The sequence below is a fragment of the Dama dama genome, chromosome 11 (assembly GCF_033118175.1).
Source record: "Dama dama isolate Ldn47 chromosome 11, ASM3311817v1, whole genome shotgun sequence".
NCBI lineage: Eukaryota > Metazoa > Chordata > Mammalia > Artiodactyla > Cervidae > Dama > Dama dama.
Window position 1 is genome coordinate 4,203,128 of NC_083691.1, and position 113,623 is coordinate 4,316,750.

General features: G+C 48.6%; 3 protein-coding genes across 3 annotated transcripts; 1 reads left to right on the top strand and 2 right to left on the bottom strand.

Moving 5' to 3' along the window:
* Window positions 1–1,722: 1,722 nt before the first annotated feature.
* On the bottom strand, window positions 1,723–23,836 carry GTF3C4 (general transcription factor IIIC subunit 4). The gene is made up of 5 exons (XM_061154335.1): window positions 23,461–23,836; window positions 15,741–17,552; window positions 12,696–12,826; window positions 9,547–9,635; window positions 1,723–8,138 (listed from the first exon to the last, which is right to left on the bottom strand). Exons 1-5 carry the CDS (start codon window positions 23,803–23,805, stop codon window positions 8,074–8,076), a joined length of 2,442 nt encoding a protein of 813 aa, XP_061010318.1. The 5' UTR covers window positions 23,806–23,836; the 3' UTR covers window positions 1,723–8,073.
* A 632-nt stretch (window positions 23,837–24,468) lies between these two features.
* Window positions 24,469–98,947, top strand: DDX31 (DEAD-box helicase 31). The gene is made up of 20 exons (XM_061154336.1): window positions 24,469–24,627; window positions 29,272–29,528; window positions 29,635–29,710; window positions 30,683–30,726; window positions 32,019–32,089; window positions 32,989–33,053; window positions 39,157–39,201; window positions 40,503–40,544; window positions 41,338–41,402; window positions 42,891–43,010; window positions 43,138–43,244; window positions 44,618–44,853; window positions 45,595–45,771; window positions 48,411–48,470; window positions 59,809–59,859; window positions 61,352–61,491; window positions 66,597–66,678; window positions 73,249–73,360; window positions 79,380–79,548; window positions 98,268–98,947. The coding sequence occupies exons 1-20, from the start codon at window positions 24,532–24,534 to the stop codon at window positions 98,455–98,457; spliced, it is 2,205 nt and encodes a 734-aa protein (XP_061010319.1). The 5' UTR covers window positions 24,469–24,531; the 3' UTR covers window positions 98,458–98,947.
* Window positions 98,948–103,700: 4,753 nt separating this feature from the next.
* BARHL1 (BarH like homeobox 1) lies at window positions 103,701–110,297 on the bottom strand. The gene is made up of 3 exons (XM_061156165.1): window positions 109,832–110,297; window positions 105,587–105,809; window positions 103,701–103,995 (listed from the first exon to the last, which is right to left on the bottom strand). Exons 1-3 carry the CDS (start codon window positions 110,295–110,297, stop codon window positions 103,701–103,703), a joined length of 984 nt encoding a protein of 327 aa, XP_061012148.1.
* Window positions 110,298–113,623: the final 3,326 nt, after the last annotated feature.

Below are 113,623 nucleotides of genomic sequence, written 5' to 3' on the forward strand. Positions count from 1 at the left end.
TGTTTCCCCATCTATTTGCCATGAAGTGATGGGACCGGATGCCATGATCTTCATTTTTTGAAGTCAGTTTTTTCACTCTCTTCTTTCACCTTCATCAAGAGATCCTTTAGATTCTCTTCACTTTCTACCACAAGGGTGGGGTCATCTGCTTACCTGAGGTTATTGATACTTCTCCCAGCAATCTCAATTCCAGCTTGTGCTTCATCCAGCCTGCATTTCTCATGATGTGCTCTGCGTATAAGTTAAATAAGCAGGATGACAATATACAGCCTTGACATATTCCTTTCCCAACTTGGAACCAGTCCATTGTTCCATGTCCAGTTCTAACTGTTGCCCATCTGGTGATGTCCATGTGTAGAGTTGTCTCTTGTGTTGTTGGAAGGGGGTGTTTGCTATGACCAGTGCATTCTCTTGACAAAACTCTGTTAGCCTTTGCTCCATTTTGTATTCCATGGCCAAACTTGCCTGTTACTCCAGGTATCTCTTGACTTCCTGCTTTTGCATTCCAGTCCCCTATGATGAAAAGGACATCCTTTTTTTGGTGTTAGTTCTAGAAGGTCTTGTAGGTCTTCACAGAGCCATTCAACTTCAGCTTCTTTGGCATTAATGGTTGGGGCATAGGCTTGGATTACTGTGATACTGAATGGTTTGCCTTGGAAATGAACAGAGATCACTCTGTCGTTTTTGAGACTGCACCTAAGTACTGCATTTAGGGCTCTTGTTGACTATGACAGCTACTCCATTTCTTCTAAGGGATTCTCTCTAAAATGTTCTGGTTTCCCTCCTCCATGAGCTTAATTATAAACCCTTTGCTTTTCTTCAAGTGTTTAGAGAAAAAACTTATCCAGTCTAATATGGATTAGTTATACTTGCTCCTAGATAGGGCTAGGACTTACAGAACCAAACACTCCTGACTGGCAGGTCTGTTTTGTTTCAGAACCTCAGGATGTTCTGTTTGCTTCACACATTCACAGCTTCGCCCTCCTGCCTCCCCTCCCTAGTCTCTTTAACTGCCTTCCATCTGACACACTTTAGAATTTCCTTTGGTGCTTTCATTTTCCATTCTTATTTGTCTGAACATGTCTGACTTTTCTGCTGAGCTCCGAATTCGAGGTTGGAAGTTACTCTCTCAGCCCCCAAAGGCACCTTTTCACCGCCTTCTCATTTTCACCATTTCCATGAGAAGCCATCTTTAAATCTTACTATTTTTTTCTTTTTCTTTAAGGTTAACTTGTTTTCCTTTAAGAAATTTTTTTTTTTTTTTTTTTTTTTGCTTAAAGTTTTTTTCTCTGATCTTTCAGCAGTTTTACCACCACATATTGAGGCGTGTTATTCATTTTCTTTCTCCTGTGTGGTGTTATCTAGCTTTTCTGGTTTTTCTCAGCAGGAGGATTTGTCTGAATCACATGCTTATTGTTGATGAAATCCTGGTAATGAGCACTTCACTTAAATGCTCACCAGATACTAGTCAACTGACATTAACTATATGTGGTCTAACAGCCTACTGAAGCTGTCTGATTCCCCTCACATTCCTCATACTTGCTCTAGAATAAACCACTGAAGGCATACTGCACTGCTTCTGAGGTCCCTGCTGAGGGCCGTCTCTCTGAGGCACAGTTCTTTCCCTTCTCTTCTCTCAGCACCTTTGCTGGTGCTCGGTGGGGCAGAAGGTTTCTAACCCTTGCTACAAACTGGTGAACCCAACAAAATATGCATACAATATACAAATAACTTGATTATTTTATTTATTTTGAATAAAAAAAGTGGCCAAGATAACAATACTAGTGGCTCTGCATACAAAACACAACATAATTGAGGTTATTTCACATTTACAAAACTGCCATTATGTACAGCACTGGATATTCACAGCAACTTTAATAAACTCTAAGTACTAGAATCATAAAGAGCAATTGAGGGGGGAATCCAAAATGGGAAAAAGTTAAAAAAAAAAAAAAACAATGATCTTCAGTAACTGGAAAATTGGCCAACCAGCTAACTGGTAAAGAAAGAGTAGCAATTCAGCTATCCTTTCCTTTAGTAATAACTGAAGTAAGATTGCCCCACAGGACTGAATTTGACAAACACCCTCCAAAATTTCCACTTCATTTTCTCTATAATCTTTCCCACTTCAAACTCTGCCCAGAGACCTCTGCCCTTTTATCGTATAAAAGCTCAGGACACTTAGTATATCTTCAGAGCAAGAAGATGACTAGTGCCAAGGAGACAGTATGGTCTGCTTCAGCTCAGGAGACCCAGCTGAAATCCAAGAAAAGATTTTGCCCTCTTCCCATCATTAGTACTTTGCAGTTCTCAACACAGTGGAGAAAGTAAACCAAGCTTCGTCATCAAGGTAGCAGGAAGCTGCTCACTCCTCTGTGTCACCAGCACCTACACTGTGCAAGGCACTTCACACTCAGCGCTGCAGGAACTCCCAAGACGAGATGACGGTTCCTGCCCTCGAGGAGCTTACAATCTAATAGTGGACACTATGTACATATGTACAGTGCAGAGAAGCAGTGGATTCCTCTGGATGGGGGTATTCCAAACAAAATGTGCTATTCAGTCTCAAGGCTGTTTTACTTACACGCTAAAAGTCTAAAACACACCACCTAGTCAGATGGTAAGAATTTTAAAGTCTCCTTTCTATAACCCAAGTTTTTGGATGCCTGTTCTTTTTATTTCAAAAAATATTGCATGTAAACAAACACATAGTTTGAAGCCAAGCACAAAGATAGCACAGGCATAGGATAAACATAAAATATATACCACTATACACAACACAGACTTATTTTCCTATAGTCTTATTTCTGTATACACAAATTTGATATTCACTTTCCTTTCATACACTGAAGTACAAATCTGTGTCACAGTCTTTAAAAAGTCATAATTCATTTTTGCATTTAATTTTGCATTAGTACCAAAAACAGAACACCCTTGATCTCACCAATCTATTATCCAAATGTCAAACTGATAAAATACAAAATGCTTCAAAGCCACCACCTCTTATACCATCCAATGAGACCACTTCATGGGACCTTTTTATGAAGCTACCAGGATCTCATGATAGTGACATAAGCAAGTTTTTACCTTAGAAAAAATTACAAGTTATTTAGAGTTTTGAAATTCAATCCAGCCAACTCATTAACAGTATTTCCACTAGAGAGCCTGCACCTTCACTTTATCATATCAGTATGAAAGTACCATCATTCCCTGCTTTGCGGCTCCTCCCAAGCCTGGAATGAACGAATGAACACCATGCAGGGAAGCCACTAATACTGTGATAAATAAGCTCACTGTCTAGGATCTCAGATCCTATATTAAGTCTCTCCCCTGGAGTATAGTTACAACTTAAAAAAAAAAGCAAGACAAGAAAAGCTGAATCACCTAATCAAAAGAGGCTGTGGGGGGTGGGGGGATGGATGTTAAAACCGTGATCCTGTGGTGAGTGGTCATTAGAAGCAACTCTGCAAATCTGACTTAATTCAATATGTGCTGTGCTGTGCTTAGTCGCTCAGTCATGTCCAACTCTTTGCGACCCCATGGACTGCAGCCCGCCAGGCTCCTCTGTCCATGGGGATTCTCCAGGCAAGAGTACTGGAGTGGGTTGCCATGCCCTCCTCCCAACCAAGGATCTTCCCAACCCAGGGACTGAACCCAAGTCTCCTGCATTGCAGGCAGATTCTTTACTGACTGAACCACCAGGGAAGCCCTAATTCAATATGACAGTCAAATTGCATGCACTCTAACATCAGTTTGAACAGCAGACATGAAGATCTTAGCTCCAAAAACTTCTTTTAGGGTCAAGAACAAGCAGTGCAAAAACTCAATACCTATGAGACTTGAGAGAGACATGGCCCAAAACTCTGCTTGCAGCTGCCAGGTGATGCTTCCACTGAGAGCTGAAATGCAAGCGCTTCACTTGAGCTCCGTTAGAGGCATTTTAACAGTCCAACAGTGTTGAGCGGGAGGCTAGATGCTCAAGCCACTGTGTGGTGACCAGCCCTGCTGAGCTCCACCCACATAGGGAGCAGTAGGAGAGTGCACGGAGGTGTTCACACTCCACAGCCCATGGCAGGCTAGCATAAAGAAATGCATTTATCTATCCAGCTCTTTGCTATCTGTGCTGTCCAATCTCTAAAATGAAAAAAAAGGGGCAAAATCTACCTTTTGCTTAAAAATTTGAGGCCTGCTGACCTGGAATATAACCTGAATTTCTGCTTATCTGGACTAACTGATGTGGGAGGCAGAGCGGGGGTGACAGGGAGCTGAAATGCAGTCCACTCTGCCTGGAATCCAGTCTGGAGGTGCTGGGCACTCCAACAGGGAGACTTTGAGGAAAAAATCAGATACAGTTTATTGAGCTCTTAACAGCTAACACTATTATATTACCTTCAGCAAGAAAAACTACTGTTTAATACTTTCTTATAGGAAGGGAGGCCTTTTAGGAATGTAGTTTTTATAAGTTTTATCACAAACCTAACTTTGTGTCCTAAGGCTGAGAGAACAAGAGGGATGGAAACAGGGCCTCTCCTGGAAGGAGGGGCAAGGCAGTGAGGGGTCAGGAACAGCGGGGATGCACAGACGGACCTGTGGAAGTCGGACACTGACAGCAGCTCCTCCTTTCACTCTGCGAGCCTGGCAACTCGCCTGACATGGTTCTGCGCTGCCCAGGGAGTGGGGACTCCATAAATGCAGCTCCATGTTCTTCCTGACAAGACCCATGAGCCTTGATTTCTTCTGCATCTTAGCTGACACCATCACAATTACAACAGAATATATTTTAATATTTAATTATTATCCCTTGACATTCTTTTAAGCTAATTAACTGATGACGGCTGGTAACAGGTCTAGTCCCCACGCCCAACATTAACATTCTCAAAAGCTTCCTAGAGGGAGAAGCAGAAAAATGTCACATCCACCATGAGCTTCGCCAGTGCTTCTAATAACTTCTGACATTGAAAAATAATTGGTAGTTTTGGCAGATATGATAGCAGGCAGAGATGGCTTGAAGTCTGGGTCGTGGACACAGGAGGATTTCAGAATGAATATCAAGCCTAACAAGCTATCAATTTCTTATCTAGGATAATGGGAACAAATTAACCTTGGGCAGGGAAGATGTGACACAGGTGTGGATATCAGGTTACCAAAATGCAGTGCTGCCCTGGCTTAAAAGGTCCAGCCCTGGAGAACCTTTGCTTCTGCACCGTCACACAGGGCGGCAGCATCACTGCCACTGCATCCACGCCTATAGAGCAGTGACAGCTGAAATTAACTTGAAATACACCATCCAGGCCGGGGACATTTCAGGATGGAAGAGAGGTATGGCACGTGTAAACCAGGAGAGACGGCCAGTCTGAAGACTCCTGGTGTCCCGCCCACTCTTCCAGGGCTTCTCTGCTCAGCACTGTCACCATGTGAGCTGACGTTTAGGACATTAGAAGGGTACTATGTCTGCGATGCTGCCATTAACTCAGTCACCTCTCATCCTCACAGGTCAATGGATTAATAACCTCCATGGAGGAGGGGAGGGGTAAGGACACAGGGGAGGGCTCCTGAGTCAGTGTGCAGAAGTTTAGGCTGAGGCAGGTGTTAGCTGGACTTCAGAGTCTTTAAGAATGCCATTGGGCAGAGCCCCTGTACAGAGAAGCCATGTTCCAGTAAAATAGTTGCCAAGTTTACCCCTACAGATATACAGAATAACTCAGGCAACCCTTTTAAAGTTCACTCCTAAGAGTCAAAATTTCCCCCCAAATGCACAATAGATTTCAATAAAAACTTAATATATGTTTTAAATGGCAGCACCACAAAGTTCCCCAGTAAAAACAAAACAAGTACTAACTCTGACTTCTTGTTGTTGCTCAGTCCCTCAGTCATGTCTGACTCTTTGGGACCCCATGGACTGCAGCACGCTAGGCTTTCCTGTCCTTCACCATCTCCCAGAGCCTGCTCAAACTCATGTCCATTGAGTCAGTGATGCCATCCAACCATCTCATCCTCTGTCGTCCCCTTCTCCTCCTGCCTTCAATCTTTCCCAGCATCAGGGTCTTTTCTAATGAATCAGCTCTTCACATCAAGTGGCCAAAGTATTGGAGCTTCAGCATCAGTCCTTCTAATGAATATTCAGGATTGATTTCTTTTAAGATTGACTGGTTTGATCTTGCAGTCCAAGGACCAAAAAAATAAGTGAAACTAAGCATGCTATGAGGCTTCCCTGGGGTCTCAAAGAGTTGGACACGACTGAAGTGACTGAGCTCACAGGCACACTATGACTATATGGACCACAGTAACGCCTTGATAGGATCTCAATTTTTACTGTCATCTTTGCTGTAAAGGCTACAACTTTCTGGGTTGTGCTCTTCATGATCTTAATGCTTCCTAGCTCTCTTTCTCTTGACAATCAATTGAACATGGTGGACCCTGAAGTCTGGACAAACACTCCTCTTGAAATTGCCACCAAAAGGAGAAAGACAAGCGGAAGACACCAGCAGAATGAAACTGCAGCAGAAATACAGAATTAAACACAGGAGACAAAAATTTGAATAGGAAACAAAAGACATTTCCAAGCAGACTGTTTGGAAATGCCTCATAAAGGCTCATCTCCAATATGTATGGACAGAGGGGTTAGATACTAGGAGGGAAACACAACAGGTGGGAGCAGTGCTTGTGTTACACGCTCTCCAAAGAACAAGCGTTTCTCAGCAAGTCACCTCTGGGAGATAGTGGAGGACAGAGGAGCCTGGCGGGCTGCAGTCGGTGGGGTCGCAAAGAGTCAGACATGACTGAGAGACTGAACAAGAACAACTACTCGGCGAGGGCAAGTCTTTCACTAAGGATACAAAAATGAAAGCAGGAAGAAGTGTTAGTATGAGTTAAATTTCACATTTTGTATTTCCTATTCAACTTCTCAGAAATACGCACCTTTTCAAGGTGCGGGCATTACAGTCCTGTTAATTAGCACCAATCCCTCAGATACTTATTTAAAAATCCAAGAACACTGTACTTCTAGAATGTCTATTTTTGATTTCAGGTTTTAAGACCAATTAAAGTTTAACATCTCTTAACAGCCCACAGAAAAATACCTGTGTTATAAATATCAAGGATCTTTGTAGAGAGAAGGCATTCCCAGGCTCTGGTCGACCCAGCCACATACACCATAGCACCAAGGCTCAAGGGTCCACATTCTGAGCTGTCCAGCTCTCTCTAGAAGTCTCTAGACAGACTTGGGATAGAAATGAGACGTCTGGACATGTCAACATGAAAAATAGTAAGGGTTTTAATACTAGGAGAAAATAAAGGAGAAAATATTCTTTTTCCTCTATGTACAAACATCTCACCTGGTCAGCACAGTTAAGTCTGATGAGAGGTGTGAGGCAGGTGAACGGGAATACTATGACACCCTCATATACATGGAGGAGTTGGGGCAGAACTGACAACACGGGAGAGATCGTTAAAAAATAAGTCACAATTACAAGAGTCACCTGATCTTCCGACACATTACAACTAACTTTAGTCTTGGCTTTAACCTCTTAAAAATATATAGTTTTAAGAAAATGGTTTCAATACGCACGAAAAAAAACTGGTGGGATGCAGATCTGAAGCTATTTGTTGAGAACAAAATATCAGGCCCACATATTGTGTTAGACATCTGAGTATCTGCTGGACACTGTGTGCCATGCACCCGGCAACTAAAGCCTCCTGGAGTCACTTGGCCAGGATTAACACCCAATTCGCCCAGCGAGGCCCTCACCCACACTCCCTAGAAGAGGTCACTCTGTTAGGAAACAACAGGGCATCTGTTGTGTCCCAACTGCTCTAGTCAAGACACTTCAACACTTGAAAAATAAGTGGTAAGGAGTGGGGGCTAACGTTCATCTCAAAATGACTTAGGATCTCTGCACACAGCCACTTTACAGATATCCTGTAGTCCCTGGAGATGGAGGACACACTTCAGCAGGGAGTTCCCAGGCTTACTGACCATCACAAGGGCACCTTTCCACTTGTGGAGGCCAGGCTTGCGCCAGCGTGTCCCAGCTCTTCGGGCTGGACGACACTCTGTCTTCCCACCACGGACACTCAGAAGACAGGAGAGTCGCAGAAAGGGCAGGGGCTTTGTAGTAACCTCTTGATCCAGTCAGGGTCTGCCAAAGGGAGACAAGCGGTAGTTAGCGCGCACTTCAGAGAAGGCAGTCAAAGGGGACATGCCCTGGGCGACCACAGTGCGCCGAGGTGGGTATTCTGGCCCCACTGCCACCCTACACAGAGGTCCTCTCTGTAACATTCCAGGGAAGGCTGGGCTAAATCTGTGGTTCCCAAAGTTAAATGTGTGATGAAACAGGAAAAGAAGGGTAACGAATGAGTGCTTCTCATACATGGTTAATGTTAAAACTTACTTTGAAAACACTGTGTCAACACTTTCTCTTCCTTTTACAGAACTCCCTGGCCTGCGAAATGCTCTGCCTACTGGTGAGTACTCTCTAGAGCGCAGAGATTCCCACTCTCCCCAGGAGCTGTATGCGGCTCAGTGCAAAGTCAACTGGCAGGTGTGCTTGTTTTGAGTTTGTTCCCATCTTTCCTGATTTCCTGTCTAAACTATAAACCAATTCTCAATTGCAACAAGTATTTAAAAGTCCCCAAAATTTGTTTCAAAATAATGCAGTCAGAGGAGAGAGGGGGAGGAGGACTACAGACAAAACAAGATTATAAGCTAGTGATTTTTGAAGTTGAATGACAGGTATATAAGAGTTTCTCATCCTCTCTTTCTCTACCTTTAGGATTGCATTTTCCACAATAAAGAGTTGAAACAGAACATAACCTGCCAACACGTCCACTTCTCAGAATTAGAGAGCTTCAGCTAGTTTAGAGCAAAAATCAAGAAGGCTGTGTGGTTTTACACAGAATGTTCTGTGTAAACATTTGAGACCACACATTACCCCCAAAGCGTACACAGCCATATGTGTGTTGTCTAGTAAGCTCATTCGGTTAGTGTGATGTTAATGAACCTCAGGTTATAAACTGACATTCATGTGATTATTTAAATCATCACTTCCTGGCTCATGTCTATGATCTTACCCCAACAGTTGATTCAGGAATGTGCACTTTATCACTAGGGCTATCAGTAAACAGAATATTGATGAACCAGAAAAATAGCCCCACCATGGCTACTAGAAGGATGCCTCCAAGTGCATGGCCTGTTTCAGCAAGGCTGTCTTTATCTGTGTTACCAGCTGCAGAGTTTTCATTCAAATATAATCTATATATACCATCTAAAACAAAGTCTTTGACATTTTTTGAATGAATAATTTGCAGTGAAGAACAGCAAACTGCAGCCCTACTTACTCACATAGTATAATGCTATTTGTATGTTGGTGATTCCAATGATCATGTGTTAATCAGTTGTGGGTTCATAACAACACTGTACAGAGCAAAACGAGCTTGCTCACTGTCCCCGATGGCCAAAGACCAAGGTGGGAGAGAGGGGGTGCCTCTGAGGCACCAGCACGTGCAGTGTGCTCAACCTCACCCTGCCATGGCCAGCGGAGCACCCACCTTCTGGAATTGGATGGCGAGCGATGCTGTCATGGAGCAAACACCGTCTGTATATCAAACTCTGGCAGGACTGGTAGGTTAAAAAGCACCTGAAAGGAGACAGATTGTATCATCAGTGCTACCAACAGTGGAAAGCAGCACAGTGTTGAGGGTTAACTCACCATGGACAATTATTCTAAAATGAGTTAACTAAGTAAAGGGCAAAAATGGTTGACAAATTCATGGCAACCATGTATCCCTCTGCACGGGACAGCTGGCCAGACCCACCGCACACTTAGTAAAGGGGAAGTGCCTGTGTCAGGCACCAAGAGATACAGGCTTCTAATCCAGACAGTCACTGCAGCCCTGGCAAAGAATGCAGTCTGTCTATACCCGACTATACTGTGAATTTTTCATACATTAAAAAAAAATCAACTATGTATTATATCAGAAATTATTGTTAGTGATTTTTAAGATTAGGTGTAAGCACAATGTTTAAGACTAATGGCACAGTGGTGAAAACTTGAAAGATATAGAAGACAAAGTTAATGGTACAAAAAAGTAAGGGCCATAAACAATGCTGAGATTCAATTCCATTCAATGACCCTTCACTGAGCATCAGCCAGGACCTGGCAAGTAAGGGAAGGTGGGAGTGATGGGAGGTCAGAGAGAGCTGCTGGGTTCTACAGGGTAGGTTTTCTGAAAGCTAAAAGGATTTAGGAAGAGCAATAAGGAGTAAAGCACAAAAAAAAAAGAAGGGAGGTGGGGGAAGGAGTTCCCAGTCGGTTTACCTTGAGTAAAGACCTGGGTGCACAGGAAGAAAGACTATATCTGAGTGAGAGCAAGCACCCATTCTCACTGGGAATTACTTCAATCAGCAAAAATGAAAATGATTTTTGTGGAAGAAGCCATTCGAGAGACAACACTGGACAGAGGTTACAGATGAAAACTCTGGATCCAGAAGGCCAGGTTCTCAGCTCTGCCACTAACCACCTGCATGACTGTGGACAAATTACTACTGAATGTCCCCAGGCCCCAGTTTCCTCATCTATGTCCAACATGTGGCTTGAGATGTGTGTGCTGCTGAGCATCGTGCCTGGTATACTGGCAGCACCAAGAGGTGCTGGTTGCTGTTGTTACAAGACCACTATGATTCCTAGTCTCCCCTCAAACATAAGTCTGAACAGTTAAATCAGAAAAAAGTACAGGTACACAATAAAGACTGGAAAAAATCCCAATATCAGTCAACAAGAGAGGAAATAATGGAATATCCATACAATGGGAAACTCTGGCTGTTAAGAATGGGATCTATGCTCTGATATAGAAAATAACCACAACATCTTGGTAAGAGAATCAGCAAGTTATTAAGGTAGTTATATGTGGCAAAATCCTGTTTCTATTGAGAGTAAATTTAAACAATTTAGTGAGTGCCTACCACATACCAGGCATTGTTCCAGAAATAGCCAGGAACAAAACAACAAAATTCCCTGCCTTCATGAAGCTTTCTACTTCAGAGGGAGGAGAAAAATCCAAAGTAAAAAATATATTAAGTAGTGATAACTGCTAAGGAGGAAAACAGAGCCAGGAAGAGGGATGAAGACTACCAGGAGGGGAGAAGGATATCATCGGGTGTCATGATGTTAGGCAGCCTGGCCGGGAAGGAAGCCCTGCTGGAAGAGAGGTCTGAGCAGAGAGGATGGCTATCACAGATGTCCAGGGTGGGAGGGATGTCGCGTGCACCCCAGGGACAAGGAAGCCAGTGCACCCTGAGTGAAGTCACCAAGTCGGAGAAATGCAGAGATGAGATCAGAGAAGGGGTGCGGGCCAGGCCATGGGGTCTTGATCACTGAAAGGACTTCAGCTTTTACTCATCAGAAACGGGCAGCCACTAGAGAGCTCTGAGCAGAGGGTGACATGAGTTGATGAAATCGTTAACAGGATCACAATCTCAGCGCTACCGAGAACAGACTGGAGGGGACAAGGAAAGACACAGAAGATGGGTTGGGAGATAACTGTAATAATCTGGGCAAGAGATGATGTTTCTTGGATGAGGGATATAGAGGTGGAGGTAGTGAGAAAAGCTGGATTCAAATTTGAAATGCCTTTAAAACTTCCAAACAGAGCAACTGAGCAGGTGCTTACATATGAAGCCTGGACTGAGGGAAGAGATTCAGACTAAAGTGATGTTTAAGTTACCAGTGTACAGATAATATGCGGCAGCCTAGCGAAAGTGCTGTGGGCTTCCCAGGTAGCACAGTGGTAACAAATCCACTTGCCAATGCAGGAGCTGCAGGAGACTTGGTTCGATCCCTGGGTTGGGAAGATCCCCTGGAGAAGGGAATGGCAACCCACTCCAGTGTTCTTGCTTAGAGAATCCCATGGACAGAGGAGTCTGGTGGGCCATATAGTCCCTGGGGTCGCAAAGACTCGGACATGCCTTACCACACACACTGCAGGGAGAGTGCTGATAGAAGAAAAACAGGCCCAAAGGTGGACATCAAGGAGACACTATGTCCAGGAAGCCAGGTGACAAAACAGTGCTCTATGGAGGTGGAGAAGGGAGGGATCAACGGTGTCAAACACAGCCCACAGGGCCACAGAGTGGTCCTCTCAGAGCGAGACTGAGGGGAGAGAAGGGGAAGACTTCTACCCTTTGTTAAACCAAACACAGTACAGGAGTACTTTATATTCTATTAACTTTAATGGCCTTTGCTTTCATCATAATGATTTTTAAAAATTCAGCACTAACTTCAAAGTAAAATAGTCACTCAGTCATGTTCGACTCTTTGTGACCCCATGGACTACAGCCTGCCAGGCTTCTCTGTCCATGGAATTTTCCAGGCAAGGATACTGGAGTGGGTTGCCATTTCTTTTTCCAGGGCATCTTCCCAACCTGGGTCTCCTGCATTGCAGGTGGTTGCTTTACCATCTGAGCTACTAGGGAAGTCAAATATAGTATTACCAAAATAAACAGAGAAACCCCTATTACAAGCAGTTACAAAGAAAACTACTACTAAAGGGTTTCAGTCAAACAGATGGAAAAAAACCACAGCAGGTTTTACGGTAGCAGCTTTTCTCCAACCTGATGGCCCGGGCACCATACCCTTTGGATAAACACTTGACAGTGGTCTGTGGGGCAGAGAGCTGGAAAACGTGCGAAAGCAGCTTACCGGAGCCAAATGTGGCCATTGGAGCAGACGGCCTGCTTGCGATCTGTGAAGGGCAAGATCTCTTTACACAAACTACAGTGCTCAGGGAAGGTCTGCTTGTTCATCTTCTTTGAGATGTGTCCAATCAGCACCTAGTGAGACAAAGCGGTCAGCGGCAGTTCATGGTGAGCGCAGGGCTTCCCAACACCAAGAAGAAAAGGACAGCTACGCGGTGTCTTCTACCAGAGAGAAGCGCTGCGTCCCCACGTGGGCCCGCCACACTGTGTACAAAGTAAAGAAGCTGGACCTTTAACTTGTGCCAACTGGTTGAGTAAAATAAAATAAATTCAATCAGGCACCCCATGACAACGGTGACCTTTACTCACTAAAGGAGAAATGTTGGGGGAAAAAAATCTTATTATTTGTCTTTACTTTCTTCTGAAAGGACTTCAGAGCTCTGTCAGAAGACAAAGTATTCAGCTATACTTACAATGTTTGACTTTTAAGAAAGAAAAGCATAATCTGTACAGGCAAAGCATCATATGAAATACTAACTCTAAAATGAAACAAATGTCTTTCAGAAAAGCTTACAAAGTAAAAAGATGATCGAGATTAAAAAATAATACCTTCTCCTTCTGATGGCCCAAAGACCCACTACCCATCTAGTGAGCCCGCAATAGGAGACCCACCAGCCCCACAGCACAGGCATGGGAGGCCTGCTGGGGGAGTGAGGGAGGCAGACAGAGCAGCTCGAGGCCTCGGCCCTACTTCAGTTTTGCTTCTTTCTCTGCTTTATTAGGGTTGCACCACTTCAATGAAAGTCTGAAAAACACTAAATCTACTTCATTATCTTGTTGGAAAAAACCTTCACGAGCTACGTTTTGGGGAGGCATGGAATATGTCAGTCCTTAAGAACCACCTTGTCTTATTAGCAGATAGTCCTTCAAAGTTATAATCCATTTACACTTGAGCTCTTGTGTAAGAACTTACTAGCTTGCCATTCACTAAAATGAGCTCACTGATGTTCTGAAGGGTATCTTAATAGCTCAGAAGGGTGTCTTACCCACTGTGCATATAATTTGCAAGTTTAAAGTCCATTAACTTTTGGCCTTTTTTAAAGGTCTTGAGAATTCTAATTTATGGTCCCTTATAACAAGGACAACTACTGTACCAGGTTTGAAAAGATTCATTTTAGGTACACAGTGGGATTTTAAAACAAGACATGTATTGTTTTCAATCTGAACTCAGTTGCTGTAGCTGGGCGGAGGTATAATCTTCCTTTCTTTAAACTGGCTCTGTTGGAACCAAACTGCGCGAAATGTAGCTTTCCATGCCCATGCAGCATGTGCGATAATTATTCTAAACCACTGCAAAGCAACTTCCATTACAGATAGTATTTGTTAATATTTTATGCTGATAATACCCTTACTTGGTCCTATGAACCAGTGGTAATCAGAAAACTCCTTCACACCATTGAGATCACAATGAAACAATCTTTAAAAGTTGACTTTCGAAGATGAAAAGTCAGTTACATGAACAGTGCATCCTAACTGCTTCTGAGTGTGAATGAACACACAGCTGCTGTACGTCAGTAAACTAAGGACGCTGCAGCCAGGAGCCATCACGTTACCACTGCCCGAGGGTGAGCCCTGAGGGAACTCAGGATGGAGGCAGGATGGCCCCCATCGAGCTGTGTCAGCTGCTGCAGTGCCCCCAGTGGGGCATCCTAAGGAGACTCAGGCTGAGAATCACAGGATATGTGGCCCCAGATAGCTGAGGTACACATCAAAGTAATGATTTCAATGAGCCCAGACCCTGTTGTCTTCCCACACAGAGAAAAGCCCTAAATTCCCTAACCTGGTATGTCTTGGTTTCCTTATTTCCATAGTCGGTCTTTGTTGTAAAAACTCTGAAATATCCTAGCTCCACACCCTTGCCCCTCTGGTGCAGTCTCTCTGAGTTATCTTAAACACTGTCCCAGGCTTAAGTCCTCAGTTTTGCCTGCTGAGTAAAACATAACTCCACTTTTAGGTTGTGCTTTTTTCAGTCAACATCAGATGGTTGCAAACATCCTTAAGAAATAATTTTAGGGGTATATGGATACACACACACAACTTTCCAACAAGAAAATGCAACAAGTGACTTGTGAATGGTTTAACATTAGGCATGAAGATACCTGAATTTATTACCTTCAATTAACATTTTAGATTTTAGATAAGACTTCAGGCAGTGAGAATAAACATCAAACTTCAGAGTAAAAAGGACCATAGTCTTGTCTTCTCGAATATTTTAGTATACAGTATGTTCCTTAAAACAGTTTTTCAGGATTTTAGAAGCTGTCAGCTCAGGATTCCTGATTAAAAAGTCTACACGACACTGAACTGCACAAAATTAAAGGCTTCTTTCCTCTAGGAATTCTCAGAACCCTTACAAGGATGATGTACACTGGAAACCTCTAAGAGGAGTACGGCGTATTTCCCCAAGCTTCGAACCCTACTGTTCTGTCAGAGAATTTAATTCTGTGAAATACATTTTAGATAACACTGTAAGATTGTTCTACCACCAAAATAAAGATTATACTCAGTTTTTGCAGGGGGGTAAAAAAAACACCCAATGGATAATCATTTTACTTCCTATGCCCTTGTAGGCTAAATCAGAAAACCTCCTGAAGTCCTATCAAATGTAAAGAATCCCCACCACAGGCCTCCCCCTCCCATCTTTCTGCAGACAGGAAGGGGAGGGAGGGCCTGTCATCCTTCCCCTGCAGTGTCTGCCCAGTCGCAGCCCAGTCTGTTCCTAGAGCTCATCCACAGCCCGGAAATCACCCAAACCTTGCACATCAATCAAGGCACCAGTAAGAATAAGAACTGAAATAACTCTTAGTGGGACATGAATATGTCCTCTGCATTAATCTGTTTCCTACTTATTTTCCTGCACCTCATGCTCATCAATTACCTAAAAATGTCAAAGCAGAAGTTGAGTTTTACGAATTAAGTTTAAGTCATTTCTTTCTTGAGAAGCAAGCAGATTTTTCGGTTTTCAGTGTTTTTGCTGACAAACACCTACCCGTGCGGTTCTGTCATCATACTCCTCGTCAGACATCAGAAAGTTACAGAGTCCCCTGGTGGGGATGCTAGTGTTTTCTGTGATCCAGGTGTGTAGGTACACTTCGCCCAGGACTCGCTTCATGTGCTCCCTCGTCAAGTGCATTTCCACTGCTTCAATTTTTCCCTGGATTTCAAGGAGTTTCTCTTCCATTGGCTCTCGGCCTCCAGTATCCCCAGATTGAGGGAGTGAGTCCTCTGTGGGGTCCTCTGGATCACCGTCTTTGCCTTGCTTACTAATCTGTTTGGAAGAAGTGCCTTCCTCCTGCTGTTCATCCTCAGCATTGCCCGTCCCAGGTGAGTCAACTAGTAAGATTTTTGAGTCCTCATGAGTGGGTTTACATAAGGCTTCTGAAGGGGTTTTCTGCATTGACTGGTATAAAATCCTCAGGAGGAAGAGCTTGAAACGCCAGTAATAGGTGGCCCCACTGCTTTCGATCTTTTTTTCCAAAGCTTCATGTAAAAATTGAGGGATATGCTTATCCTTTAAAATCTTCCAGCGTACTAGGTCTATTAAATCTACCTGCTTGAAGAGATTCTGGACAGAAGACTCCAGAAGCTGAGCAGCTGCCTCTTCAAAGGTTTTGAGAGTAACGAACTGAACCTGGTAGTTTTTGTTAACGGGATGGAGGCCGTTGACCATGCCCTCAGTGGTGATGACGGCCAGGTACGCGCCGCAGGGGCTCACGGCTATCCCATGTGTCCTCACGGAGCCAAACACATCGGAGAGTTTAATCAGCTGGTGCTCAAACTTCAACGCCACATCTGTGAAAATGGGGATCAGTTGCCTCACCTTGCCGTCACTGGAGCAGGTATACACCGTCCCATTCTGCTTGTCGGCAGTCATGGAGACGATTGGCAGGGAGTGCAGGCCTGTGACATGAGAGTTGTGAACATTCAGACCTGCTTTGGAGATCAGGAGAAGACACCAAAACACATAGGATCCTCGTGCGGCCACCACTAGGCTACAGCTGCACTTCTGGTAAGGGTGGTACAGTGGCACACACTTGATGCTGTGGACTGGCAACTGGTCCGTTTCTTTCCACAAGACGACAGGCTGCCTCAAGGTAAAATAGCCTTTAACTGCTTTAAGATTGACAGGAAGGATTTTTACAGGCCCAAAAGCACTCCCCACAATAAGGCCACTCATTTTCCGATTGTTGTGCTCGTATTCCCACCAAAACAAAACACTAGGAGAGTTGATTCCTGACTCAATCGTGTTGCATGAAGAAATAGACTCCTTTCCTACAAACGGGAGCTGGAATTGCCACACGGCAATGTTCCCATTTTCAAAGAGGACAGCCAGGAGCACGCTGCCCACGTCGCGGCACTCATTGTTGTGCTTGACCTGCTGGGTGGTACAGATGCCTGACCACTCCATCCGGACTGGCGCCTGCATGCTGTGACGCCTCTGAAACTCAGTGAAATCCCTGAGATTGCCCTCCGGGGCCTCATTTCTGGAGAACCTGTAGCTGGTCTCATAGAGACGCTCTCCATAAATCTCTGTCAGATCCACCAGCTGGACCCACTGCAGTCTGTTGAGGTTAGCCTGGATGGTCAGGCGATTGTCCATGGTCAGTGCGGCCAAGAGGCACCTGCCATTAGCGTCACAGCCCACGGGGGACCAGCTAGTGTACTTGAACCCTCTCAGTGGTGGCAGAGCCTTCCCCTCAGGGTTGAACACCCTGTCCAACATGAAAGTCTGACTGACTGTGGGGTCTTCAGAGGTGGCAAATCTCTGTTTACACTCAGCAACTTCCCTTTTTGAGCCAACCTGAAAATAAGATATAAAAACTATCAGATAAATATTTCACTCTAAGAGGAATAGATTTACATTGCATAGGGTGGATTAACTGACCCACATAAATATGTACAGTAATTTGACATCAATTCTATTAATTTTGACACGGCATGCATTTAAAAGATCAAGTACATGTCTGAAACTAAACAAGCATTTACTCAGGAAATGGCAATTTTTTAAATTTTAGTTTGTTTATAGGAAATGGCAGTATTTTTAAGGGTCAGAGAAACTACTGTGGTTACTCACAGCCTGGTTCCCACCTTCTTCTCAGAATTAACAAATGCAGTAGCAATGACAGAAGTATACTTGATTCTAAACAGTCAACTAAGCATTCTATTAAACTAGTCACAAAACAATAAAGGAGTTAAAAAGTCATGAAAAGATATGTATCTATATCTATATATAAATATAGATATTTTTGATACAATTAGATGTTTGGATTTTTAACAATATCTTTGCAGTATAAGTCTTCCATCTGAAATTTCACTGACAGATTACTCTGAGAACCAGCTCCAACAGCTCTTTCCACTGTTTCTACAGAATAATGTCCACCCCACCCTCCCTGGCTCCCCCTTGTGTAGAATTATCTTTCCTCCTATCTGAACCCAGGTCAAGCTACCAGGTCAAGCTCTATGAGACTTTCTGAGAACATTCTAGCTTTCACTTATCTCTCTCTCCTCCAAGTTTGCAACATACATGAGCAGTTCTATTTATTTAATGTCTAGGTGTACAATGGTAAGCTCTTTAGAAACATTTTAAAGGAACGTTAAAGATAGAGGAGAGAGAAATGACCAAAAGAAGGTGATCCAGAGTGTAAGAAGATAGCCAGGAAGACTAAGGCCAAAGAGAGCAGAGGTCAATTAGAAATGATTTCTGTTATGTCAGAAGTAGGAAGAAGGACTTGATCCACTGCCTTTTCTTCTTTTCCACAGATGCTTATCTTCAAACTGGAAAGGGCAGATTAAACATGATTAATAAGGAATTCTAGCCTAAATATACATGGATATAACAAAAACAGACAAACAAAACTCACTTTAAATGAGTTTAAGTCCCCAAGCCCAGAAGAATTACACTCCAGAACACAGACAATGAACTCAGAACTATAACATTCCTCGATAAAGCTTGGACAACTGGAAATGTGTCAGAAAACCATAATGCAATGAATAGTTAACTGCTAGATCACATTAACAAATAAGCTTATAAAGTGAAAGGTAGATCAAGATCCCCTGGAGAAGGAAATGGCAACGCACTCTAGTATTCTTGCTGGGAAAATCCCATTGAGAGAGAAGGCTGGCAGGCTAGTCCATGGGGTCACAAAGAGTTGGACGTGACTGTCCATACAGACATAGATACAAATTCCAACAAATGAATTAGAAAGACTAACTTTTCCTAAAGTGTGTTAAACAGAACATCACTCCACTAAATTGCCCCTTGAGAAAGAGTTTTGTAACTGCTTTGAAAATGCTGTTTATTATACATTATTCCCCCTTCAAGAGTTATAGCCAGGAGCTACTATAGAGTAGCTCTGTAGCTACTATAGGGCTACAGAGTTATCTAAACTTCTTTTTAACAACAGAGCCTTATGGCATTGGCAGTGGGCGGTGGCGGGGGGCGGGGGGGGGGTGGTTCCGTGCGGCGCCTGTCATCTTTCCTCATCCTAAGTAATATTCTGGAAATGGGCTCTTAGGCAGTGTATCTTAATTTCAGGGTAGTCTCTTGGATACAACTATGGATATACTGGAGAAAAACAGACCAGAAATTCCAATTAAATATAGGTTATCACTGACTAGTCTGTTAATAAAATGATGCTAATCAAAGCCCACAGCTTTGTATGGGGCATATAAAATTTGATTGAAAATCTGCACTCTGATGCCAGATCGCCTGGATTCAAATCCTGGCTCTGTCACATACTAGCTCTGTGACCCTGAGCAAATTGTTTAAACCTTCTGGCTTTAATTTCCTCATCTATAAAGAGTGCAATGACACGTTCTCATAGAGTTAGGAAGGTTAATTAAGTCAGTATATGTAAAGTATATATTAATAAATACTCAATAAATGTTACCTATGATGACAAGTAGTAGTACTCTCTGAGGATTAAGTAAATGTTAACGAGACCTAATAAAAGTAAAATGCAGGTTAGGTAGGTATTAAGTTGTCTGCCAAATGGAGGATGGATATAAAATTATTCACCAAATCCCATAATACTACAAACTAAGCAATAATCCTCAGACTAGGATAATTTACTACAATAAAAACTACTATAGAACTGAAAATAAACTTAGAGAATGCATAACCCCAAACAACAGTATATAATGAAATAAAGGAAGCTCAAGCTTGATCCTAACTCACAGCAGCAAGAATCCTTAATAGGATGGAGAGCAGCTTGGATGTCAGCCAGTAAGGAAAATCCTTAGGGTTTTGTGCAATAATTTCCATTTTAGGTAATCTGAATTAACCTACTGCACCTTCCCTCAATTCTTCACATCATAAAACTAGTTAACAAATCAAAACAAGTACTCAGATGGCCCAGGAGCATGTTAAGAGTCCAGCTCTCAGAGGCTGAGCCCCAGTCAGTCTTTTCACTACATGCTATCCTGTTTCTAGTTGGCCACTATGACAACTAACCAGCACATACTTTGTAAGCACCTAACAAAAACTCACTTGAAGCTCACAGACAGTAAGCTTCTTGAGGGCAGGAATATAATTCAAAAAAGACAGGAAGCAGTTATTTAACTTAATGGAGTAGATGGAGTTGATATTACTAAAGTTCCTAACAGTTGAAACAAATAAAAGTAGTCATGCACATATTATTAGATTTTGGAACTGTGTGCAACTAGATGATTCACTAAATCAGCAGTCCAATGGGAAGAGAAATTGCAAACTTGTTCCTAAGTCACTACTTCACTGGTTCTCAGATTTATATCATCCACCTTTATATCAGTGCCCAGGGCAGTAACTTGCAAAGTATACTTGCAAAGATAATATGTGAACTATTCTTTAACTGTGTATTTTCCTGAAAAAACTCATCATCTAAATAATGATCAGAGCAAAAGCTTCAAAGAGGTTTAGCATCTAGCCTCTAGCATTTAGTATCACTAAAACTGTGATCTAGGTTGCAGGAGTCCATCTTCCTTGTTGGAGCAAACTGGACAGCACCAAAGAGATTTCAATCCACAGGGACTGTCAGTGGGCAGTGTCATCAAAGTACAGACAGAGACTTCCTTACATTCCCACCATTACTCCAGTTTTATCCCACAGAGGCCTCTCTCACAACTGCAGGGACATCTTCGCCTTCGTTTCCCAGGCAGGGCCTGCGAATAAGACTGCCAACCGACCGGAGCATTCTGTGAGGCGCACACCAAAGCAGAAGGGGAAGACACCACTGACTAATTTCAGGAAAGCAATCGATTACTAGAGGGATATATAAGGATTTCCTACTACTCATTTTCCAGTTGTGGAACCAATGACAAGAATCAAATTTTTATCAGAATACAGTGATAAGAGATAACTGTGTATCTGTAGCCAAAGCATTAACCCAGATCCCTTCCCTCATACGTGCATGACCATTTTCCAACCTGAGCGTTTACAGTGCACCAGGAACTGTGCGAAGTAACCACACGCGTGTACATATGGATATATGAGCATACATATATCCACATATGGTAATATATTTTAACTTAATCTTCTAAAGATGCTGAACAAAGTAGGCTTTATTATCCTTTTATAGATAGACCTGGTCAGTCCTCGAGGTCAGTCCTCGAGGTCAGTCCTCGTCTATGATGCTGTAACAGCACCTCAGGGCTTCCTAAACTGAAGTCAACCATCTCAGACTGACCTTCCAAGTTCCCAAACTGACCTCACTTTACTGTCTCTGACTCTCTAGGAAAGTTACTTGACCTCAGCTGTGAACCCAGCATCATTTACATAAGCAACCAGAAGCTGTGTTCATGACTTATGTGTCTGTGCACAAGATGGGCACCTTATTCCTGGATGACCCCTTCCTCCCTTCTTTTTACAACCCAAATCCTACTTTTTTTTTTTAGGTCTGCTGCAGATTCACCACCAAATAACCTTCCCTGATAAAAGCATCTCCGTTCAGCATTCCTTCACTTCTTTAAATTCTCTCTGCTGAAGCATTAAGTCTACCACACTGAGACATACACTTAAAATTTTCTCTAGCTGATGTGCATATGGTTAGTAACAGTAAGTTCCTTTTCAGCAGAGGATACACCTTTTAAAACCCCTCTGTTCTGCCTCCCTCCTTGAGTGTTTCTCAGTTTCATAGGATCACCAACATCTATTCATCTGACTGGTTTATCAGCTGAGTTGCTCAGGCGTGTCAGACTCTTTGCGACCCCATGGACAGTTGCAAGCCAGGCTTGCCTGTCCATCACCAACTTCCAGGCGACTGGTTTATACTTGAATCAATTTGTTCACACCTTGTCCAAGATCTTTGAAGGTTTAGTCACATACAAACTTATCAATGATCTACATCAAACTGTCACTTTCAAACTTGGATTAAGTATGCTAAAAAGTGGTGTGGGTTCTCTGCACCCCATTCAGTTACTGATCTATATTTCAAATGGCTTGGCAGAGTAGTTTTTTTTTTTTTTAAACTTTACATTCACAGAAATACCTTCTCTGTATACAGATACATATTACAACTTATCACTACCTATTATTACATTGTTATTTGTTTCCGACCTGTCAAAAGAATGAATGCAAACTCCAAGAGGACAGGGATTTTTTGGTTTTGTTTTTGTACAATGTTTTACTTCTGGAGCCTAGATTGATGTCTAGCTGATACATTGTTGCTGTTGTTTCAGTCACTAAGTCCTACCAAGTCCTATCCCACCCTTTGGTAACCCCATGGACTGTGTAGCCCCCCAGGCTCCTCAGTCCATGAGATTTCCATAGTGGTATTCAAAGATGTGTTGAGAGAATGAACGTACACTTTGATAATCATACATATACATACAGACCTATAAAGGAAACAGTAATAAAGTTTTAATATTTTTAAACCATTAAAATGAACAACACGACTTCCTACTTTGAAACATTTGGAAAATGGTGATGATCGAACAATAAAACTTTAGCAGCTTTAAAGTTCTGAAGGCAAACTTAGTTAATACGAAGCCAAAAGCACTAATCTACACGAAGCATTAAATCTATACGAAGATCTTAAGTTTAAGAGCTACACTTATTTTCAGAAGCTTTATTTTTCATTCTACACCCCAAAGCCTTTTCGTTATTTAAGAAAAACTGGAGGACTAACCCCCGACATCCAGTATCTATCCATCTGCCCAAGATGAGAAAGACCACTCATATAACAAAGTCACTGAAACAGTAACAAAGCAAAACAAAAAAAAACAACAACAAAAAAAACACCCCACACCAATTCTCTCTCTTCCAAAGCCAAGGAGGCGGAAGAGGAGGGCACATCACAGTAAACAAAGCCAGCCAGGAGCCTCGGGGAGCAGGCCCCAGACAATAGGAGCGGGTGGCAGAGGCAGGTCTGGGGCTGGGTCAACAGGGGGTGGAGCCTCAGAAAGCACCAAGGGAAGAAATCTGCGCCAGCAGCCGGCCAGACGCCGGGCCACAGGGAGAACTCGGCTCCAGAGAGGGACCTTCCGAAATGTACCTGTCTCGGGAGTGGGTGGGCGATCCGGGAAACTGGGCATACACGGCGGTTTCCGCGCCCCCCCCCCCCCTTAAGCTACGGCGGCGACCCTAAAGACTCAGTGCGAGGAGGCGGGAATCCCCGGCCGAGGCGTGGGCCCGGGGATTCCCCCAGGGACCCGCGGGGACGTGGCCGCGGCGGGGGGGGGGAGAGGGAGGCGGGCAGGAGACCCCAGGGCCCGGGGCGGCAGGCATGACTTACTTTGAGGAAGCAGCTGTGGAGAGGCGCGGGCACCGACGTGCGGTGGATAACCAGGTCCTGGCCCGGGTTGTGCACGTCGCAGATGAGTTCCAGCACGGCGATGCTGCGGGCCGTGGACACCGACACGCGGTGGTCCTCGGACCACGCCAGCGGCTCCAGGCCGCTCACCGCGTACTGCAGCCTCACCGCCGGCTCCCGCCGAGTCACCAGGAGGCGGAACGCCGTGCTGGGCCCTGGGGCCGCGTCCGCCGCCGGCTCCTTCCCGACCGCCTCAGAGCCCTCCACCTCCTCGGGCGGCGCGGGCCGCTCGGCCGCGGGGCCCACCCGGGTTAGGGCCGTATTCATCTCTCCTCGGAGGCAGAGGCCGGGCTCCCGGGCGCGCGCCAACCTCCCCCTCCTCCTCCCCCTCCCCGCCCCGCTCCGCCCCGCCCCGCCCCGCGTTGCAGTCCAGTTGCCGCCTCCCGCACCGCGGCCTCCGCCGGGCCCCCAGATTTCCTCAGCGGCGGTTTTCTCCCCCTGAGGCCCGGAGAGCCGCCGAGCCACGAAGGACCCCGCCGTTGCTAGGCAACCCAGTCCCTGCCGGGTGGCCAAGGCGCTGCCTGTAAAAAAAATAAATTAAAAATATCTCACCTTGTGGTGGGGCCGGATCGCGGGTGGGCGAGGGGCAAGGAGTCCCCCCCACCCCCGCCCCCGGCTCCTGACAACTAAAGTGCTGAGGAGAGTCAAAGGAGGAGGCGTTGGTTCGATGGGACACGCCTCTCCTCGTTCCTGAGAGGAATTTCAAAAGAACGTCTAGGGAAATAACTCTGGGGTTCGGTGTGACTTGGCATCCCCCCCATCCCCCGGCACAAGCCGCGCCACGAGGGACGGCCCTGTGGCCCGGGGCGCCGCGGCTCCGGCTGCTAGTGGCGCGGGCCCCTTCGTGAGGGGGGCGGGGGACCTCAGAAAGCGCGCGCGGGCACGCAGGACTCGGCGGGACAGCTACAGCGGGGTCCTCGCGCGCGTCCCACGTGGGGTCTAGCAGCGCCTCGCTCCGGGTTTCGCGAGATCCGGACGCGCCTCTCTGTCGACATGGCAGCCGTCAGCGGAGTGCTTCCTCAGGTCCCCGAGCCTCGGGCCGCCGTCTTCAGAACCTTCTCCAAACCCCGCCCGGCCCACGCGAGGCGGGTGAGTTCTGATCCGGTTTTCCAGATGCGTTCGCTCCCGGGGGGTGGGGGGGGGTGGGGCCTCCGAGCGCCGAGAAGCTGCCGTTCAGGCCTTCTCCGTCGGGATTCGAATTAATTTCGCGGAGTTGAGGTGGGGAAAAGTCAGACATCGGGCAGCTCCCGGAGGAGTCGCTGAGCCGCGCGTGTCTTAAGAGCCGCCACGACCCGTGCAGACGCGCTCGGAGCGGGAGCGGAGCGGGCGGAGGCGGGCGGAGCTGGCTGGGGCCGCTTGTTAGTTGAAGGCGGGGATAAGAGACTTGTCACCCGAAGTTAAAAAAGGACTCTCGGGGCGTTGAGTCCCTTAGCAGCCCCGTCTTAAAATCTTCTCTCAGCTACTCTTAAGGGTCAGTTTGTTTCGGGAATGAGGACTGGAGACTAGAAATTTCTTTGAAGAGTGTTCGAAACCGAGATATACATCGACGCGCCATGAAGGGGTGGGGGGCGGGGAAGAAAAATACAACTCATCAATATAATATCTTCGTTAGAGAGGCAAAGATGCCTGAAATTTAGCCCAAACCAGAGCAGAAAATTGGTTTTTAGGGCTGACTTAGCTCCTAGCTAAGAGGAGGAATACGGGACAGAAAATCTGTTGAAAAATCTTGTCTTAATGACCGGAAGGATACAGTTTGCTGCCAAGGAAAGTTGTGCGTATGTGTGTGTTTTCTCAAAAACGCATCATTTAATGCCATTGAAAATTTTTTTGTCAGAGTTCGGTTCAGTTCCTTTCAACCAGTATAGTGCCGCTGAAGTTCCTTGAGTTCACATCAGCTCATAGCAAATGTCTGGTTTATTGTCTAGACTTTTTTCGTGGTAATCAAGTTTAGGATTTAGAGGCTTGTGAGTAAAACTTTTCGGCTGGGCGATGTTGTGGCTTCATCTATACTGAAGGGGGAGGGAAGTACAAAAGAGCCAGTTGGGCACAGGGGATTTGGAATAATAGGGCAGACCTGGGATTAGATGCCAGCGTTGCAACATGCTGGTTCTGTGACCTTGAAGAAATTTCTTCACCTCCCTGATCCTCACTTTTCCTACCTATTATATGAGAACAGTAATTTTGACTTCGTATAAAGTTATAAGTCATATTGACTCCATTTTGGGTGATAGAATTGCTCCATCAGGTCAGTAAGGTGCTTATACCAAGTACATGCAAGACATAGAAAACACTTACTAAAAGTTCATTGAGTGGGTTGAATAAATAAATGTAAGATATCTGGTTTTATGATTGCTTGAACCACTATATCATAAGATATCATAAGAATATTGTTTAACAGCTCTCTGTCTGTGTTGGCTTGTCTGCATATTTGTTATGTCTTGAATGAGAATTCTGTGTATGCTGACCAAATTTGCTGATAGCTTGAACTTGGCATGAGTAGCTAATGTACTGGACTTGGAAAGACCTTGACAACTTAAATTATGCTCTAACACTACACGGAGTGTTTTTCCTTAAAAAAAAAAAATATATATATATATATGTATATATATACACACACAGATTTATTGTAGGAAATATATAAATATATGTATATACATATAAATACATGTATTTATATATATATATATATATACATACACACACATGTATTGTAGGAAATTTGGAAAGTAGATTAAAAAAAAAACCAACAATTGCCATACTCAGAGATAACTCTGGGTAACATTGTGATGTACATCCTTCTAGAAAAGAAGCAGAGCAAAATAGGGATTAAACTGTACATGATGTTTTCTAACCAAACAGGATACAGTTTCTAAATGGTGTTGCAGCATTACTGTTAGTAACTAGGCTGTGGAATCAATGCTTGGTCAAAGCCTTGATCCCTCAGTGATGCTGGGACAGGTCACCTCCCATCGCCACCTTAGTGTTGTTATCTTAAGATGGGGTAATACCAGTACTGTATGGCTCAGTGACATCACTCATGTAAGTACTTAGCATACTGGCTGGTGCATAGTAACTATTTAATATGCTTGTTAATATCAAAGACTCGGCATGTAGACTGTTAGGGCTGGATGGGCCCTAGAGGTTGTCTGCCATATCCCTTCATGAGGCAGGTGGGGGAGCGGACTGAAGGACTTGCATATTTTTAAAAAGATCCAGGTATATCTTTTCTCCTCCGTACTCAGCTGCCACCCCATGAAGCATTCCTGTATCTTTGCCTCCCTCCCCCTCGCCATGGGCCACGGTAGTCTTCTTGTTTTGTGCCCTTAAAACACTTTGTCCACACCTGTTCTGTAGTACAGCTACAGGTTTGGTTTGCAGTCTTACACTTTTGTCTCGTCCACTTGTCTCTGACTTCTTCATGGGCTTGTTAGATCTTTGTACCTTTAGAGCCAGGCTACTTGACAGCTACTGAGTGGTCAGTTTTTTTAATGAATATGTTGTGGATGCTGGGGGCAAGGGAATTGACAAGTAGAACAGTGTCCAGAGTACAGAAAAGGGTCATTCCATGACGTGTTGTTCATTCATCCTGCAAGTATTTGAGCACTTACTATGTGCCAGACACGGTCCTGTGCAGGGGATGCAGTGCTATCCAGCAGAGGCTTGTCCATTTATAACAATCTAATGGGAAAGACAGACATCACACAGCGAATGACACCCTGTCTTTACTGTTTCACTGAGTGCTACAAAGGAGAAGGGCGCCAGAAGAGCCAAGGACAGGGACCCTGGTTTGATAGGTGGAGGCAGAAAGTCTGGAATGGCTCCTCTGAGGATGCAGCAGGTGAGCCTGGATTTGAGGAATGAGTACAAGAGGGTAGGTTGGGGACATGGGTTTGGGAGTAGCACGTGCAAAGGCCCTGAGGAGAGAAGGAGCTCAGAACATCCTCAGAATTTAAGGAATACCAGGATGGCAGAGAGTAAAGCTGAGGCTGGTGAGATGGGCAAAGGCAGATTCTTCATAGCTCAGGTCACACATTCTGGATTTTAGCCTGAGTGCAATGGAAAGCCCGCCTGATAGTGTGTTTAACTTGAAACACTTAGAGAGACGTTGACAGGGGAATAAAGAATGACTAGGATGATAAGGGGTCTAAAGTTTGTGTCCTGTTTGGGATATTAAGTCCAAAGAAGGAGAAAAAAAAAATGGAATTCTGTGGTGAACAAAGGAGTGTTGTATACAAGAGTTGGTGCCGAGAACAAACTGCAGACTAGGACTTGGATCTTCCAGGAAACACGTTTTGCCTGAATGTCAGAAAGAACTTCCTGACCCCTGGAATTTGGTCAGGAACAGAATGGGCTGCCTCGGGGTGGAGAACAGTAGGAGGAGGTGCAGGCAGGAGCTGCAGGGCCGCCTGGCAGGGTTCCTATGATGGGAGGTCCACACAAGCACAGCAGGAGAGGCCTTTTGGCCTTTTTGTGCTTCAAGAGCCTGTGATTCTATAAACCAAGCAAGATATGCACATTTCATCCCATCTTGCAAATGAGACCTGATTCTTGACTTCATCTTTTTTTAGTCTGAAAATTGGGGATTTTGTAAAAATAAATTTGTGAAATTTGTAAAATGAAGCAGATTATCAATACTAAATGTTAATACCAATGCTAAATATTAATACCAAATATTTGAAGTTATATATATTGAATTACCTAGCTATAGGTACCCTTAAGGTTGCCAGAAACAGAGAACTGTTGTTAATGCCAGGTTAGTCAGAAGCTGACAGTCACGGCTAAAGCAAACTGATGTCTGCACGCAGAAGTCATGATCTCAAGCCAAGAGGAAGATAGCATATTCCAAGAGAAATCAGAACTCCAGAATAATAAGCCCCAGCTACTCAAGGGATGTTTGTATATTCATGTGTAATGTAAGTGGGAAGAGAAGGTCAAGGAAAATAGAGGAATTGGATATTCTTCTCCTAGGGGAAGTTTGGACATCATGCATTTAACAACATTCATGTTATGGAAATAAGAAGCAACAGGCAAGAAAATATCTCGTGTTGTAGCCTGTAATCGGTGATCAGATGGGGAATGGAAAGGCGAAGAGCGTTGGAAATAATTGCAATGGAGGTGATGGATGGAGCAGAATTCTCATTTGGAATGGAAGCTGGGAGGAGGAATCGTCTCCAAACCCCCTGAATCTGGGGGAGCAGCATGAGGGCAGAGAATGACAGCCATCCAAGCGCTCAGGCTAGGCGGTAATGAAGGTTTCCGCTTCCTGGGCACGTGCAGTAACCGATGGGCTTTGTTGGTGGAGAGAGGAAAGATTCATCGCTCCTCTTCCCCGTGCTTGCCGTGTAAATGGATTCCTAGGGATTTGGATCACCTTAGCTGCACACTTCACTAGGTGGATCCTCCTTTCCCTGCAAACAGACTCCAGTTGTTAACATTCAGCCTGAAATATGTCTCTCCCTTGATGATCTTGGTGGAAGTGGAGGTTAAGACGATTGGTAAGGTCTGGTAGATGGATCAGCTGAGATTTGTGGGGTTGTTTTTTTTTCCCTTTTGGGGTAAAAAGGGCCGAGTTAAAGAATCTGATTGCAGACCCTAAACTGTTGCTTGACATATGGGGAGTAATGATCTCTGCAGGGAGAGATGCAATTCTGTGGGCAGTCAGGCTTCACTCTGAGGTCTGTCTTCATGGACTGACGCATCTCTTGTCGCTCTTTCCTTTTGGGAACAACGCAGCAAGCAGCGGCCACCAAAAGAAAATGCCAAGCGTCCAGCGAGGCTCCCCCAGCGAAACGGAGGAGCAAAGCCTCATTTCTCCCGGCCAAGAAAACTGCCACGAAAGAAACTCGCAGGACCTTGAAGGGGAAGGCACAGAAAACGTTTTCTCCCAAGAAGTCTTCAGCCGGTGCGAGTGATGGAAACCAGGAACGGAAGCTGGGCATTAAGACTTCATCGCTGTTTAAAAACAACCCTGAGATTCCAGAACTCCCCAGGTATGTCCAGGGGTAGACACCCTACGAGAATGAAAGGAATTAAGTGTCTTCTGCCTTTTTCTTTGTCTCTTGGAACTGATGTCTGCATCTTGTTCATTATTTGCAGACCTGTAGTAAAGCAGGTTCAAGAAGAGGTGTTCACTTCAGATGCTTTTCAAGCCCTGGATCTCCACCCACATCTTGTAAGTATCCCTCCTTGTTTTCTGGGTGTCTCGATTTTGGGGATCTGTTTGTTCATTCAGAATGTCTGTGAAGTGACAGTTCTAGGAAGAAAAAAATAAAGGGTTGTATCTGTTCCAGGTTACCCAGCTAAACTCAGATCTATAAGACGCTTTTCCAGGACAGTTACGTGAGCTTAGGAATCTGTTCACTGTCCTCACCCCCACCCCCCTTTTCTGTTTTTTGCTCACCTAACTCACTTTAGGACTGGGACTCCACTTACCTGACTTGAAGGCCGCCTTATAATTCCTGGATAAACATGGCACCAAGACATTGGGTGGCCAGTGTCACAGTGAGCCTAGGAGAGGGCTCACTCTTGCTTGCAGTCCCTTGCTGTTAAGGGACTTATAAAGAACTGAAGGAAGAAGGGTCTTTTTGAACATGGACACTTAAAAGAAAACCAAACCACCATGAATGAGTGTTCCAGTCGTGTTTATGAGTAAGGCGAGAAAAATACATTCACTTTTAGGAAGTCCAGATTTTCTTGGCTCACAGGGTCATGGCTTACCTGCTTCTTCGTTGGGGCAGGTTTCCTGTGCTTGCGTTCTCAGCGCAGAGTGCAGCGGCTTTCCAAGCCCGGGTACTGTGCGCACTGGAGACGGGGCCACTGAGTCTCGGGCTGCCTCGCGTGTTGTAGGACGTTTGGCAGGTCCTGTGCTCACGCGATGCCAGGAGCATCCCCGCCCCTGAGTTGTAACAACCAACAGTTTCTCCAGATGTTGCCACACGTCCTGGGCAGGCTGGCAGGGAGGCAGTGCACAGAACCACTTCAAGTTGAGAACCATTGGTTTGGAGGAACTTGATTGGATTGTGATCATCAGTTTTTACCCCAGTATTTTCCCTTTCTTTGCATCTTTATTTGCATTAAATGTATTTATACCAAAAAAAATTAGATAAAGGGAAGTATTTATTTATTTTTTTGTCTTTTCTCTTAGATTTCCACAATAAATACAGTCTTAAATATGTCTAGTATGACCAGGTAAGAGTTCTGGGTCTCTTGATTTTCTCAGGATTTAAGTGGGTATAAGCAAATGAAATCTGAATTGTCCCTGGAGGACAGCAAACTCATGTCTTGGCATTAGAGAGCAATGCCAGATTATTAACCCCTGAGGGCTTCGTAACCACTCGGCTTCCCCACGCAGTACATGGGACTGGGTCTCCATCCCTGCCACCCTCAGCTCTGAACTCTTAAGAGGTCTCTCGTCCAGAGTGGTCTGCATGGGCTGCCACTGTGGTCCATGCTGCCTAAAAATAATTTGTCTAAAATATAGAATTTATCTTGTAAATTCTTAGTAGTAAGAAGTAGAGTCAGCTACAAGATAGGAGTAAATACTTGGTTGGATGTAATGGGATGCCGAAAAAAGATTTTAAATGTTAGTGACAACTCCTGGAAAATGGAAATGGAGTAGTGAGAGGTATGGAGCAAAAATGATACCCCCTCCCCTTTGAGTGTGTGTGCTTATGGACGTTTAAATGTTACCTTTCACTTAGAAGTAGCTGTTAGTAAAAGTATCAAAGAAAAAATGAGCCCCTTTGTTACTGTTTTGTTCAGTTTTAGCAATCAAATGTGGTTTCCATATCCTTTCAGGTTTTTTTTTTTCATTTTATTGAAGTATAGTTTGTTTATAATGTCTTAATTTCTGCTGTTACAGCAGAGTGATTCAATTATATATATGTATTTTTTTTCATGTTCTTTTCCATTGTAGTTTATCACAGGACATTGAATATAGTTCCCTATACTATGCAGTAAGACCTTGTCATTTTAGTTGTTTGTTTGTGAATACACACCTGGACATACATCTTACCTTGTCCGTGGCAGTCGTATTTAGTTTTCTAGAGAATGGGCAGCAATCCCTGGCTGTCTTCGGGGCTCACGAGCCCCGCTTTCCCTCTTCTGCTTGGGAATCTTTCCATAACGTCTTATTGCTTCATATTCCCTGGTTCAGAAGAGAAGAGTATGTGATGTGCTTTGTGGTGGCTCCAGCTTGTCATCACGCCTGTCACGTTTTTCTTTTTAATTAGTATAGTATACCAGCCAAACTCTGGGTTGCCTAAACTTTTTCAGCCCCAGAAGTTCCAAAAATTTAACTAGGGTTTTGCCCTTCTAATCATCAAGGGCTTCTCAGTCCTTCCCATGACTGTTCAGGTGATCTCCAAGGTGACATAGAGCCTGGGGCAGTTCCATTCTGTGGATCTTGTGTCTCTGCCTATAAACCTGGGTGGGTAGTACATCATAGGTAAGCATGTGCTCTTTCTTCCGGGCGGCCCCAGCGTTCAGAAGCAGAGCATCCCCGTGTTGCTGGAAGGCAGAGATGCCCTCGTGCGATCCCAGACGGGCTCAGGTCAGTCGTCACTTGATTTCTGCCCTTCCTCCACGGTCGTGTGGTGAACTGTGTTGATGGTGGTGGCTGCTTTGTTTGGTAGGGGGAGGGGAGGCCGTGCTCACTTCTGATCAGAGCCCTGAAAGGAAAGGGTTGATCGGTGGGACCACGATCAGGAATGATCAGAAAGGAGTCAGGTTCCGCGGTCATTTCTCAGCGCCCCTCCCAGGTCTCCACCTGGTCCCACCATCTATGGCCAGAGCCTTCCATCTTCACTCCAGTGGCAATGAATATTTTTTTCTGGTGTTAAAACACTCTTGCCATGAGCACACACTGATCAGATGCCAGTTGTTGTGCTCAATCACAGAACACTGGTTTTGTTCCAGAACAGTCTGGAATAGCTTTTCTGACCTCTTCTGCCTGTAAGAGCAGGTCAGGTGTCCTTTCCTCCCCTGCTCAGCCACTGTCCAGGTGGGCGGAAGCCCAAGGTTTGCCATCCGTGGCTTGTCCTTGGTTTCTGGAGGCCGGCTCTGGGCTTCCAACTGGCTCCTGACCGTGAACGCTCCACAGAGGATACTTCTGCCCTCAGAAGCTTCTTTGAGAGGTTGAGGGTAACCCCAGGGAGGGGAGTTTCTCTAGTTCCTAGGGATATTCACTGAGCTGAGCTTCTGTGAGACTTGGGGAACGTATCATTGTCTCCCTTGTTAGACGTTAAAGGAGCGAAGCTGCAGGTTTATTAGAAGCACTGCATTCACAGAGCAGAGCTAGGAGTTGTGAGACAGATGACTTCCGTTTTCCCCTGATTGTGAGTGCACTTTTCCTATCCCCAGACTTCAGGGCAGCACCAGTTTCCTTTACTATCTTTGGTTTTCTGATGTCCTCAGACTCTGGTTTTAATTCCTCTTGTCCTCTTTTAAAAGGTAAAACTCTTGCCTATTGCATCCCTGTGGTCCAGTCTCTTCAAGCAATGCAATCCAAAATACAGGTGAGTAGGAAGGCTGTCTTTCTGGGAGTTCCCTGGTGGTCCAGTGGTTCGGACTTGGAGTTTCACTGCTGGGGGCCTGAGTTCAGTCCCTAGTTGGAGATCTTCCTGCAAGCTGCTCAACAAGGCCAAAAAACAAAATAAAGTGCATTTTTTCTGTTATTGTTCATGGTGCATATGAAACCATCAAACTGAACCAAAGCAGTAAAATCTTTCCACTTAGCTTTGTTTTCCTACCTCTGTTTAATTCATTTACTATGTAAGCATGTTGCATCAAAGATTGTGCCCAGAGTGGGGGATAAAATAAAAAATAGAACAAATAATAGACAACTGTTACAGTCATTCTAGCAGGTCTACTAGGGAACATTTGTAAGATGCTACTCGTGTGTCAGACATGGTGCTAAATGCTTTGCTCACGTTATCTAATTGGTTTGCTAACCGCCCTAATCGCACTAAATAGGAAGAAATTACTGTTACCTCAATTTGAAAAAAAAACAAGGAGACTTGAAGTTAAATACCACCCTAAGGCCATGCGAGGAGTGAGCCTGAAGTTGCATTTCCACCTCCATTCTCTGTGGCTCCAGAGGCCAAGCTCTTCTCACCGGAAGCAGCATTGTATTAAAAACAGGGACTTGGCATGAATAGTAGAAGTGAAAATAAGCACCCCATTAGTGAGTGTGACAGTTGGGCCGCCTTGTATTTCGCATTTTCTCAGACCTCTTCTTTAGTTGTGAAGCACACTTAGCACCTGGGCCAGCAGGGCCAGAACTAGGTTCCTTGGCACGGATCCTGAGGAGGCCATGTGACTTCCGTATTCCGTGGGCTTCAGTATCATCTCAGAACCCAACCTGGAATCTCACGAATACACCCTGGTTATTCTGAGTTGAGAGGAAATGGTGAGAATAGAAATAGGAAGTGGAGTAGTTCACAAGCAGATAAGAAGAGCTGGTTGGTCACTTTTTTCCTTGGTTTGGGCACGCCAGATTGGATGTGTGTCCAGCCTTCCTGTTATTGCAGTGACAAAATAAATAATGATAGTGTTGGGTTCCGGTCCACAGTCTAAAACAAATTCCCTGAGTCCAAACTGACACAAATGAATTATTGGCTAAACAGATGGGACAAGGGGAAGCCCTTCCTTACAGCAGAATTCCAGTGAATTCATATAGGACATCATCATGTGGCAAATGCCACGGTGATACTGCTTCAGGCAGGAATCTTTGGAAATGCGAGAGTGAGTGGATGAAAGTGTGATGAAAATGGGATATTTACACACTGAAGTTATCTTTCCAGGAAATAGAGGAAAAAATGGTACCTTTATGGTGGGGAGCCTGGCTGTCACCACCTCAACCACGTGGTCACAGGGGACCTCACCAGTGCTGGGTTGTGTTGACCTCACATGTCTCCTGCTAGGGTTATGAGGGATGAAATAGTACTTCCCTGGTTTCCTTTCATATATATATGTGTGTATATATATTTTAATTTTCGTATGTTTTGTTGTTTGTTTGTTTTTGGTTGTGCTGGGTCTTCACTGCTCCACAGGCTTTTCTCTAGCTGCAGCAGGCGGGGCTGCTCTCCAGGTGCACTGTGAGGGCTTCCGGAGTGGCAGCTCCCGGGCTCTGGAGCGCGGGCTCGGTATTTGTGCTGCACGGGCTTAGATGCTCCGTGGCAGGGAGGATCTTCCAGGACCAGGGATTGAGCCTGTGTCTCCTGCATTGGCAGGTGGATTCTTTACCACTGAGCCACAAAGGAAGTCCTTCTCTGGTTTTCTTGCCAAAAATGCACAACTCTAATTTAATCACAAACATCACGTAAAGCCAACTCAAAAGACATTCTACACAGCAACCAGCCAGTACTCTTCAAAAGTATTGAGGTCACAGAAGACAAAGATGTACTAAAGCTCTACCCTAGGGTAAAAGAGACAAAAAACACACGGCAGCTGAGTGCCATGTGGCTCTGAATTGGATCCGAGTCTGGGAAAAGGCGTGTTAGAAAATCAGATTAACTGATAATGTTGAATCAGTGTTAATTTCCAGTGTATCAGGTTGGCCCAAAGGTTGTTCAGATTTTTCCATAAGATCTTAACATAATGATTTTGAGAATCAAAGTCATATAAGGAAGCTGGGAGGAGGGGGTAAGGGAGTTCTTTGAACTATTTGTGTAGTTTTGTGTAAGCCCGAAATTATTTCAGAATGAACATGTTCAAATTTATTTAAACTTTATTTAGATGATTTTAAGTCAATAAAACAAATCCTACACAATCATTTAAGTGAAAGTGATATTTTCTTCAGTTCCTGTTTGTGGACTTGATAGGCATTCTTGCCATGTTAAAAAAGAGAGGATATAAAGCAGTATGTATAATGAGAGTCCAGGTTCATAACTAGTGATCGTGTGTATGCACATACATATGTACATGCACACTCAGAGATGAGAAAGATACTTTTCAAACTAATACTGGCTTTCTCTGAGGTGGATGAGTGAGAATTCTGTTTCCTGTGGATGACTGGTGTTTGCTTCCACTGGGTACTTTGCAGTGAGGGGGTTCATTCAAGGGGCTTTCGCATTGTACCTGGTACAGATTAGAGAAGAAATATGAATTAATTAGGTCAGTATCTGAAGTCTCAGTCCTTTAGATACTCCATGAGAACGTCTGTAGAAAGTGGAGGGTTTTTTCTTTCTTGGAAAGTTGCAGAGTTTGGGCGTATATCTGAGCTGGCGTGGGCCCCACAGTTCCAGCGCAGCTGACTCATTTCCTGGACCCGTGAACTAAGGACAGCAGAGATGCAGTTGTGTTCCTAGAGTGGACAGCCTGGGGCTCTGCTCAGAACCTGGGCCTGAGTGAGATGTTGAGCACATCTTTCCATCCCTGTATGCCCCGGGAGGGGATCATGGGGAGCCTGTGTCCTGGGGCTGCCAGGATTGAGGGAGGCGTTGCACCGGGAGAGTGGAGCCCTGCCTCCCCGATCCTGGCGACACTGCCTGCCCGCTGAGTGTCCTCGTCGTCAGCAACGTGGACTTGTATGAAGGGCAGTTTCTGAATTGCTTATATTCAGAGCATTAACCGGTCGTGTATGTCATTGCTTTTATTACTCAACTATTTTTTTAATATCAATAACAGCTCGTTCTATTAAAGATGGGAATATACTGTAGAAATGGTTTTCCAAGCCCAAATTTATTTCAAGTAACATTCAGTATAGGCCCTTGTGGTTCAATGTAAACGGATCTGGCCTGTTAAAAACCTGTCTGGAGGGAGCAGCGAATTCAAGGCACCCAGCAGAGTCTTCAATTACTGTAGTGATGGGATGAGAACGGACCAATTTTCTGTGTTTCCACACTTTCAGCTCCTTGGGCTCTCATTTTTTTTTTTTTTTAACCATCCCATCCATCCTTCCTCACTCACTTCTGCCCTGCGAGGAACTGATTGTTCTTTCTTCTTCTCTGTGTAGTAACACCTTTTGAAATGTCAGAATCTCTAACGCTGCGGTGTTGATACCGTTGTACTAACATGTTTACCATTCCCCGCCCGGGCTTCAGCTTCTTGCAAAGATGTCGAGTACAGACACCTCTAGTTTGAATTCCAAATCTTTTTCTCCTTGTGGGTAAATATTTCCTATGCAAAACATGAAAACCATCCTTGTAATTTAATTTGCCACTAAATCTGTGCTTAGCTTCTACACTAATGTGTTTTTTTTTTTTTAATGTGGACCATTTTTTTAAAGCCTATTGAATTTGTTACAATATTGCTTCTGTTTTCTCTTTTGGTTCTTCAGCTGGGAGGCATGTGGGATCTTAGTTTCCCGACCAAGGATTGAACCCACACCCCCTGCATTGGAAGGTGAAGTCCTAGCCCCTGGACCACCAGGGAAGTTCCCTAACAGAGTTTTGGTTCCTCCCCTATGTGTCCTAGCGCTTTGGAGGTGCAAGGCACCACTGGACCCTTTTCAGATTACTTTGTTTTCTTCTATCATTGTTACTGTTATTTATGGATATAATGTATATGTTAAAATTTTTTCTTGAAGAGTACCAAAGAACATACAGTGATCAGTGAGTGGTTCTACTGCCCCTTGGCCCAAAAGGCACAGCTCTTAGGATAGTGTGGTCCTTATCACCAGCCTCCTGTTTTTCCTCCCAGGGATGTTCTTTGCGTGTAAAGTGAATCTGAGTATGTGTAGTTCCCCTCCTCCTCTGGCTGAGGTTTTTGCTTGTTTGATACAGAAATGGTTGCTTGCTGTGCATGATTGTGCCTTGCTTTTCTTCACTTAATATGTTTGGGGGATGGTTTCTTATCATTACTGTGTTGACCTGCTTTGTTTTTTGTTATGGCCGCCTAGTATTCCACTGCATGTATGTACCATAAATTATTGAGTCATTCCCTCATTGATGAGATTTATTTTGTATTCAACATTTTGCTACAAAGCAATTAAACAACTTCTTTACACACACTTATAAATCTTTTTGAGAAACTCTTATAAATGGAATTTGTATTTTTGTTTGGTAGATAATACCAAAATTGATCTTAAAAGGAGGTACACCAGTTTTCATTCCCACCAACACTGTACAAGAGTTTCTGTGTCCCTGTGCCTTTATCAACACTGTTGGCTGTTTTATTTTTGCTCATCTGACAGGGGAAAAATATTGTGTCATAGTTTTAAGTTGAATTTCTCTTGGGAGTAAAGTTGAGCATCTTTTCACATGTTTAAAACTCATATTTTGAGTTATTATTTCCATAAATTAACTGTTATGCCCTTCTCCATTTTTCTGTTTGAGTTGATGGTCTTGTTTATTTTTAATTCAATTACAAACCTTTATAAACTAAGAAATGGTCCTTTCTCTTATGTATGGCATATTTTTCCCCATGTTATTTGATTCAGTTTTGTGTATTACTTTTTCATTCTGAAATTTTAAATTTTTTGTGTAATAAAATTCTTCATGTTTTATAGTTTCTGAGTTTCATGTCATCTGTAAAAAGGTCAATTTAACTCCAACTTTATTTTTCTAGCTTAGTTTTAAAAGGGCATTTAAATTGTCCGTCTTTTCATTGCTGATATAAATTGCCCCTTACCGTATTTCCTGACTTTTTGTATGTATTTGATTTAATTCTGGACTGTATTTGCTATTATAATCTCTTATGTGGTAGCATCAATTTTTAAAAAAACTACTACGTATTTAAGTTGTTTTAACACTTGATGTTCAGAAATATCTTGATTATTCTTGCACATTTATTTTTCCATGTGAACTTTGAAATCAGCTTATTTTTTATATGCATGTGTATGTGTTTTTGTGACATTTTCTCAATATTTTATATATGCATAAATATGCATGTTCATGGCATTTTTATTAGAATTGCATTACATTTATGGATTGATTTAGGAAGATTAGCTTAATAATATTGAGTCTTCTTATCCAAGAATCATTTATTTAAATTTTATTTTATGTGCCTCAGAGGTATTTAAAATTTTTTATTGTATTTTTGTGAAGTGTAGTTTTTTATGTTGGGGTTTGGTTTTTTTTTTTTGCTATTCTAAACATGGTTCCATCTAACTTTCTGCATTGGAAAGTTACTGATTTTTATATATTAATTTTACATTCAGCTAGTTGACTGAATTGTCTTTCTATGATAGATTTTCAAATGATTTCTTAAGCTTTTTTTTTCTTTAGGATAAAATATCATCTGCTAATAATGACAACTTTACTTCCTACTTTCCAGATTCATGCATATTTCTTTGTCTGATTGCATGGGTCAAAACTTCTAGATCATTGTTCCATGATACTGGGCTTCCCTGGCGGCTCAGATGATAACAGAATCCCAGGGAGACCTGGGTTCGAACCCTGGGTTGGGAAGATCCCCTAGAGAAGGAAATGGCAACCCACTCCATTACTCTTGCCTGGAGAATCCCAGGGACAGAGGAGGCTGGCGGGCTACAGTCCACGGGGTCGCAGAGAGTCGGACACGACTGAATGGCTGAGCATACAAGCACAGTGGACCATCTTATCACTTTCCTTAATAAGACTGCTTCTGATGTTTACAAGTGGCTACCCCCAATATCTGTCCAGATTCCTATGACCTGTGTTCATTCAACTCATGGCATTCTTTTCTTCTGTTCAACAGCGTGGTGATGGACCCTACGCTCTGATACTAGTGCCAACAAGAGAGGTAAGCAGTCCCGGGATGTGTGCTAATAAGCAAATTCTTTCAGCAATATTGTTGAATAAAATTCAAGTGTTTTGACTATTTTTCTCTCTACTGCACCAATCACCACACTCTTCCCTTTGCCAGGGAACCATCCTCTGGTTCCTGACAGGAAGAAAAATTCGAGTAGTCTTAGAAACCAGAAGTTTTTGGTTGTGGAGAAGTGTTTCTCTGTTATCTAAAAACTAATGACATAGATTTCTTTTAAAAAGAATTAAAATAATTGCATTTTTGTACATTTTTTTCTTTTACAACTTAATTAACAATTAAAAGCGGTTGGCCCTAAAAATGAACCTTTTCTTTTTTTTTTAATTTTTACTTGTTTCTGAAAGTTAAGCTTTTTGATATTTTTCTTCCTTCTTGGTGGAAATCTCTTCTATCCGATTTATTTTATTTGCCTGCGGAGGCAATTTCAGATCAGGATGCGTGTTTCCTGTATCAAATGCCAATCACTTCTTGCAGAGCACAGATCTCGGCGATGGAGGGTTCAGCCCAGCCTTTTGTACAGCCCGCAGTGCCCTGTCTCAGCTCCATCCAGTGAAGGAGCAGGCATGGAGCTATTTAAATTTTTACAGCGGCAACCTCGCTCTTCCCTGGGATGCTTCATGAATACTAAACACATGGAAACTGTATCTTCCTTGGATAAAGGGATTACGTAGAGGCTTTGCTGATGGTTGTTAATGGCTATAACCTACATTTATTTTCTCTTTCTCTGGTTTCCACTGGCCTTGTTGGTTTCTGTGTTATTTCTGCCCCCTTTTAATAAACTTGGGAAATGATCATCTCTGTCTTCTTTAGCTGCCGCTCTGCCCCGACATAGCCTTAGGAAATAGTCATGTCACCTTCACAGCAGTGACCCCAAGGCTAGCCTGTTGCGTCACCATACCGCTTCACACATACTACATTCTCTCTCTTTCCAGAGGGAGCCAGATTCAGGTCAACTCTGCTTCATTTTCTTCCATCTTTGTGCACCATAGACTGTACCTCTCTGCACGGTACTCTGGGAATTTGAGCCAGCAGAGGGAGCACAGAACACTATGTTTGTGTGTGTCCAAGAAATAGATTCTCCAAACTGACAGGTTTCAGCATCAGCCTAAGAACAAGATGTATTTCCCAAGTAGATTCTGTGTATAGGACTTTTTTTTAATCCTACCTTGAGGTCCTACGTTGCATCCTTATCACTTCACACTGCCTAAATTTTTAAAAATAAATGAAAAGGAAAGGAGGGATCTTGCTCATCAGTTCTCACTTTTTCATGTTTACAGCTGGCTCTGCAAAGCTTTGATACTGTCCAGAAACTGCTTAAGGTAAGGCAAGCCACGAGTTCAGCTTTGTCTTTTTTTCCCCGACTTTTTGAGGAAAGAGATCCCACAGTCTTTTCTTTATTTTCAAAGAGCTAGGAATCACTCCACTGTCCCTCCATCCCCTGGTTGTCTCTGCTCTCCCCAGGTACAGTTTGTAGGTTTTTATTGATCTAAACCTTATGAATCACTGATTTCTAGCTTAGTGAGTTTACTAGTGTTTCCTGGTACTTCCATTCCTATAATCTATTCATCGTAGTCACTAGCAAGCCACCTACAGAGCTTCACAGGTACAACCTTACGGTGATCCAGTGAAAGCAACTTAACAGGCTATAAGCAGGGTTTGTTTCAGAATGAGGAGAGAGAAAGCTTCCGAGTCAAACCTTGCCAGCCCACCAAATTATGAGAATTGATCTCTCCTTTTCTTTCATCATGGTTGGCAATGCGGAAGCATTGTATTTGGGTTTGATCTTAACCAAAAAGGAAAAAATAAAAAAGGCAATAGACTCACTAAAATGTGTTTTCAGTTCAGGCTATATGGGGAAAGGCAGAGAAGCTCCTTGAATCATTTAAAAAGCTCATACTCTTGCGGCGTCGGAAGCTAGCTGAATAGTTGTAATTTAAGTTAGCGCTGATAACCACAGGCCTGGCACTGCCTTGGAACTGTGTCTGCGCAGTATTGCCTCCTGCACTGAGAAGCACTCCCTCCCAACTTCCTAAAGCAATGGGAATTTGCAGTTAGGCTCTGTTTTCTGTAAACTGGGCTTCACATTGATTTTGGTCTGATGTCTTTCTGTAGCCATTTACCTGGATTGTGCCTGGAGTGTTAATGGGAGGAGAGAAGAGAAAATCAGAAAAGGCCAGGTAGGGAGAGTTTTGTTTGTTTTCTTTTTTCAATCTGCCCTGTCTTCCTCTTCTGTAAGACTCTAGCCCTTCTCAGCCTGGGGAGAGCCTTGTCCCAGACGGTGGTTCCTAGTCCCAGGATGTATGGACACTTGAGTCCCCGTTAGGGGTCGTTCTAAACAGTGCTATTTGTTTTAAATATTGATGAGCCTACCGGTGGCTCCCTTTTGATGTGATCAATGACAGCTCTTTACCTTCTTAACTCGCACCCTCAACCCCTCCCATCCCCCAACATCCATGGTCCCCCTTCCTAAGGATACATCCCCTTAGACTCCCTTTTGTGACATTGGGAGTTTGGGAATTTGTTGTTTGATTTTACAAAAACAAGATTATAAACCTACATGATGCTTTACATCTTGCTTTTTATACCCAAATACATTTATTTGTAATTCTGTGTTAGAATTGGTCATGGGTATCAGTAGAAAATTATTGCAAGAAGTACATCCCAAGTTGTCTGCATTCTCTTGAAGACGTTTTTATTTTATTGTAGCCTCATGCTTAGTAGTTATGTCCAATCCTGTGTGTGATGTGTAACCAAGGAGTAGATACTAAACATGAAACTTTCAAATATTGGCTAGGATGAGATTCCATTCCACTGTAAATAACAGCAATGGTGCTGCAAAGAATATGGAAGTTTTTTTTCTTTTTCTTTCACATTTAAGAAGCTGGCTGACATGGTGTGTGCACCAGCGTGAGGACCCCTGGCTCATTCTGTTTTTTTGTGCCATTAAGAGAGGCTTCTGTTTTCAAGCTTTCCTCATAGTGTTAGATAGTTGTTGGAGCTCCAGCCATTATATCTAGCTTCCTGCCATACCTCCTTCTTCTAAAGGTACTGATAGGATTTGCATGTTTCCTTTTTCCACCTATCTTATTGCTAGAACATAGGCATGTGTCCACTTAATGACAAGGGCAGCTGGAAAATGTACTCAGCTGAAAACTGTACACTTTTATTACTGTGGGCTCGTGGGATAAAGGATGTCTGGGGAGTAAGAAGTTAAATTTGTTCCACCTAGTCTGTGGGGCAAGGCGGGGCACATCGCATGGAGGTTCCAACAAGGGTTCAGCGTAAGAAACCCCCCAGCCATCAGAGCACATTGCATGGGTGACTCCTTCACGTAAGGGGTTCCCTGGCATAGGCGAGGTGACAGCCTGGAGTGTTCCAGAAAGCATCTGTGGGTCAGATAGTAAAGATTCATCTGAGACTTAAGGTTTTATGATTTTAATAGAATTTCAGCAATTACAGTTATTTTCTGCAAGATAGAGAAACTACAGAGAAAAATCAGAACTTAAATACATCTTTGTATCTGCTTGTTGTTATGTTTGTCATGACTCAAACTGTGGCACCTTGGCTCTGGCCCTGAATCTGTCTTCCTTCACCGTTTCGCTGTGTCTTCTGTTGATGCGGCTATGTCAGATTTACTTTCTGCTGTGATGTATACTTTTAAACAGGCTCCGAAAAGGAATAAATATCCTTATCTCCACTCCTGGGCGCCTTGTGGATCATATAAAATCCACCAAGAGCATCCATTTCCGTCAGATCCGTTGGCTGATTCTGGATGAAGCAGACAGGTGAGCCCTTCTGGGAAACATGAGAGGTGAAGGGAAAGGGCTGTTTCTGGGTCTTCACTGAAACTTCTGGAGCCTTATGGCATTCCATGTATGCATGGAGATTAAAACTCCTTCCTTGAAACCACAGAATCTTGGATTTGGGTTTTGAAAAGGACCTCACGGTGATCCTCAACGCTGTGAATGCCGAGTGCCAGGAACGACAGAACGTCTTGCTGTCGGCGACGCTCACGGAAGGTGAGATGAAAAGAAACACACTGTGTTCTCATTGAAGAGGAGGGGCTAGACGTGAGCTGGCCCTCAGTTGTCTGCCTGCCTTGCTTCTTGGCCTCAAGGTGGGGGCCGGGGAGGCAAGGAGGAAGGCATCCTGAGAGGACTGCTCTTCAAAGCACATGTCCTGCGTGCCCGGCCTCCTCTCCCCGCCATCCTGACTCTCTGGTCCCTGGCGTCTGGGGAGAAGGAGAAAGAGCAGGTCTGAAGTCCAGCACCCCCGCGGAAGGGAGAGGCTGCTGGCACTCACATCGATGTGGAGGTAGGAGGAGGCTGGTAGTCTCAAGAGGTTGTGATGGCGGGTGCTGCCCGCTCTGCAGGTGACCTCTCTGCCAGCACATTTCTAATTATCATCATCCTGCATTTCTCCTAAAGACACTGTGTTGTTGTTTAGTTGCTCAGTCGTGTCTGACTCTTGGGACCCTGTGAACTGTAGCCCATCAGGCTCCTCTGTCCTTGGGATTTTCCTGGCAAGAATACTGGAGTGGGTTGCCATTTCCTTCTCCAGGAGATCTTCCCAACCCAGAGACTGAACCCATATCTCCTTCATTAGCAGGCGGTTTCTTTACCACTGAGCCACCAGGGAAGCCCAGCTGGGACTTTTAGGTCTCTTTTTTTATTAAACCTAAAAAATACATTCCGTGAGCTCATTTCTGTCTTTCCATCCTCGTGAGATGGGGCTTCTTAGCGCGCTCGTAGATGGGAACACCGAGGCTCTACCAGGATCCCCTGCACACAGATCACTGCACGGCGCTTCAGCTCTCGTGTTCCTATTTCACTTGGTTTACCAGCCAGTGCACGTGTACCAGACACCATCCACCTGCCCCACCAGCAGTTTTCAGGGTCTGTTCTAACTAACAGTGACCATAAGAGAGAATCCATGAAAGAGGGATTCTGTGCTCAAAGAGTGGGGGAAATGCCGCATATTACCGCCGCCTCTAGGAGGTTCATGGGCACAGTCACACAAGTCAAGGTCCTGACAAGGCCTGTAAACCCGGGAAGCCCCATGAAAGAATCCCAGGAAACCTTTCTATCAGGATTTCCATCATTTACTTGACCACCGAAGCCTTTCTGGGGAGTGATGGGCAGACATCTGTTGCAGTGGTCTTCCACAGGTCAGAGTTCAGAAACATTGGTGGTGTATATGGGTTTTTAGGCCCTGGGAAGAAATCAGTGGGTCCCCGGGAGACTGACAGTGGGGCAGGTCAGTGTTAGCATTTTGGCTCTACATCAGGGTTTTCTTAGTAAGCCTGGATGTGTCGCGTTGGGGATATGCGGACGTGACCGGTTGTACAGCACATGCCTGTCAGCTGTCCTGTCTTTCTCGCTTTCTCTCCAAGGTGTAGCTCGGCTAGCTGACATCAGTTTACACGACCCTGTCAGCATCTCTGTCCTGGATGAAAGCCACGACCTGTCGAGCCCAGAGAGTGAAGCCTTTCTCGAAGCTTCTCCTCCACAGGCAACTGATGAGCTGGACGGCTTCGCCATCCCAGCCGGTCTCGAGCAGCATGTGGTGGTGGTCCCCAGCAAGCTGAGACTCGTCTGTCTGGCGGCCTTCATCCTGCAAAAGTGCAAGGTAGGTCTGAGGGCTGGGCCTGACCTGATCCTGAAAGGACTACAGTGTTGTTTATGTCAGGCATGGAGGGCAGTGAGCTGAGATGCACATGGAAGTTTCCCAGCTTCACTGTGGTGGCGAGTGCAGGTCTTAGCAGAGATCTTCTCAGTCAGTGGTTCTAGAATTGCAGTAAGGACCCAGGGGTCAGTGTATTCAACTTGAGATCCGCCTCATAGACCAGTCCTAGGCTGACACCGGAGATGTCACGTGGTTGAAGCGTGCTGGATGTGAGCCAGATACATGGGCCTGTGTGCATGTGTTTAGAGCCTCATCCTATTTGTGTATTTACTGGATTCACATGATAACTTTCTCTGGTATATGGCGAAATAGTAGGTGGAAGGGCTTGAGGGTGCAGCTTCTAGACTGACTGTGATCCCGGGGTCTCCACGGGGAGGGCTGTGCCTGGCAAGCCCTGAGTGAGTGAGGGAGGCCGAGCTCACGTGCAGCTTTGCTCTGAAGCGTATTTGTTTTTCTCAGATGCGGGAGGCCCGTTTGAGGTGGCAGCTATGTCATTTTCCTGTCCTGCATTCTTTGTATTAATAGCGTGGCGGGCCAGTGTTGTTTTTAAAAATAATTCAAAGCCATCTGTCACCTTTCCAGTTCGGGGCCAGCCTGCCTGCGTGTTTTACAGAGAGATTCATTTTAGCGTCACCTGATCTTAAAAATGTGTGGTGGTGTTTTTCCCCCTTTGTGTCCGTGCAGTTTGAGAGAGACCAGAAGGTGATCGTTTTCTTCTCAAGTTGCGAGCTGGTGGAGTTCCACTACACCCTCTTCCTCGAGACCCTGCTGAGCGGCTCGGGGGCCCTGGCCCCGGAGCGTTTGCCGTCCACCTCCACACCGTTAAAGTTCCTGCGGCTGCACAGCGCCCTGGACCAAGAGGTGAGCCCTGGCCTCCCCGGACTGGGAGCCTGCTGGGCCAGGGGAGGGCATGGCTAAAGTGGGCGGCCCACTGGAGGCCACAGCAGGTGACACAGCTGTGCGCCCGGTGGGGGCGGACGTGGAGCCCCTCGTTCCCGTTCACTTCTGCCCCGGGAGCGGGTCTCTTCCACCTGAGAGAGCGCGCGGGCCGGCTTGGCCGGACTATGCCCCAGCCAGCTGTTAAGGCAACAGAGCACCACTAAGTAGCTGGCACCAGGGAAGGCTTTTGCCTTTTTAGTACCCAGTGTGTAATTAGGGCTTGATGTCTTCAAATTAAGAGCATTAATGGAGCTAAATTGTGGCTCCCATATGGTACTGCTGAGCGTGACTGCTGTCATTGTCAACAAGATGCAGAGCTTTCGCTCGGAGCACTCGGGCTGGGAGAGGACGGGGCACCAGGGGCTGCGGGGGCTCCGCGTGGCGAGTATTTTTGAGCAGGAAGGAGAGTGAAACATTCTCTTCATCTTGGGTACTTAGTACTTAGCTGCGTTCACTCTCATTCCACTGCTGGTCGCCAGGCCAGCCGTTCAGGGAGTCCAGCAGGATGTAGGAGGAGGTGAGCTCACCGGAACTGTGGCAGGAAGGACAGACAGGGCTTGGAAGAGGGAGCCAGCTTGTCCTAGAGGAGAGGTTACCAGGCAGCTGAGGAAACGAGAGAGCTCTAAAGAGAGCCCGAAAGAGAGTGATGGTTTGATTAGAGCCACCTTAAAAAAGTCAGAGCATTTTTAGAGTCAGAGAAGGCATCAAGTCCAGCCCTTCTTTTTCCTATTGCTTTTTTTGTTTTAGTAATTAAGGGAATGGAGGCTGAGAAAAATGAAGTTACTCAAGGTCACTCAAGGACACAGTTTCTTAACCCAAGACTATGCCAAATGTCCTGAACATTCCAGGCTTAATGAGTTTTGTAAACCCTTGAGTTTTACCTCCAGCTTCCCCAATTCAGTTGAGTTTGTTGATTTCATAATGTAATGCCATTTATGGTTGGTTTTTTAACTCGGTTTACTAGTCCTCTAGGTCTCCTTTCTCCAGAGCCATCCTGCAGAGAAGGTGTGAGGGTAAAGAAGAAGCTGAATGTGGGATCAGGAGGATCTAGGGACTTGCAGAGGTCAGCAGAAGACCCTGCAGTTAGGGTGTTTCAGACAGCGCGCCTCACAGGGTAGCAGGGCATTTACAGCTGTGTGCGCTGGGGCAGGCTGCCTGTGTTCTGGGCCTGCCTGCTGCTCACTGGCTGTGTGACCTCAGGGAAGCATCTAACCTCTCTGTGCTCAGCGTCCAGGCCTCTAAAGTGGAGTGAACAGTAGTACAGACTTCTGGAGTTGTGGCGGTTCACTGAGTTAGCGCAGACTGAGTGCTCAGTACATGTCAGGGGCCATCCTTGTTGTTGTTTCTCTTTCAGAAAAAGTAATTTTTTCATCATTTAATAATTGCTAGTATTTTACTTGTGTTGTCCTGTTTGTTAGGTGTTTAGCCATCACACCCTTCCTGTGAGATGGGTAGGAGGTCGAAGGGAGGGTCTCTGCATTTCGTTTACTAAACACAAGTGAATGTCTTGTCCTGAGGCCTGAGCTAAAGCCGGCCCATCACATCTTCCTGATGTGGTGGTTACCCTGTTGCCCTGCCCACCGCTCCACGCGATCTCAGTGTGGTCTCAGAGTGGCCGACTCAACGCTTCACGAGCATCAGAGGGGCTGCTGTTGAAAGAGCTGTCGCCTGATGGCCGTGCTGAACCTCAGCGGTCTGGTCGTTGGATTCCTTGCTCCACGTCTGCATACAGCATGTCCTGCCTTTAAGGTGTTTCATAGGCTCTTAGGAACTTTTTTGGTTTTGACTCCACAGAGAGGCCATGAACTCCCAGGGTTCAGAAACCGGTTCCGCCCTTTACCAACAGTGGTTGCACGTGCCTTGGGCGAGTTCCTTAGCCTCTTATGCCTCAGTTTCTCCCCCTGGCACGGTGGGAGGTGGCAGTGCCTGCTCCTCAGGTTTCTGTGCGGTTCAGGCACGTTCAGGCCAGCTCTGGTGCCTGGGAGCCCTCAGTAGCAGCCCTCAGAGGGAGCCTCATGTTGTTGCCAGGTGTGTGGTTTGTTTTGAGAGGTGGGATGATTTCATTTTCTTCTTTGACTTGAAATATTTTTCTCCAGTTAAGACATACAGTTCTTAACAAGTTTACAATCTTTTTTAAAATAAATTTTTTAAAAAAATTGCTCTGTAGGAAAGGTTGGTTGCTCTTCATCCTCCAGGCCACCTGTAGAAAAGGTGTTAGAATAAATTCTGAGTTGGGACCCGCAAGGGCAGGCACTTGCCTTTGGCACCCCTACTGTTAGTGTTGGCCGTCTCTGGAGGCTGTGCCCCTCTCCCTGTGTTATCTTAGTGAAATGTGCTGCCCTCCATTATTTGCCTCTGTCTGGAAGAAGCCTAGTCCTGTAGGAACAGGGTCTTGTTAGATGATATGAAGAATCCACTTCTTCCTCTTCCTTGGCAAAACCTTTCAGTGCCTAGAAGTGGTTACAGTAGTAGGAAGTTGGGAGACTCGTAAGAATCTAAGCCCACCACCTAGCTGGCATTGAGCTGAGTTATAAAGACCCTATTTTTTCTTGTTTTTGCAGGAAAGAACAGCAGTGTTTCAAGATTTCATGCATTCCAGAACAGGCATTCTTTTTTGCACGGTATGTATCGCGCTGTGCTCTGTGGGAAGGTTGAAAATTGATGGTGGTGGTGGTGGTTGCAATTTTTTGTCTCTGGATGGCTTGCCTTGCAGTCAGCAGCCCTACAGGGAGCAGGGATCCCAGGGGCCGCTTGGCTTGCTGGTCTCCTTGCACTCCGGGTTTGTCACCCAACTGCCACGGGTAGCGGGCTGCCACTGCCCAGAAGACTTGGCGATTTGCTCACTAATGGTGGCAGCTGTTGGTCTGAAAATGTGTGAATCTTGGTGATTTCTATCCACCAAGAACTTGTAAATTACAGCTATCGGGAGTAATTAGAGCTGAGAAAGCCTTTTCACAACAAAATCACTCTGCTTGCCTCTGCTCACCTTTTCTTAAAGGAAAATAGATGCGCTTGGACAGATTCTGTGCGCTCTTGTTTAAACCTACCATTTGCCCTACAGTTTTCAGAGCCATTTCACTCGGCCTCTCCAGCACTGCTCTGACCTTTTACCTGCACATCTCTTGTGCTCTTTCAAGCTTAGAAACAAACTTTCAACATCCCTGCTTCTCCAGGGACTCACTTCACCAAAGGTGCTGCTCGCTCCCAAGATTAAAATGCCTTCCATGTGTGTGCCATCTCGGAAGATGTAACTTAATCCCCAGCGGTTGATTGAGAAATCCCTATCTATACAGTAATGAAATCTCACCATAGATTTAGTAACCCTGTGAACAAGTACGAGGTAGAAACAAAGACAGTTGGCTGTTTGAAGGCCTCTCTAGGCCTCACTTAATGCAGTTACTTTTTAAGGAACCCTTGTTCTCTATTTAGTTTTGAAGGTAATAGAGATGGTTTTCTTTCTAAATTGAGAGTTTATGGGTGAGTACAACTTTGTTACTTGTGTGTATGTACATACGATCATCTATAGGACAGTCCTGCCTGGTCACCTGCTGACGATTCTCGTGTGTGTGTGTGTGCGTGTGTGTGTGTGTGCGCGCTCCCAGCAGTGGTTCCGCTGTGCAGTCCTACCTGGTCACCTACTGACGATTCTCGTGTGTGTGTGTGTGTGTGTGTGCGCACGTGTGTGCACGCCCAGCAGTGGTTCCACTGGCCCTGGTGATTCAGATCTTAGAGCAGCAACTGCTGGAACACTTGCCTCCAAAGGAGGTCTGAGTCTGGCCAAGTAGCCCTTGTCTTTATGATCCCCATCAAGTCAGATGCTTGTGTTTATCCTAAACCATCTTTACATGCCCTGTGTAAAGAGAAGATGGGTTCAGACAATCTACTCGACACAGGAATTTGTCAGGAATCCTACGTCTGTTGACACTTTTGGAGCCTGAACCCTTCCCTTCCCCTCTGTCCCCGCTTTCCTCTTACTCCACATCCTTCAGCCAAACAGGCCCCTCTCTCAGCTCCTTCTGGCCTCAGGGCTCTAGTACATGAATTCCCCCTCCTGGGACACCCCACCCTGACTTAGACTCACCCCATCTTAGGTCTCAGCTTCATTGTCATTTTTTCTGCAAACAGAAGCCCCTGTGCTTCCCCATGAGACACTGCCAGGGCGCGCTGTGTTTCTCAGTGATGCTCCTTCCAACTGGTCTTGGTTTTCCCACCGAACCACAAGCTAGTGAAGACGGGGACTGTGTTCTGTTTGCCGTCCCGTCCCAGCGTCTGGCACAGAGCAGTGTGCAGTGGGCACCGGTATTTGTGGGTTAAATGGGTGGACACAGGGGATCAGTGTTGAGAACCACTGATATATGTCTTTTTCTAAAGACTGAGGCTGACATTAATATACTTGTTGATTAGGGAATACTACTTAGCCATAACAGAATGAAATCATCCATTCGCAGCAACATGGGTGGGCCTAGAGATGATCATTCTAAGTGAAATAAGCAGACCGAGACAGACAGATATCATATGATGTCACTTATGTGTGGGATCTGAAATACGATACAAATGGACTTACTTAAAAAACAGAAACAGACTCACAGAAATAGAAAACAAACTTATGGTTGTCAAAAGGGAATGGGGGAGGGATAAAATAGGAGTTTGGGATTAGCAGATACAAACTATATATGTAAAATAGATGAACAACAAGTTCTTACTATATAGCATAGCGACCTATATTCAGTTTCCTATAATAAACCATACTGGAAAATAATATGAAAAAGAATATATGTGTGTATATACAGACACACACACACACACACATATATAAACTGAATTACTTTGCTCCACACCAGAAACTAATACAACATTGTAAGTCAACTGTACCTCAATAAAAAAATAAATAAAAATTCAGTTTTACCCATGGGATTCTCATAAACATTCCTATAAAGGATTGCTTGTGACATTTTTTTTTTAAAGTGCTCATTGGGAATAAGTTTACTTTCTCATATCCATGGTGTTATCTGAAGAGTGAACGTTGGAGATCACCTATGTTAAAACAGAAGGCAGCAAGAACCCGTGTGTTGGAGTTTGGGTTAGGACTGGAACAAAGTGCTTTCTTTGACCCTTAAGATGCTGGAAATGTCCCTGGTGGGAAATTGTCAAGTCTCCCAAGGTAAGCAGATGTGACCCTGTTTTTCACAGATGTGGGTGAGCTCCAGGTCTCAAAGAAAACTCCAGGTATTTGAAGTTCAGTTTTTGGTTTTTGTCTTTTTCCAGTAGCTCTATGGAAGCAAAGATCATTTTCTGAAATGCAACTCTCTGTGGGGTCAAAAGCACTTGATGGCTTTCTTTGTTCAGCTTAGCTGCTACCTGCAAGCAGGTGATGTCAGCTAGATGATGAGCATTGTTGACTTGGCAATGTGTGGCACCCCACACCTCTGCCCCCTGCCAGGCCCCGGTGCCATGTGAAAAGCACCCTCTTGCCATCATCTGATTTCTCTAAGCCCCTGAGTGTTCATTTGCTGGTCCAGGTCACATCCAGTATGCTGAGCCTCTGCCAGTCTCTTCTTTATTCTGCTTGAAGAAATGACTGGAAAAGAGCCGGGTGGGAGCTTGTTCCTGTCCATTTCTAAGCCAGGATACCAGCCCAGGTCCCTGATGATATGAAGTTCTTCATTCCTGCTCGGTCTTCCTCCCTCTTTTGCGTGTGGTCACTGTGGCCCAAAACTTGGGTGTCGTCTGAGACTCACTGGCTGTGATAGGTGGTGCCTGGGTTGGGGAGGCATTGTCACTGTGTCTCTGGCAGCCGTCTGTTGCTTGCCAGGCTCTGGCCGCTCTCTGGGAGCCTCCTGGGTGCTAATGAGCAGTGGGGCCACAGAGGACAAGGCAGATGGAGACTCGCATCTTTGCGTAAAGGGGACCCATGTTGTTAACTGTTGCATGGAGACTTTCTGCCTTTGTACCGTCTCTTTTGCCATTTTGATTTTTCCCAAGATTCTTTTAACAAGGCCAGAAGACTGACTGTCTTGTGTGGGAAGTTGGGAATTGTGTAACCACACAAAAGCTCACAATTCTGCTGTCTCCTTTTCTTCTAGAAAGTACCTTCCTGCTCCCCATTCTCCTCCATTGTATTTTTTCTGTGGTGAAGGAAGTTAAGGGTGTGTGTCTGTGTGTTTAATTATAAACATCTTAAAAGCAAGGGCTGTCTTAATTTCATGAAGTCTTTTGGGACCTGATACATGACTATATAACATGAGTTCTCGGTACACGTGTTTGACCGCACTGGTGTGGAGTCTGGGCAGATGTGACCAGGAGAGACCAGTCTAGGAAAGAAGAGTTCTTACATACTTGGAATGTAATACTGTGTAATTTTCTAGCTTTGTCTAGAAAACTGAATCTAAAGAAGCCAAGGTAAGGAGGGAGCAAAGTACTAGCAGGAAGGAATCATTTGAAAGTTCAGAGCCCACTTTCCTCAATGGAATTAAGAAATCAGAAGAACCAGACAGAGGAGATGGGCTTATCTTCATGCTAATTCCTTTGGCTCATAGTGAAGCACTCACCCAAAGCCAGAGGTTTTGAACATCACTGTTACATTGAGCGGTTGGAGAAACCCCAGTAGGTGACTGCAGTGTGGTATTTCCAGGCTCCTTCTGGTTTTAGGGCTGGTGGGTGGCCCTCCGTGGTTGTCCCTGGTGGTACTCAGTGATGCCTCTCCCCCCACCCGCCAACCCCTGCACAAGGACAGGCACTTTTGGGTCCACCCGCGTCCGCTGGCTGAGACTCTGTTGGAATGTGTGTGGTTGTCCACACATGCCTTATTTTTCAGAAGACATCTAAAGCGCCTGTGCTGCTCTCCTTCACCTGCTGTCTCTCTTTTTTCTTGAATCACACCATCAGGTCTCTGCACTTCTTAATTTCCTTTTCTCCTGGGGAATTTCTGCCGTGCCAGGTGGCCGGGAGACAAAGGATGCTTGTACGCGTCCCAAGAATGTCCCTTCAGTGCCCCCCAAAATGGAGACTTTCTGGTTTTCTCTGGCCTATGCCTTTTAGGTGAAGTTTATCTTTTCCGCTCGTATTTCATCCCTGTTCATGGCGAGATCATTTGGAGATGGTCGGCTGTTGACTCAGTTACGCTAACTCATGTTGCCAGATTTCTGGCGGCTCTAGCCAAGCTCTCGCGCCTCTGACAGCTTCTGCATGCTCTCCTTCCCCCTCTGATTACGCAGCCCAATCTGTCACCCGGACGACGGGGGCCCGGACCCCGCTGATGGCTTTCCACACACGGCAGTAATGACTTCTGGCAGGCCGGGAAGGCGGCAGAGGCGAATTTGCTGCGTCCCTTGCTCAGAGAGCCACAGGCCCCCTCTCCCTGTTAGTAAAAGCACTTTGTGAGGTTCTTGGGTAAATAAATGAGTCATTTTAATCCAACTGACAGGCTGGCACCTGAGCAAGCTGCCTTCCATCTGTACCCCTCGGTCTTGTGGAGGCAGCCAATTTTCAGCCCACGGCCTTCAAGGCCTCGCCCGCGAGTGTCTTTCAGAACTGACTTTAGCGATTCTTTCATCTGAATTAGGTTAAAGGAATACAGGCAGGTTGGATCTTAAGTTCTGAGGGCGGGCACAGAACCAGAGTTTCAGCTGCGTCTTGTGCAGAGTCCTCTGGTCTGGTCCTGCTGGTTGACAGCATCCGGGAGGATGGAGCCATCTCTCTCTCCTCTGTGGTCTTTTGCCTGCGTGGGGTGACAGGCTGAGAGCGGGGAAGAGAACCCAGAAGCTTTGACAGCCCCACCTCATTGCCTGCATGCCCGTTCCTACTTCATCACCAGCCAGAACGCTCAGATCAATGATTCTCAAGACACTTCACGTCCACTGTCTCATTGTATCGTCACAGTAACCTGGGGAGATAAATCATTTGCAGCCATTTTATAGGTGGGTAACCTGAGGCTCGGAGAGCAGAGTTGACTTGCTCAGATTGGATGGCTCCCGCAGTGGTCCTGGAGTCCAGTTCTCCCCGTTCCTCCCTCCCACCCTCAGTGTAGCCACGGCCGAGACTGCCAAGAAGTGCTGAGGGAAATAGCAGGGCTGAGTCCAAGCAGTGGCTGGCTGTGAGGTGACCCCTCCCCAACACCAGGAGTTGTGGGAAGTGGGAGACTCTCGGCCTGGTGTCCTGGGTTGGCTCGCCCAGCCCGAATGGGAAAACCGTGAATGGTCTGATGGTGGTGGCTGCCGCGCCCTCAACTCACTGATTCAGCGTGTTTGTGCTCGGAGTGACTTTCCTGAACATCACATGCTGTTTGAGAGGTCCATCTGTGTTTCTTAGTCGGATTTACTAAACCAATGAGTATTAAATTTTTTACAAAGCCTGTCTTTAAATCTCAGACAGCCGTTGTCACCATGCCTCTCCCACTGCAGAGCACCTAAATGAAATAAATCATTTCTTAATGAGAGCTTCACATATTTAAGAGCCCAACAGTTTCTCTAAACACAGTGACTGGTATGTGTCGAGAACACTCTTGAGTTGTGTTCTCAGAGGCATTGGCCCTGGAACATCCACCTTCAGCTTTCAGGGCACCTGGGAGCTGTCGGGAAACACTTCCTGGGTGGTGGACACACTTCTACTACATGAAACGTCTACGTAACACCCACAGATGCAGCCTCTTGCCACCGTTCAGAGGGGACCCGAAATCCAGGTGGGATTTAATCAGCGAGAAGACAGACCACCCTGACCTGCCCACCAGTAGTCGTTCTGAGTTGCTCAGGTGACAGGGGGAGTGTCTTCCTCAGGTCCTCCTCTGATGCTGGACGATCAGGGAGTGATGTTTTAATGTGGTTCTTGCAGAACTTTGCATTGAGTTTTATTTTTTTAACAAATTTTATAGGGATTTCCTTGGTGATCCAGTGCAGGAGGTGCAGGTTCAGTCCCTGTCGGGGAACTAAGATCCCACATGCCATATGGTGTGGCCAAAAGAAAATAAAAGTTGCTTCATATGCATATAAATCCTTAGTGATACTGAAAAGTGAGGAGAGGGGCAGGAGAGCTGTCCTTTGCAGAAGGGCGCCGTTATGAAATGGAAGTGATCACAGGCTTAGAAAGCCATCGTTTGGTAGCCATCAGGGTAGCAACTGATAGAGACAAGCAGCCTTGACAGATGCGAAAACCACTGGGCAGAAGGTTCTGGGAAACAGTCTCAGGGTTTCCCTCACTCATCACAAAGGAGAAAGGGCCCTCCTCGAGGGAGGGGGAAGGGTGGCCGCCACCTGTTCCGGTGACTGAGCCCAGCTTCCCCACACAGGACAGACTGTGTCTCTTGAGGTCACGTGCTGGGTGGCACACCCCACCCTGGTGGTGTCCTTCTGCCAGAAGGCTCTACCTGAATCTTGCTGCAAGGAGTCAGAAAAACTCCAGATTCTGGGATGTGCCTCCAGGCAGCCAGACTCCTCAAAAACTGTTATAAAAACAAAAAAGTAAATGTTAGGGGCAGGGATGCACCATTCTAGGTTAAGGAAGGGTATTGCTCAGTCGCTAAGTCGTGTACGACTCTTTGTGACCCCATATGGACTGCAGCACTCCAAGCTTCCCTGTCCTCCACTATCTTCTGGAATTTGCTCACGTTCATGTCCATTGAGCCGGTGATGCTATCTGACTGTCTTGTCCTCTGCTGCCCTCTTCTCACAGATCAGCCTTGTTGTGGTGAAGGGGTTTACATAACTCAGTGAAGCTATGAACCATGCCATGCAGGGCGCCCCAAGACGAACAGGTTGTAGTGGAGAGTTCTTACAAAAAGTGGTCCACTGGAGGAGGGAATGGGAAGCCACCCCAGTATTCTTGCTGTGAGAACCCCGTGAACAGTACAGTAAGGAAGGCTAGATGACTGTAATAAAAATAGAATGTAATGATCTAGGCTTTAGTCCAGGGTTAGGGAAGGAAAACTATTAAGGTTGGTGCAGAAGTAATTGCGGTTTTGCATTGTTGAACTTTGCTGTTTGATATTGGAATGCATTCTTAAGTAAATGTGGTAATATTCTACATCATTTTAATGTGCATTTCTCACTTTATGTTTTTTTTTTTTTTTTTTTTTTGCTAATGACACTACTTGCTTTAGACTAGGGCAATGTTAGACAGAAAGCAAATTCAAGCAGTTTTCTTAATTAAAGTTCAAAATGGGTCGTAAAGCAGCACAGACAAGTTGCAGCATCAACAATGCATTTGGCCCAGGAACTGCTAACTAATGTACAGTGCGGTGGTGGTTCAAGATTCTGCAAAGGAGACGAGAGCCTTGAAGATGAGGAGCACAGTGGCCAGCCATCAGAAGTTGAAAACGACCAATTGAGAGGACCTTCGAAGCTGATCCTCTTACAACTACACCAGAAATTGTGGGAGAACTCACCATCGACCATTCTACAGTCATTAGGCATTTGAAGCAAATTAGAAAGGTGAAAATGCTTGATAAGTGGGTCCCTCATGAGCTAACCCCAAATCAAAAAAAATTCATCATTCTGAAGTTCATCTTCTCTTACTGTATGCAACAGCAGTGAACCATTTCTCAATTGGATTCTGATGTATGACGAAAAGTGGATTTTATATGACAATCGGTGACAACCAGCTCAGTGGTTGGACAGAAAAAAAGCTCCAAAGCACTTCCCAAAGCCAAACTTGCACCGAAAAAATGTCCTGGTCACTGTTTGATGGTCTGTTACTGATCTGATCTACAACTTGCTGAATCCCGGTGAAACCAGCATTCTATCTGAGAAGTATGCTCAGTGAGTCGATGAAATGTCCAGAAAACTGCCATACCTGCAGTCAGCATTGGTCACCAAAAAGGTGACCAAAACATTATTCTCTGAATAATGTCTGCCCACACATCGCACAACCAACACTTCAAAAGTTGAACAAATTAGGCTACGAAGTTTTGCCTCATCCGCCATGTTCACCTGGCCTCTTGCCAACCGACTACCACTTCTTCAAGCATTTCAACAACTTTTTGCAGGGAAAACACTTCCACAACCAACAGAAGGCAGGAAATGCTTTCCAAGAGTTTGTTGAATCCTGAAGCACGAATTTTTACACTACAGGAGTAAACAAACTTATTTCTCATTGGCAAAAATGTGTTGATTTCAGTGGTTCCTATTTTGATTAATAAAGATGTGTTTGAGCCTAGTTACAATGACTTAAAATTCATGGTCCAGAACCACAATTATTTTTTCACTGACCTATTATAAAAATCATCTTAGGTACAGTTGGTGAAACTTGAAGATGGACTGATTATTAGAAAATAAAGTTATTTTAAGTTTCTAGGTGTGCCCACGGTGTTGTGATTGGTAGAAGAATGTCCTTTTTACTTAGGCGATCTGTGCTGAAGTTTTAGGGGTGAGATATCATATTTGCAACTTCCTTTTGGGAGGTTCTGAAAAATGTGACTGTACAGAGAGGAAAAAAACAGATGTGACAGTTTAGCAGTTGGAGAATCGGGAGGCAGGGTTGACAAGTGCTCATGGTACTATTCTTTCAGGTTTTTTGTAGATTTAAATTTTTCTGTAATAAAAATGGGGGGGGTTAATAATATATACATTCGTTGTGAAAAGAAAAACGAAGCAAACAACACAGGAAACTGCAAAAAGTGAAAGTCGCTCAGTCCTGTCCAACTCTTTGCAACCGCATGCACTATATAGTCCATGGAATTCTCTAGGCCAGAATACTGGAGTGGGTAGCCATTCCCTTCTCCAGGGGATCTTCTCAACTCAGGGATCAAACCTAGGTCTCCTGCATTGCAGGTGGATTCTTTACCAGCTGAGCCACCAGGGAAACCCAAGTGTACTGGATTGGGGAGCCTGTAATGCCCCCAAGCCGCTCTGCCTGGGGGTAACCACACCTGACAGTTCGGCGAACCTCCTTCCAGGTGTTGGTTCTTGGAGCATCCGTCCGTCTATCCATTTATCCATCTGGCTGCATCAGCTCCGTCTTAGTTGCAGCACCTAGAATCTTTGCAGTACACGGACTCTCTAGTTGTGGCCTGCAGGCTAGTTGCTCCATGGGATGTGGGATCTTAGTTCCTTGACCAGGGATTGAACCCTCATCCCCTGCATTGTAAGGCAGGTTCTTAGCCACTGGACCACCAAGGAAGTCTTCTCCCTAAAGTCTTCTATTTTTATTATTCTCCTTTTTTTCCTGGATTTTTTAGCTGAAGAAAGACTGTTGTTCTTTAGAATAAATACCCCGCATCCCGGATTTGGGTAGTTGTGTCATTAAGGTGCTGTTTACCTTGTTCTTCCCTCCCCTCAGTAGGTATGGATGGTTGTTTAGATTCCAGTCTTAGGATTTTGTTTGTGTTTTGGCAAGAATATGTCATGGGTGACACTCTGTCCTTCCTGTTGCGTGACGGCAGGTTGTCTTACTTTTTAATTGCATTGAAACATGGTCTCAGGGTTAGAATTACAAGGGCCTTAAAGGAGTATAGGATCCATCCTGGTCCCCTCCCCCCTGTTCTTTGCTTTTCTCTTTAGCTCACTATTTTTATAAGCTATGGGGTTTTTCCCTCCAGTATTCCCTTTTGAAATATGAGCCCAGTATATTTGTATTTTCTCCACTCCTTATGCAAAAGCATACTATTTGCACTCAAAATACAGCCTCGACATTTTCCATATCAGTGCAGAGGCACCTCCATCTTTTTGTAGCTGTGTTCTGTAGCTCTGTTCTGTGTGGTGGTTATTGCCATGTTTTATTCAGCTTGTCTCCTGCTGGACACTGGAGTGTTCACCAGACCTGCAGTCATAAACAATGCTGAAATGAATAGCCTTGTGCATAAGTCATTTACATTTTCACCAGTGTACCTTTGGGATGGATTTCTAGAGGGGAGATCGCTCTGGGTCAGAGGGCAAGTGCGTGTGTAATTTTTCTGGATATCCCCAGATTCCTCCCCATAGGGGTCTGTATTATTTTGCATTCCCACCACGTACAAGGTACACAGCATCTTCTTTGATGGCGGAACCGTGCAGTGTAATTTGGTCTTGGAAAAGAGCAGACCTGGGTGGGCGGGCTACCCTCTGCTTGTTAGCTGTGTGTCCCTGGACAAGTTACTTAACCTCTCTGAATCTTGGTTCCCCTCTGTTTTGAGGCATTATTTTGACGATGAGTCAAGATAATGCAGGTACGGTGTTCTCGTGTATGGTGAGTGCTCAGAGCCTGCTGCCTGGGGCTGCTCTTGGTGTGGCTTGCCCTTGGAGGTGGATGCTGGCTGTGTGTTTACTGCCAAAGATGGAAAGATTCCCATTTTCCAGTCTCCCTGCCAGAGTGGCCAGACATACCAGAAAGCAGAGTCTTTGCTCTTGAGATGGCAGCTAGCTCAAAGGAAAAAAGCTGTCTCCATTGCTTTTATACTTTGTGTCCATCTGGTTAAATCTCTGGCCAGTGTTCTGATTGTAACCGCCTATCAGAAGAGGGAGCATCGTTTGGTCCTTCCCACTCTCCAGGGCCCATGAGCAGCGTCCTTGGTCAGTGACTCTGGGGCTCACCCCCATGAGGACATACCTCGGGGTGACCTTCCAGAATCACACCTCAAAGCACATTATCGTTCAGCATTGCTGATAAGACCAGATATGGGCAATAGCCCACGACCGTGTTAACCATGAAGGGGTCTTTCAGATAAAATGTCAAACACACCAGCGGCTCTCTGAATCCTTAGCGTGACACAGCAGCCCATGACTCCTCTGGCGCTCTGGTCTGCGTGCGGGTGACCTTCTTGTCGTGGAGTGGGCTGCAGCTGCCTCACTGCAGCTTCGGTAGAACTCGTCCCTGAATCAGAGCTTCACCCACAGGTGGATGACAGTGGGCTCCTGAAGTTGTGTGCACACCTGTGCGCACTCCTGGGGGTGAGCCCTCAGTGTTTGCACTAGATCATCAAATGGGCCCAGGACCCCAGAAAGGTTGAGAAACTCCATCCTAAGCCATGTTCTTTTGTTCTTTTCTGTTTTGAAGGATATTGCGGCTCGTGGCTTGGATCTCCCTCAAGTCACATGGATTGTCCAGGTAACCTCTCTCGTTGTTATGGGGTGGGCTTGAGGCCAGAACGTACGACCATGAGCAGATGCATTGGCTCGAAGTAGAGTAATTATTAAGACCCTCTTGGGTGTTGCCCTGGTCCCCAGGCAGCCACCAGCCCCATCCACACCATTCTCCTGCCATCTCTCCTTACCCCAGCCCCCCTGACCACCACAGCTCAGCCTCCAGGCTGTGCAGCTGGGGCTCCCCAGCTCCCAGACAAACACGTGTCACACCCCGATTTTCAGCACTCTGAAAATAACGGGAACCACTGGGCCCCTGGGAGGCCTCATTGTGTCGGGAAGACAGTGGCTCAGCTGTCCTGAGAACTGCCTGCACACTGACCTGCGGGGGCAATTAAGGCCCTGACAGCATCTTACGCATACCTCCAGCCTTCGACGCTTTGCCAGAGGGTATGGGTGTTAGCCCTAGAGCCCGGTGGTTCCAGTTTTATTTTTTCTTTTCGTTAGTCTGCAGAGTGGTATTTTTAAGCCCTTCTGTGAGAGGGCCGGGGGACACATGCCCTGTTTACGTGAGTCATAGTTTATTCACATTTTAGTGGAATTGCAGGATTGTCACTGGCTAGAGATCTGCTCTGCTCACTGCACACGATGACTTTGTGGCCAGAGGCATTGTGTCTTCTCTCCTGCCGGCCACAGAGCAGATGTGAAAAAGGAAGGATGATTTTAATGTGTGGGAGTTGAGCCACATAGAATTGATCATTGAGCGCCTCCCTGTAATTGTGGATATTGATTAGTTTAACATGCCTGGCCTGCCACCGAAGTCATCTCGGCCCGTGATCTTTGAGTCGGGTAGCAGCAAAGAACAAAAGGGCAGAATGAGTGCAGGGTCGGTTAGCGTTAATGATGACCAGTTACTGCCACGGAGCACGCCCGTTCTGCTGACTTTGAGCATTTGCCTGTCTCCCGGGCCAGGAATGCTGTCGGCGGGATCAGAGTGTGTCCCTTAGGAAGGGAACCTGCCTCTCAGTCCGCCTGCAGCCCACTTCACAGGACGGGGGGGCCTGCAGCAAGGCGTGGGGACCTGATCCCTCTCCACCCTGTGCGCCATCTTCCGTGCCCGCGGCCCCACGGCTCTGTCTCTCGAGGAAGCAGGCCAAGGTCGTGCGGCCGCCCTGCCTGCGTTCTCACCTTGCCCAGTCACCTCGGTGAAAAGATGCAAATAGGAAAGCGAGGAGACCTGTGGAGAAGTGAAATTAAAAAGGAGATATTGGGACGGGAAGATGTCTCGTTTATCTGAAACTTGGCCACTGTTCCCGTTGGCGCGTCGGAGCCTTGTTATTTCGAATGAAGCCAGGAGTTTCAGGGTTGAGTGACTTCTCCTTGTGATGGTGGTGGGGTAACCATAGCACCAGGATTTAATTCTTGGGATACCTGGAGGCAGGTGAGGGGTATTGCACTTCCAATTAATGGCAATCCCTTGATCTGTGAATGCCTTCATTTTCATGCCCCTCTTTTAGTACAACGCTCCATCTTCACCTGCCGAATACATCCACCGAATTGGGAGAACGGCCCGGATTGGCTGCCATGGGAGCAGCCTGCTTGTCTTGGCTCCTTCGGAGGCAGAATATGTCAACTCGTTGGCTTCTCACAAAATCAAGTGAGTCAGAAACCTGAACGGGGCTTCCGCTGATCTCTCCTAATTAACTTTCTGTCGCTTCTTACAGTGGCTGGGCCTTGTAAGCCAACGAAGAGCCATTAACCCTTGTGATCCCTAAATGAGTCCCAGAATAGCCAGTGGCAAAGACTAAAACCCTTCATGCCATCAGCACATGACAGTTCTCACCTCATTGCTGCTCCGAGTCAGGGAGTGAGCAGTTGCACTCCGTCTCTCTTCAGGGAGAGGTCTGCATTCCATTGCTCTTGGGGTGAAGTGAGTGTGCACCACCCTCCCAGCCAGCTCCACCAAGGTCTCTCTTTTTTTTTTTTTTATATATTTACAAGTGTGATTTTCTTTTTTTTTTTTTTTTATTGTTTTTATTTTATTTTTTTAAATTATTTATTATTATTATTATTATTATTTTTTGGTCATACATTGATATGAATCAGCCATAGATTTACACGTATTCCCCATCCCGATCCCCCCTCCCACCTCCCTCTCCACCCAATTCCTCTGGGTCTTCCCAGTGCACACCAAGGTCTCTTATAGTCATCAAGTTTTGTTTCTTGCAGTTTGTTAACGTTTTAGACCTTTAGAGTTGATTTATCTGTGGGAAAAATGATGCTTTGGATTCATCACTTTCCCTCCTCCTGGAAAGTACGCCGAGGGAGGAAACTGTTCAGAGTGGGTGAATTATTGTGCACCCCACGTTTGCGGGGAAGGGCGCCCAGTCAGATGGCAGTGTCTCACATCCTCCAGCATGAAGTTCCAGCTCCCACTCCCTCCACCCGGGTTGGGGACCCCATAGGGCTTGGCAGCTTGGAACCTGGGCCGGGAGCTTCCATCCAACCCCGATCTCCCTGAGCAAGAACAAAGATGGAGGGCAGCAGCTCAGGCTGGCCAGGTGATCCTTATGAAAGCAGGAAGCATTGACCTGGGCCCCAGAGATGAGGTGGTTTTGTCACATTTTCCGTAAAATCTCCAGCACCTGGAGTAACAGGCCCTCAAAATGGGCTTCAAAAGGCATGTGTGGAAAACTCACACTCATCTATGTGGGTTCACACATCTCCTCTGCTCAAAGCACAGTGATGCCAAGAGCATGTTCGGAGCCCAGGCTGGCAGCCCGGTACATGCTGGGCACAAGAGTGGCTGGCTGCCGTGACGTCACATGGTGGGTCACGTTTCTGGGTGGCTTCCTCGCCCAGTCTGTGTTTTAGGTAACAAGGCTTTTCCCCTTGAAGTGCAGAGTTGGGAACGCCATCACCTCGCCATCTGCACTGACCGTGCCCCGGCGGCCCGCTTGGAGGGGAGAGCTGTGGGTGGCCGTCCCCATGGGGAGCACACCGCTTCCCGCCCCACGCCTCAGCTGACTGTGGCACACTCAGCACTGTCGAGGTTGCCGGTGTGATGGTTCATGGGGTGCAGCTCCCCATGAAAACACACTCCCCACCCCTCAGGGTTGGGGAGGCCGGGGCCTGCCCCGATTGGTCTGGGGGGTCATGTCACTCGGGTGAAGATGGTTTGAGTTTTCCTGTCGGTTCTCTCATCTCAGCTCTGACTCTGCCAGGTGAAGAGTGGGTTTTGTTTGTTTCAGGAAGGCGGGCGTCTTCTCTCTTGTGAGAAGAGAGTCTTGTGTCGGTTGGTCAGTCGCACTTCACCAAGAGCTTCATCTCCAGCTGGACTCTTGAGTTTTGGGGCCTGGAGGCCAGCTCTGACCTCTCTTTGCTGCCCTTTCAGGGTCCAGACAGCCCCCGATCCAGCAGGTCCACTCCAGAAACATGGGGGTGTGAAATGAAAGCCCACTCCAGCGCTGTAACTTTTCCCTCTGTCCCAGGAGCTAGTGAACCTGTGGAAGGCGTTCTCAGAGGTGTTGTCCCCCAGGAGGAAAGGCTCCCTGCACTTTGCAGCCTCTCTGCCTCCATGGTGCCCTCCTCCTTCCGTTCTCGACCCACGAGCTTACGTTCTCCCCCCCCCCCCCCCCCCCCCCGGCAGCAGTGCTCTGCTTGGCCTCCTGGGCTCGTCTCCTTGGAGAAGCGGGTGCTGATGGTACTGCAGGCAGAGGGTCACAGTCCCATACAGGGTCGTCAGCAGAGGCGCCTCCGCCTCTCTGCTCTTGTCCTCATTCTGAGTAAAGGCGTTCCCGTTCGTGGCCGTGGAAGGTTCGCTGTAAGCCTACCACTGAAGAAGGGAAGATGCTCATTAGCACCACCATGAACCATTGATGAGCTAGGTGTATTTTAAGGGTGTAAAAAGGACAGTCCTTCTTTCTGATGATCTTGACTGGAGAAAGAACCCACAGCATTCGTGGGAAATTCACCATAAGGTTCACACTCAGGGGGGAACTCAGTGATGCCAGGGACTCAGAGAGAAAGATCAGGAGAATGAAGACAGGGAGACACCTCACGGAGGAGATGTGGGTCTCAGGTGGTGTAAGGACCTTCACTTAGGAGGCAGAGAGTCCTGTCGGAGTCCAGACTCGCTGGTGTTGGCCTTGAAAATGCACCTGTTTCGGGGCCTCGCCCTGAACCCCTGGCTACTTGTGGGTGAGCTCTAGTCACCCTGAGTGTGATCAGGTCTGCTGCTGCGGTACTGCCGAGCATTGTTACACGCGCCAGTTTCTGTTCAAGGCAGGGCTGTCTGCTTGGGAAATGTATGCAGACTGTTTCTTTGACTTCATACAAAAGATTAAGTCTAATAAGTCATTCCAAAGTGTGCTGTGGGAAAAGGCAGACTTGAAGATTTTCGAAATCCAAAAGGTACACATCCAAATATCAAAAATAAAAAAGGAGGAGGAAGGAGTATGTGCCTACTTGGTACCTGAGAGCCAGGCGGTAGGATGCTGGGGTGGCTGATGAATTACAGGGAAGATTCAGAAAGACAGGCGGCAGCAAGGGCCATCACCGCAAATTGCCACCCGCCTCCACGTGCCCAGCACCTCAGAACTGGCCCTGACAATGTACTTCAGCAGAGGGAGCGAGAGACCCGGGCCACGCCGCCTCTGAGTGGGTACTCAGAACTTCGTCTCTGCATCCTTGTGACTTCTTGTTAATTGCCAACTTCTTCACTTTTCCCCACTTCTTTTTTAAATGTTTTTCTAATGAAAGTCACCGTAGGTTTATTAAAACGGGAAAGCGTCCTTGAAATGCGTCTCTCTTAGATCAGGCTTAAGAAAGACAGCTTCTTGGATTTATTCCACGATCTCTCTCCATAGTGAGGTGGGGGTGACTCAGGTCTGTTGATAGAACCATAAATGGGCAGAATCAGTTTGTTTTGTTCCTGAGAAATAGTGACGTCTTGGACAAGGAGGAGGCCCTTTTAAACTGTAAATCTCTCCGGGTCAGCTCCGCCTGGCTCCTGCTCACCTCGGGTAAACAGTCCCCCAACGCAGCCCATGAGCCGCACTCTGGCTGGACAACAGCACTCCCATGCATCTGAGGAATCTGTGCCTTCCTCTGGCATTTTAGTTCTCTGTATCCCTGGCTGTGAATGACACTGTACCTGCTTTCTTTCTCCTCACTTCAGGATTTCACTCCCAAGTTTTTACATTGCTTTTTTCCTTTTGTTTTCTTCTTCTTCTTTTTTTAATAGAGGCAAGGCAGCTAGACAAAGGGAAAGACAGGACTTGCTCTGGTTTTTACTTTCCTCCAGCTTTCTAGGCATAAATAAGAGGCAAATTCAATAGCCATATTATTTTTCTCCCACGTGAAAAAATAGATTTTCCAGGAAACTATGAGCAGTTTCCCCAGCTCCCGCCCTTTCTGCATGTACCTCGCCTTCTCAGGCTGAGTCCTAACTGCCATGAAAAGATTTCCCGAGTCCGGCAGCCAAGAAGGGGCCGCGCGGGCTGGGGACAGGGCGTCTCAGGGAGGCGGTGACACGGCTCAGGTGCATCGCCGTCAGAGAAGTGGCGTGTCCATTCATAGCCTTGTCAGAGTCGCCTTTGGGGGGGCAGTGGGGCTTGTCTTCTCCCTCAGAAAAGGTTGCCATTCACGTTCTAATTTGCTGTTACATTTTGAAAAAAAAACAAAACATACAAGAAAAGCATTTATTTATTTTTTTTTTTTTTTGGCTGCTCTGAGTCATTGTGGCATGCAGGCTTTTCTCTGTGCCTCACAGGGGCTTCTTTAGCTGTGGCCCCAGGGCTGAATTGCCCTGCAGCATTTGGGATCTTTGTTCCTTGACCAGGGATCAAACCTTCTCCCCCTACATCAGAGAGAGACAGATTCTTAACCACTGGACCACCAGGGAAGTTCTGAAAGTCATTTACCTTTTTAGAATCTGTTTTCCTGCCCTAGAACTCCTCCTCCCCTCTCCCTTCCTCCCTGGGAAGTCTATTCTTCTAGTCTCTGCCTCAGGACTCTGCTCTGTGCTCTTCCCCGGGGCAAAGGCTGGGGCCTTGCAGAGCCAAGGGGGACAGTGTGCTGTCCAGACTCCCCCAAGGGGCTGCTTGGAGCATCTCATTCTGGCTCCTCATGGCTCCCATTCACAGGTGAAGCCTGGGTTCTGGTTTCAGCCGTTAGCCCGTAACTCTATAGATTTGCCGAAGGTCATTTGGTTCTCACCCTTGAGTAATTCAGAGATGACAGTCAGGAAGGTCCCTCGGGGTAGATTAAGACAGAGTTCTGGTGCTGTCAATGGGAGACATTGGTTACCTGTTTACTTTCACTCAGGTGTTTGTTTACCCCACTGTTAAGGGTCTTCAGCCACCTCCTTTAAAGGGACTGTCTGAAATGTTTTTTGGCTTGTTGCCTTCTGCTCAAGTCCAGGTAATATGTCAATAAGCAGGCCTATGTAGTTTTCCAGATCTATTAAGAAATAATGATGTGATCCCCATAAAGGCGATTGTAAATATAGCCTATGTACATGTATTTGGGAGGATGAGAATTGGTGGTAATGTCACCCCTTCTGTCCCTCTAATATCATAGAGTCCCCTTCCTTCCGAATTCCTGAAAGGTTAGGAAAACACTCCCTTTCCCGTGACCAAGTGTCACTTCTCCTTTATATCTGATTAGCCAGAAGAGAGGCCAATTTTATGCATCACAGTTGGTAGAATAATGTTTTTGGAAGAATAAAAAGCTTACCTTTATATGTTCTTCTTTTTACAGCGTTTCTGAGATGAAGATGGAAGACATTTTGTCTGTTCTGACAAAGGATGATTGTTTTAAAGGAAGACGAGGGGGAGGCCAGGTGAGTTTTATTATTAACTATGCTTGCTGCTCACAGAGGTGACTCATTTCCTGGTGTAGGGAGGCAGCGGCTCTGAGTACTGGGCAGTTCCTACCACTGGCGTGTAAAGCGTGCGTTTTCAGGACCATGAACATTAGACGAGGCCACATTTTGCTGGCGTTTCTCTCTCTTCGCTTCTGGACACATTTGCTGGCCCATCCAGTTAATGGGCCCCCGTCCGTCCTGGGTGTCTGCCAGGCGGCAGCAGGCTCCCCAGAAGGAGGGCTCGTCCCTGGCCAGAAAGAGTCTGGAGGCAACAGCGCTCCATGCTCAGCCCTGGTGGTCCCCCTCCAGCTTACCCGCATGGACACCTGGCCTGACCCATCCACCCAGGACCACATGGAAAAAATAAATGTCTCAGAACCTCCTTTCAGACACACTTAGTTCATCCATTTTTTAATGTGTGCTATACACAGAGGAAGAGTAAAGTTGAGGTCGTTAGGAAGAAGAATTTTTATCATCTGAGCACTACCATATGGAGATCCTGAGCAGCACAGGCAACCCCAGACAGCCTTTCCTGCTTCTTTCTGAGGCCCCCCTGCTCGGAAGCACTTCCACCCCCACTCTACTGCGTTACCGGGTGTACCACCTAGACTTGCATGTGTGTTTCTGTGTGTGTGTAGTGTTGCTCTGTATAATTTTGTCCATGAAATTTTAATATTTGGATATTTTTCCATTTCTATTCTGATGCCTGTGGATCGACTGGAAAATCGGAGCCAAATAGATGAAGTTTAAGAATCTCTTGTGTGTGTTAGCACATGTCTTTATTTGGATCAATATTCTCCCTGAGGCAAGGAGTCTGTTTGTCTGATCCCAATTTAAGTTCTTCTGTTCCAGAGAGAACCTGCAAAAATGCACTAAGGAAAGGAGAGGAACAGTCCGATGTCTGTTGCCCCAGCGTGTGTTGTGGGCCTGGCTCTGTGTTGATGAGCTCTTCCCCGACTTGGTCTTGTCTTAGCCTCTCAGCAGCCCACAAGGCAGGTGTTTCTCTCCCACTTCATAGATGAGAAAACTGAGGCTTAGAGAGCTGAAGGAACATCCGTGAGGGTGCACTGATAATCGTGGGTCCTTCTGGTGTGAAAGCAGGCCACCTATCCTTCACAGTTTACCAGCGAGCCTCCATTAGTATTAATCAGGCCAAGTACATGAAACTGAAGTACTTTCTAAATTGGGTAACGTTAGCTGTTTTCATGGCTTCCCCGGTGGTTCAGTGGGTAAAGAATCTGCCCGCGAACGCAGGATACTCAGGTTCAGTCCCTGGCTTGGGAAGATCCCCTGAGAAGGCAGTGGCAACCCATTCCAGTATTCCTGCCTGGAGAACTGCATAGACAGAGGAGCCTGGCGGGCTGCTGTCCATGGGGTTGCAAAGAGCTGGACACAACTGAGCAGCTAAGCAGCTGTGTTCATAGAGGTGAAATGTGGCCAATAAATGGTACCACAGCAACAATCCCCATGAACAAGAAAAGCTATTAAGGACTCGGTTGATCAACCTGTTATATATTAAGTGATATTTCACTACAGAGGGTCCTGGCCCCACAGGCCTTCAGGCCATCCCATAGTAAGTCTGTTGTCATGGGAACTGACCGGAAACTGTAGAGACTCATTGGTCTTGGGACACTTCTCTTCTTCTGAAACTGCTGCAGATTCTAGTTAGGGGGCAAGACTTGTTTTCTGTTTATCCAGATGTTCCCATGGTGATGTAGTTAGAGCCCTGGCACAGCTCTGGGCTGAGTAGGGGCGCCCAGGGTGCTGTTTGAGGATGGGGGAGCCCAGTGCCAGAAGCACGGCCTTTGGGCCCAAGTCCTCATCTCACCAGCTGTGTGGCTTTGGGCCAGGACTAGACCCTTAGGGTCAATTTCTTCCTGTGTACAACTGAGATAATTTTAATTTTCTTCTCAGAAGGCGATTGAAGGGTTGAGTGAAAAATAACCCAAAAGTTCCAACGCAGGGACTTTTATTTTATTATTTTATTATTTTTTATTTATTATTATTTATTATTTTATTTATTTTATTATTATTATTATTATCACATCAGTTAGTAGCAGAAGCAGATATGGAATTGAAGCTCAGACTCATTGACATGAAGCCCAGTGCCTTTTTTGCAGTTTCACACTAAGTGGAAAATTGGCACTTATCCCTGGTGGCTCAGATAGTAAGGAATCTACCTGCAATGTGGGAGACCTGGGTTCTCTCCCTGTTTTGGGAAGATCCCCTGGAGAAGGGAATGGTTACCCGTTCTAGTATTCTTACCTGGAGAATTCCATGAACAGAGAAACCTGGCAGGCGCCAGTCCATGGGGTCACAGAGAGTCAGACCTGACTGAGCAACTTTCACTTTGACCGTTCTCCAGAATTAAGAGCAAGCCTCAAAATTACACAAGGAGATGGTGAAGGTTTCAATAACCTTGTCTTCATTTGCACTGTTGCCGGGACTGGCTTTGGTGTCAGTATTTATCCCCTGAGCACAGCCCAGTTCTGTCCAGGGTGCCGATGGTCATGTGTCTCCGAGCATCTCTGGGGAGGCTGTGGACGGGCACAGGACGCTTCCCCAGAGCAAGAGAACCCCCCTCTGCTCTCTCGGAGACAAGCCACAGCCATTCTGTAAACATCCACCCTGTGGCTGGCGGCTCCAGTTCCTCTCCCTAAGTCTTTACTGTGGCTCAAGACCAGCCCAGAAGACTGGCTGGGGCTTGAGGAGCCCCCCTAAGATGGTGGGTGAGAGGCAGGGCCCAGAGCCCAACAGGCTCGGATCTGAGTCCTAGCTTCACAGTCAGTCATTCTGCAATCTGGGGCAGGTCCTCCCCAGCCTAGGTTTTCCCACCGGGAGAATGAGGACGTCTCGAGTACCCATCCTGCTGGGCCACTGTGAGGTTTAAGTAAAACAAGACACGGAGCACTGTGCACGCTCTGGGTCATGTGAGTTCACATCCGCCCTGAACTGCTGCCTTGATGGACATAATGTTTTGATATTTTTAAGGTCTGGTGATCTTTGAAAGAGAAAAAGTGCTAAGTAAGCCCAGGCTTCCACCGACCCCAAAATAACAAACTGGTTAACTTAGAAAACTCAACTAGTCTTGCCAGGTTCTAGATGTCACGTCCATCAGCACCACTTGTTTGACCAAATTTACCTTTCATTCACAGGACGAAGCAAAACAAAAACTAAGTTAACTGCATTACTAATTATCATGTAGATTACAGCCTGTGAGCGAGTATTGTGTGTGTGAATCCTATGAATGGTAAAGAGAATAAAGTGAATGCTGGGCACAACTTTTGATTCTGTTTCACTGGAAAGATGCAGTGCCCTAACTGGCATCTTTGATGTGGGCAGTTCCTGCTGGTGTACCAGTCAGTGCCAGGCACACAAAGGTGGGCGCGGTGGCTGGGCCTTCACACCGAGCCAGACGCCTCATCATGAATCCCATCCTCACCCAGCTTGGTTGAAGGCCATTGTAAGTGTCCCTCTGGCACATACATTTAGGGCTTCCATGAACAGAAAGCAAGAGAGTGAAGCATCTGTAAAATGTATATTTCATATTTAGGTATATAAAATATATATAGCTGCGTCTGGGCGCACGAATGTTCACCCACCTACAAAGAGAATAAATTTGATCTTTCAACTTGACTGGGAAGCGCTCAGAAGGTTCTAGGGCCCGTGGGGGTAAAACTCGGCTTGGCAATAAAGTAATTAAAACAAAATCCTTCCATTTAGTTTAAAAATACCTTAGAAGTTGGCAGTGTCAAGACACATGCTTTCAATAAAAAAAAAAAAAACCCACCACCCCAACTGCTCCCACCTAAAACTTTTTACAACAAAAATAACCCCACCTAGCTGTCTTGGACTCATCTGTTGACTCTTGGTAGGCATGAATTTCCATCTCCACAGTATAAACACACACCCAAACATGTTCTTCCTAAAAGTTTTTTTTGTCCAATGAGATAAGCCTATAAACTCATCCTAACAGAAAGCTCCCTGGCATCATGAGAGATTAAAATAAGATCACTAGCCGTCGACTAGTTTTTGTGGATTGTCTGTTCTTGCCAAGACACAGAGTATTGAGTGTGTCTAGACCTTTGGAAATGTTTTTTTTTCTAAACCACCCACTGTCTGCTAGTTGCGAGCTGCTTCATTAAGCAGGGCTAAGTCTGCGTCTTTGAGGGTTGGGGGGGGGCTGGTCCTCGGGGATGTGCCCTCTGGGGTCTCACCCCTCTCATTATGGGAGCTTCTTCCCTGTCTGGGGCTGAGCCAGTGCTGCCTGACTCTGCCCCCTCTGTCTTCAGTTTAAATTTAGACTGTCCTCCCCAGAAGACAACGGAAAAATACCTTGTTCATTCTCAAGAGGGGCAATTTTAAAATAAAGTATTTCTGGAAGTGGCAAGGGGCGGGGGGGCTAAGACCTGCTTTCTCCTAAGTATATGATGTTTTCTGCCATTAACTTTTTCTTATATTCTACTAAAACTGACCTCATCATTTCAAATGTACGAACCTAGTTTTATCGCCTTTTTTCTACATATTTTACTGGTATACACACATTATATATATGTGTATATGTAATTTTTTTTTTTTTTTTTTTTTTGGTTGGGAAGAAAAGATGCCTCATTTTGAAACCTAAAGGGGGGAATAAGAAAAGCCCTTTGTAATATATTGCCATATTATCACTAAATCCCCTGACAGTTGTGACACAGAAGCAAGTCACCTGTCACTTAAGCTTGAGGTCTCTTTAATTTTCTCCTGGAATTCGCACCAGGCTGTCTTTAATTTGAGGCCTTTATTGGAATTCTGAAACCTCTCTGCCTCCCTGGCTCTCAGATCTATTCTGAGAGCTGTTACAGAATGTATACAATAACCAACAGAGGGATTGGAGAGGGCTGGAGCTCTGTTTATTTAACACTCTGGAGGGATTTTTGTGCTTATTCGGTCCTGGCTGCCCGGCTTTCAATATCGCTTTGACAACCATTCTGCCCTTCTCATTAATTTTAAACAGTTAAAACACAGGAAAAAGAGGAAAAAGTTTTCATTATTAAAGTGCTTTACTTTTTAATAACAGAGGATTCTGTCCGCCAGGGGAAAGGGCATCCTTGCTAATTTCACATTCATATTAAAAAAAAAAAAAAAGTGCAAGGAAGGTGACAGTTTCGCTGCTGAGGTGGCTTAACGAAAGGAGGACGACAAAAAAAAAAGTTTGCATTTCACATCAGTTAAGAGGGCAAAAAAAAAAATCCTTGTTAATGACAACAGCAAATGTCCACTTTCGTAACACAGCTCCTGAGTGACTTTTCTCTTGACATTTGAGTGGATAAAACCCTTAGGGGGAAATCAGCTAGACTATCATCAACCAAACAGGTAGCAGGAATGATTTGACTAAACTAAAAACATTTTCAAGTTGTTAAGTCTCTATTAATACAGAGACGAACGCTGCTCCCAAGAAGGGGGCTTTTTCTTCTCCCCCACCCTTTTTTCTTCCTCCAACAGCTTTAACCGTGGGAGATGCCAGGGTGCCTGCGAGAGGCATGGTCAGCCTGACCCCGGAGCACGCTCCCTGTCCTCTACAGGAGTTAAAAGGAACATGAACTGGGTCTCACGCTGTTTTTTTCCTGGTGACCCACATGGGCCAGTGGGGTGAGGAGGGCTGGAGCTTCATTAGCACCATCCAAAGGATCAACACCTCTGGGAAGGCGGATTAGCCAAGTTTGGGTTCTGTTGATTCTCAGTTTCACATTCAGGAGATAGCGTTTGTGTCAAGATACAGGACACATAAGCCACGTGTTTTCAGAGGGATATAAAAAAAGGAAATCTTTTCTCTGGGGTTGCTAAAGGCTGAAAAGAAATGAAGTTTTGGTTTTATTCACATTTTCCACCTGTAGGGTCATTTGTGCATACGAATATGACTTCTTACAGAGGGACCGTTGGCTGCAGAGATCCATGGTGGCAGCCTCGCATGGTTGGCTGGAGCAGCCCAGTCCTCCATGGGTTCCTGGGCACAGGGGTCTGGGCTGCTAGAATATCACTGGAACGCTGAGAATCTGGACCTCTCAGGAGTGAGGACACATGCTCTGTGATTCAGGGACAGACCACCTTGTGGGCAGGTGGCTTGTGGGTTGCTCTTAGACAGGAATGGCCAGGGCTCCACCGATGAGTCCCAGGCAGGGGGCAGATTGAAAGCCTAAGTGGGACATATAAGGTTCCTCTGAAAACTGCTTCTGTCCCGTCGTGTTTTAAATGCCTCAATTGGACTTGGAAAATTCCAAAGTGTCTCCCATAGACTTTCACTTTGAACGTGAGTGATGAGGCCAGAAAGAAAAATAAACAAGTAAATAAATAAGAGACCCGACCTACTCCCTCACAAAGCCATCCTCATCTTTGCTTGACTTTAACATCTTTATCGCTCCCTTTTCTTCCCTAGTAATATTGAAAGGATTACCCTTGTTGGCCCCTTGGTGGTTACTGTGTGATTTTACTGTTATTAAATCTATTATAAACCGCTTCATTATTCCTGACTCTGTCTGTCCTCTAATCCTTCCGTCACCCTCCCAGAAATCCCGCACCGCTGGCCCCCAGGAAATCCGAGAACGAGCCACGGTCTTGCAGACGGTGTTTGAAGATTATGTGCACTCCAGCGAGGAGACAGTCTCCAGGGCCAAGAAAGGTTGGTCAATTTCTTGGGCGGTTGTAGATGGATTACCCGACCGAGCATTGCCCCACCTCTACCCACATGCCCCCAGACAGGTTGGGAGGCCAACCAGGCAGCCCTGCTCGCCAGCAAAAGCCTTCAATCTCCCTAATTCTGCAGGGATTGGAAGAAGGCACAGAAGGCTTTAAAGTGATATTAAATGTTAATTTCATCCATCCTCGCGTTTTGCACAAATGAGGCTTTATCTTGGCTTACATCAGGTCTAGAGCTGTGACCCAGCAACTTGGGTCTCCAGGACCCATTTTCCTCTTTCTTTGAAAACTGGATAGATGAGATACGGCACGTCAGTAGGAGTAGTTGTAGAGATGGAAATCAGAGATGAAGGCAAGGTCTGGAAATGTTAGACCAAAGCAGTTCCTATTTGAAAATACAAAGAAAAACTAGAAAGAGCAATGCTGAGGAAGGGCTGCAGACCATGAACCCAGTTCCTGGGAAATTTATGAAAGGGTTAGGTATTAATTCAGTATTCGGTGCCTTTGTAGCATAAATTGGCCCCTGGGATCACCAGGCATTAGGTGTGGACTCAGTAGTTCACTCTGAGTGCTGAACAGAGCGCAGGAGAGGGGAGCTCAGAAGAGCCCAATGTCTTCCATGCTGGAACGTGTGTGTCTTGGCTACTGACTGTCCCATGTCTGCTGATGAGACTCACCCCTACTGTGGGGAGATCCACAGTTCTTTTTGATAGTGACCCATGATTTGGAGAAGAATGCCAGGCTGGCTTACCAAGAGATAAACACTACAGCCTCTTGTTTTCTTTTTATGAACTGAAACTTTTTTTTAATTGCTTTAATATTTAGAAGGAATTGGGCACCATTCCCGGTGCTTGGGACACACCAGGGATCAGAAGAGACAAAAATCGTCACCTTTGTAACATTCTAGTGGGGGGGGAAGACAGTGAAAGTAATAAACATAATAAATGAATTACACATAAATTTGATAGTCTCGGGACTTCCCTGGCAGCCCAGTGGCTAAGACTCCGAGCTCCCAATGCAGGGGCCTGGGTTCGACCTCTGGTCAGGGAACTGAATCCCACGTGCTGCAGCTGAGAGGCCTCGTGCCACAACTGAAGATTCCCTGTGGCACAACTAAGACTTGGCAAAGCCAGATAATTCGTTAGTTTAGCTAGGTGGCCGAGTGAAAGGTGCTGAGAGCATAGAGGGAACGGTGCAGATGAGGGGGTGGGGGGCTAAGGGCAGAGAGCCCTACTGGGGTGGTCGCCGTGTGAGCAAAGGCCTGAAGAGGGGCCGCCCTGGTGCTCTCACTGGGGGCGCGCAGGCGGCCACCGTGGGCAGTGTGCCCAGAAGGCGGGGATGGGCAGCAGAGGCAGGGCGTGGAGGCTGTCCAGGGGACCCAGGTACCCCGAGTGAAAGGGGAGCCAGTGGAGGGCTTGGGGCAGGGAGGTGATCTAATGGTTCTGAGAAGGTCGCGTGCAGCTGGGTGAGAACAGCTCGGGGTAAAGGTGAAGGCCAGGAGACTGGCTCCCAGGCAGTTATGGTAATCAGGAAACTGATGACAGAAATGGGTTAGTCACGAAATATTTGCAGGTCCCTTATTACATACCTGGGGCTTCCCTGGAACTCAGATGGTAAAGCATCTGCCTGCAGTGTGGGAGACCCAGGTTCAATCCCTGGTTTGGGAAGATCCCCTGGAGAAGGAAATGGTAACCCACTCCAGTACTCTTGCCTGAAAAACTCCATGGACTGTCGCCTGAGGAGCCTGGTAGGCGACAGTCCATGGAGTCGCAAAGAGTCGGACGCAACTGAGCGACTTCACTATTTCATACCTGAGCACATTATAAAGGCAGGCCTTAGTTTTTGCCAGAACAAACTGGAACTGCTCAAGATGAATGATGAAATCCCAGCAGTTGCCCCGTAACAACTGACAATTAGTGTGCATTATAGTCTGGTTTCTAATAATACCCTGTTCACGTGTCTCCCTGCAGTGAATTCAGCAACTCCTAAGGTTCTTCCTGAGAACCTGCCTTTGGAGATGTACTAGAACATTCTCTCATGGGGAACAGAATGTCTCGGGGAGGGTTTGGGCACATGTTGAAAGTTAGACAAACTCAACTTGCTGTGGGATATCTGACCAAGTGTTGGCCACAGGGTTGATAACAGAGTTGGAATGAAGAGGAGGAAAGCAAAGCCGCACCAGCACTACATTGCTGGCGTCAGAGGTGCTTTGGATATCCTCGCGAGCCCACAACTATTTCAGCATCTCTGGGTCATCAGGGTAAAAGTGATAGTGAATAGTCCTTAGAGAATATGGTTTGGGGTTGTCTCTTCATTGTTACCATTGAACTTACTAACACCAAGATGCTGGCAGCGTTACTTGTCTTCTTTTCAAAGGATGTTGGAGTGGGGCCACTCCCAATGTTTATGGACCAAGAAGGAAATGAATACATCTTCTTTTAAGGGAACTGCCTGTAGAGCATCTCGGTCACCCCACAGCAGGCATTAGGTTCTTCTCTCGTCTCTCCTCTTAGGATTGAGTTCTGGAGGCTTGAGGAGAGGAGACCTGTAATTGCCATTCCCCAGGAGTTGATACTGTCTTTTGTATTTCCCTATCTCCGTATGCAAATTCTCCACCCCTGACTCTCCTCCCATTTAGCTATTTCAGAACTCACCTCGTGAATAACTAACAAAAGCAGCTGGGTTTTGCCTTCATGGCAGAAAACTAGTTGGAAACTGGGCCAAGTAGGCATTTGTTTTCCTTTTGTACTTTCTGACCCACCTATTGCTAATATCCAGCATTTCGTCATGGTCAGTTTCCAGAAGCAGTTAGCCCTTTTCCCCCTCACATCTTGCATCTTGTAAGTAGAGCTTCAAGTAGTAAAAATTGTGGTAATGTAAGTTTGAACTCCAGACTCCTGAACAAAAATTTCAGAAAGCAGAGTCCGTCAGCTGCACGGGACCACTTCCACTTCCTTTTGTGGTTCAAGCATCTCCTCCCCAAAGAGCAGGAGTTATGTGTTAGGGTTGTGCCTGGCTCAGAAGGGATCATCCCTCTCTGTGATTAGAGGGAGGCTGGCTCCTTGGTCAAACACTTTGCCTTTAAGAGAATTGGTGCAAGCCGCCTCTCCCGTGGTTGTCACTGTTAATGTGCCAGACATGTGCTCCTCCGGGGCAGGACTGGGTTGGGAGGAGCAAGGATGAGCAGCACCTTCCAGGCTGGAGTTTTGCTCCTTTCTGCCTCCTTGACCCTAAGCATCATCCACAAGATGTTGCTCTTCCTGATCAGATGGCCAAGAATAGATTTGGTTTTATTGCTCAAAAGAGCAAAATGTCCTATGTCCTTGGAAGGTATTTTGAAATAGACTTCCCTAAATCCTGTCATCCTTACGGCTTTGAAATGGGATTCAGTGAGAGCACCAGCTCTGAGTGGCTGGAGCGTCATCCGACTTGCATTCCACAAGTCTCCTTTCATGAAAGGTCTCCTTGCATGACCTCTCCTCTTCCTCCTCATCTCTGCCTCATAGCCCCTCTTCCTTCCACTCATTCCTGGCACTGACAGCACCAGCCACTTCCTGCCCCCTGGAAGTATAACCTGTCGAGGGAGAGAACTCATCTGCCATTTTCCTGGCAGACTCCTTTCCCCGTAGCTATTCAGTCAGTCAGTTCAGTCTCTCAGGCATGTCCAACTCTTTGCGACCCCATGGACTGCAGCACACCAGGCCTCCCTGTCCATCACCAACTCCCAGAGTTTACTCAGACTCATGTCCATTGAGTCGGTGATGCGATCCAACTATCTCATCCTCTGTCGTCCCCTTCTCCTCCTGCCTTCAATCTTTCCCAGCATCAGGGTCTTTTCCAGTGAGTCAGCTCTTTGCATCAGGTGGCCAAAGTATTGGAGTTTCAGCTTCAGCATCAGTCCTTCCAGTGAACACCCAGGACTGATTTCCTTTAGGATGGACTGGTTGGATCTCCTAGATGTCCAAGGGACCCTCAAGAGTCTTCTCCAACACCACAGTTCAAAAGCATCAGTTCTTCGGTACCCAGCTTTCTTTATCGTCCAACTCTCACATCCGTACGTGGATGGATTAGCTATTGGTGGAGCACCTGTATCTCCCGAGACTAGGCTCTGCAGCCTCAGCTCTCAGGATTGGTGTGGAGAAGAGCAGTCATTCTAATCTGCTCCAGCACAAGGGCAGTGTGAGTGAGGAGGCCTGGGGCAGCATTGGGGTAAATGAGGTTTTTAAAGGCACAGACTCTTTGGCGTGTCCTGGTCCCAGCCTGCTCTTTCTGTCTAGAGTAGACATGTTGGGGGTTGGGAAGAGGCAGCATCTCCTGGGCCGTGGTGGTTGTAGCACTTTCCCCTCTGAGGACTTGAATTCATGTCAGAACCCTCCCAACTGCAGAGACCATTTGAAGCATTAAAGATCTTCCTTGAAAAACCTCGTCCCCGGTTATTAAAAAGTGAGCACAGATGACGAGAGGGGTGCAGAGGAGTCGCCTTGGTTATTATTTCTCATCGATTGGGAAAAGGAGTTCACTTTGCTCAGTAAATAGAGCTTTGATGGGTTCCCAGGATCCTTCCAGGAGCTGATCTGCTAAAATGACACTTTTTATTACTGTTCATAAACGCCGATCTCCAGGTGCTGCCTGGATATTATGTTTAAGCTGTGGGCAAACTTGCCAGTCCAGTGGCTCAAACAGCGAGGGCAAGGGAGACTGGTGTTCCGCGCCTGCTTCCAGCAACTGGGTGGAGAGGGGCGGGGCTACAACTGGGCCAGCCTCGCAGTCGGCAGATGAGGAAGAGGGTCGGGAGAAACGGGCAAGATACTTGGCAGTCACTGTTGTCGAGAGACATTCCGGGAACCAGGGATGGAAGAATGGTTCCTCCATGAAGCCTCCAGTGAAGGTGGATCCAGAGTGCCGCCTGCCTAGGAGCACTTGTGGCTTCTCTCTGGCCAGGGAGGGGTCCAGAACAGGGGCCTCTCTCTAACTTTAAAACGGGACCCAGATGTTCCTGGTTAGACTGTCTGGTGAAGAGCTCTAAACCCATGGCAATCGATGACTGTTTTGAGAGCTCTTTTAGAAACTACATCCTTTTTCTTTCTCCTCTTTAAAATTCTTTTTTCATTTCCTTTTTTACACATTCTTTGAATGGGTAAGAAACACTGCATTGGTCAATCCTGGGTGCTTTCGCGTGAATTTGGTTTTAAAATTCCATGAGTCTACGGTGAACCGGTGTCAGTGATTCCTATGGCTGGGAAGCTGGAGGTGGGGCTTCTGGTGGAGGCAGGGTTTATGATAGTAATAATAATAACGTGAAGGAATAATGAACTTGACGCACAATCGCGATAAAGCCTTGTGGACCTTTTGGATTTTATAACATTTGTCTGTGTTAACTATTCAAAAACTAAAATGTAATAGGAAGAAGTGTTCTCAATGTAAAGATCTAATGACTTCGTTTTTCATAAGAAAATGGTATGCATTGATCCTGTCTTAGTTTCTTCACTCATTCTCTTGGTCATTCACTTGCACAACAAAAACCTACTCTGGGACTTCCCCAGAAGTCCAGTGGTTAAGACTCCATGCTTCCAGTGCAAGGGGCATGGGTTTGATTCTTGGTGGGGGCACTGAGATTCCACATGTCATGTGGTACAGCCAAAAAAAAAAACATGCTATCTGCGAGGTAGTGTGCTAGCCCCAAGTCTATAATGAGGAAGGAAACAGGACCCTGCCTTCTAGGCTCATTATAAGCTACACAGTAAAATCTGAGATAATATCAGGTTTATTCGAGTGAAGTTATGTTGGGTTTATTCACTGTGGCCAGTAGACTAATTTTTTTATTTTTAGGAATTAAAAAAAAAAAAAAACACATGAGTGTAGATTTAGGTTGTTCATATCTGTCATGCTGTCCTGGTTGTGTGTCTGTCATTGCCTGGCAGGGTGAACTGCACAGGACAGGCCTTAGACTGGGGCAGCAGAGACCTGTCCTGACCTGCCCCGCGCCTCCCACTGTCTTCCAGCCCTGCAGTCCTTCATCCGGGCCTACGCCACCTACCCCCGGGAGCTGAAGCATATCTTCCACATCCGACTGCTCCACCTCGGGCACATGGCTAAGAGCTTTGGGCTAAGAGATGCCCCTAAAAATCTTTGTGCCTCAGCCGTGAAGAAGAAGAAAGCAAACCTGAAAAGGTAAGGTGGACAAGAGGCTGAGGGTCAGGTGGGTGTCGAGGGCTCTGTTCAGATGGGCGGTGGTATGGTGGGCTGCTGTATGCTCAGGGTAGAGTCTGCCAGCTTGGGTTTTTGCGATTCTCTCAGCATGTTGAGTGCTTGGAACAACTGGGAAGATGCCTAATCTGAATGCTTTTAAAGCATCTGCAGGAAGTCGGTGATATCTCCTGGGTCCTGAGTGGTAGGGATTATTGGACCTGCAAGACAAATTCGTTGGACTATCTTCAGAGCCCATGGGTAGAGTAACTCACAGCTTGCTAGGGTTGGCGCTCCGGATGTGCTGCGGGCAGTGGTCCACCCTGGAAGACTGTGGGGTGTTCAATGAAGCTCTGTTGAGGCCTCTGGGGGCTCCCAGCACTGTGTGCTGCTCTCTGTGGTGCCGACACGCAACCTCCCGTGGAGAGGCTGCACTGGCATCTTCTCCCTCCTCCCCCTCTCGCCCCCCTCCCCCCCAAAAAAACATCTTAGCAACTCTGCCCAGGGACCCTGGTGGGAGGAGAGGCTGTGTGAGGAGGGTTGCCCAGCAGTTGGACGCTGGGCTCTGAGGCCATCTTCACAATTTCAGGAAGCCCTGAGATGATTCCCCTCAATGAAATGCAGTTGTGAGAGCTCTTCTTTCTCTCCTTAGAGACGGGGTGTTCTCTCGGCACCAACCCCAAGCTGTGTGGAAGCTAGAGTATCTTAGATGCCGAGAACTGCTTTTACAGGGAATTTGGGTGGATCATGGTTACTACTTGTGTGATGTGTGGGTGGGAAGGGCTCAGAGAACCCATGAGTGCTCTGGACAGTTATCTTCCAGTGTGTATCCTTCTTTTTGCACATTAGTTACAAATGCCAGTACATGCTTGCCCTGCCGCCGAGCACCTGTGGGCAGCACCACACTTTTACCTGTTCCCGCACCATGTCTGTCTTGCACATTCACCAAGAAGTGCTGATCACATGACCAGCCTCACTGGGGCCTGGTTTCTCTGCTGTGAAACAACAGAGGGAGGAGGCCATTGGTCTTGGAGTCAAGGGACTTGGCCTTCAGCTCCAGCTCCAGTTCTGATGTGAGCCTGTGAGCCTCAGACTGTATCTTTGCTTAATATCTCAGAGCCTTGTTTTCCTCAACTCTAAGAGGGAAGAGGAAATCTGTGCTTTTAGCCACTTCACAGGAGTCAGAGTTCTGTGATGCGTGTCACATTGCCTTTTGAAGTGTGAAGGGCCACTGAGATGAAACACCGTAGGGCAGAGAGCTGGAGGCCAGGTGAGTCAGGATTCCAGAGCACCCAGCGGGAGCTGTCCAGGGGCTTGGCCCTCCCGAGGCTCTTCATGGTGGATAAAAGGTTACCTGATTTTAGTTCCCATTTTGGAATTTTTAAGATGCTCAGTCTTTTCTCTTACACCGACCCGTCATACAGGACCACACTCCAGCACTTCTGCGAGGTGGGCGTTTCTCCGCACGCCCTTCTCTGATGCCTGGAGGAGACTGAGACATGTCCAGCTCTGGTTTCTTCCAGGCAGTTTCAAGGTGCAGACCATTGCCTGCTGCCACACACCTCCTGTCCTGGGCAGGGCTGCAGCCAGAGACCCCTCTGCTGGAGCCAGGTCCTCCCAGAGGGAAAGGGTGCCCCAGCTCCATCCAGATTTGGGGTGCCGTGCACCAGAGTTAGGTTCCTGCCCTTGGGTTTGGGGTAGCTGATGTCTGTACGTGGTAACTGATTCTCAAGAACGTGACAAAACCCTGAGGCTCACAGTCAGATCTGGAGTGACTAACTGCCTAGTGGTCTGGAAGCCTGACTGTCGTGTCACCGTCTCTAAAATGCTGACACTTGAAGAGGTAGGAATCGAGCTGCCAGGTCATGACTGGTAAGAAACTTGTATTGTGTCTTCCCCTTCCTGCAGATCAGTGTGACCCCAGCAGCTCATTGTTGGCGGCTGAGGTACCTCCGCGAGTGTCAGCCGCAGCCCCTCTGCCAGGGGCGCCGGCCCTCACCCGGGGAGCACGGGGCGGGAGCCGGGGGCTCGGCGCCAGCATTGTCCTCACCTTGCGAAGCCACCAGGGAGAGCGCCGGCCGCCGCCTCCCGCCTCCGCTGACCCGCGCTGGCAGATGGGCACCAGGACGAGTTGTCCCCCTGCGAGCAGGGGATTTCACAGGGCTTTATGTAGGGAAGAATGGGCTGATTGGCCGATAAAGAGCATGTAAGATGGTATGGGGCAGCCTTTGATGTCTGGCTGGCGCGCCGGGGAGCCCGGGGCTGAGTGACAGCACTGTGTCACAGGATTACTCCGCCCGGGACAATGCCGCTCTGATCCTGCCGTGTCACCGCTGTGTCACAGCCACTTTTCCCAAAGGCCTTTCTCCCCGCACCCCGTACACCCTCCCACCCCTCCCCTGCCTCGCCAAGGCAGCCGGGCCCTCAAGGATACCGTAAGGTACTTTTTCTTACTGGGGGGGATCTCGTCGCTCCTGGAGGAAGAATGGCTGGACAGCTGATTTGCACATGGACCGTGTCATTGTGGCCGGGGCGGCGGCAGAGAGACCTGACAGATTCCCCACACCTCGGGCCGCGCTCAGCCAGTGCCAGTTGCTGCTCTTTGAGAGCGGGAAAGAAAAGTCCATTAAACCCCGCACGAGTGTGGAGAGTTACGCCACGGCCACAGTAATCGTTCCAAGCTGAGGCGTCTTCTCTGAAATCCATCTGTCGAGAAAAAGAACAGCTTCCCTGGGTTTTGTATGGGTGGATAAAATAATAACTAAATTCTCCAAACTATTCTGCAATCCATTTTATGGTGTTTACTTCCTCGAAGAATTACGTCAAGCATAAACTTCTGATAATCTGCAAACCAAATTTATGAGACCATAAGCACAATCCCGTCTCACCTGCCATCCCCACCCAGAGTTCACCCAGGTGTTAGCAGGTGAGGCCCGGGCAGGTTAGGCGAGATGATGACCAGGCATTTCTGTGCAGTGACAAGGGGACTTCTGTCTCCTCTACATGCCTTTATTTCAGAAAAAGGAAAGACCGAGCTAGTGTCCCCAAATGAGATCTTCTCAGCAGGTGTATCTCTGTCTCCTCCTTCAGTCCTCCATTCTGAAAGAGACAGTAAGTGCCTTCCCCCTGCACACAGAACTCTTCTGAGGCCAACACACAAGCCTGTCAGAACAGCCCCGCCCCAGACACCTACATAGCGTGGACACAGGGAGTCAGTGCTCTGGTGAAATGCTGCGTGGCCCCTTAGCAACATCCAGCACGAAAACAGCATTTTCCTCTCATGAAATGTGGTTCTTATATTAAAGCCAGGTATATTCAGCAATTCCTGAAAGGAAACACACCTTCCAAAGTCTCCATCTTCCCAGAAGACAGCACTATCCGCTCTGGGAGGGCAGAGTTGCGTTGTTCACCAGGGTGTCTGTCTGCCTCTCTAGGCAGTCAGCGTGTGAGGAGAACCTATCCAGCACCAATGAGCAGACAGTTCCCTCATCTGTTTGACACTCCATGAACAGTGGTTCAGGGACGAGGAAACTCTGAGCCTTAAGGAAGGGCTTACTGTTACAGTGGCAGTGTGGAAGGGTGCGTCTACTGGTCTTAAACCACATTATATGCTCTAATTGTAATTTTATCAAGACTTTTTCCCAGTCTAGTTTGTAGCTACCTGAGACTGGCCCCACCCCCTGGCTTCTACCATCTGGGTCTTTCTGATGTTGCATAGATACATCTTTCAATAAATTTTCTCATACCAGCCCAGCTAAGTGTTACCTGGTAGTACTGATTTGATCAAACAGGTGAACAATCTAAGGGCTCTCTGACACCTTAGTACTCACTGGATCTGGGTGTTCACTCAGGGCCTGGCAGGCTGGGATCCACAGTGGAAGGGGGCGTGGGGTGGTCCCCTCTGTCCTGCCCTCACCTCCCAGTCACCGTCCCTAGCACCACAGAGCATGTCCTCCACCTCTGTTACTTCCAAAGTTCTACGTTGAGTGTGCTTGCTAAAGTGAGGAAACATCCTTGGGGGCAGAGTCATACTGCCAGACTTTTCTCATCTGTGAAATGCTTTATCACTAAAATCCAAATCAGAGATGTGCAAACCTTTCCTTCAGTGTCTTAAATCTCGTGGCTGCAGTTACTGTCCACAGTGACTTTGGAGCCCAAGAAAATAAAGTCTGTCACTGTTGCCACTTTTTCCCATCTATTTGCCAAGAAGTGATGGAACCAGATACCATGATCTTAGCTTTTTGAATGTTGAGTTTTAAGCCAGCTTTTTCACTCTCCTCTTTCAAGAGGTGCTTTAGTTTCTCTTCACTTTCTGCCTTTAGGGTGGTATCTGCATATCTGAGGTTGTTGATATTTCTCCTGGCAATCTTAATTCCAGCTTGTGCTTCATCCAGCCCAGCATTTTGCATGATGTACTCTGCATATAAGTTAAATAAGTAGGGTGACACTATACAGCCTTGACATACTCCTTTCCCAATTTTGAACCAGTCTGTTGTTCCATGTCCAGTTCTGACTGCTGCTTCTTGACCTCCATACAGGTTCTTCAGGAAACAGGTAAGGTGGTCTGGTATTCCCCTCTCTTAAGAGTTTTCTACAGTTTGTTGTGATCAGCATAGTCAAAGGCTTTAATGTAGTCAATGAAGCAGAAGTAGATATTTTTCTGGAATTCTCTTGGTTTTTCTATAACTCAGTGGATGTTGGAAAGTTGATCTCTGGTTCCTCTGCCTTTTCTAAAGTCAGCTTGTACATCTGGAAGTTCTTGGTTCACATACTGTTAAAGCCTAGCTTGAAGGATTTTGAGCATTACCTTGCTAGCCTGTGGAATGAGTGCGATTGTACTGTAGTTTGAACATTGTTTGGCATTGCCTTTTTTTGAAATTGGAATGAAAACCGACCTTTTCCAGTCCTGTGGCCACTGCTGAGTTTTCCAAATTTGCTGACATATTGAGTGCAGCACTTTAATAGCCTCATCTTTTAGGAGGTGAAATAGCTCAGCTGGATTTCTATCACCTCCACTAGCTTTGTTCATAGTGATGCTTCCTAAGGCCCACTTGACTTCACACTCCGGGCTGTCTGGCTCTGGGTGAGTGATCACACCATTGTGGTTATCTGGGTCGTGAAGATCTTTTTGTGTAGCTCTTCGGTGCATTATTACCACCTCTTCTTAATCTCACCTGCTTCTGTTGGGTTCATACCGTTTCTGCCCTTTATTGTTCACTTATTTGCATGAAATGTCCCTTTGGTATCTCCAGTTTTCTTGAGGAAATCTCTATAGTCTTTCCCATTCTGTTGTTTTCCTCTATTTTTTTTTGCATTGTTCACTTAAGAAGGCTTTCTTATCTCTCCTTGCTATTCTCTGGAACTCTGCATTGAGTTGGGTAGCTTCCCTTTCTCCTTTGCCTGTCGCTTCTCTTCTTTTCTCAGCTATTTGTAAGGCCTCCTCAGACAGTCATTTTGCCGTCTTGAATTTCTTTGGGATGGTTTTGGTCACTGCCTTCTGTACAGTATTGCAAACCACCATCTGTAATTCTTCAGGCACTCTGTCTTACCAGATCTAACCCCTTGAATCTATTTGTCACCTCCATTGTATAGTCATACACTTTGCTTGTGGTTCGGCTGGTAAAGAATTTGCCCACAGTACGGGAGCCCTGGGTTTGATCCCTGGGTTGGGAAGATCCCCTTGAGAAGGTAAAGGCTACCCACTCCAGTATTCTGGCCTGCAGAATTCCATGGATTGCATGGGGTCACAAAGAGTTGGACACAACTGAGCAACTTTCAGCGTATAATCATAAGGAATTTGATTTAGGTCATATCTAAATGGTCTAGTGATTTTTCCCTGCTCTTTTCAATTTAAGCCTGAATTTTGCAATAAGGAACTCATGATCTGAGCCACAGTCAGTTGCAGGTCTTGTTTTTGCTGACTGTATAGAGCTTTGCCATCTTCCGTTGTAAAGAATATAATCAGTCTGATTTCAGTATTGACCATGTGGTGATGTCCATGTGTAGAGTCATCTTTTGTGTTGTTAGAAGAGGGTGTTTGCTATGACCGGTGGGTTCTCATGGGAAAACTCTGTTTGCCTTTGCCCTGCTTCATTTTGTACTCCAAGGCTAAACTTCCCCTCTATTTTATACATGGTAAAAATGGTATAAATTTCAATGCTACTTTCTCAGTTTGTCCCACCCTCTCCTTTGTGTGTGTGTTTTATATAGAGTAGTGTTATCTGTTTATCCCAAACTCCTAAGTTATCCCTCCCCACCTTTCCCCTTCGGTAACCATAATTTTGTAATTTTGTCTTCTACATCTAGGAGTCTGTTTCTATTTTGTAAGTAAGTTCATTTGTATCTCTTTAGATTCCACATATAAGTAGTATCATGATATTTTGTCTTTGTCAGACTTACTTCATTTAGTATGGTCATCTCTAGATCCATCCTTGTTGCCACAAGTGACATTATCTCGTTCTTTTTGTGGCTGAGTAATCCTCCACTGTGATGTGCCGCATCGTCTTCACCCCTTCGTCTGTCAACGTAACCCCCCACTGTGGTGCGCCGCATCGTCCTCACCCCTTCTTCCGTCAGCGTAACCCCCCACTGTGATGCGCCGCATCGTCCTCACCCCTTCTTCCGTCAGCGTAACCCCCCACTGTGGTGCGCCGCATCGTCCTCACCCCTTCCTCCGTCAGCGTAACCCCCCACTGTGGTGCGCCGCATCGTCCTCACCCCTTCCTCCGTCAGCGTAATCCCCCACTGGTGCGCCGCATCGTCCTCACCCCTTCCCCCGTCAGCGGACACTCAGGCTGCTCCCATGTCTTGGCTATTGTGGATAGTGCTGCTGTGAACATTAGGGTCCATGCATCTTTTTGAGTGAGAGTTTCCTCCCATTTTTCGTCTTTAAAGGCCTTTGCTCTGTTCTTCTCTATGATTCTCACTTGTTTAATAATTGTTAATAACCTGCAAGAATTACCATGTTGAATATACTCTGGTATGAGAAGTTCTTGGGGCTCAGATGGTAAAGAATCCACCTTGCCCCTGTCAGCTATCTCCCTGCCCTCCTCTTGTTCCTTAAATGCTGGTCGTGTCATGCAGTGATGAAGAGTCTGGGTTTTGCCCACACGGGCATCATGGTTGGATCGCTTACCATTTCTGGGGATCAACCAGTGATGAGTACAAAGCCTCGACGCTGTGTCTGGGACTGGGCTCGGGAGCACTTGTGGATATGCTGACCAGGACAGGAGCACTGGCTCTTCCTGCCGGCCTTCATGACACTTAAGTGTCCCTGGAACAGAGAGCATGAACGTGCCATTCACTGCCAACCTTTTAGCACCTTGAACTCTGCTTATCAGGAAGCACCTTGAACACACGAGCTGGTGCCTCCAAGACAAACATGAAGACACTGCAGTTGCATCTCCCTGCAAAGCAATATTCTCCTCGTTAGGAGCAGCCTGCCTGCCAGTTTTTATGTGGCATTTACAACCTCCCTAATATCACTTAATTAGCTGAAGGCAATCCTGGAATCTTGCCCACTGTGAGATTTCTCTCCCTTTCATGCCAGTCGTCATTCTGTCAGAAGACAGATCAGCCAGACATGAGCGCAGAGGCTGGACCAAGCCCCGCCTGGACACACGGGGTATCTCTACGCCCCCAGTCTCAGGGCAGTGTCCTGCCATACCGACCCATCTCCTGGCCCCTCTGGCCTCCTGGCAGTGATCGGTGTCTTCCTTTAGCTCCCCAGCCCCGGCCTCATGAGTCCCCACAACTGCACTTCTGGAGCTGTCCGCTGCTGAGTCTTCTGCAGCCACTCTGCTCCCTGCTGACCGGCGCTCCCTCACCCGTCAGGCCCTCACTGCTTCCGGTCTTTCGGTGAGGTCTCCTTACTCTAGTGATGAGAACACACCCTCGCTTCCCGCAGCCCGGCTGACACCCCTGCTCCCTCGTGTTCCTCTTGGGCCTTTGCCCAGTGTGCTGCGGGCCTGGGCCTCTCCCCTCTCCTCTTTGTCTTCAGGCCTTCATTCCTCCTGCAGGGAAGCCTTCTCTGGCCCTCCTGCCTGGGCGGACACCTCACCACCCCTCAACACACTGCTGTGGCCACAGCCATCTGCCGTCTGTGGTGTCTGCGTGTATGGGTCGAGTCTGCTCCTCCTCTGCCTCCATGTAGCTCAGGGTGGAAGCTCTGTCTGGTTTTCCTCATCGCAGCCCCAGCACTGACCTGGCACATTGTAGGCGCTCGGGAAGTATTTTCGAATAGATGACTGGAACCGCAGAGCCTGCCGTCATCGTGAGAGGAAGACACAAAGGGAAGAGAAAAGAGGAATTGTTGCATGGGAACCAGGCCGATGCCTCTTAATTGTTTCATGAGCCCAGCAAACAGCAAATCCTGCTTTTTGGAGCCCCGACCACTCCTTGGCTAGTCCGTCCTGAGAGAAAAAGCATGCAGTCACTTTCCTCATGGCATGAAGCAGTCCCGAAAAGAACCAAGCCTCTGGCCCTGTTTGCCTGATGTCACAGTGGAGGAGGCATGGGGACTGACCTGCAGAATGTGGAGACGAGTGGGTTTGCAATGGGGGCCTCCACCAGCCTGGACAAGACCAGAGCAGATGCCCCGTGGAGGGTCAGTTTGCTGGACCTTAGCCTGAAGGAAGTCTGGAATCCTAAAGAATGAGATGGAAGTGTCCCTGAACTTGACTGTCAAACCTGGAACATCTAGACCACGTCAGCCCCTGGGAACCTGGAAGAGTGTGTTCTCAGAGCAGGTGATGGGGTGTCCTCAACACAGGAGGGCAGTGAGGAGTTTGTCGCATGAACTTGTGGTTTGAAGATGAGTTAGGATTAAGGTTTTATCTTCTTGGGCTCCAGAATCACTGTGGACAGTGACTGCAGCCATGAAATTAAAAGACACTTGCTTCTTGAAGGATAGCTATCACAAACATAGACAGTGTATCAAAAAGTAGAGACATTACTTTGCTGACAAAGTTTCGTATAGTCAAAGCTATGATTTTTCCAATCCAGTGGTCATGTATGGGTGCGAGAGTTGGACCATAAAGAAGGCTGAGTGCCAAAGAATAGATGCTTTCAAATTGTGGTGCTAGAGGAGAGTTGAGAGTCCTTTGGATAGCAAGGAGATCAAATTAGTCAATCCTAAAGGAAATCAACCCTGATTATTCATTGGAAGGATTGATGCTGAAGCTGAAGTTTTAGTGTTTTGGCCACCTGATGCCAAGACCTGACTCACTGGAAAAGGCCCTGAGGCTGGGAAAGATTGAGGGCAGAAGGAAAAGAGGGCGGCAGAGGATGAGATGATAGATAGCATCATCAAGTCAGTGAACCTGAATTTGAGCAAACTCTGGGAGATGGTAAAGGACAGGGAAGCCTGGTGTGCTGCAGTCCATGGGGATGCAGAATCGGGCACAACTTAGTGACTCAACAACAAGGATTAAAAGAGAATTTTCACGTAGAACCTGGGTAGGTAGGTTGTCTACACAGGGTGTAGACAAGAGTATATTCTCCTGGCCTCTGTGTCAAGGGCAGCCTTGAAGCCTTCACTGGATTGTCTCTCTGGGACATCTGTATGAAGGAGAAACGTCCAGACCGGGACACGGGGCAGGACCAGTGCCGTGGTCAGTGGCTGGGTCTCTTCTGGGAAAACCCGGGTTCTCCGTGATCTCTCGGGGATGATGTGTTTACTGAGTCCCCGGTCATGTTCACAGGCAGCCCTGGCAGGCTGAGCCCTTCAGGCAGGGCTCTGCAGAGAGCTGGCCCTCCTGCTCACAGCACCCTGGTGCAGCTGTCGGCCACTCCCTGCCCTCCGCCACAACCAAGCTCCACGTGATGACAGCCCTGCACATGCGCCCCTTTGCATCTGGCCCTTGCTTCCACCCCTGTTTTTTCCTACCTGACACCGTGCAATTACCAGCTCTCTGCCTCCTCGTGGAGCACACGCCCCCTCGTCCCCACCCGGCTAATGAGGCGATTAGTGGGATTTCCCAGTGACCCTGCACTTCCTCCACACCTGGGTCACCTGCAAACAGCAGGAACCAAGGGCGCACTTTCAGGCAAGCAGTCTGGACTGACAGCAAAGAGCAGGAGCCCAGCCCGCCTCTCCCGGGAGGCTGCTGGGAGGGTCGCATTCACCGTTGGCGCCTTCCTGGCGCAGGAATCAGATGTGGCCGGCCCAGCACTCATCAGCAGATGCCAGACGAGCCCTCCGTCGCCTTGTCCTGGCTGGAGGCTCCCTTAGTTCAGACCGATGGATGAGTCAGGAGGGAGCACGCCGGTCCCCCGGTTCTCCATGTGCTGCTCACACAGCTTCCGTTCCCCTGAAGGCGGCCACTCCCCTCCTCTCGCCTGTCCCCACGTTCCTCGGGCTCCTTCACGTCTCCAACCCTCTATGTCCTCTCTGGTTTTATGACCCAGAGCCTTTCCGTCTGGTTAGGACCCACACGAAACACCTCCAGGTCTTTTTCAGAGGTGCTCTGCATTGTGGTCCTGAGTTTCCGGCAGCAGTCTGAAGTGTAGAGGGATGTCTTACCCACTGAACAGCCCAGGAGGGGGACGTGGTTTGAGAACCAACATCCTGGGGTGTGGTGTGTGGCTCTTTGCCTGTGAGTTTTCTGTTCTTGGCTGGTGGCAGCAGCATTTCTCCCAACGGCACGTGTGTGCCCTTGGCTGTGTGGAGTCTGTGTGCGTGGTCTCAGAGACGTCACCAGGCCCCTGCTCCAGGCTGGGTCCCCAGTAACTAGCTGGTGAGGAAGTGAGGTGCCCAGGAACATGGCCCCGACTCTGGGCGATCCCAGAGCCTGCCTGGTGCTTTGCTGCCTTGCGTGCACCCTCAAGAAGCTTCTGGCTTCTGGAGTCGGTATTGGGCTGAGTAACAGGTAGATGGATTCTGTGAAGGGTGTTTTTTTTCCGTGTGAACAGATAATTCTCTGTGTAACAGGAGAAGCAGACTTAGAGCAGGAGATTTTTTTTGCCTATGTGGAAGGATTTGATTTGAAGCCAGCAGAGCAGCAAACCCTCCTGGAGTGGGTTGGAGAAGCTTTCTGCTCCTGAGACAGATCTTTGAGAAGAGACAGCTGCGGGCAAGATGTGGGTCCGACTTTTTCTCTCGTTTCCTTCCCACTCTAGGCAGAGGGTGCAGGGGGAAGGGGCCGGGGCTTGGCTCATCAGGTCGTGTGGAGTGTGGGGAGAGGTGGCGGACACGCGGCACCCGGCTGGGCTTGGAGTCGTTGTCCAGTGAATGTTGTTCCTTCCCCTGCCCGCTTCTCTCGGAGCCTGTGAACAGAAAGTGCAAGCTTCACAGACGCCTCCTGAACGCTCCCGCCCGCCCGAGCCCCGTGCCGCCGATCACAGAGCTCCTTGGTCTTCTGTAAGGCCTGTGTTTTCTAGCTCCTGGTGGAGGTAGGGTGCTCACAGCCTCCAGGGCGGGCCCTGCTCACTAGTTGGGGCTCCTGAAATAAGCCCAAAGTGACCGTTTTCATCTTCCACCCTTTAGTCTTTAGGATTGAAATGGCCGCATGTGCGTGATTTACAAACAACAGTACAGGGTGGTGTTATGGATCAAAGCCACCCTGGGTCCACTTGACAGCGCGTCAGGTATCTGGTGACGCCCCTCGTCTCCTTTCTCCTTGCTGCTGATAATAATAATAGTCAACATTTTCTGAGTGCCTTCACGATAGGTTCTCTGATACTCACTTTGATTTGTTAGTTCGTTTCATCCTTTGAAAATGAGCAGACTGGCGCTGGGAGAACTAGGTACCTTGGCCAAACTCAGAGAGTAGGTTCCACGACCTCTTCAGGATGGCGCTGGATCCTCCCCCCACCCAAGGTGGCTCTGCCCTGGCGGCCGGGCCCAGGCTGCACTGTCCCAGCGCCTCCAGCTGCCCCACGCCCAGCCCGGCATCTGGGTGGCTTTTCTCTCCACCCAGGTTCTTTTCAAAATCTGGCTCATCCACCTGCCTAAACGTGCAGTAGAGACCGGCCAGCCCAGAGAGGAGGGCGGTTACGCATGCCACCACAGCCAGTGGTGGCAGCAGGGGTCACGGCTGCTGCCCATGTGGCACTCAGCCCCAGCCTGACTCATGTAGAGCCATGGGTCTCCTCCTCTGGCCCTCCGTGTCCTCAGGGACTGGCCCTCCCCAGTGCGGGGCAGGGTGGTGACGCACATCAGGCCTCCTGGCCTCACACTGGAGCTTCTCCCATCCTTGGCGGCAGGTGAGCCCGCAGTTCAGGCGGAAACTCCTGGCAGCTGAGCCCCTGCCTGTGTGCAGGTGTGACGATCCAGACCACCCTCCTTCTCTGACCCACCAGCAAGCCCTCCAGTGGCCCCAGTCCAGGGTCACCTTTCAGCGAGCCCATCCTTCTGGCCTGCTGGGGTGTCGTGGGTGTCCTGCCGCCCGTTGTGTTAGCTGTCCCTGATGGCTTCTTGTCTGCAGGTGTGATAAACACGCCTCGTAATGTCATGCAAGTCACTGATAATAGTGTTGAGCAGGACAGGCCCAGAGGGACTGGCGCCGGAATCCTGCCCCGAGCTCATCCGTCTCAGTCTGTATTCACAGGATGCAGTCACACCAGTTCCAAAAACGTCATCATTTCCATGTCCAGCCTGTGTGTCTCCATCTTGACAGTTTCACAGATAATTAGACTTTATAAAGCGCTCTTTGTTTTCCCTTCATGTAACCCCTGCCCCACCCTGTGGAGGCCCTTCCTGACGTGTAAGACATCTCAGCCTAGAGGAAGCCGCCGACTCTAGAGGGTTGTCAGGGGAGGGCACGCTGGGCTCCAGCAGGACCATCAGAGTCCTCGGCCTGCATCCTGTTGGGACCCATGGAAAGTTTCTGGCACTCAGGTAGCCCCAAAGCTCCACGCATTTCTGGGGTTCTCACTCAGGGCTCTCAGACCCCGGCCGTCTCTGGGCTTTGTCTCTCCCTGCTTCCAGCATGGCACCTCTCCAGGCAGCAGGGCAGGCCGACATCTCCCTGCTGGTCACCTGGGACCTACACGGCCTGACGCCCGCCCGCCCCGGCTCCTCACGGGGTCTGGTCCTCAGGTGAGGCCGAGACCCACCTTTCCTCCATCTCTGCGTCCACGAGCCACTCATACTCTTTGCTGGGATAGCATGCACCGCTCTAACAGGGCTCCCCGGAATGCAGTGTCTTCTGGGGCCCTAGGAGTTTTACAGACGCTCGAGTTGGTTTGATTCTAAGATACCACAGAGAAGGCATCCTCAAGACAGGCTGCCCACCAGTGCTTGTCTCTGCCGAAACAGCAGCCAGGGTTAAGGAGCCCTGATGCACTTCCTTCCTCTTCCATGGCTGTCAGAGATCTGACAGCGTGTGTCCCTTCAGTGGGTTGACCTTCCCATCCACACTAGTGGGTTCTGTACCTAAATGACTTTGTTGCACATGGAGGACGGCATGTCACCTTCTACCTGGAGTTATCAGCCACTCTCACTGTCACCCAAGAGCCACCTAAACCCCCTCAGATTCGGGGCCTTTATTCATCTGCAAGGGCCGGGGCCAGGCGGGAGGGTGCAAACCTGGAGGCGGCCTCAAGCCTTCTTTTCAGTGGCTATGATTTGACTTGCTTTCATATTTAAATTTGCTGAACACCCCGATAGTTCTTATTCGCTTGTATGTTAATATGTTTGGTGGACCTATTAACTGGCCACCTTGTCATCATCACCATCACCATTATCATGTACTCTCTAAATATGACCAGCAAAAAGTGTTCTGAACGTCTGAAGGAATGTTCTAGAGGTAGATTTCAAGACCATGGGGGAAAGAGTTCTTGTTCAGTGACTGGGATAACTGGATAATTTTGTGAAGAAAAGGTTGCATTTGCCACATCCTACCATAAACCAAAACAAAATCTAGATAGAATTAAAGCAGTAGCAGGCTCAAAAGTGTTGTTGTTCAGTTGGTAAGTTGTGTCCAACTCTTTAAGACCCCATGGACTGCAGCACGCCAGGCTTCCCTGTCTGTCACCAACTCCCGAAGTTTGTTCAAACTTGTGTCCATTGAGTCAGTGATGCCATCCAACCATCTCATCCTCTGTCGTCCCCTTCTCCTTTTGCCTTCAGTCTTTCCCAGCATCAGGGTTTTTTCCACTGAGTCGGCTCTTCGCATCAGGTGGCCAAAGTATTGGAGCTTCAGCATCAGTCCTTCCAATGAATATTCAGGGTTGATTTCCTTTGGGATTGACTAGTTTGATCTCCTTTCAAGAAAGACAGTATACTTGAATATTTTTAAAAAGCGGGAATGAGGAAGACTTTTCTAAGCATGATCCTAAAGCTGTAAAATGTAAAATATTGAGAGGCTAGACAATACATAAAAATGCATCTGTTATCCTCTGATACAATTTACAGTTCTGTCCTGCAAAAGCATGCCATGTGTTAGACTGACTTTACCTAGGATGGTTGTCTCTGAATTTATTGGTGACGTTGGGAGAAGGTCCTGAGAGCTCTCTTTTTCAGTGGTCATCCTCCCAGGCGTATTGATTTCCTAATTAGGCTGCGATTTCACCTCATTGGCAGTGGAAGTGGCATCTGCCTGTCCTGCTGGGTAATCCAGCCTGGTAACCGAGGGGGGGTTATCCAGCCTTCACTACAAGGGAGTTCCCTGTGGTTAGATAAACTGATCTGTTGCTTGGTAACTACGGGATTACTCCGGTGGATGCTCAGGACGCCCACTTGAGAGGGGCTTGGGTATTTGGAGGGCAAGGAGGGCAAGAAAGTTGGCAATTTTCTGGGAGAACTGCAGCTTGGCAGGAGAAGGAGCCGAGGCCCCATGCACCCGTCATTTCATCTTCCCATCTGTACTTCGTCCATTTGGGCGCTGGGCCCCAGAACAAAGGAAAAGCAGGCGGCGAGCTGGCTGAGTGAAAGGAGGGTCCCGTCAGGGTGTCAGCAGGGGGAACCTGTACAGGGCCGACTCCGAGGCCCTTCCTCCTGCAGAAGAGGTCCCGGCCTGGAAGGCAGGACCCCCTGTTTGCTCTCTGGACAGTCTCTCAAGAGCTGGAGTTTGGGTCTCAAGTCAGAAGAATAGTGATTAGAGTAAAATCGTAAAATACTTAGGAAGTGTTGAGAACATAACCTCAAGACTAGCACATCCAGCTTTCTGCCAGCATTCTCTGCCTCAGTCAGGGTAGACTCGGAGATCCTGAGAAATGTTCCTCATCAAGGCACAGCCCACCCACCAGGGGTCACCCTCCACAGCCCCAGGCCTGGATCAAGGGCAGGAGCCACCCCCCAGAGGTCACCTTCCCAGCCCAGGCCTGGCTGAGTTTGTCAGCCAGGAAGGACCAATCTCCCATGACTCGGAGGCAGACTGAGGGGGGGCCCAGGGGGCGGTGTGTGTATACAGTTATGCATCACATTCTGTGTGTGTGTGTGTATACACTGGTACATTGCACGTGCATGTGTGTGTACAGTTTTGCATCACACTGTGTGTGTGTATACACTGGTACATCACATGCATGTGTGTGTGTGTACCCACTGGTACATCACATGCGTGTGTGTGTACACACTGGTACATCACATGCATGTGTGTGTGTACCCACTGGTACATCGCACACGTGTGTGTGTACCCACTGGTACATCGCATGTGTGTGTGTGTGCACACTGGTACATCGCACGTGTGTGTGTGTGTACCCACTGGTACATCACACGCATGTGTGTGTACCCACTGGTACATCGCGCACGCGCGTGTGTGTGTGTGTGTGTACACTGGTACATCTCATGCGTGTGTGTGTGCACACTGGTACATCGCACGTGTGTATGTGTACCCACTGGTACATCGCACGCGCGCATGTGTGTGTGTGTGTGCACACTGGTACATCGCACGTGTGTATGTGTACCCACTGGTACATCGCACGCGCGCGTGTGTGTGTGTGCACACTGGTACATCGCACGTGTGTGTGTGTGTGCGCACACTGGTACATCGCACGCACGTGTGTGTGTGTGTGCGTGCACTGGTACATCGCACGTGTGTGTGTGTACCCACTGGTACATCACACGCACGCGTGTGTGTGTGCACACTGGTACATCGCGCGCGCGCGCGTGTGTGTGTACCCTGGTACATCACATGTGTGTGTGTGTGTGTACACACTGGTACATCACATGTATGTGTGTATGTGTACCCACTGGTACATCACACGCGTGTGTGTGTGTGTGTGCGCACACTGATACATCGCATGCGCGCGTGTGTACCCACTGGTACATCGCACGCGCGCATGTGTGTGTGTGCGCACACTGGTACACCACCTGCCTTGCCGTGCCCTTTGACGCCGGGTCTGAGCCCAGCGGCCGGAGCACAGGCAGCTGCCGCGCGCCGGGCTGGCCGCAGGCCACAGTCCTGCTCTGCACCCACGCTGTTGGCAGTTGGTGCATCAGTGCCCAGTCAGATGCCGGTTATTTATGTCGCCGTAGCAGTGGCAGGAGTCCACATCGGAGCAGTAGCACTTAGGCTGCTGGGAGGATATTTTGACTGAACTTTTGCATATTTTGAAACTCGGGTTGTTACATTTAAAATTATACACGATGTGAATACCTGGCTTTAAACAAGAAGGGGAGAAAAAACATTCCTTCTTGTCAGAACCTTTCCAGTCTGTCTGTCATGTCACCCGACTAAAAATAAACTGCACGCCCGGGAACTGGCAGCATTCCGTTTGGAACACGCTGGGTGCATTCAGCTGCAGGCCGATCTCCCGCTCAATGCCACCCGCACATGAGCCCCAAGCATGGACGAACCTCCACCAGGGCCCGGGAGGTTAGAGCCACTGCCCGTCTGAAAGGGTGAGCGCAGCACTGATGTCAAGGCCCGAGAGTCAGTCCCAGCTCCGGTGTAGCCTGGCGGGAGTCACTTGGCCTCTCTGGATTTCAGCTGCCCTGGTTTTAACTGTGGTTGTCTGCAGCTCACGTGCCAGCCACCAGCCAGCACTCCATGTCTTATTCTCTTTCATGTTTACAAAGCCTGTGAACTACATTTCAAGGATCGTCCCCATTTTTCAGATGCGGAAGCCCGAGTCCCCCATCAGCGTCATTCAGCTAGTGAGTGACAGAGCAGCATTCCAGCCCCAGTCCCCCCTTCACGCTGCAGCTCTCCCCTCACGGCTCCCTCTGTCGTCCAGCCTCTGCCCGCATCGCCCCACTGAAACATTCTTGTGAGACGTGAAGGCCTCCTCCATGTCAAACATGGTGGTTTGTCATCCCTGATCCCACTGGGCCCTCCTGCCCGCCCGATGGTTCCACCCTGGACCGGCTTCTGGTGGGAAGAGCTCAGGCTTGAGTCCACGGCCCGTGTTTGCATCTGGCTTATGCTCTTGGGAGGTGGATGGTCTTGGGGCGGCTGCTTCCCCTCCTCCGGTCTTGGTTTCCTCATCTGTAGCTGAGACGGTGATCGAGCCTGCCTTGTGGAGTGACAGTCCTCCCCCCGCCATCTCTGAGCTCCCCGCCAGGCTGTCCCGCACTGACACACAGCCATGTTACCGCAGACGCCTGCCCTTAACCATAGGGCACTGTTATCCCTGGCCTTGAGTCTGCTTCCCAGCACGGGTTGGCTTTGCGTGCCTCCCCGCTGGTGACAGTGGAAACCACTGTGTGACTGACATGGGTTAGCCCCACCGTCGCGTGTACCCCGGCCCCCGCAGTGTGAGTGTGACCTGGTTACAGACTTCCTAATCACGTTGCCGGCACAGCATTAGTCTCGTCGTTACTTCCTGGGCTTTGAAGGAGTTTTGTTTTACTTCTTCTCAGTCTGATGTATCCTCTGATTTTACAGCAAAGGGAATGCTGTCGATGCAGATAGCAGAAGGTAGCGTCTGCCTTCCGTAAGAGCCCAAGCCGTTGCCACCTCAGGGTTGAAGGCATTGCGGGCACAGCAAGACGGATCCTCTGGTGACGACCCTGTTGTTTTGGATAAAATCCTGTCTTAAGAAGCATTATTTTACTCTTCAGTCTTCATAATCATTTTTTCTGTGTACGATTGAACTTCTACAAATTTCCCCCTCTGATCTTCTGATCAAATAAATGATGAAGCGGCTGCCTTTTGAAACCAGTTACTAGGATTCACCATCTGACATTGATTTTCAGGCTTCGGCACCTTCCGTGCGGGTTGGGTCCATCCCCAGCGCAGACGCCGCGCTGCCGTCTGCCCGGGCACACCTGGGTGCGGGGCTTTTAGGGTCAGAAATGATTTTTATTACCAGAGGCTCTGCAGTCAGGGAGGATGTGTCGGTGGCAGACACCGCAGCCCCCGCCGGCCTCCCAGGCGGGTCCCCAGGAGGCAGCCGAGGGCAGGGGGCTCCCAGGAGCCACTCCCAGGCACCGGCATGCAGTGTTGTGACTTTCAGGGTGGGTTTCCCCCCATCCTTTGGCAAACTGCTGTATCATACACCTCATTTGCCATCAGAGTATGTGTATGTTTCATTCTTTTCTTTCCTTGAAAACAACACAGAACAAAGCCTCACTTTTAAAAATGCCATGATATTTTGCCACCGTTATGAAAATCTGTCAGCAGCGTATCTAATCTTGCGGTGCATAGAATATCAAAACAAGCGCTATTGAAGGGATTGTACTTCTGTTAATACAAAAATGTCAGTTCCGCACTCTTGGAACCAGCTGCCATCCGCCTCTTCCCAAATGGAGAAGGAAAAAAAAATAATAATAAAGTTTCCTTTCCTCCCCCCCCTCCCCCACCACTGTCACTGCTCCTCAGGCCTGACCTTCAGAGGAAGAAGACCCAGAGTAAGCATCGCCTTGCTGAAATCTTGCGTTCCGAATACGCCAGCGGGATGGAGACCGGCAGCGCCAAGGTCAGGAAGCAGAACACGCGCTCGGGCCCGGCCAGCCAGCCCCGCGGCACCGCCCGAAACCCGGGCCCAGCCTCTGCCGAGGGAACAGATTAAAACCACCCCCCCACCGCCCCCAGGCCTCCCGGAGGGACAGGGAGATGTCCCAGAAAGTATGTTAACCTCTGCCTGCATATGACGGGGCCTCAGGGTGGACCCTGGAGCCCCGTGAGACCTGAGGCTGCCACCGCCACCCCCTGCAGCCCCCCGTCCCTGCGGGGGCGGGGGTCAGCAAGGGGTGGATTATCTGATTAACCTGCCTTGTGTAAGACCCCTCTCAGATGTATTCCATCACTGCCCGTAGATCACATGAGCACTTAATCACTTAATGTAAATCCTGACGTCCTGCGGCACCCACCAGGAGGGGATCCTGCCTGGTGATGCCGTTCTGAAGAAGTTTCACCTTTCACTTTAAGCTACCCTCTACACGTATGTTAGCCTGAATTTTGTAAAACCGGATTTTAAAAACTGGAATTGGTAAAGAGAAAAGACTATCAGATCGTTTTCTTGATGTATACAAATGCTTTATTAAAAAGGACCAAATGAGCGTTTGGTGTGGGTCACAAATGCCTCCAGGGTCTCAGTTCCTGCACATGCACTCACCTGTGATGTTCTGTCCTTGTCAAGGGGAAAACGTACTTTCTTGGGGCTAATTGATTTACTGTTGCCTTTTTCTAGTTTGCCTTTGAAGTCAAAAGGCACCAATGTCCTGAGCGTTTTCTCCCATCTTGAGTTCCAGAAAGGCTCGGGGTCTGTATTGTGGCCCAGGCCACAGCTGCCCCTCCCCCGTTGTGTTTTCTGGGAGGTCTGAAAGAGAACCCCCCGGGGCGTATTGATTTCCCAATAAATGTAAGACTTGGACGCGGGGGTGACTCCAGAGTGGCCCACGGGAGAGGGGAGGCAGAGCCTCCTGGCCCCTCCCTGTCCCCGGGCAGTGTTCTCTTCTCTCCACCTCTCCTCTCGTTCTCAGCTCCCCAGCCTCTGAAGTTACTAGCACGAGTGTGGAGGCCCCCCTTCAGTAGCCCCTCCAGAGCCACGTGAGCTCAAGGACCCGACGAGGACGGTGAGAGTTACCCAGGCAAAAGCAGTCTGCGGGGGCCGTGGGGAGCGGAGAGGCTTCCTGGCCTCTATCCCTCAGGCGTAAGGTGAACATGGGTGGATATCACACCAGAAGGGACGTGTCCTGAAGGTGAGGGTGAGTTTCATAAGCCCTGGCCCACCAGTGCAGGGAAAATGTGACCTCAGAGACTTGGCTGTCACATCGGAATTAATCTGTAACAATGATGATAAATAAATACACCTGCAGCACACGCGGTACTGACTGGGTAAATCTGCCACCTACTTTTTATTTCCGTATGTGAGGGTCCACAAGATTGGGACGAGAAAAGGCGGGATCAAACTTTGTCAACAAAACCCAGCTGTGTGAGAGAGGATTAATTCCAGTGATCTGGAATGATCAAAGAGAAACCCTGCTTTCCCCGCCTCCCCGCCCCCCCCCAAAGTACTCATTCCATGAAAGGAGGAATCTGCAGAGTTCTGCGTTCCTGGGAGCGGGCAGAAGTGCCAGGACCCTGCAAAGCATTTAAGTAACTAATTCTGAGACTGAAACTTCCTCTTCATGTGCTGAGACTTAAGTGAAGGTTTCTTGCCATGGATGCTGTCCGGGCCCGTTTCTAAGTAGAATCAATGTATTACCCCCAGTTAATAAAGAAACATGGATTTAGCAGATTTAGGGTTAATATTATCTAAATTTAAATAACCTTAAAATAAATCTCTTTCTCTCTTATTATGGCTCTTGACACATTATACATTACAGGCATCAATTAGGAAAAGCTTTAGCCTAATTCCACTGTACATATCCTAATTTTGTGTGTATTTCTAATCCTGCCTCTTTTTCTAATTTCCCAAACTTACCTCTTTCTCTGTCTCATAAACCTGATCCCCATATTTAGAAGTCAGAGAATCTGGACATTTCATGGAATGTTGCAGCCTAAAGCTTTTTTCCCTCATGGGCTTGTAAAATGCTCTTTTTGAATCCCAGACATCTTCATGTTTGCAACCCTTATGGGCTGCACTTCTTCACAGGGCCCCCCATTCTCAGCCACAGAAGGGCAGAGAGCCCTCGGTGAGTGATTAAGGAAGGCCGTGCTGATGCAATGCAAGCAGCATTTTCCACTTTTCAGAGAAGCAGAGCCTACCGACTCTCAGCAAAGGACATTCTGACAAAGCCCAGTGGATTCCTTTGATTTTTTTCTCCCCCCTGTGGTGAAGGGAGGTGAGATTTAGGGAAGAGAGAGGAGTTGATGAGAGCCCCTTAAGGCAGGTGTATCCAAACTGCTAGCACCCTTGGTATTTAGCACTTGAGCCCTTCGATGGAAAGTCAGCGGAAGCCGTTAGAATCTAACCGTTGCTTCCAGGAGACAGAAATTTAAGGCTTCTTTTTTTTTCCACTGGAGAAGTTGCCCTCCTTGCAAAGGGCGCTCCACTGGTCTTGTTAAATTGCCTGCATGACCACGACGCCTTATCTCTTAATCTGCTCCACCAGAGGAGGAGTTCAGAGCAAAGCCTTTCAGCGTGGAGGCGGCCGGGCACCCCTTAAAATCAGCTCGACTTCTCAAACAGGCTCAGAAGCCTCGCAACAAGACTGCTAGGGGAATCTCAACTTCCTTTCAACTGTTGCCCCTGCCCCCCTGGAGTCTAGGTTTATAAGGGAGGGTGGGAGTGGGTCAGGGGAGGCTCTGAGATGCTGCTTTCTCAGTGCCTCTCCTATTGTCTTGCCTGCCGGGGGGCTCACACATTCATTCTTTTTTTTTTTTCTTTTTTTTTTTTTTTTCTATCTTAAGGGAGAGTTCACCCAGCCCCCAGGGTTGGGAACAGAGAAACCGATTTAGCCTTCTAAATGGATGAAAACCGAAGCCCACCTCACTGTGGAGGTTGTAAAGTTATTATTACAGATGGGAAGTGCAGGACAATTTAAAATACTGTAATTATAAACTTGTCGGGGAGCCTTGTTCTTCATTAGTGTAAGATATGAAATCAGCTCGGAGGTACAAGGACAATTACATAGTTGGGAATGTGTCTGTGGTTTACACGGCCGCTGTGTAAATGTAAGGGTGGTTGCTCCAGTCTATCTCCTTACCTTGCACAAAATGAAAAGCACACCCGTGCAAGTTGTCCTTTGATAGGTTTTTAATATGATTTTAAAGACTTTTGTTTGGTCTCATTCTTATTCAATGAGATTAATTTAAAGCACTTATCCCCTGGGTTTAAGTCAATCCATGTAGGATTTGGGCAGGGTGTGTTGCATGGGGGTGGGTGGGGGGTTTGTTTGCAGGAGGCTGTGAGAGACTTCTTTCCCACTTCATTAACCCTGAGTTGGGGACAGTCCCCCCTCGCTGCCCAAACCCCCACCCCCCCCCCCCCCAGCCAGAGCTGAGGATTTACCAACCCCCATTCACATGCAAAAGAACTCGAAAGCCGAGGGGCTTCTTGACTTAATTAGCTGCTGTGCATTTGGCAAAATTAGAATAATACCCTCAGCACCCTAGGAGTGAGGAGGGGTGGCGAGAGGGTGCTGGCTGGGAGGCGGCAGGAAACAGTAGCGGAGGCCAGCGGAGGGGAGTCAGGAGCGGAATCCGAACCCCACCCCTCCTCCACCAGGCAGTCCTCTCCCAGAGCAGTCCCGCCACAAAACGGGAGGGCCTGGGCTTGCTGGGCCCCCAAACTTCCCAGCTCCAGGCGCCTCCTGGGAGTCTGAGCTGCAGGTGGGGTGTGGGAGGGGACCACCTGAGCCCACCTCCCCTGAGAGCACCGGGTCCCCAGGAGGTGACCTTGGCCCTTTGAACAGGAAAGTGAAGTCTGGAGTCTGGCTGGAGACTGAAATCCTTGCCCAGAGACTTGGAGTCAGAGGCTGGGGCCCCGGGGCAGACACGGGAGTCGGCTTCCCTCTGGGTGGTGTCCCCAGCATGGTCGTGGGGTGAAGGGGCAATGAGAAGATGGGGGAGTCGGGGGTTCCCCAGCAAGGGCTCGTCAGGTCCTACCCGGCGCAGGGGCCGGGAGCTGCTTCGCCGCCTCTGATGCGCGTGGCCGGGGCGCAGGGCGGAGGGGCCCACGGGGGAAGCAGCCTCGGAGCCCATCTGTCGGCCCCTGCGCCCGGCCGGCCGGTCACCAGCTGCCGGCACCCTTGTTGCGGCCAGATGAGCCGGCTCAGCCAGGGCACAGCCCGGCCCGCAGCCGAGCCAGCCTGGGCGCTGACCCCATCCCGGCCCCCGGGACCGGCTGAACAGCGCGGAACCAGATGGAGAGGCAGGAGCAGGTGGGGAAGCCGCGCGCTCACCTCACTATAGAGATGGGAAGACTGAGGCCCGGGATGGGGGACGCCTGGCCCCCAGCCGCAGCTCCCAGGAGGAGAGGGAGGCGAGTCACAGTGCTTCCTTACTGAGGGTGAAAAGAGCCAGAGTCCCAGAAGCGGAAAAGGAATCTTTAGGAGGAATAGGGGAGGGCCGAGCGCGGACCGACCAACGGAGCGCGGGGACAAGCGCCTGGTCATTTGTAAGAAGTTTATTTTTGACATTTAAAAAAAGAGAGAACCCGAGGGGTCTGGCTGTCCCCCAGACGGAGGCTGGAAGGGGGGTTGGGGTGTGGGTGGGCAAGTCCCCTGGCCTCGGCCTGGCCCGCCTGGGACGGCGGGCGGTGGGTGGGCACAGGCCACGGACTCACTGATTCACAGACACAGTCACGGGCTGATGGGTCACGAATAAATAACTTCATATACACTTTGCACACGGTATGTACAGCTCTGCCGCGGCCCCGGCGCGGAGCGGGGGGCTCCACACTCCCCTTCTCCTCCGCGTCAGGGCTGCGGGGCGAGGGCACGGTGTACAGCTGGAGCGGGAAGGGGGAGAGCGCCGCAAGGGGGTCGGCCCGCCTGCTCCCGGGAGGGGCGAGGGGGCGCGCCGGTGGCGGCGTGGGGCGGGGGGGGGGGGGGGGTTGAGGGGATGGGACATGTACACCGGCGATGGAAGAGGCTCCCTGATGGAGTGACCAGGAGAGAGGACGGCGGGGAGGGTCAGGGGGACTCAGTCCGGGGATCCTGGCCTTAGAAGACTTGGCATCTGGCCCTTCTGGGGACGCTGGGCCCGACGCCAGGGAGGGCCGGTCGGGGAGCCCCTCCCTCGCCCCCGCCCCGGGAAGAGGCGTGAAACCCCGCGCCCTCCCAGAGGCTGGAAGAAGGGAGCCAGCGCGGAGCCCCGGGGCGGGGGGCCGGGTGCGCCCGGGCGGGCAGGCCGGCCGGCGGGCGTTCACCGAGGCTGCGCGGCGCGCGGGAGGACGCCGGCCAGCGGGGGCAGCGGCGGCGGCGGCTCGCTGGCGCCCTGGAGTCCGTGGATGAGGATACGAGGGACCAGAGGTCTCTGCAGCGCGGGCGGCGGTGCGCTGGGCCCGCGGTACAGATAGAGCGCGGCGCCGGGATCCAGGTTGGAAACCAGACTCTGCGGGTAGAAATAAGGCGACGGGAACATCCGCTGGAGCGCCGAATAATTGCCCGCCTCGGCCAGCAGCTCCAACCCGACGGCCGTCTGTCGCTTCCACTTAGTCCTAGGGACCGAAATAAACGCGCAAGGCAGGGATCAGGACTGGGGCGCTCGGAGACCCTTGCCCCTCAGAGTGCCTGCCCCGGAGCGTCTGCAGAGAGGCCAGGAGGGAGCCCACTAATTCGTTCATTTCAATAAATCACAGGGTGCCGGGCACAGTTCTCGCGTATTTAAAGGCATCAGTGCTGTTAATCTTCCACGAACCTTCCATGACTGTCATCCCCGCTTTCAGATAAGAAAACTGAGGGGTGGGTCAGATCTCAGGACGGCCTAGAAAGAGGAGACCCCGGGTTCTAAGCTAGGCTGTCTTATCCCCAAAGCCCGGGGGTCTAAGCTCGCCACACTCCGCGCAGGGCATCGCAGACGGGGCGCTTGGAGCGGGATGTCGGAGCTCTCCACTCCCTCCCCACCATCCCGCCCCGCGCCCCCGTGCATCGGTCCCCTGGAGAGGCCTTGGAACGAAACATCACCCCGGAGAGGGCCGCGGGGGGGCGCGGGGGTCGGTCCGCTCGCGGGGGAAAGGGGCGCGGTTGATGCTCCCAGCCGCGCCACCAGCCCGGAGGAGACCACCTGCCGCGGGACCCCAGTTGGCCACGCTTCTGCGGAAGCCCGCGGGCCAGAGACGGCAGCGACTGCAAAGGAAGAGCGCACGGCCGCATCCGCCGCACCCCGCGCTAAGGTCCGAGGCTTGGGGCCAGCCCCGCAGTCTGTCCGGTCCTGAAGCCCGGAGGCCACCAGACGAGTGCCGGCTGGGGTTGGGGGAAGGCAAGGAAGCCGAGGCCACGCTGATTGCCAAGGCTGCGGCCGGACTCCTGGGTGCACCTGGCCGGCGAGGCAGCCCCAGAGTCGGGCTCAGCCACACCAACCCCCGTTTTCCTGTCTGAATTATTCATCATCATCATAATTGTGTAATTACTGTAACGGGCCTTAATTATTGATGCCCGGAGCAGTAATCGGTATTTATTATTAATGGGGCAGCGTGTTCTGAGCTTGTTTATGGAAAGCAACATTCCAGCCTCCGCTAAGAGTGTGCGGGTGACTGTGGGTGTGTATGTGTTAGTGAGTTCTATCGATGTGAGCGTGCGACTGTGGGTTGAGCCTGTGGCTGTGTGTGTGTTGTACGCGTTTGTGTTTCTCTTCATCCTGCGACTGTCTTGGGAAGGAAGATTAGGAAAACCAGGTTTGAGGCCAGTGCCCAGCACCAATTTTCCGGTCCCCCAGGCCCCAAGGAGCTAGGGCTGGGCCCCTTCCCTCCTTGAGTTTCAAGGACTAGAAAGACTGAGGAGGCCTGAAGAATCCCAGGAAAGCTCAGTGCCAGCCCCTCTGCCCCTAGCAGCTGCCCGGGGCTGGAGGAAGATGGTAGGACGTGGCCAGGGTGGACAGGCTTGGACCTCCCGTGGTCCACATGTCCATCTGTCCACCTGATCGAGTCCTGTCTCTCTCCCTCACCGCGGGCTTCAGGCAAGGCTTTCTCTCTCCGCCAGAGACCTCGCTGCCCCAGTTTCGCAGCATGGGAGAGCGCAGAGGTCCTCCTGGCAGTCAGGCCCGTCAGACCCGTGCCCGGCGGCCCCGCAGGGGGGCGGGGGGGGGCTCACCTGCGGTTCTGATACCAGGTCTTGACCTGCGTGTCGGTGAGGTTGAGCGAGGCCGCGAGCTCCATGCGGTCCTGCACGCTCAGGTACTTCTGCCGCTCGAAGCTGCGCTCCAGCTGTGCCAGCTGGTGGTCGGTGAAGGCCGTGCGCGCCTTGCGAGGCTTTTTCAGGCGCACTGGGGGGCTGTCCCTGGAGCTGGAGATCTCCCGGTCGCCCTCCTCCTTCACTGCGGAGACACAGCCGCGCATCAGGGCCCAGCCTCGCCGCCCTCCTGCCCCAGTCGACGGCCCTCACCGTCTTGTAAATGTGTCTCCCGGCGGCGGTGGCCCCGCTGCGCTTGAGCCCGTGGGGCCGCGGCAAAGCTGCTCAGGGCTGAGCCCTCCCAGCCCCCAGACCGAGGAGGATCGACACCTCCGGGGAGAAGTAACCCAAAGCCGAGGGAGAACTCGACCCGACTCCCACATTGCGCGGGCGCTCCCTGGAGGGATGAGTGGACCGACTGGGTGGAACTGCCAGGGGAGGGGAGCAGTGGGGAGGGGACCCAGGATCCAGCCCGGTGGGCTGCTCCTGTGCGTGCTTCGGGGTTTAGGACTGTGCCCCCGATTCTCTGGCTGCATCTGGGCCAGGAAGAGAGGAAGCTGAGGGCCAGAATCTGGGGAGAAGAACCAATGTCAAGGGACAAAAACCTGTTCACCCTGGAGTGGACGGTGGTCCTGGAGGACACCCATGTCTCGCCTGGCCCCTGTGTGGGCGCGAATCTATAGGGATAGTTTCCCCTGTTTCTTAAACTACAAACAGCGCGCGGTGCAAAATGCGAACTGCCAGGTGCCCGATCTGGGAGTACAAAGCGTTTTGGAAAAATAAGTGACACGTTAGCCCCTCGGATGCACACATCTCTGAGGCCCGCGTGTCCTTGTCATTTGCCTACTGTAGCTGCCGTGTGTTTCCCTCCCCCCAACCCCGCCCGAAGGTCGAGACACATCAGCAGGGTCCCCGCTCCTGAGTCACAAGGATGGGACTGGACAATGTGGTTTCTTTTTTCCCCAGGACTTTCCTTCGGAGTTGACTGCACCGAAAATGCACACTTGCTCGAGCAAGCTCAGTGACCTCCCTCCTTCTTTCCCTAAAGTGATGATATAACCAGAGACCATCTCTCCAAAATGGGCATGGGGCTTCCCTCCCTCTTTTTCTCTATTTTTCCTTTATGCTGCGTTTCATTGAGCGTGGCGTTTGCGGTGACAGGGTTCAGCTGAATGCGAGTTGATTTCTCTCTGTAGGAAACAATAATCCGGTTAATTGAGCCACGAGGGAGCAAGACTTTTCAACCAGAAAGCGGTTCGAGACTGGGAGGGCGCCGGTCACCGGGTATACCCCAGCGGGTGAGCCCGGAGAGTGCTAGCTGGTGAGAAACCGTGAGAAGCTGGTGAGCGGGGTCCACGCCTTCCCACTGCCTCCTCCAGACCAGCTCGCCAGCCTCTCCCTGCCCTCCTGGACTCGGGCCGCTATGGGGCAAGGCTGCCTCAGGAGATGGGGATCTGTTAGGATGGGGAGATCTTTTCTGTCTATGCCAGGCAGGTAAAGTTTGAACAAGTTCAAGGAAACGATTATCCAAACCTCTAACTTGATATTGTGGAAAACTTACTTTTTGACCTAATTGTCTGGCCTATTTGTAAAAAAACAAACAAACAAACGAACAACAACAACAAAAAAACAACCCATTTCTCAGGACTGAGCTCCAAGGTTGGGGGGTGGAGGTTGAGTTTGGGGTGTCCAGAAGAATGGGTTGGCTCCTGGGGCTTTTTCTCTAATTCCTCTCCTGGGCGTAGGCTGGAGCCTTCAGATACACACTCGCCAGTGTCCAGCCTGAACCTCCGAAGAAGCAGGCTCAGTCGATCTCAGCGCCTGAGAGTTCCAGGCCCACCGACCCTGCCCGCTGGGAGCGCAGTGCTGGTTTTGTTTCTCCGTAGATATCGGCTTTTGCGAGCCAGACCGTGCGCTGCAGAACGCCTGACTTCAAAGCCCGGTTCAGCTTCTTTAAATGTTATGCTGAGGAACCTTTGATGCCAGACTCGGGATGGGACTGACCTTCCCTGCGTGCCCTCCTTGGAGGAGGGACTCTTCGCATGGTGGGTGGATAGGGGAGTCACTTAGCTGCCTACCCCACGTGTCTGTCTGTCTCTCAGTAAGGTCTCCTGCCCGGGTCACCTTTGAGAAATGCTCCGGAGGTGGTTATTTCCTCTCCTTCATCTGGGGCTTTATTGATGCAAACGTGGGGTACCTAGGGGTGGGGGAGACCTTCCTCTGTCCTCAGCTCCAACCCTATTTAAATGATATGTCGACAGCCGGGCCTCATCACCTCGCTGATCAGATATCATCAGGGACAAGAGAAGAAAACTGATATTCCAATTATGTTAAACGAAACCTTGACTCAAAAATCCCACCTATGGGCAAAAAAAATAAAGGGACACGAGCCAAACTCTTTCACCAGCACCACGCCTTGCGGGGAGTCTTGCAGCTTACTCTAACCATAAATCTGGGTGTTGTTGAGAATTATAAATAATAAAATATGGTGTTACACATATATATTTACCTTGCCTCCCTTGCTTCCCTTCACTTCCCCACCACACACCTGTCTTTCTCCCAGGCAAGTTTTCCTTGTCTCTCTAAACAGACCTGGGGGGAGGAGCAGGGGTCTCTGGGCCACAGGCGTCTGGACTCCCTTCCTCCAGCTCCAGCCCAACCTGCCCATCTAGCACAGCCAACCCAGGGAGACCTTGGAGTCTCCACTGCTTGCCTGGGGCAGCGGAGGAGGGAATGAGATGTGGAGTGGGGCCCCATATGGGTTTTGGTTTGAGGTCAGGGCGTGTCCACAACGAATTCTTGGTTGGGAGGAGAGTGTTAAATGAGCCTTCCTAAATTTTTGTGATGACTTAGTGCAAATATTGGAGAAGGAAGTGGCAACACACTCCAGTGTTCTTGCCTGGAGAATCCCAGGGACAGCAGAGCCTGGTGGGCTGCTGTCTATGAGGTCGCACAGAGTCAGACATGACTGAAGCGACTTAGCAGTAGCAGCAGTGCAAATATGGGTCAGGAGATGTAGGGCCCCCAAGACAATACAGAAGTTTGCTTTATAGGAAAGTTTTATCCCATGGAAAGCATTCTGGGAATTAATTATAAGGCTGAAAAAGCTCTGAACAACCCTTCGTTTTCTGCTGGATGGGGACACAGGGCTCTGAAACTCCTTCCCTTCCTGCCTCCTGACTTCTCCCTGAGAAAGAACTTCGTGCCTCTGGCCTCACCAAAGACCTAAAGTCAAGGCAGTGGCCAGGATGAGAAACAAAATTAAGGAATTTTTTTCTCTCCTTCCTTCCTTTTTTCCTTTCTTTCTTCTTTCCTTCCTCCTTCCCTCTTTCCTCTTAGTGCTGATCTCAGCCCCCTGGTTAAGAAAGGATGGAAAGGAAACTATGGAAAGATTCACGGGGTGAAAAAGCAAGTATAGGGTCCTGCAACCCCAGTATAGGCTGGGTGCTGGGGGATCTCTGGTTCACACACACACAGCCCAAATTTGATTGCTCAGGGTACTTCAAATGAAATCCAGTGAGAACAGTCGGGTGAGCGCAGAGACCTCTGAACCTGATCCCAGCCAGCCAGCCGCCTGCCCGACTGCTGTTTCTACTTTGAAGTGAGCATTTCTTTTGCACAATTCCCTGGACCCAGATCACACTGGGGGGGGGGGGGCAATGGGAGGGAAAGCTGGATTCCCCTCCCCATCTGGATATTCAAATTAAAGGGTGGAAAATTGACTGTTCTCAGGGCTCCAACTGAAATTTCCTGCTAGGGTTTCCCCCTTATAAAAAAGCATTCGAGTAGAACCCATTGGGTCTTCCATTGCTTCTGCAAGGTCTTTTCCCAGAGAGCCACTGGCCTAAGAGGAACTTGCTTCTGCCCACCGGAGGGTTGGTTAGTCCCAGCCGAAGTTTGGAAAGTTTGCTTTGTGTGTTTTCGGGAATCTCTTCTGGGTCACACAGAATTCCTCTCCTCGCTCTCTCCGCTGGACTCTTTGTTGCTCAAAAGCATAACCACAGGGCTGACTGAAAGCTTCAGATAAGACCAACGGCTCTGCCTGGGCCCGGGGGGAGCGCCAGGTGAACATGTGCGTGTCCCCATGTGTGTGCACTCCAGTTTTAATACCAGTGTTCAGAAATAGAGCACCCCCCTCCCTTAGGTTTTCACCTCCCGTTTTCTTACCTTTATACTCAGAGTCCGATGAGGCGTTGCTGCCACTTTTGTCCAGCTTGTCTCTAAAGTCCTCCCCAGCCTTGGCCGCAAGACGGCCCCCAGGGTCAGGAGCGGCCGGCTGCCCGCTGCTAGAGTAGGGTGCACAGGCCGCAAGTGGTTTGCAGTCGGCAAGGATGTCCCTGATCAGAAAGGAGGAGGTCACGGTGCGAGACTGGGCTGGGGCCGAGAGCTGCCCAGGCTGCAGGTGGGAGTCCAAACCTGGTCCCGAAGCCCCGCCAGGCCGCGGGGCTCCCGTCTCCAGACAGTCCCTTCCTGGCGAGGCTGGTGAAGAGCAGTCGCTGCTGCTCTCTGAGCGAGGACTCAGCTCCAGGGGCGAGCGGCAGTCCCCGAGCAAGGGGTCCCCCTTGGGAAGGGCGGGGCTGCCGGCTCGGTGGGAGAGAATGGAGTCGATCCCAAAGCCATTGGAGCCTTCCATAGCCAAGCTGCGACCTGTCCTCCCCAAAAGCTCCCCACCCACCCCCAACCCCAGCCGCCGCTGCCCCTGCCCCTAGCTGCGGGCTGGCATGGGGAAGGCGGGCAGGGAGCCTGCGGGCACCTTGGATGGAGTTCAGCCTTGGGGGAGCCCAGGAGCTCTGGGCCAACCTCCTCTGCGCATTAGATCCAAAAGGGCTCAGCGCGTCTTCTGCAGCATCGCGCCGAGCCGCCGAGCCGAGGGGGGGTGGTGGGAGTGTCAGGAAGAAACGGGAGGGAGGGTGCGCCAAGTTGGGGAGAGCCAAGGGGGAGACGGACGGCCTGAGCTCCCCTTTGGCACAGAAGAGATGCGAAGACGCTGGAATCTAAATAAAGAAGGGTTTAAAAAAAAAAAAATCCAAACTGCACTCTTCCTCCAGGCGAGCGGTGGCCGAGGGCAGCGGGGTCAGCACCGCGGATAGCAGCGGGCCCGAGTCGCGCTACCAGCCGGGGTGTCGGAGCGCACCTGGCGGCGTCAGCACCGCGGATAGCGGCGGCGGCGGCCCTCGGCGCATGACGCTCTACCTGGCCGGGGAGGTCTTCTCTCCGCGCTCCCTCCGCTACGGGGGCCCCGTCAGCACCGCGGACAGCGCCTCCCGGCTCCGCGGTTGCAGCTCTCCGCCTGTCCTCCGCGCGCGCCTTCGCCTCCCCCCCTTCCTTTAAAAAATGAACTTGTGTCACTTTTACTTTGGGGCTAGGTTTTTTTTTTTTCGTTTTTTTTTTTTTTCCCCGTTGTGTTTTGTGTGTGTGTGTGTGTGTGTTTTTAAGGGGACTCGCCCACGTGTCCCCGGAGTGATGACGCTGATTGGCTCTGGCCGATTTTGGGGGTGATGTCACGGCTCCGCAAGCCACTGCCCGATTCCTTTCAGTTTGATTAAAAGAGACACTGAATTAATTACAGCACAGACCCAACTGTTTACCGGCGATTTCCACACGGTTTGCTTTCATTAGGCCGGTGATGAGGCTCCTAATGAGGGTGATTAGCCGAGGGGGGTACAGGCGGGCGGGGAGGGGTCCAAAGCCCGGCTGCCGCTGCCGTTGGGTTAAGACGTAAGGTTTTTAAGTTTTCCCCCCAACACTTTCCCACAGTTATTCAAATTATTTTTCCATCGGGCTGTCAATGATACCTTTTCTACCCGTCCCTACCTCCCTGCCCTGTCGTCGTTGTTTTTTTTTGTTGTTGTTGTTTTTTTTTTCCTTTCCTTCCTCTAGCAAGAAAAAGGGACTAAACCCAGCAGAAAAAGAATTGTATGTGTGGAGAAGAGATTTTAATTTGTTGCGTCGTTTTCGGGCATTTCGTGGAGGAAAATCTGTAGCCCCCCTTTCTGACCTCTTTGGACCCGGTGGGCCTGGCAGGGGTGGGGAAATCTTGGTGCCTGTTCCTGAAGGAGACAGAACGATGGCTTCACTGTGGGGCGAGGCTGGAGAGCTGGGCAGGTCGGTTCTGGGACGTGAGAGGGACCCCGAGAAATCCGTGTGGCCCGAGAGGTGCCGCGCAACGGACCCCAACCCAGTCAACAGTCTCTCCTGCGGCGGAGCGTGTCTCGGGGTCGGGTGTTTTTGTATCTCCAAAGAGGAACCTGAGCGAGCTTCTGAGTGCGAGTGTAGACGTCTGCTAACGACTTCGCATTTCCCGAGCCCCGAAAGCCCGCCCGAGGATTTGTTTTCAAAGCAGCGCTGGAAACACGGTCTTCTGACTGTGAATAACTCGCCCCCTCCACCCTCCCCAGCTCCGCCACGGAGGTACTCCAGCTCTGCGCCTTTCAGGGTTCGGCCTCCCGCGTGGGGCCCAGGGCTGCGGGCAGATCTGAAGCGAGTCTGGGGCCTGGATCCTCTAGAGGCTACCCCAGGGGTGGGCGACCGGCTCTGCGGTCAAAGGGCGGAGGAAAACCAGCCCGCGCGCCTACCAGAGGCGCCCTTCACCCGCTCTGCGCCCGGAGCTCAGGCCTTTCCAAGCGGGAGGACACCCTCCTGGCCCCCCTCCCCTCGGGACCGCAGAAAATACCCCAGCCCCTCGTCAGGCTCAGCATGTGAGATCGCAGCGGAATAGCGAAGCGCCTGAATCCCGCCACACCCGAGACCCGACCGGGGAAGGCCGGTGCAGCTGGACGGAGCAGAAACTTTCTTCTCCCTCGAGCCAGGCCGGCGGTGGCCTCTCGCCCGGCTCCCCGCGCTCTCCCCCTGAGCCTCCCGGCAGATTGGAAGCGGCCTCGCCGCCGGCCGAGCTGGGGGCGAGGACGGGCTGCTCCCCGGGGACTGCGGGCCCGGCTCGGCTGCAAGCTGTCAGGGGAGGCGGGAGGGCGGGCGCCGAGGGGCCAGAAGCCCACGGGCCCCGCCCTGGCCCAGAGGCCGCTGCAGCGGGCGCCTCCCGCTCCCGGGCCGAGCCGGAGATTGCCGGGTTTCGTTTGGTGGATGGGGAGGGGGGAATAAATAACGAGGACCCTGGGCCGCCCTCGCCCTTCCCGCCCAGTCCTCGACTTGGGCCTCGCTCCCTCTCCAGGCGCCTCCGGAGGCTTCGCTCCCCACTCTACTGCTCACCCCACCCTCGCTCCCAGCCTGCTGCCCGTACCTCGGGAAGAACCTCATCTCCCCCAGATCCCAGGGTCCCAGCTTGGGTCAGCGAGCCCGTCATCCTGGGCCTGTTAGAGATCCAGACTCCCCGGGTCGGCATCCGCGGCATCCGCTAAGCCTCAAGCAAGTCCGGTCCTGCTCCGCCCGCGGCGGTCCGGGTCGCCCCTGCCTTGGGCGGACTTTTTCTGGCCTTGGAGTCTTACGCTGGGGTTTGGATGCCCGGCCCAGCGAAAGCGATGCCTCCGGCGGTGCAAGGCACTGTGCGGGCATGGGGGGGGGGGGGTGTGAGTGGTAAAGGTGGGGGGCAACCTCTTACCGTGGAATAAAAAAAAAGGCTAACCACCACCACCCCCCCAAACCTGCTGCAACCCAAGCCGGCTTCTCCTTGATTCTTCAAGCCCAAGAATACTTAACAGGTTGTTATACTATCATTAGTTTTGAATTATCATAGTATACGGTGATAAAAACATGCTATGCCATTTATCCCACCTGGAATTTGGATCCAGCCCACTGTTGCTAACATTGTTTTATTCCTATTTGGGGGTTTCCAGCTCCACTACTGTGCCCCCATCTTTTTCTTTTCTCCATCAAGGGGAGACAGTTCTTGCATCTCAGCCTGTCCACAACCTGAGAGGTGTGTGTGTACCCACCTAGGCTCTTGTTTAGCTGGGAAGAAGCCCAAGAATTGGAACTTTACTAACGTTCCTGGGGCTCCTGGGT

Excerpts from the sequence above, each read along its gene's own strand:
- GTF3C4 (XM_061154335.1), bottom strand. The coding sequence starts at position 23,805 with ATGAATACGGCCCTAACCCGGGTGGGCCCCGCGGCCGAGCGGCCCGCG. Across the intron at positions 17,553-23,460 it reads TCCACAGCTGCTTCCTCAAA|GTTGGCTCAAAAAGGGAAGT; the intron begins GTAAGTCATGCC and ends TCTTATTTTCAG. Across the intron at positions 8,139-9,546 it reads TCGCCATCCAATTCCAGAAG|ACCCTGACTGGATCAAGAGG; the intron begins GTGGGTGCTCCG and ends TCCCTTTGGCAG.
- DDX31 (XM_061154336.1), top strand. The coding sequence starts at position 24,532 with ATGGCAGCCGTCAGCGGAGTGCTTCCTCAGGTCCCCGAGCCTCGGGCC. Across the intron at positions 40,545-41,337 it reads CTGTCCAGAAACTGCTTAAG|CCATTTACCTGGATTGTGCC; the intron begins GTAAGGCAAGCC and ends GTCTTTCTGTAG. Across the intron at positions 44,854-45,594 it reads TCATCCTGCAAAAGTGCAAG|TTTGAGAGAGACCAGAAGGT; the intron begins GTAGGTCTGAGG and ends GTGTCCGTGCAG.
- BARHL1 (XM_061156165.1), bottom strand. The coding sequence starts at position 110,297 with ATGGAAGGCTCCAATGGCTTTGGGATCGACTCCATTCTCTCCCACCGA. Across the intron at positions 105,810-109,831 it reads ATCGGACTCTGAGTATAAAG|TGAAGGAGGAGGGCGACCGG; the intron begins GTAAGAAAACGG and ends GTGTCTCCGCAG. Across the intron at positions 103,996-105,586 it reads ACCTGGTATCAGAACCGCAG|GACTAAGTGGAAGCGACAGA; the intron begins GTGAGCCCCCCC and ends TTCGGTCCCTAG.